At 44.2% G+C, this 144,179-nt stretch overlaps 1 protein-coding gene and 1 non-coding gene across 3 annotated transcripts; one reads left to right on the forward strand and one right to left on the reverse strand.

Annotated features, from left to right (window-relative positions):
- Positions 1–10,714: 10,714 nt before the first annotated feature.
- On the reverse strand, positions 10,715–101,303 carry Cnksr3 (CNKSR family member 3). Of its 2 annotated transcripts, none has more exons than XM_027401032.2 (13): positions 101,070–101,303; positions 49,386–49,549; positions 42,191–42,393; positions 40,714–40,801; positions 33,256–33,297; positions 30,786–30,905; positions 28,956–29,015; positions 24,194–24,262; positions 23,639–23,785; positions 18,117–18,241; positions 16,478–16,686; positions 15,934–16,023; positions 10,715–12,253 (listed from the first exon to the last, which is right to left on the reverse strand). In XM_027401032.2, the coding sequence occupies exons 1-13, from the start codon at positions 101,119–101,121 to the stop codon at positions 11,955–11,957; spliced, it is 1,668 nt and encodes a 555-aa protein (XP_027256833.1). In that variant the 5' UTR covers positions 101,122–101,303; the 3' UTR covers positions 10,715–11,954. The 2 variants fall into 2 exon arrangements, with proteins under 2 accessions (XP_027256833.1, XP_035296306.1); XM_035440415.1 differs by lacking the exon at positions 101,070–101,303 and adding an exon at positions 60,713–60,810.
- LOC113834113 lies at positions 57,500–57,572 on the forward strand. Its single transcript, XR_003482411.1, has one exon. It is a non-coding gene; the product is annotated as a small nucleolar RNA SNORD5 (small nucleolar RNA).
- Positions 101,304–144,179: the final 42,876 nt, after the last annotated feature.

A 144,179-nucleotide genomic window follows, 5' to 3' on the forward strand; every position in this document is an offset into this window, starting at 1 on the left:
CAGCATGTGTAAGTTCCCTTAAGAAAACTCACCAGTGGAAGGCCAAACATGGGAAACCTCCAGAAAATACAACCCTTCCCCTTCCGATATCAATCACATTGACCACTCTGAAACTCCCTACAGAGTCCCACTCAGTATGACACAGTTGAGTCTCTACAAGGTTTGTTTTGAAGTGGTAGCAAACTGTGCATTTCCTTATGTATTAGCGTGTTAGGGCTACCATGACGCAGTACCACAGGCTGGGTAACTTAACTGTAGAAATTAATTTGCTGACAGTTCTAAGGCTAGAAGTGGATCTGGGTATCTGTGGAGTTCCAGTGTTCTGGGGTCTGTCATGTTCACTTGTATTTGGTTAGATTCTGCATTTGTCTTCACATGGCCTTTACTCCGAGTATGCACACAGCTGTACTCGAATGCGCTCTTCTTACAAGAGCAATCATTTCCTGGGATTGAGCCGACAATAATGACTTCATTTTGACTTAAGTACCTCTTTAAAGACCCGTCTTCCAAGCACAGTTTCATTCAGAGTGACTGGGAGAAACATCAGTGTTCAATTCAGCCCATAACATGCTGTTTCACTGTGTCTATTCTTTGGCTTCTCTTCATTTTTCACCCAAGGCTCCCTGGGGTTGAATCTTCAAAATAAAGCATCAGTGGTTTTGTCTCTGATCTGGTTCAGCTTTCAGAGGTGGTATGCATTACATACATGTGGACCCTTCCTTTGCTGTGCCATCAGCAAACATGGCCTTCCTACTAAGGGGAGGCTTTCATTAATATGCCATAAATAATCTATTTGTCAGTTTGGAATGCTTAGAGGATGTTGTAGAGTGTCACCTTCTAATGCTTACTTTTCCATTTGTTGCACTGTTCCCACAATTCGTCCCTTTGGTGTATAACAAACAGCACTCCTTTTCCTCTACTGTAGACTATTTCATTAAGGATTTACTACAATGTAAACCTTCCTTGGTTGATAGACACTGGTTTGTGCTGTACAAAATGCTTTTTTGGATGCTTCTGTGTTGCTTTGTCATCCTCTTGCTTGGTAATTTGGAAGAATTATTTCTATATTCCTAATGCTAACCTGTAAGATTTCTGTTTTCTTTCTAATTTGTAGCTTTCATCTTTTTGTTTTGAGCCAGCTCTGTATAGCTCTGATTTGTAACTCTGGATGTCCTGGAACTTGCTCTGTAGACCAGGCTGGTCTCAACCTCACAGAGATCTTCCTGCTTCTGCCTCCCGAGTTCTGGGATTAAAGGCGTGCACCACATCTGCCTGACTTCATTTCATTTTCTTAAGGCAGCTTTTGATGCAAAGAGGTTCCTTACTTTAGGGTAGTTGAATGAAGCAGCATTTTCTGTTATAGCGATCCATTTTATTATAGTCCATACATGTCCATGTGTATATATATATATAAATCCTTCCCTATACCAGGGAAATAATACATCAACTTTGAAATGGTATGTGACAAAGAATAAATAATAACAGGAATTTAAGATTAATTAGATTGAGCTAGATGGTGGTGGCACACATCTTCAATCCTACCACTCGGGAGACACAGGCAGGCAGATCTCTGAGTTTGAGGACAGCCTGATCTACAGAGCGAGTTCCAGGACAGCTAGGGGTAGAGACCCTGTCTCAACCCCCCTCCAAAAAAAAGTTAGTTAAATTGGAATGACAATGAAAATATTGCCTTAGGAAATATGGCAAAAGTTAACAGTTCAAGGAAAATGTATAGTCTTGACCATTATTTTTAAAAATACATATTATGAAGTAAGTATTCAAGTAGAGAAATATGGAAGATATCATTGCTTAGCCAAGGGGATTGAATGAACTTCCCCATGGCCTATCCCCCAGCCAACCATGATGATGGCAAGGTAATCTCAGAGTTCCAAATCAGAGAAACTATAAGGCAGAACCAACCCAACCCACCTACCTACCTCTATGTTAGAGAAAGGCCTCTGTGGAGTGTCACCCAACTTGAGACATCCATGTGGACTTTGAATGAGGAAAATAAAAACTTTCAATGTGAGGGAAAACTGACATTTTTAAACTTTTAAACTTTTATAGCATGAGTCAAACATAAATAAAAAAAAAATAAGGAAGAGGAAAAGAGAGTGGGTATTGTCACCAAAGGAAGTAGGAAAAGGGAAAGATAAAGAGTAGAAATTAGTGAAACACAAAACAACAGAAGGGCCCAACAAAAGGGCTCTTCCCCAGCCCTTAGGAAAGCTATCAGCCATCGCCTCTTGGCAAGTACATTTACATGGCTCAAAACATACCAAGAGTCTGCAAATAACAAGCCCTATGGGGTGCACTGTTTGTATATCCTTAACAATTGCCCAGGAAATTGTCCCCCACCTTAGAAACACCCCCAATGAGTGATGTGGATACCACCAGGGTAACCTAGAAGCCTCAAGTTGGAGAAATCATAAGACTTCCTTAGCTACCTCACAAATCCACCAAGCCTGAAGAATAGAGCAGAAGGCCAGATGCCAAGAATCATAGGTGTAAAGTCCAGGGGATGAAAGACTCCCAGGGTGAGAGCAGAGCTTCCAGCAAGGCTCTGGGAGAACGTTCTCCATGCCAGAGGAGAGCAACACTGTTCTGATTAGCATGCACCATTTTCCACTGCCAAGAATAGAATTCAATCTCAGTCCCCACGAAATGAGTGAGGAGTCATCTCCATTCTCTGCTAATTCTGCAAGAGTGCTTTCAATAACAACACTCCAAAAGCACTAATCGGGGAAAGACAACTAAGTGGCACCCCGGCAATAAGCAACATCTTTAAGCACCATTTGCAAGCGAGTCAATTTAACTGTCTTCCTTTTCATTTTCTTTTTCTTCCTTGGATTGGATCATAGCTTAACCTCTTCTGGTATTTATCACCTTTTTTAGAATGTAGAGTTCATGGGTACAGAATTTCTGATTATTTACTTATAACCACAAAGTAGATTAGCAATAGGCAGAGTCCAGTGTAGCAATGAGCAAAGGCCATTCTGTTCAAACTAAACTTTGTCTTAGACAACTTCAACGGTATAGTTTGTTGTTCCTGAGAATATTTCATACAGAGTCAACAAGCCTTGAGGGTTTTAAATTGTGTGTGTGTGTGTGTGTGTGTGTGTGTGTGTGTGTGTGTGTGTGTTGCACAAGTGCATGTGTGTGTGCATTGGGGTAGGGGGACATATGGAGGTCAGAGGGTAACTTTTTGTTGGTGGTGCTCTCCTTCCACCTTTTTGTGTGCTCTGGGGCTCAAACCCAGGTTGTCAGGTTTGTGTAACAAGTGCCTTCACCCACTGAGCTATCTCACCAGCCCTAAGGCTTACTGTCTGTGTGTATACTTCTATTTCTTGGGTCTAAATTACCCTCCTTCAAGATTCAGATTAAGGGTGAATCTGCAAGGGTTTAAGGGAAATGCATCAGCTAAATTTGGCTAGGTCCTTGTTAGAACTAATATACACAGAAAATCTCACATCTGGGCATTTGCATTTATGCTGTCAATGCAAACCCTTAGGGTGGCATCTTCTACATTCCTTCAGTAAGGGAAATTTGAAAACGGCACAGTCACCTTTGAAGTAGAACACAATGGTAGAAACACTATTAGCCTAAATCTTCCACTCACTTAAGTGCCTGAGGAGTAACAGTTAAGCCTTGGAAGGCCCTGGTTTTCATTCCTTCTTAAAAGTCCTTCTAATTCCCAATCTAAATGTCAGCTGACTCTTGCTGATCTTTGACATGTCATCGGAAGCACAGAGCACATAGAAGCAAGCTGAATCATGACGTCACCATTGCCTTCCCTGGTTGATAGACATTAGCAGTGGCAGATTTGGAAACTAGTAAGATCAGACCTGGGGGGGAGGGGGTCCTCACCAGGGGTCCAGTGGAGGTGAAGGGTCCATGGAAACAATCAATACAAAGTGCACCGGGAGTACAGAACCAAGAACAAGCTTGAATTTTGCTGGGGAGAAGAAATAAATAAAATAAAATAAATACTATTTCTGTCTTGGGGCACTTGTGATTTATTAGGCTGCACTGTACAAACTGTGGATTGTAGCCATGAAATATGGTCGAATACCCACCAAGTCACCTGGTTCTTCCTAACATGACAGGGCACAAATGAAGCCCTCTGGCAAGTAAGGGACAGAAAAAGTTACCATAAAAAATGTACAGCCATGGCCCTGCCCCAGTCCAGTGGCACAGGTAACTAAACTGACTTACAGGCAGTGGCCATTTACACAAGTCCTCCCAGAGTCAGCAGAAGGGCCTTGGCATCGGCACTAAGTAAGCTTCTGAGTCTTCTTTCAGTGTGCTTGAAGCTGCACATACCCAGATTCTTGAATGTCACACATTGCTCAGCAAAGCAAACAAAAGAACGCTGACCAACAGCCACTCTTCACTTCCTTTATCGTTCTCATGGTTTCTTTTCCCCTTTGCCTTTCCACATTATTCCTTTAAAAATATCAAAAATAGAACATAAAAATGAGTTTGGGATACCACTGTGAAACAGGGATCGGTAACAAAATGACAAAGCCTTTAGGGCTGAGAACCAGGCTCAGATTTCCTTTGTTTTCATCTATAACTGAGAAGGATTTGGTGGGTGGGGGAGATAAACTGAGGATAAGCCAAGCCCATGGTTCGAACAGAACTCCAGTGTTCAGTGTGTGTCCAATCATAGACTATCATCCTTTCTTGGGTTCTGACTCAGCCAAACATCCGAGTGACAAAGATATGTACCAGTGACAACCACACAGCCAAGCCACAGACTCCATGGCAGCCTCTGACAGTGGACAAGGGTATTATTTTGTGGGTTATAGACAAAACGGTGAGTAATTCCTTGTTGGCTGGCCCTGAATGCTTCATTTACTAGAGGCTAAGATGAAAAAGCTCCGTTGTTACCACAAGACAAGACTCAGCATCTCAATGCTCCTGAGAAAAAGCCTTACATGCTGTTATAAGACCAGAGGAAGCCCAGGCAATAGATTCTAGTATCATTTCCACACTGTAGGTAACTGCAGGATAGAGATAAACAACTTACTTCAAGACTAACCAAGGTCTATAAGTGACATGAGATGGATTGTCTGACAAAAGCCAATTCCTCAACTATTTCCAGTTTCTTGATGCCAATTTCCAAAAGTCAAAGCTTTCTACATCCATGTTAACTCCCCAAGCCCCTCCTCTCTTATCCTGGCAAAGCCTCACTTGGGAAAATGGAATGCAGCTCTTAAACAGAGCCTGACATTCCCGAAATTAGAAGTATGATTTTATTTCAAAGACAATATTGCTTTTTATTAAACTTAATTTTAAAGCTTTGATGCTTCTTAAATCATCCAAATGTTTCAACCAAGATGTGTCAAAATGGCGAAGAAATAGCCAAGTTAAACTATAACCCATTTAACGTGTCTACTCAGTAGAATGGCATTCCTCTCCTTCTAAGTCATTTTCTCCTTTATATCAACCCTTCACAAGAACATGGGTGCTTACAATGCTTCAGGCAGAGAGAGAGAGAGAGAGAGAGAGAGAGAGAGAGAGAGAGAGAGAGAGAGAACACTCGGGAGGAGAGTGGGGTGAGGTTCTCACCACCTCAAGATGTCAGGGCTTACTGTCTTTCCTAGCTTTGTAAAAAAAAAAAAAATCCCTTAAGTTTTTTTGTTTTGTTTTTTTCAATCTTCTCATGAAAAGAGACTTCAGTTCCACAATTTTTCAAAGAAACATGACACCCAGGAAAGAGGGCTCCCTCAAAACAAGCCTGAAGTGCTGGCTTTGATGCTATCTTCCTCAAAGCAACCATGCCAACATACTCAAAAATAAGAATATAGGACTGGCATCCTCCTTCCATCATGCATCACCTCTTATGTTCTCATCTATGAGGTCAGTCATCAATGAGCCGCATATGGACACAGGACCCATTCAAAAGATGAGCTTCAGAAACAGAGCCATGGCCTTTTAGAATATACACAGGCATAACAGGGTTCAGCCTGAATCCAGACATCAGGAGATCTATACCATATGCATGTATTCCTACCGAAAGCCCCAAAGGTTTTCAAAGATTAAATGATCTCTTGCATATGTGGCATTATTTTGCTAGTTCCAAACAGAATTTAATCTCTGTTCTCCAAATAGGTCATTATTTAAGAAAGAATATAGCAGAAAAATTTTCCTCTACAGGGATGGAGAAATGCACAGCAATCGAAATCAGGATAAATTACACTGCCTAAAACTGGAGAAAAACAAGGCTCTTTGGCGAACCTCAATGTGACTTTATTCTTTCCTTCATTTCCATTAAATTTCACACTAAGCATTCTTTTGTGACATCAGCCCACTTCTAAAAATACTTCTAATCCCAAATAAATAGAATCACTGTGAAATAGAAATTGAGAGCTTTCACCAAGCATTGGTGGTGCATGCCTTTAACCCCAGCATTCAGGAGACACAGGCAGGTGGATCTCTGTGAGTTCATGACCAGCCTGATCTACAAGAGATAGTTCCAGGACAGCCTCCAAAACCAGAGAAACCTTGCCTAGAAAAAACAAAAACAAACAAACAAAAAAACAAACAGAGCTTTCAGGTAATATTGTTAGTATTCAGGCATCTGCATTGCCTGTCCTTGGGGTTCTGACAGGATACGCCCTCAGCTGCAGCCACTAAGAGCACCACCTGCACACATTCACTGTGTTCCCTTTTTAAAGGGCCCTGCCCACCTCCTATTTTTCTCTTCTCTCTCTCTCTCTCTCTCTGTGTGTGTGTGTGTGTGTCTCTCTCCCTCTCTCCCTCTCTCTCTCCCTCTCTCCCTCCCTCCTTTTCTCCCTCCCTCCCTTTTTTCTTTCTCCTGCTGCTCCTGTCTCCGGAGGCCAGTCTCTCCCCTCCCCTTTCCCCTTTTATGATCCCTTTCCCCTAATAAAAAACCCCTCTAGTTGAACCATCACATGGCATCTTTCTCTCCGCTGCTTTACTTAAATCACAACAAATATGATGGTAATTTCCAAGAAAGAAGATGTACAAACTCCATAACCTATAATACAAGTTACAGAACCCATTTTGTAAGTCCCTATAGGTCACCAAACCTGTGCTCAATTTTCCTAGGCCTGGTTCATCACACAAGGCCTTCCATGTCCTTGAAGACATCGTTGGAAAGTCCATCTTCAGAAGATGTTAAAATGTTCCTCTTCTGGCTGCTAAGTATTGTACAGTTCCAGTGTCCCCATGTCCCCTCCCAAACTTCCTACACTGAAGCCTTAAGCCCCATTAGGAACATGCTAGGAGGGGAGATAATTACTCCCTCAGATTCTTGGGGGTGAAAAATTGTGTCTACATAAATGGATCACAGGATTTTGGAAGATAATGGAAATGAAAATTGGAGGTCTTAGAATGCATTGTTTTAGGGAATGAATTTAAAAAGCCCACAAAATAGATAAAAACTGAAGTTTGGATTGAGAAAGAAGTGAACAGAAAACATCAGACATAAAAATGACAAATACACCAACTGAATAAATGCCAACGCAAGACTTCCATGAAAGCTTTGATCCAAAATGGGTGGTGCTGCCCCCTAGGGGCAGTCTTCCTTCCTTCGCAGTAGACATGTTAATGCGAGTCTACTTGTATTACCAGGTGGGATCATGAATGTTTCTGGCAGCCAGGTCCTTCACAATAAAGACGCACAGCTTTTAGTTGCCTTCTCGTTTCATTGCAAACCCAGTTCACAACAATCTGAGTCCACATCTTCACTTTTCTGTGTCAACACACAGAGGACTTTTATCTTAACGTGTTTTGGGTTTTTCAGGAGAGCAATTGTGCTGTATACTTAAGTACACTTGCATAGCAATGATGATGAACAAGGATTCTGAGCCACACCATCTTGATTTTCTTCCTGGCTCTGCCACCACCAGCTGCACATTCTTGGACAATGCCCTCAGATGAAAAACAGAAGTGACCGTGGTACTCAACTCGCAGATGTTATTTGGAACAGTGCCAGGGATCATTAGCTCTATATAATGGTGTCATAGACATGTTTTGTAGAACTTTATCTGGAGTCCTCCACATTTTAGAAAATTGTATTGCTGTCATCATTTGGGAGCCCAGTATTAAATGGCCAATGTAGCAAGCCTGTATTTGGTTTCATGTATAGCTACCATGATCACATTTTTTTTTCTTTTTAAAAATTTTTTGTGTCTGTGGGTGTTTTGGCTGTATGCATGTCTGCTCACCATGTACATGCAGTGTCCCAGGAGAGAAGAAAAGGGTATCAGATTCCCTGAAACAATAGTTACAGATGGTTGTGAATCACCATGTTGGTGCTAGGAACAGAACCCAGGTCCTCTGAAAGAACAGCCAGTGCTCTTAACTGCTGAGCCATCTCCTTAGGCTGCATGATCATGACTTTATACTATGTATGTGTGTATACCATGTACTTTAACTTTTTGATTATAACAATATAGTCATGCTACCTAGAGCATTTACATATTAAAATATTTCATTTACATCTGATTTACATTTCAGCCGTGACACATCAAGCATACTACCTGCCAAATGCCTTTATGGGTGCATCTTTTATCATCCATGATTTTCATTTGGTGAATGTAGTGATGTTATAAAACAAGGACACAAAACAACCTCCACATCAACATGAGCAAAGCATGTGACCTGTGACTGAAGCAGCACACACAGGGCCAGTATGGTTCTGCACCTGGTCCTCTGCGAATATATAATGGCTTCCAGTTTAGTGTTTTTATGGGATTCCTGAGTGTGCAAATGAACAGGTCTCTGATTCTTGTACCTTCTCTTGGGCTCTTTTCTGGTGGAAGCCAAGCCTGACCTCACACCGCCACCCTGCGGCTCAGTACTCGATGGAGCTGGACTTTGGCTTTTCCTTATGTTGGGTTGTCTTGTCCAACTTTGATGTGATAGCTTATCTTATTATGAACGAATGAAAACCTGCCCACCAATTGCCACTTCTATCTGCTGAAAGAGAGAAAATTAGTTTTCTCCAATAGAGTGACACTAGATAGCAAACACTCCAGGACAGGCCACATGTTCAGAAGTGGTTGACCAACTCCACAGGTTGTGTTGTCTGTGTGCATGGTGTGTGTGTGTGTGTGTGTGTGTGTGTGTGTGTCTACTTGGTTATAGTTTGGTGGGGATTTTGGGTTTTTTGGTTGTTTTTTTTTAGTGTGGTTTTAGTTTGTTTTCTTGGTTTGGGAGCTTTTGTTTTTTTGAGAAAACTTAAAAGTTGGATGAGTGGAGAGAGGCAAAGAATCTGGAAGGACTTGGAGAAGAATAAGATCAAATATATCTAAATTTAAAATTTGTTTAAAAAAATAAAATGTAATTAAAAAAAAACAAACACGTCTTTCTTAAGAAAGGGGATGGTGTTGGGTTGGGTATGACAGTTCTAAAATGTCACCACTTTAAGATACTATGCCATCCTTCATTTTCTGTGTTAATCCACTGCTCCCATTGAAAGGGGGTACTGTTGGACCAAGGAGTGTTCACTCATTTTGAAGAAATTTTGGGTTTTTTTATTGTATGTATGCATGTGTGTATGTGTGCACATGCACGTACAGGCATGGAGAGATCAGAGGCAGACACTGGGTGTCTTCCTTGATGGCCCTCCATCTTACATATTGAGAAATGATTCTCGCTGAACACAGAACTTGCAGGCTCCAGCTGGTCTAGCCGGCCAGCCTGCCCTAGCACCCTTCATCTTCATCAGGAGTGCTGGAATTACAGGCAGTCGCCACAACTGCAGGGATCTGAGCTGGGGCTGGGGCTTACCTTGGGCAGCAAGCTCTTTACTCACCCACCCATCTCCCCAGCCCCATTTTGAGGAACTATTATTAGCTGTTGTTTATGTGTTTCAAAAGTAAAGGTTTATGAAATATTTTACCAGCAATAGAGTTCTCAAACTTAATTCAGGTTTTTTTAAAAAACTGATTTAAAAAAAAAAAAGAAAAGAAAAAATTTGTGGAGGCTGTAGAGGAGCAGAGGAAGCCAGAACTCTCCCTGGACTTCCTACAGCGCTTTCAGGAAGAGCCTGCGAGGTACCATCTGCTGCAATAATTTGAGTTGAGCACTGCAGAGAGGTAAGTCCGAGTTCTGAGAATCCATTCTTAGAATGGTCATTCAATTTAGGAGAGACATTTTCTATACAGAAAAGTGGCCACCCTACTTCCAAAGCTCTGTACATCATTAAGCCGTTGGGACTATAATATGAAGAGCCCTCTTCTAGACCAGGGAGTGAAAGCAAGCATCATGTCTGGGCACAGAGCCAACTCAGGTCAACAGGGAACTGGCAGGAGCCAACTCTTCTCGCACGTAGCCCCTTCCTTGCCTCCGGAGGCCCTTTTCTATCCTCTGCCCATATGCTTCAGGTTAAGTACCAAGAAGAATCAATCACACACACAATCCTTACATCTCTGTTTGGGACCCCCATCCCCAATATACTAGTGTCTCAAAGCTCAAGACACTGATGGGAAAAAGCTGGTGTGAACCAGACCACACCAAGAGAAGTGGGTGCTGGGTCTCTTAACCTCTCAAGAAGGGGGAGTGGCTTACAAAGTCCTCCAGTGAACATCTTGTGTACTGCATTTCAGGCAGGTCACTGGACAACCCCAGTGGTGTGGGAGAGGCCTGACTACAGCTCTGCCCAAGAATACCTTGGAAAATTCCTTTTCCATGAGTTCCATTAACATTTGCTTTGTTAGCTCCACTTACCACAAATTCATAAAATCCCCAAAATGCTTGGGAGTATTTATTTCAGTTTTTAATATTAGTGCCCGTGCTGGCAATGACCAGAGTGGTCACTTGTAAATCTGAAAACACTTTGAATGTCCTTTTCCTTGGGTTTCACGTATGACGCAAAACAGAAATATTTCAATTACATGTGACTAAGAGTAAGAAAAATATACAACTCTATTTAAAACACTTAAATTAACAAGATAGGACTTCTTTTCATTCTAGCAAAATATTGTACATTCGGTTTAAACAAGAGTTAATATGCAGACACACATTTTCAAAATACCTGATGCTAGTTGAAAATCAGTGACCATGAGGCTTTCCAAGATATTTCTAGTTAGCAAAATGTGTACAACTGGGAAAGACTGTAGGCTTTTTTTTTTTCCAAAAGAGAGACATCAAAAACAGGTCAATAACATAAACTGACCAATGTCCCATAACCCTAAATCTTGTTGCTTCATTTTCCTGAGGGATGCTTTGGCTCTCAGTAAATCTCATAGCTTCTCTCCCTCACGGAACAACACATATAACAAATGCAACACCCTCAAAACACACTTCTTTGTGTATGCCACACCCCACCCAAGTGTGCTCTAGAGTCTGTATTGGCTAACCTAAATGGAGGCGGTTATAGAAAGGGGGGGTCTGCTAAGGATGTGTAACAACTGACCTACAGGTAAAACCCTGCTCCAAAGAGCCTCACACACTTACCACACCACTCTGCAATAGTACAGTGACACAGCCACACTTATAAATATGTTCTATAGCTTTAAAAATCAAAAGTTTTCTCCTTCGGCTTTTTCAGATACAGAAGTTGGACCACAAACCAACACATATATGTGACAAAAGCCATCAACCTTAGTCCCTGCTGCCCAAGAAAACAAAAGTGTACAAAGTTGCCAATTCCTGACATCAAGTTGTCTGGCCAACACACAATTTACAAAGTATGTCTCCATGTTCCCACATTGGGGAGGCAAAACCAAGCAGGCCATGCCATGTGTCTGTCCTTCCTTCTGCCTCCACAAACAGCACCTAAGATCCTCTAGATTAGATGCCCTCCAATGACTTCAGAATTCCAGGAACAGCAGTATACAACCTTTAAAAATAAAATAAAATAAAATGGAATGAAGTAAGGTCGCCATGGAGCACTGCAGATGGAGTCTGAAGAAGCTATCCACTGAGGAAGAAGGCACTTGCTAGCAGGAGACAGGCAGGAGGCTAGCAGAGCAGCCTCAGTGAGTCAATAGCTTGAGGCGCGTCAGCCAGCTAACCAGCAGTGAAGGCTCCCCAGAAGATGCCTTGGCAGAAGAAGTGGCTGACTTCTTCTTGGGCCCTTCCTCCTGGAAGGGAATGGTGGCGCTGCTGTGTAAATCAGAGTTGAGATAACACCTGCTCCCTCGGATGTAGTCCGCGCCTCGAACCAGGTGCCGCTCAGTTGTGGGTCTGGAGAATCGGTACACAGGAGATGCACTTTCTTCAATGATGGGTGTAATCCGCTCATTACTGAAGTACCGGCATAGGGCATCGTCCCCTGTTTTCAAACAAAGCCCACAAGCCTATGAGAACAAGAACCCTGGGACTTCACACCACTCAAGTAAACATACACCCAGCTCTCTAACCTGCAAAGCCCTGTGAATGACTTTGGCCTACCTCAGGAATGTTTGTAAAGAGAACAAGAGGTTCACCATCAGTGTTATGGTTAAATCAGAAAAGTCAACACCTTCTCCACCTCCACACCCACCAACTCATGCTGACTGCGTGCTCCTTAGTGGCTGGCACTGTGTTGGGAGGCTGTGGAACCTTTGGAAGTAGGGCCTGGCTGTCGGATGCAGATCACAACGGATGGTCCTTTGGAGGCTATACCTACTCTTTAGTTCCTGATGCTACTGACTTACCAATCGAAGTCTACTATCTACTCCCTCTGCCATAGCTAGAGTCGTGCCTTCCAAGTCATGATGTGTTGTAAAATACTATGTTAACTAGGCAAAGATGTGTTATATATTTATATGCTGCGGAATATTACTTTAACTATGTGAAGGTCTGTCACATTTGTTTCTGCTGCCTTTGTTAACAAGGTAAAGGTGTGTTACATGTGTTTGTGCTGCATTTGTTTCACCTTGCCTGCCTAAGGCACCTGACTGGTCTAATAGAAAGCTTAACGGCCAATAGCTAGACAGGAGAGGGGTACGCAGGGCTGGCCAGCAGAGAGAATAAGTAGGAGGAGAAATCTAGGCTTGAGGGAGGAGGAAGAAGAGAATGGGGGAGAAAGAAAGGGACATGCCTAAAGCCAGGCAGCTACCAGCCAGATACTGGATATTTCCATCAAATCCCTCCCCTCAGAGCTCAGGGAAAGCTGTAGAAGAGGAGGCAGAAAGAGTGTAAGAGCCAGACGGCCCTGTGGAAGAAGGAGGCAGAGTATAAGAGCCAGAGGGGATAGAGGACACCAAGAAAACAAGGCCCTCTAGATCAACATGAGCAAAGCTCATGGGAACTCAGAGAGCACGCACAGGGCCTGCAGGGATCTGCACCAGGTCCTCCGTGTATGTATTATGACTTCCAGTTGGATGTTTTTATGGGATTCCTGAGTGTGAATGAGTGGGTCTGATTCATGTGCCTTTTCCTTCAATTGGTTTGTCTTGTGCAACTTAAATGTGATAGGTTTTTCCTTTAATCTTCTATTTAATTTTGTTATGTTTTTTAAATGAATGAACGAATGAAACTTTGGCACTAGGGTAAAGGTTAACAACTGAACTGTCACTTATACCTGCTGGGAGAGGGAAAATCCGTTTTCTTTAATGGAGTGTCACTGAGTATATCAACCACACCAGGACGGGACTCATGTTCAGGAGTAGCTGACCAACTTACAAAGCACTCCACAGGTTTTGGGGGTATTTTGTTTTGGGGTTTTTTTTTTTTTTTGGCATTTTTATTTGGTTACAGTTTGGTGTTGTTTTGTTTTTTCCTTTTTGAGTGGTTTTATTTTCTTGGTTTTGGAGGAGTTTGTCATACTGGGATTTTGTTTTTAGAGAAAGAACTTAAAGTTGGAAAGGAGGGAGAGGATCTATAAGAACTTAGGGAGGGGAAGAATATGATCAAAATATGTTTAAATTTAAATTTTGTTTTAAACAAAAAACATATATAATAAAAAGTAGAGTCAAAACAATCAACAAAACAAAAACTTCATTTAAAGGGGGAAGACAATATATAATGACTCTAGCTATCAGAGTTTCTTTTCTAGAAGTAAAGACCTTTAAAAGTCAAGTGCTTCTGACTAAGAATAAAACACACTCAGGTATGTCCCCAGTCAGCAAACAGATTAAAATTGGTACTGTCGAGTAGGAAGTGCCTAACTAAAGCCTCCTGTTTCCCAGTTCTTCTGATCAAAATCTTTTCACTTTGATGTATTCTCACTGCCAGTCTGTCTCTTGCCCAAGTAGAAGAAATATCCTGTCCTGCCACCAAAAAAAATCATATACTGTATATGCCTATTTACAAAATTGGCAAACTCATGAACCAGTGATTGTCGGGGGCTGAGAAAGGTGGAATTAGGCATGAGAACCACCAGGTACAGAACACTTTTCAGGGTAATGGGAATGTTCTGGAAGTAGACAGTGGTGACTGATGTGTAATTCTGAACATGTTAAAACCACAAAGTTGTCCACTCCCAGAGGGGAGGACTCCATCCCAGGACCACTGCTCACTCATACAGAGGAGGACTCCATCCCAGCACTGCTCACTCCCAAAGGGGAATGATGGGGGAAGTCCTTCTGTGTATGTTTGTCTTATTAGTTGATAAATAAAGCACTGTTGGCCAATAGGAAAGCAAGATAGGTGGGGCTAGGTGTCAAGGAGGATTCTGGGAAATGTAGTAAAGAGAGGAGTCACCATGTGATCCCAGAGAAGAGAGGATGCATGCCACTGTTGTCCTCAATAAGATTAGTCCTTATAAAATATATAGATTAATGGTTATGGTTGATACTTAAGACAGAGCTAGCAAATAAGAAATCCTGGTCATTGGTCAGCAGCATTGTAATTAATATAAGACTCTGTGTGTTATTTGGGGACCCTAACACAAGCAGCAGAACTCAGGCGGCTGTCGGAAAGAGTTATTGTTACAGGGGAGGGCTCAATCCCAGGAACACTGCTGTTTCATTTCCTAAGTGGCCATGTGCAGAGAGACAGCATCACTTCTGAAGCAGTCGTCAGTAGTCCTCCTAAGCCCCAATCCCTCCACTACACCTCTTCATAATATGAAGGAGGACAGGTTGGATCCATGCCCAGAGAATGGCAATGAAGATGTTAGCATTTTAAATCTAAACAAAGGCCAGCCCTGCCACCTGCTGACTGCTGCAGACTTTGCTCTGCACACCAGGAACATCTGAAACCAGGGACTGCATCTAGTCTCTTTGTCATGTTAGTATATCCAAGCACAGAGGTGACAAGGTTTACTTGGGAGATGTTGGGAGTCACTCACTGGGAAGGTTAGGCCTTCAGAGTTTATTCTGTCCTTTCTTTCCCAGACCAAAGCCATCTCTTGTTACCTCACTTGTTCTATGTTTCAACATTACAAAGGTAATGCTATCATTTCCATCCAATGCTGGTAATCAGAGCCTATCTAGCAAAAACAGGCAAAAGTTTTGTTTTGTTTTGTTTTGAGACAAGGTCTCACTATGTAGCCCTGGCCAGCCTGAAACTCACTCTGTAGACCAGGCTGGCCTCAAACTCCAGAGATCTGTCCTTGCCTCCCAAGTGCTGAGATTAAAAGCACACACAAATGTGCCCAGCATAAAAAATACTTTTAAATGCTTCCTAAAGATTGGTGTAATAACTAGTAATCAATTACAGAATGAATTAAAAAACAATTTTTCAGGCAGTAATTATGCCTTAATAATTTAAAGAGGATTTGTTGATTCATCAAAACTCAAGTTTTTAAAAAAAATCATGCAACTATGTATGCTTAATGGATGATTTGTTTTAAAAGTGGACCGTTTGTGTCTAGAGCCTTTTAAAAAGCCACAATGCTGACTAGATTCTAGGAAGACACAGTTTTTCCAATTCTGGAAACAAGCACTATTCTAGCAACCTTCAGCAGGCCTGATTTACTGATGACAAGGGGGGCCTCAAGAAAGGCTATCACCTTCAGGATAAAGCACGGAGTGGCCTGGGTTCTGACACCATTCAGTGCTTTTGGTTTGCTTAGATAAAACATACCTTTCCTCCCAGGGCCTCGAGGTCTGGCAAATGGGTCCACAATCCCCATCCAGTTCCCATCTGCAGGCATGGACAGAGGCCGGGGTTTGCCTTCAGAGACCAGGGGGTGAGGCAAGGTTAGTGACATTTATCAACTTGAATACAATCCCTCCCTTCACTTATACTTAACTCCCAACCATGCCCACTTAAATAGAAACAGTGACAAAGTTTAAAATAAAACTATTTTTAAAGCCCCATGTTGACACTGAGAGCTCTTAGTGTAAAGGCATGCTAACGCTGAGTCTTGGAGTCTCCAACGCTGAAGTTAAAACTGTAATGTGAGCTCACCCAGCTGGGCTCTGATGCCAGGCAGAGCAATGACTCAACAAGGCTTTGCTTTAACCAGATGAATAAAGGGCTCATACCTAGAATTTCATTGAGGTTTATGTTTTCCTTGGATCACCTTCGGAGTCTGCCAAGTTCATGCCAGAGCCCCAAATAAGGAAGGGGTGGGGAAGAGAACTAAAAAGAAACAGCAGGGCAAGACACACACAGGAGAACTTACCATAGGATGGTGTCTTCTTTCTCATCTTTGTGGGTAGAACATTGGTTCCCACCGAATAAGCTGGCAACTGATCGGAATCAGCGATGGTAAATCTACGTCTTTGGCTCTCCTGGTCCAGGAAGGAGTTAGGAGACTCTGAACCCTTACGCCCGGACAGCTGCTGTTTACCCTTACTGGATCCTCCATAGGCAAAGCTCCTATTCTCGTCCCTGGAAGACAGTATGTAGTGACTAGGGAGCTCACAGACCAGCTCTCTTGCCCAAGAATGAACAACAGGAGTCCAAGCTACCATGGGCACATGTGACTTCCAGCTCCGTCCCACTAACTACTACCCCACTCAAATTACCCCTTCAAGTACATACAGATGTCCTGAAGAACAAAAGCCATGAACCTATTACAACCAAGCAAACATGACCTTCTATCCGTGTATGTCTACACAGAACAAGTACACCCTGAAAACACAGTTCTTGCTTTGCCCACATTCTGTTCTCTGGGTGAATATCCTGTTCACACCACTGCACCATTTTCCTCAAGCCAAGAGTAGGATCATTGCCTGGATCCAGCCACGAGGGCTCCTGACATATACCGAAGTTGTTAGGTCTGAAAATTTTCCCAACACTATAAAGGGTATGTCTCAGAAACCAGAGGAGGGGAGCTATTTCCGAACTCAGTAAAAACATAAGCTGGATCAGCAATTCCATTCTAATCCTACTGAAATTTCAATATATAGCAGATCTCAGTTTGTACCTGAGCCCAAGTTACCAGAAAATTTCTTTCTTTGCATTTGGCAAAAGTTTTGTAAGGCAATCAGTAGAAGCCAAGTGGGCAACATATAGAACAAAGAGGGAGCCTGTGAGTAGCATCCCCAGGTGAGTCTGCTACCCACATTCTTCCCAGAATCATCTTCTACAATTCAAATCCACCCTACAACCTCCTCACTCACAAGCTTTCATGACTCCTTGTGATGAAACTCGTTTCTCTGAATCCATTGGCATTACTCACACCTCAGAGAAGGGGTTCACTGGTGGCCTGTGTGTATATGTACAACCATGTGTCTCCTGCAAAGGGATCTGAAAGTCCCAGCTTCCTGCCTTCCTATGTATACAGCCCCATTCTTGTTGGTATGCCTGTGACACGGTCACTGAAGCCCAGAGGACACTCAGAGTCAGGGGCTGGAGAAACTGTCTCCCTATAGTTCCTGACACAATGACCCACACCTTGGCCTGTGAGGTTCTGGGGACCCCATGTACGTGTGTATGTGTGTGTACCTCGAATATACACATCTTTCTTGGTAAAATCAGGCAACAACTTTAATGGTTCTCACAAAAACATTAGCTTCTTCCCTGCAAATGAATTTATCATGGATTTGGCATAACTTAAGCTACAGGGATCCCCAAGCAGCCCCTTCCAAGGCCCCAAAAGCATAGACTTCTGTAAATTTTCCACAAGTAGGATCTGTTGGCATTCTCTTCCTAAAAGGCCCTCACCACCAACTGTATCACTCTCAAGCTCCATGAAGTGAGACCCGGGCCTGCAGTCCCACACAGTGAGTCAGATCTTGCTGTGGAAAGTGGCTTCCTGGCTCAGCAGCTACCATGTAGAGACAGCCAGTCCACCCTATGGAATGGGAACTACATACCGGGGAGAGTAGGGAACAGCGGGTGGGGGAGGAATGTAGAGGTCCAGGATGGCTGGTTTCTCCTTCTTCAGGGAGGCATCCATGGTGCTTTCTGGGGACTGGGTCGTGGTGGGTGGGGGTGAGGTCTGCAATGAGAGCCACACAGGGAGTTAAAAAGCAGAGGTCAACTTGGAAATTATTCTTGGTATAATTCTCCCCTACCCACTGCAAACCAAGCCAGGCCTGAGTACAAGAAGAGGCAGAGTTCACCCACACACTCATGGCTATGGACAGTGCTAACATCCGTGCTTCCATGAGGTCATCCACTCATAGAGGACTTTATAAGCCCCTGGGGTTTTAACTCTAGCTTTAGGAAAACCACTTAGAATTCCATGCCTCAAAGTCGGGCATTGGTGGCGCATGCCTTTAATCCCAGAACTCGGGAGGCAGAGGCAGACGGATCACTGTGAATTCAAGGCCAGCCTGGTCTACAGAGTAAGATCCAGGACAGCCTCCAAAGCAATACAGAGAAACCCTGCCTTGAAAAACCAAAAAGAATCTATGCCTCAGTTTCCTCCTCTGTAAAACTGACACTAACAACCCTGCTGGTGGAGAAAAGCACACAGCGGTGTCGTTGCAATTAGCAGTGCAGCCTTGGGGCTCTGGGTGTGATCTGGCTACCCTTCTGATTCTCTGTGTATTGCTGAGGCAGTCACTTAGCTTCTCTGTGTCTCATCCTTGAGATGGGAATTGATGGGAACAAGAACAGTAACCAGCTGGGCAGCTGTGGAAACTAAGGTAACACACATGAAGGGCACAGGACATGCTTGCCACACAGCAAATACACAACTCAATCTGTTGAATTTAGCAATGTCCACAGTAAAATCACATTTTTAAATTTAAAAAATTTAAATCTTTACCTTAACCTTATGTTACTGATCTCAAAGGACTTACATTTTTATTAAATACTTAATATTCATACACATGCATGTTTAGATCCAATCCACCTCCATTATTCCCTCCCTTATCCATTCCCCTTTCCTGTTCTCTCATTCCCTCTCCGTCCCTGTCATCCCGCCTCTAACTTCATAGCCATTTAGTGTTGTCTGTATGTGTACAGATACAGGAGCAGGGGCATCCTATCCAGGACCACATCCCTAGAGAAAACTGACTCTCCTCCCAGCAGCCATCAATTGCCAGTGGCTCCTCAGACAGTGGTAAGACTTCTTGTGCTGGGAGATCCATGCTGGGATTTTAGCTGACTCAATCTTGTTTGAGTCTTGCAGAAGCAGAGAGGACTTACATTCTAAAATCTCCTAGGAGACCTTCTTATTTCTTCTACAATCTAGCAATGGCATTGACCAACCAGCTTCAGTTGGGAAAGGACCGGCCAGGTCCTCACAGTTACTATGGGAACCACTGGCGAAGGTCAGCAAGTGTCGATGCTAGACACTTCAAGAGAAGGAAGCACTCCCTTTGAACTTCCGGTTATGATGGCTGCAACGGATTCCAGCAACTGGAAGGGTTCTACAACTAGTGTGGACTATGTCCACAAGAACTATGTCCACCAAGAGATTCAATGCAGTGGCTACATTCAGAATGGATACAAAGGCACAGAGGCATGGGCTCTGTCTCATCTTCTAGCATCATACCCTAACCCAAGCCTTTAATTCAGTTCAATGTGGAATTCATTGATATCTAATAAATTAATGTATCTCCATATCTGAAAACACAGGGACAAAATCCATATCTTCAAAATCCTGTGAGCCACAAGTACTCTGGAACACTCCCGTAAGACATTTTCTCCCCAGAATTCCAACATGAATGATGACTTCTGTTTAAGAAAACCCTCATTTGTCAGGTTTAGCCTAAAAACAGAATGGTGAACATCTCCCATGTGGAAGGACAATACTAAAGGTACTGAGAGGAATGAGATGACATTCCTCCCAGGAGTGCTGGGCACCCAGGTATGGTGACCATGGAAGACAGAGCTAGAGAAACACCCAGGGTCAGGAGCGGAGCAAGCCTACAGTCTTGTGTTTACATTCTGCAATCAGCCTTGGACACACTGCAAGAAGATCTGGTAGCTGAGCCACATAGCAGCTTTTTTGTCTTCACTGTGATTGTTCCCCTATGTGTCTCCATCTCTACCTAGCTCCTCATCCTCAGGCTGCACAGTAACAAAGAATGCTGTGAAGAGAGAGAAAATGAAGGATGCCCCCTTCCAATGTCCATTTCTGGGACTCAAGGGATGAACTAGCCTCTATTTATACTTAACTTGCCTTCTGATCTGAACACATCACCATGGATTTTCCTTTGCCACCTCAAACTCTGTCATCCTTACTGCAACTGCCATCTCTCCCTTCATAATGTTTCCTTCTTGGCTTTCTAATTTTTGTTGCTTCCCACTGTGTTTGACAGCTGCTTCTCCCCTACCTACGCCTCCCTCTATGCTTACCCCAAAGCCTTCTCTAATACTCAGCAGCAATCATTATGAAAGTGAGGCTTAGGAGGCTGAATGTCTCATCCCAAGCACAGAGACGATACGTGGCAGAGCTGGGACCCATGCAGTGTTGCTTGGGGACTCAAGCAGAGCCTCCTGGCCAAGGTCTCTCAAATCAGTCATTCATGTGAACCACCTTATCACTAGCCTTGCTATCTACAGAAGCCACCTATATGATATTTCTTGTGTCTAGGTAATGTCATGAGCTGATCTATGCCCCCCCTCAAAATTCCTATGATAGAGTCCTATGACCCCCGCCCCAGTACTTCAGAATATAATTGTATTTGGTATCACATAAGAGGCGAGCAAGTTAAAATGAGGACATAGGATGCACTCAATCCAACCGGTGTCCATATAAGATAAAGACACAGAGGGAGGATGTGAAGACAGAGAGAAAAGGTAGCTGTTTCTAAGTCAGAGAGTAAGACCTCAGAAGAGACCAACCCTGCATACCTTGACCTTGTACCCCAACTACTCAGCCTGTAGAACTTTGTTATGGCAACCCTAGTAAAGTAACACAGATAAGAATATAAAACTAGGCGTCAACCTGACCCCTGAGGGTAAAGTCCATGCATTCTAGCCCAGTACCAGATCTCTGCTATTACAGCAACCCTACTAACCAAGCCAACTGAGAGGGTTTGAGATATTCTTTGCAGCAGGGGCTGGGAAGAACACTCAGAGCCCTGATACTGAGATCTCAGGCCCCAGCTTCTGGGCATAGTAACTGCCAGAGAATGGCCCTCAGCAGACAAAGCTACCTCTCCTAAGAAAGGCCAGCAAGCCTGCAGCTGCCTGATTACACAGAACCCTCTGTCCTGTAGAGGGGGCCATGCCTGGAACTGTCCGTTCTTCACCAGTCCTTGAACATCGCTTTGACAAGAATCACAACACAGTCTCCAGGGACCTAACCCAAGACAACCTCTGCCTGATGGTCACATGTCCACATTGTGGGGGTGCGTGAGTTAAAAGACTAAGATGATGTGCCCTCATCTGCCTTTGCATACCCCACCCACCTTTCTTCTCATTAATAAGAGGCACCTCACCTAAGCAGTCCCTACTGCTCTCTCTTTCATACCTCTCCAGTGTAAGACACGATGACAACAGTTACCACAAAGTGCATTCTTGAAAACTGCTAAGAGAACAGGCTAAAATATTTTCACCACAAACAATGGTGTGTGAGGTCACATGTGTACTAATGACAATACATACAAAGTTTAAAACCCTGCACAGTTGGGTAAATGTGTATGTAGTTTGTGTGTCAATTCATTTTTCTCATTTTTGACTTTATGTATGAGTTGGGTTTTTGCTTGTTTGTTTTGTTTTGTTTTTGCACGCACGCATGCATGCAGTGACCAGATGAAGGTACAGGATGCCCTGGACTAGAGTTACAGTGTGAGCTGCCGTGTGGGTGCTGGGAATGGAACTCAAGTCCTTTGGAAGTGCTCTTAACTGCTGAAACACCTCTCCAGTCCCATCTCTTTGATTTTAGGACAAAAGGGACTTGAATCCACTTGCTCCCTCCTCTACTTTGCACTGATTTCCACTCCCTTAGCCGTGCCTGTAGATACATTTGCAGCATTATGTATCACAAAGCACTCAAATGCACAGTTTGGAAGCACTATACCTTTCACATGAAGATGCAAAGTAAAAACCACAGGCAGCCCTACAAGCAAAATGCAGTCTAAGATTTAAGGACCTTTCCGAGCTGAGGTCTCACTTGGCAGCCTAGGCTAGGAGGTTCGCCTCCTGGTGTTAAGGGCACGCATTTGGCTAAGGACTTTTCTCAAAACAAAAGCAAAGGCTTACAATATCATTGGGAAGTGAAAACTAAGACTGGCTAAAGGGGGTTTGTTGAGGCTGGGGAGGTGTCACTGAGCCCCTTGAGCTCAGCTGAGACAATAAATGTTGGTAATACTCGCAGAGGCTTTAAGCAACAAAACTCACCTAAAGTTGGTTTGTCTTTTATACCCCGGCATAGGCTGGGGATTCTGAACTGTGCCTGAGCAATGGTGTGCAGCCATTTCCCATCCACACCTGCTTCTCTGTAAAGTGACGCTAAGAACTCAGCATCGTGGGAGCCCTAAAATCAGGGTTCAAGTCATGTGTAGTGTATCAAGTGCTGACTGCTATTTCCCTGTAACTGAAACATTCCTCCTAGAAGAAAAAGGGAGGTTCTGAAGAATCAGAAAGTAGCTGGGAGATGGTAGTGCATGCCTTTAATCCCAGCACTCAGGAGGCTGAGGCAGGTGAATCTCTGGGAGTTCAAGGCCAGCCTGGTCTACAGAGAGAGTTCCAGGACAGCCAGGGCTACACAGAGAAAACCTGTCTCAAAACAACAACAACAACAACAACAAAAAGAAAGTAAACACACAAAATTACAAAATTTACAAGAATTTTCCCCAACATTACACAAGTAGTAACAGCTGCCAGGAAGAAGAGACAGACACTGAGGGCTGACAAAGCTCCTTCCAGCCATGCAGGGAATTCTAAGGATGCGTCTTGGGTGAGCTGTCCCTCATGTTCCGGTGGGATCTTCGATGAGAACGCTGCCTGAGTCACCATGCTCCTGTAAGCACCCACCCCGCCCCCCAAACCGACTATTTCACTCAGCTAGATGTCAGTGATTATTCTGGTCAGCCACTGGTGACCTATCTGGGGTAAATGGACATTTGTTCGTGTATCCCTGGGAGAAGCCACAGAACATGTTGAAAACAAGTGAGATAATTTAAAGTGAGCCTTCTGCCTGTGTGGTCCACTGGGGCAGCACCAGTCATAGGTGACTATTAGGCACCTGGAATGTGGCCAGTGAGATGGAGGAACGAACCTTTCAATTATTTAAATAGTCACATATGGCAAGTGGCTACCACACTGCTCAGCAAAGACCTAGAGTTTACATTTTCATGCAGGCAGGATTAGAGAAAACTGACAGGCAAACCAGCTCCTAAAACCAATCATCTTCTATTTCAATGTGTTTTTTTTTTGGGGGGGGGGGTGCTGACAAGGTCTGTTCTAGATGAAGGTCTACAATGGTCACAGATACCTGCACGAGAGGTGGCTTCCACCGCAGGTTCTTCAGGGGGGCCGGAGTAAAGTTGAAAGAGCCCGTGGGCCTCTTCTTCAGTAGCAGCACCACACCCGTAGGATTCTCTCTCAACTTTCTCACCAGATTTTTCAACTGCCACCCAACCTTGAATGAGGGAGGGAACAGGAGGGGGGAGACGTGCTTGTGAGCCATGAAAATCCAACCCATGAACTTATCTCAAGGAAATTCAAGTTATGAGCAAATAAATCAATGAAAATATGCTCATCTTAGCACTACTTAAGGCACTGAAAAGAAAATGGGTACAAAGTGTGCATATAAATATATGCTGTAGAGATGGCTCAGCCATTAAGAGCACTAACTGCTCTTGCATAGGACTGGAGTTTGATTCCCAGCACCCATGTTGGGTGGTTCAGAATTCCCTGTAAATACAGCTCTAGGAGACCTGATGCCCTATTTCTCCCCCACTCCACCCCACCCCCGAGCCACACATACACACACAGTTTTAAATGTACAGTTATCAAGAAAAAATTACATCCCAATAAATGAACTTACCACAGTCTGCCGATTAACTTGAATGACTTCATCACCAGCGTGAATCTTCTGAGACCTGTCTGCAGGAGACTACACAGAAATAAAAAGAGAGAGAGACCTGGCTTAGGTGTCTGGCCCTCTCTTTCTGCCTCTTTCTTATGTAGACAACGACAACAGAAATAAAACTTTCTCAAGAAAAAAACAAAAACAATATATTAAAGTGCTCTATGGGTCTTGGCATATAAGTCTCTTGCAATTTACTACAATGATCACTCCATTAACACCTCAGCTCATGGAAAATATGAAATGTGTGGGTATACTGTTGAAATGGTTAGTTGATAAAAGCCATAAATTCGACTATAAATAAATAGATGGAAAACTTTACATGTGTCCCCATCACCACTCACCTTGCAAAAGCAGATGAACCATTTAATGAGTAAGGACCACTCTAATTATTAATAAACATAAATCTTTTTTTCCTCATTTTACAAATTACCACAATGCCATTAAATAAGAAGTTCACAGAAACAAAAACTTTATTTCTTCAAAGAAAAAAATATTTTCATCATCAGGATGTAAGTATGGCTTTAGTAAGAAAACAAGAATCTGAGGCTGGAGGATGGCTCAGAGATAAAGTCAGGCGCCCAAGGCCTCAGGAAGACTGGTCATGGTAAGGGTATGTGTGTTTCATGTGTTCCTATGTAAGACAAATGGCAAAGACGGGAACCTAGAAGCTCCCAAGCCGCTTACTTGGGGACTCAGTGGCAAACAACAGCAGACCCTGTCTCAGGATCAAAGGTAAGGACTGACACCCAAGGTTGTCCTCTGACCCCAAGACACTTACAGGAATACACACCCCACACACACACATAGAGTATGGCACGTGCATACCCACACTCACAGGAATACACACACACACACACACACACACACACACACACAGAGAGAGAGAGAGAGAGAGAGAGAGAGAGAGAGAGAGAGAGAGAGAAGAACACTGATATATATACACAAAAGAGCATACACATATACACACATACCCAGGTATATACCACATGCACACATTATACACGAAGAAAGACTTTTCAAAAAGAAAAAAATGAGGGGCTGGAGAGGTGGCCCTGCGGTTAAGAGCACTGGATGCTCTTCCAGAGATCTGGATTCAATTCCCAACACCCACATGGCAGCTCACAACTGCCTGCAATTCTAGTTCCAGGGAATCTGGGACTCTCACACGGATATACATGCAGGTAAAACACCAATGCAAATAAATAAATCTTAAAAAAAAAAAGAAAAGAAAAGAATGTACGCTTTGTCCCTTCTGAATTATCCACTACTATTACTTTATGACAACAAAGAAATCCACAAAAGGATTTAAGCCACTTGTCAAATGTGGTGCCTAGAATATTCTTGTTCATTAAGTAAACAAAAACTCATTCTGTTTAAGACATAACACATGATTGGAGAGAAAAGATAAACCTTGTATTTCTAATTAAACACTATCTAGGTCAGAGTATTTAATTTTGTAACATATATTGAGTGGGTGAAATCTCAATTTACAGTTATCTGAAGACAAAATAGCACCTTGAACAAGGGGGCGGGCAACAAAATTCAAAACACACTGGCTGGATTTTTCTCACCAACCGCTGTGATAGGCTCAACAAGAAATTAGCCGGCAGCATTAACTGTGGGAACACTGCCTCTGCTTTATCAGGCTCAGCTGAAGGCACAGGTAACTATGCTGGTTATTTTCAAAATAGCTCATCGGTTGCCATAACGACAGCAGTGCCTCACCGGAGAGCAGCAACCAGCTCAACACTGAGCAGAGGCACCAGTCTCTTCCTCCTCAGTTCTTTTTAAGGATGGATGCTCCTTCCTTTAGCAGTATGTCAGCTGCTGAAGTTAAGTCCAACCCCTGTATCAAGCACCATTTACTAAACCTCCATGGCTGAGGATTCATCTGAGGCAAGCTTCATTTTATAAGACACGGTCCCAAGGCCAAGAAGTCCCTGTTTATAGACACACGATCTTAAGACACATGAACTACTGTCCTCGACTGACTTCCCTTCCTAAGGATCCTTGTGTCTTCATTTCTCAGATGTCCCATCAGGTGATGCAGAGCTGTGTTGGGCAGAACACTGATAACCAGAGAGCCTAATACCAAAATGTTCCCCAAGTCAGAAGCTCTTGCCTATCTTCACCGTGAGTGGGACTACAGAAAAAGGATGCCTGCAGAGGTGTGCCCTCAGAAAGGTGATGACCCTAAGGACAATGCCCCATTCTTCTGAAACACATCCTGCACCCACTGGAGAGGACTGTTCGGGCTCCTGAATAAGGTCACAACATCCACAAAGAAGTCAGATAAAGAACTCCAAGGAATGATCTGCCTGACCCCGACTGCTGAGGTCACTCCAAAACCATGCACTGCACTGCTAAGAGTGGCCTGCTGGCTTTGCATCAGCCCGGAGCCCAGGGTGGGAGCACACGAAACTAGAAAATACAATACTATACTTATGAATCCGTATAGAGCATCCAGAGCATACCCCTGAAAACTGAGATCATGACTACTCCCCAGCTACAGCTACAAGACTTAGCCCCAGGTCTAAGCACATGCCAGGCCCTCAATAAATGCCATGTTGAAAGACTAAAGTAATGGACAATACTTTTAATGGATTACCACATGGAATCAAATGAGCTTTTGGTTCTTGTTACTGGTTAACATGATTGTAAGTAAGCCCCCTTCTAGGGCAGCTTCCATGAAACAGTTCTGGAGCAGACTACATGCAGGTAAATCCTAGGTCTGTCTCCCTGGTTTGTGATTCCAGTAGGAATTTGGGGAAGATACATTGTTATTCATACCCGACATTTCATTTGATTCTAAGGCAGCACTGTTTAGTCTCTCATTCAACTCTTATCTCTAAACAAAAAGGGGGTAAAAGAAGAGAGCAGCGATCTGTGCCCTCTGGTAAAACCACACACACACACACACACACACACACACACACACACACACACACACACACACACACACACACACACACACACACACACACACCCACCCCACCCCACCCCACACCACACCACACCACACCACACACATTTATCAAAGAGAAATGTGCCTACCAGAAGATCGGGTGAGTCTGGAACTGCCCGAGTCTAGTCAAACCAAACAGCACAGTCACCAAATGACAAGGCTTTACAACTTCAGTCCTTGAAAACTGAAATGGCCACCACCCTTCTGAGTCCCTCCAGCTGAAAACAACGTATGGCGTGACGCTTGATTGAGTCTGTTCTTGCTGTGGTTGTGGGGGACAATACCAATTCTCCAACAGGGATAAGAAGTGGAGGATCATGCTTGTTTCCTCTGGAAGTATGTCCGGACCAAATCAAAGCTTCCTGGGCCACTACCACCGATCAGGAGAGAAGGTACAGAAATTCCTCGTTCGTGCTAGAGAGATGGCTCGGCGGTTGAGAGCCCTTACTATTCTTACAGTGGACTCAGGTTTGATTCCCAGCGCCCACATCAGACAGCTCGCAGCCACCTATAACTCCAGTTCAGGGGATCTGACTCCTCTGGCCTCTGCAGACACTTGCCCTCTTGTGGTGCATATAAACACAGATACAGATACACACACACAAAGTTTAATTAACTTAAAAATTCCAACTGATTCCCATGATCTTTCTTATTGCCAACAGGAAATACTTAAGGACACACTACCATCCACTCATTTGTCTATTAGAGCTACAAGGCTGATTTAGAACTCACTCATTTTCTTACCATAACACTCAAGAGCTGTACAGCAAGCATTCATCAGAGCTCATGTCACTTTTATCAAAAGGTCTAATATAAAACTTAAATCAGACACACACTTTCACCACAGTGGAAGGGGGGCTGCCAAATTTCCCCCTATATTTTGGAATTATCTCTTCCTCCATTGGTTGATGAAACAGACTCACGCCTCAAACACTTGCTTCTTCTACAGGCATGGGGAGCTGTTGAAATATTCCTACTTTATGCCGATGTCATTCAAGAACTAGCCATAGTTTAAGTTGCAAGAAAAATAGATTTACTTAGATCTACTTTTTTTCAAATTCATAATGTTTGAGAGGATAATGAGTAATTCTAGGGTTGGGGAGATGGCTCAGTGGGTAAAGGGCTTGCTGTGCACACCTGGGACCTGAGTTCAGATCTCCAGCATCCGGGCAAAAAGCTAGGCACAGTGGTACACTCCTATAACCCTAGAGCCCAGGGGCAGAACTAGGAGAAATCCTGGGGCTTGCTGGCCAGCCAGCCTAGCCAATCATGACATCCTATCTCAAAAATTAAAGTGGAGGACAATTGAAGAAAATACTCAACATTGACGTCTGTCTTCCACACAAATGCACTCATATACATGAGTGCACACACACAAACAATACATACAGCTACCAACCCCAGTTCTACTGTGAATGACTCACAACAACAAAGAGATAGTTATTTTTCTACTTTTGGGTTCACATTTCCATGGTGTAAAAGGAATAATTAGCACAAAGGTGGAGGGGGGAAAAAAAGGTGCCACGGCACTTGAACCAGAGCAATAAAGGGCAATTTAAATTATAAATTGACAACAGCTGGCAACAAGCAGCAGCAAGTCCACCAACAGAATAAATACAACAGGCTATCACAGCAGCTCTCACACATCTCACCCAGGTAACATCAGGCGCACACTTAAACCCCAAAGCTCAGAGCTGTGTCAGATGTGTCTAAGCACCCAAGGGCTTTCATAACTTACAAGTGCACACTTACATTTTCCGTGGTTCCAGTAATCACATGCAATCCATCATAGGTTGACTTGATGTACATGCCCTAGAGGGAGTCACCAACATATTAACTCATTATTTCAACATTCATAGAGACCTGCAGACTTTCAAAACATTGGACAGTCCCTTTGGAACACTGGGTGTTTTTTTGCCTCCCAAAACACCAGGAAACTCAATCCAAAGGGCATCGAGAGAGAGAGAGAGAAAACTTAACAACTGAACACAAGTAGAAGAGATCAGATGGGCAAGCTCTTTGATATTATAATGTGTGTACTGGGCACACAGGATTCTGCCACAACTCTAGGATGGAGGAATTTTCTCAGGCCTGCTCAGCAAGCCAGGCATTTCAAACAAGTGCTCCTCTTCTCTGACCATGGCTTTTTTCCCAGAAAAACAATGCAGTTGGCTCTGTCTGGTATCAGTGGTACACATGGGATGACTTTTTTGTAAGCTTAATTGTAAGGCAGAACGGGCTTGCAGTTGAAGTGAGCAAACTAATACAACACAGACAGCAAATCAGTAACTGCCATTGCTCTGTTATAGTGAACACCAAAAGATAGATGGATGGGAATGCTATCCCAAGAGACACCTTTCTTTAGGCAAACAGGCAAAATACTACATTACCAGATAAATAGCTCTATAGTTTGACGGCCCAAATATCAGTGTCCATTCTTATTAAACCATTACAAGATGAAGGGAGACAGAAAAAGGGGGCAGATAGGGTCAAATAGTACCTGATTATCTACACTGAACTTGTCTAATCTGTAACCTACGCCATTCTGAAAAAAGAATCTCACAAAAATCCTAAAACTCTCAAGGTCCGCAGCATTCTTAAGGGCTTCGATCTGAAATCAATGTGTGTCTGCCCTACAGAACTGTACATTCCTCCCCCAGCCATCACGAAAGGACAATTCTATCTCGGTCCACTCAGGGCATGGATCAGATTTCACCTCTGACTACAAACTCACACCCAGGAATTCCTCCAGCTTTAGACTATGCTAATCTACCCTTTACTTCAGAGCCAAGCAAGGGTACATGTACATGTAGAGGTAGATGTACATGTACATGTAGATGTTACCTTCTACCCACTGAGAATTTGTGTTTGTTGACAGTGATTTTTTTCTTTCCTGTTTAAGAGACTGTCTTTATATCCCTCACAGCAATGTATACATCAGTGACTCCATCTTCCTCCTTTATGTCCATCACTGTCACCGTCAACAGCATCAGTAGCTACAGCCTCCCACTGCACAAGTTCTGTGCTCTCAGCACTGGGCACTAGGCATCATCACCTAGGGTCATCCATTCAGCATTCCAATGAGAAAGCCCACATGGAAACTCTCTGGTTCAAAAGCTCTAAGCTAGTCAATGAGCCTCCTGGGTTTCTGTAGCTCCACAAATTAACCCCGTGAGATGTCTTCCTGCAGGCATCCTTTGAGTTTGCTATTATACACCTCACACAGGACGAAAGAAACATTTCTGAAATTTTCTTAGGAATCATTTCCTTCCAGCTGCCTCCTCACACCTATCTTAAGTGCTAATAGAGACCTCCAGAATAGATGCAGTATGTTTTCCCACAGACCATCTCTCCTTAGTAGAAATGTTTTATATTTCCTTTCATTGCTAAGTCCTGAAAAAAAAATAAATCTGTGAAGATGGGAGAAATTTTAAATTATACTTATTTTTATGCTTGAAAGATAATTATCTTAACAGAGTTTAAGATGGCAAATCCCTAAACACATATTATAATATCTCCACCACTCAGTGAGGACAGTAAGACACAGTGTAACGCTTACAAACCACCAAACAGACTTCTTACCAGGCCTTCCCCAGGTCTAACATTCGGTAAGTGAACTTCCTCCAGGCATGCACACTGGCTCATAACAGGATCCGAAGTTGAGCGCATTGTTTTGTCACAGATGCCATTCAAAACCTTGACCTGGAATTGAGGGAGTTCAATCGTTAACCAGGTTTATCTCAAGTTGATTTTTAAAGAGACACACCTCAGGCATAATCTTTGGCTCTGGCCAGCCCTCGCTACGGTAATCCTGCTCAATTAACACCTGGCATTCGGACTCCGTGTCTACAATCTTTGGGAATGCTGCTACTGTTTCAGCTTTCTATAAAAGTGTGGCTTTTATAACCATTCCTTTATGACCACTGTGAAGCAGAAGACAGGAAGAACCCCCTTTGGCGTCAAAGGAGAAGTTTCCCAGCCACCTAACAGCTTATTACTGAGGGGTCACTCACACTCCCTTAAATACTAAACATTGACAAGGGGGGGGAAGAAATTTCACTCTAAATCATACTGGTTTTGTTGTTATTGTTGTTTTGTTTGTTTGTTTTCTTTTTAATAAGCTTCAGGTTTGCAAGGTTCGGGGAAGGGATCAAGCAACAAATACACTGAATTCCCACAGACTTCCTCTCTCCATGCCAGCTTTCCCCACTATTAACATCTATATGGTGTTGTACATTTTACAGCTGATGAACCAATATTTAAATCCATAATTATAAGTCGTATTCACTTTTGTGGTATATGTCCTAAAGGTTTTGACAAACATTTAATATTTTATGTCCATTACTAAAAAGCATTCGATAGGGTGATTTCATTGCCATCAGTGTCCCCCTGCTCAATATAATCCATTTCACCCTTCCTTGTCCTGGACTCCTGGGCGGCATTGAACTTTACACTGTCTTCATGGTTTTTCTTAGGGGCTTATTTCAATTAATAATATACCTTTAAATTTTCTCTACATCTTTTCACAAGTTGATAACTCATTTATTTTTACTGCTAAGTAATAGTCTATTCCACATGTGTTTATCCCTTCACCTATAAAAAGACAGCTTGTCTCCTTCCATTGGGGGGAATAAAGCTGCTATAAACAAGTCAGGGCAGATTTTTGTTGACATTAAGTTTACAACTCCTTTGGGTAAACACCCAACAGTGCAACTGGTGGGTCATACAGTTAGAATACACTTAGTTTTGTAACTAACCACCAAACTGTCCTCTAAATTGTCCCAATTCTTCATCCCTCGGAGCAACAAGTGACCAGTTTGCCAACACTTGCTGTTGTCAGTTCTGAGTTTTAGTCAACTCTAGTAAGCCTGTGATGGTGTGTCCTTGTTTCAGTCTGTAACTCCCCAATCATAAATGACCAAACTTGGTGTGCTTATTTGCTCTCTTCGTGTCTCCTTTGGGTAGAAATGTCTCTTCAAATCTGTTTTTAGCTGGATCGTTTTCTTATTAGACATGTTTTAATATTTTGATTCTGTCCTTTAAAACATTTTTAAAATGTTTTAAAATGTCCACCTGTGGCCTGACATCTCACTGTCTTCAAAGTGAATCTCACAGAGGGGAGTCTCTGACTTTAACAGAATCCACTATTATTTTTCCTTGATAAACTCTTCTTCCGGTTTTCTGTCTAAAAAGTCTGAAGCCCAGATCGCCTAGATTTCCCCCATAACATCTCCGTTCCACAGTTTCAAGTTTTGCATCTTTAGCACCTTGGCCTCAATGACCCCTCCCTCCCTGTCGCTCAACGGATACAAGAGAGCACTCACGGGGAGTGGTCTTTCTACAGAGGCATCGGGGTTATGCATATGTTCTCACAATCAGAGCATCTACCCTTCCCAAATCAAATGAGCAAAGGCATCCGGAAATTCCAAAGGGCGACTGACTCTTCTTTCCAAGGTGGAGAATTCATAAGGTGGTACTTTTTCACATTCCTCTAGTTTTGTTTAGCTTCCCTATTTATGGAAAATATATTTATAGCAGTTTCATTGCCAAATTCCTCAATCCAAAAGGAGGAGGGCTTTTTATCAAAAGGGCACAGGCTGCCTGTGTCAAAAGGAGGAAGTGATGATGAATCCTTCCAGAATGCTCTTTACATAGTCATAGTACATACCCCACCCCCATTGGAAAGTTTTTGCCAAGGTATTTTTCTAAATTGAAACAGTTCTTCAATGAAGAGTGCACACATGATTCTCACTCTGATTTGCATGCTGAATAGCTGCTGCATAACTGTGCCCTGATGAATTAATTGTCCAGAAGAAACAACAACAACAACAGTAAAGTCAAATAGAGACCCCAGTATAGCCAGGAAGCACAGGAATTTTCACAAGCAGTGGTCTCCTTAAACAACTTTCACTCTTCTCTCTAAACTAACAAATCCCCAAAGCCAGTATTTCAAAATTCATCTTGACATAATTAGCCAGTGCATGTAATTAGTATGATTCTTATTGCCTTTGGAAAATGAATTGTATGGTACATTTTAGGAAAATACACTTACCACATTTAAAACTTTATCCTCCATTTCTGCTACAAGGCAATCCTAAAGAAGAGTAAGAAAAATAGCGTAAGAATGAAAAACATTAAAAAAAAATGGTCTAAGACAACTGGTCACAAAGCAAAGAATAAGGGAGATGGAATACACAGTCCCAACTGATGTATCTACAATACAATCCCTCCACCTAGGGCTCAGGGGAAAAAAACCAGGAAGAGGGGGCAGAAAGATTTTAAGAGACACTAGATGAGGATGCCCACTGCTAAATCGTGTCTTTGAGACATGACAGGGAAGCAGCACCCATGAATCTTAAGTCGGGTTTTCTAAAGAAGACCTACATTATGACAACATCAACTGACATGACAGCAAGGTTGGAGGAATGTCACACTGCCCTAGGAGAGAAGCCACCTGCTATCAGCGGAGGGAAGGCCTGGTCCTCCAGGGATGAGCCAATCCCAGTGGCCTCCCCTAAAAACATGTGCATATGTGTAATACTACTGGGGTTCAGGTGTAGGTGTGTGTGTGCATGTGTGTGGTGTACGATAACAACTGAAAAAAAAAAGAAGTCATTAATTTGAGGCAAAGTGGGGGAGACATGGGAGGAGTTGGAGGGGGCAGAGGGAAGGATGAAAATAATTGTAAATACAGTATTCAAGTATAAAACTATAATAAAATTTAAAATCAAATTTAAAAATAAATGAATCTTTCTTAAAAGAAAAAAATTGGCTTAGCTCTTTTGAGAAATCGCAAGGTCCCTGTCACATCTTCTACCAACTCCACCACCACTGCACTCAGGCTCAGCAGTCCTGGCAGGCCTGTATATGCAAATGGGGGCAGAGTGAAAACAGCTGACTTTCTCTTCTCCTAGGGCTCTGATGTCCTTTAAATCATGTGACTCATTGTAATAGGTTTTGAAAATCTATTGGGGAGAAAAAACAAAAAACCAAACCTTTGAACTGGGAGCCCAGAGCTCAGTGGAGGAGTGCTTGCTGAAGCATGCGCAAGGCAAGGCCCTGGGTTCTCTAGTCCTGTTACCAAACTAACTACACAACTGAAATCTACCTTCTGACCAGTGTGCAGAGCAATAACAAACTCAAGAATCCTATTTATGGTTCCAGTGTGATTCTAGGCTCAGCTAGCCATGGGCCAACAAGCCAGCAGCCCTTAGCTCAAGTCCTGCCTATAAGACTAACTTTCAAAATATGGCCTTGGGTAAACTCGGCCACAAAAGTTTATTTTAAGCACCAGTGAGATTAAATCACATACTTCAGTCCTTAGAAGATGAAAAAAGTTGAACAAAATAGTCATTAACACACTGCCAAAAAAGTGGTCTTGAGGCATGCTATTGATGACATTAAATAAAGGGCTGGAATGCAAAGCATTATTTTCTCAGCTAAAGAACAAAAGACTTGGAACACTGTGCCAGCAGGGTTAGCCCATTAGAGGAATCACCATTGTCCTTTCTCCAGAAGCCATCAAAGTGAAATTGACATGAAACTTCCACAGGTAGCCTTCTAGAACCATCTGCACTAGCAGATTTCAACCCAGACCACAGGTGAATGAGAGGAAACTAGAGAAAAGAGTTTCTCCTTTGTTAATTTTTAAAATTAAATTTATTCATTTTATTATAAGTATGAATGTTTTGCCTGCATGTATGTCAGTGCACCACGAGCATGCTTGGTGCCCTTGGAGACCAGAAGATGGCGTGAAATCCCCTAGAACTGGAGCTGTGGATGCTTGTGAACCAAGAGGATGCTGGGAATCAAACAGTTGGTCTTAACCACTAAGTCGTCTCTCAGCCCAGAGACGTACCTGGTTTCTTTAGCATTTATTCTGTGCCACTGAGTACAACCCCACACTGAGCCAATCTTGAAAACAATACTTAACAGTCTCGGGTGTGTGGAAAAATATCAATCAGATCTGAATTTACCAGTAACGATTTTCATTTAGGTTGGAATGTCATGTTTGGGTCATTTTTCTCGAGCATTAGCACAGAGGAGGGCTACCAGTTTTTATCCTATATGATTGCCTTGTCTTCTTAAAAATTTAAATTTTTCTCTGCCAGATATAAATAGAAGATGAATAACAGCTATTTTACTCCCCCCAAAACTGATGCTGACTCTCAAGAAAAAAAGCAACCTAGGGGAAAAAAATTTAAGAAACTTAGAAATACATTTTCCCACAAGCGTGACTCTTGATACAAACCTAAGCTACACAAGCCACTTTGTAAACCATTAGTAACTGCAGCTTGGAGATGTATTGTTCAACCTGTACTTCATGCATAGGACAGCCCATCTATTTCCACAACAGGTCATCAACTAGTACTAGGGAGAATTGCTACATAACAGCAACTCTGCAAACTGTTCATTCACGTGGCCTTAGGATGGCGATACAACAAACAATCTAAGAAAGGTGGTCTCCAATATTCCTCTGAGACTGTCACCCAGTCAGAAGGCCACTCCTACTACACCAGGGCACATGAGTCAAGGCTGAGGTGTCACCTATTGGTTCCTGATATTTGATTCTTTGGCATCCATCAATCCAAATGGGCTTCCTGTCATGGAGACTAACCAACGGGCACAAGTGAGAATCTTAAACTGTTCAAGCCAGTGTGTGAATGGACTCACTCATTACCTTCCACCAAGAGCATGGTAGCTTCCCACACCCATTCCTCCCCACCCCGAAAGGAAACAGCTGCAGGCATGACTTCATATTATCTGGCATGGTAGCCAGGGGAAGGAAGAAAACGTTCCTGAACAAGTCACCCCCTCATGAGTCACAGCTGAAGAGAAGCTTCATGACAGCCCTTGGTCACCTGGATCAGCAGTCAGGGCCACCCAGGGCAGCCAGCAGCTTGTTTCCAGGTGGGTCTCCTCTGCCTCCTGTCCTCATTCTACCTCACTAGGAATAGCGCAGCCTTGTACAGCCTGCTAAATGTCTCTGCCTCTCTCCTGCTCAGTAAAATAAGATGGCAAGGCCACATCTCAGAACTCAATGTGACCACAGGGCTCAAGGATGAGGACACACTTGACACGAAATCCCCACTCAATAATGGTGTCTCCCTCTTCTCCATCCTGCTCTCTTGGGCTCAAATACCACTCCACTGCTCTAGTCCCTGCCACTGCCTCTTCATTCTTGTGCCATTACACTTTAAGTCCTCAAGTCATTAAAAGGGTTACCAATGTGACCCTCAATCCCTTTCTGCCTTTGTTGCCTTTGTCTCATCTTATACCCACAGCCCGGGATAGGAGGACTGGTCCTCGTGCTTGGCGTAGACTACAGCAGAAGCAGCCTTGGAAATGTGCAGAAATGTAGTGTCACTTCGTGGGGAGAAAAGAAAATTTGCAACCATGCCCCTTCACCACTGCAAGGTGGGATCAATGCACAGAGGTTGGAAATGCCAGCTCGCAGGAGATGCACAGAGGACAAATCAAAGTAGGCGTGACTCTGTAGATGGAGGCATGAGATAGAGACTCCAGTGACGCATGTTCCCGTCCCTGAAGAGGAGGGAGCTACAGCTACAGTCCCCAGTAAAGGAAACCACAGAGTGAATGAGACTGAGGGCACAGTTTCTGAAACAGCTCATCTTGTAGCTGCCATTGCACTGCACTAGAAATGACACTGAAATCATTCACCAAGCTGGTCGCTCTGGGATGTGCGCATGCATGTTTGTACATACTAATGACACTCACAAAGAAATGGCTCTTTCAATTACTATAGAAAAAAATTATGGTCAAGAGCCAAGGACATATCTTTCCCAAAGTTTAGAAAGTAACATCCCAAGTATATTTATATGTCTTAAGTCATCTTTCTTTAAAAGGGGCACATGTGTGTGCATATATGTGTGTGTGTGTGTGTGTGTATGTGTGTTCATATGTATAATACATATTCATGTGTATATATACCTATTCGTGTGTATATGCATACTCTCATGTATGTATACATATACACATTCATGTGTAAAAACATATTCTTAAATATATATATATATATATACATATTCATTCACTTATATATACATTTGAATGAACTGTCAAAGACCAAACTCAGAGTTATGAAAATGTGTTCAAATTAAAAGATTTTTAAGTTCCAGAAATTGAGGGCAGCATATGAGGGCAGCATATATATATATATTTTTCCTTCGTTCTCCTTAAATTATCAAGTCCAACTCTGAGAAACAGTATTTCCTCCAAAATACCCAAAAAGGCAAGATATTAATATCCCCACTTGAGTGTATTCTTTTGAGGCAGTGCTATGCTTTCTATGTTACATCACACATCACCTTCCAGACCGTATTTGAGGTAGATGCCATTTTTAAAACATCTCCTATTTCCCTTGAGACTGTAGCTCGGTGCACTCGAGATATAAGTAAGCATACTTACAAGAAGAAGCCCTGCTTTCTAGTCCCGGCAACGTACACAAACATACATACACACACACACATACACACACACACACACACACACACACACACACACACACACACACTCTCTCATTCATATCATTTACACGTGTGTGGTCATATATATGACTTTTATAAATAAAACATCTCTCTCTTCCCCTCCCTTTCTTTGCTTAGTCCCCTACACTCTCTGCCTACCTGTTTCCCTGCCAGGATAAATACAATTTCTCTCTCAAACTACCAGCTATATTTATTTCTTCCTTTACATATAGGTTTATGGACATCTGGCTATATTTGTATATATGTGTATATACATATATACATATGTATATATGATTATTTAAAAAATTAAGCATCATTTTGCTTCACATCTTAAAAAAAAAAAAAAGTAGTCCTGGCTGTCCTGAAACTCACAAAGTAGTCCACACTGACCTCTAACTCACAAAAATCTGCCTACTCTGCCTCCCAAGTACTGGAATTAAAGGTGTGAATCACAACCTCTGGCATTTCTCATCTCATGTTCATAATGCCTTTTTCTTATTCACAAATGGGACTGGGAAGGGGAACTTACAGCAATCCCACCAGGCCATCAGATAAAGCAAATATCAGGGTTCTCACATTACAGACAAGAGAGCAAAGCCTTGTAAATCTTAAATGAGTTATCCAGGGTCCGGTTCTAATGTGTGGTAAGGATGGGATTTGAACCTATGAAGAATATGCTCTCAACCATTAGACTAACTCCCCCAGTGAGTGCACAGAGTAGCAGAAAACGAATGATACACACTCACACTAGCAAGCACGGTACCTCTCGTGACCCGTGAGTGCAAGGTTCAATCTCCTAACAAAAGACCAATTCCATCAGCTTCCTGAGTGACAACTGCCTGTCTCCCCACTGAATTGCACTTTGAAAATTACCCTCCATTGTGTGTCATGTGCCATGAGGCCCCAGTGGCAAGAACAAGTGCCTTCACTCCGTAGAAGGCACAGCCACACTGAACCTAGACTTCCCAGTTGAAAGAGGAATACATTTTCCCAATCATCAGTGCATAGTATCAATAGCTCTCAACCTACAAAAAAAAAAGCTTCAAACTGGGGTCCTGCAACAGGCCAATCCTGCCAGGTGAGCACAACCATATCCCAGGTGAGCACAGATCCATATCCCAATGGCATCTTCCCAGCAAGGTTGGCAGCAGCCACGGGTGCCAAGCATCTGGCCTCCCCATCCTGCTCCTTTCCCTCCCCAGCTTGCTAACTTTGTGCAACTTTGCACATAATGTAACTTTGCTCACAGACCTTGATTCTTGCTTCTCCTTCCTAGACACTAAGCCATTGAGTCACAGACATCTCATCTATTTATTCAATCTGGCACCCTGGTGCCTAGAACAGTGGCAATCACGGGTGCCAAGTAAATATTTATTGAAAGAACTGTACCAATGCCTGCAAAGCCAATGCTAACCTGCTCAGGCAAAGCCTTCTGATTCTGTAAAAACAAATACCATTGCATCTGCCCCCTGCCTCCTCACTTTCCCTCTGCTCCCCCATGCTCCACAGCTGCAACCCAAATCAGGCTCACCAACTAGGAATAACACAGGTGTGCACCTATGAGCTACAGTGGCCCACTTGCTAATCTCATTGTTTGGCTCTTATACTTCGATGTAATGGATTGCAAGTAAACTCCATTATAAATCAAAGGAGTATTCAGAATAGTAAGGAGGGTGGGGAAGTGAGAAGAAAAAGAACCCTGAGGTAGGCATTGGGGAAACACAGTCCGCCATTAATGCCTGGTCTCAGACAGCATGGTGCTTTTGTATCACAGCTGACACCAGACTCCTACCATCAAAATTACCTCACACATCATATAAATGAGCAAAAACACAGATCCATATAGTATCCCTGGGCACCTCTGTCAGATCCCAGGTCCAAAGCACATGAGCTTCAAACTCAGTGGCTACTCAGGACTAGATCTCAAATAACTGGCACAAGCAAAGCCACATTTCCCTCTGTGTTACAGAAGAAAACAGCACACACACACACACACACACACACACACACACACACACACACAAATTACACAGGCATGCACGCATGCACATATACACACGCACACCTGCATCTGTTGCTGCATAGTCAGAAATAAGGGAAGGATACCTTTATTTTTCTATCAGATCATCCACAGAAACAAGTAACAAATCACAAAGTTAAAACCAAATGGAGAGACTGAGGGACAGCTCACTGGTTACAAGCACTTGCTAATACCACAGAGGACCCAAGTTCTATTCCCAGTATCAAACTGGGAGATTCACAACCACCTGTAACTCCAGCTTCAAGGGATCCAATGCCCTCTTCTAGACTCTGGGCATCTGCACGTGTGTGTCTGGGCAGGCGCACAGACACACGCAAACACAGGGAAGAGGAAAACACCCCTATTAAAAATTAAAAATAAAAATTTTAAAACCAAATAGATATGAAGAAAGAAACTCCTTCCTTATATCTATAACAAATTCAATTAAAAATAATTTATATATCTAAGTCTGAGTCTGACTGGAGAGCCATGAGGGAAACTGACCTGTCAGGTCCACCAAGGCTCTTTGCCTCTCTGCCATGGGACAATCAAAGCAGGTGCTGACTGTGTGCAGTAAGAAGAACCAGACACCATCTCCCAGTGGGAGCCATTCCTTGTAAATATCTAAGGGATAAACTGCTGAGGTTTGGAGTTATTTGTTATAGCCTCACAACCTGTCCCATCCTGACCTTTTTCCAACAACACAGGTCCAGTGAAAAGTCAGAACCAGCAGGCACAACAAAGCACTCAGAACAAAGTGAGAAGCACACTACCATGTTCAGAGAAATGCACAGGTATTCATGATTATAAGACAAAAGAAATAATTTATGAGCCCGAGGCTGCTAGTCGTTTTTCACAGAAGCCATCTGTTCAAACTTAAAGTCTTTCATCTCCACCTAATTCTGGTAGAAGGGGAGGATGAGACTTGTGTGCACACAGGGAACACTTGGAATAAAGAAGAGGAGAAAGTTCTAGAAACTGGTGATGATGCATTACTGACCTTCTGGACTGTCGTGGTCAGGTCCAGGCACAGTTGGATGATTTTGTTCTTTGTCACTGAGAAATCTGTGATCCCAGTGAATGGAGCCCTAGGAAGGAACAGAACTCTCCTCAGTGAGGGGAAGATGATGGAGAAGGAAATCCCTGAGAGTCCCACCCTAGATGCCAGCAGGCATGGTGACATTGCAGGATGGCTTAAGTTATTTTTTTTTTTTTTTTTTTTTTTTTTTTGAGACAGGGTTTCTCTTTATTGCTTTGGAGACTGTCCTGGAACTTGATCTGTAGACGAGGCTGGCTTCGAACTCCCAGAGATCCACCCGACTCTGCCTCCCGAGTGCTGGGATTAAAGGCATGCGCACCAATGCCCAGCTTAAGTTATCTTTCATCGTGCTATTTCTTCTGAATACATAGAAATCTGACCCTGAGTATCAGAAGAGGGTCATACACATGGCCAAGAGAGAACAGCATCAATAGCACTATCCATTTATACCATCCATGACCCACAACAATCACCACCACGGTAAAATATTCTGAAAGATCCTGAAGGTAACTAATGACTGTCTAATTAGATGCAAGGCCTGCTCAATAGGAATGAGCTCATGCCTGGCACTGTAAATTCAGCCAAATGCCTGTGACTGGTGAGGCCATGGAATCCAGAAGAAAGCCTACTACTGCAGTCTCCTAAGCCAGTATAATGTCTAACTACATTTGAAATACTTGTCCTTAAACCCACAGATAAGTGTAGCTCTCAACCCTCATCAAATAAGCTTCTTGTACTGTAGACAGAGAATGTTATAGAAAACTGTAACTGGTCAAAATGCAGAGATCAACTGACCATGGGGTCCTGTCCCCAATTGATACATTTTCAACACAGCATCTACAGCTAAGGCTCGGGGAAAACTGCAAGAGGACACAAGTGAGGGGTGTGGAGGAGAGTCTGTGGAGAAGGAGCTGGAGGGTGAAATATGGGGGTGGAACATGAACAAGATACACTGTCTCAAAGTCTCAAAAAATTAATAAAAATGCATTGAAAAAACCAGGAATCTGGATGGGGGGGAGGACAAAAAACAAAATACAATGGAAATGAGTCAAGTCGACGAACTGCTTCATACCAACCGCATACCTCCAGCGCTAATGTTTAATCTCAGTAAAACCACCTTTGGCACAGTTTCACACCCTCTGAACTTGGGCTCATTCATTCCTGCTTTTGACCTCCTAAGGAACTTTCAGAAGAACACTAAGATCTACCTCTGACCCATGACCCTGGATTCCAGGGAGAAGGGATCTAAGGAACAATGGTTTCTCTTTCTGAGGCAGAGCCGAGGCTTCAGAGCATCGCAGGGCTCTATGAGCCCCAGGATGCACTGCACCCATCACAGCTCACCGGTCCAGCCATATCAGCAAGGAAGCACTGCACACATCACAGCTCACCGGTCCAGCCACACCAGCAAGGAAGCACTGCACCCATCACAGCTTACCGGTCCAGCCATGCCAGCAAGGCCTTAGCAGCGCCAATGAGCTCCACCACGGAAGTCAGAAACTCATTGGGGGGCTTGCGGGACGTGTTCCCATCGTAAGCTGAACTCTTCCGCCGGCTACTTATGTAATTCTGTAAATTGTGGGAAGACGCTCGAAGTTTCAGAGCCAAGTTCTTCATATTATCCGTTTCAAGGCCATAATTCTGCAGGAAATAAAATCAAAGGGAAAAGATGTTAAACTATCAACAATGTCTAAACTCTCAAGTGACTGAGTAGCTGGAGTAACTTATCCAACTCCCACAGAATCCTGCCCACTCCAGCCACCTTCCCACAAGCTAGCCCTTACTCTACTCTTCACACAGCCTTCTCCTGCCTCAGGGGCTTTGACCTCCATAGACCTTTATCTCAAAATGCTCTTCACATAGATAGAAACAAGGAGAGGCCATTCCTATCACTCATGCCTGGAAAGATGTCCTCTCTTGGGACAGGACTCTTGACCATTTAGTTCAGAGCAGACTTCAGTCAACTGATGTGTGGTGGGGTAACTATTGAGGAGAGCTCCCATGCATGGCAGGATGTTAGCAACCACACTCACCCATAACTCCCTACACACACTTCAGATATCAGATTCTCACTCCCTATATGTAACAACCAAGAATGTCTCCCAAACATGTCATTGCATGTGTTCCCTGGGAGTAGAATAGTGACTTCCACTTACTCTCCAGCTTGTTACCTACTTCTGCCCCATCTGGACCACCTGCCAGACCAGGACTCTGCATGCCCCACCACAGCACCACAGGTGAGAAAGAGATGGATTTCCAACAGAAGGGACTGAGAAAAGGCGGTACTATCAGTTCACCCACCATTTAACATCTGCTTTCAACTATTTTAACTTATCTGCCTGCTTTAGAAACATCACCTTTAGGCTTGGAGTGCAGTTCAGTGATAGAATGCTTGTGTACCATGCTCGGGCCCTAAGTTCCAACTCAAGCACTGTGGTAGGTAGTTAGGTAGGTAGGTAGGAGGTAGACAGAGATAGAAATTTTGTGTGACAATATTGTCTTAGGCCCCCTTTCAGATAAAAATAAATAATAACCAAATCTGAGGTGATGTTGGGGAAGGGGAATTTGTTGTAATGTAAACAAACATGCCAAATCAATGTCTGATTGTTTTAGCAAAGAGAGGAGATACTGTGTGGGGTATACGATATTGTCCCAATATAATTTCAAAGAAGGGACCTGGTGCCATTTGGAATCTGGGCACAATATATTAGATACTTGCCATATGGCAAGAACTGCTTGACTTGTGTCCCCTGAGGGAAGTGGCTACTGAAGGCAGAAATGTGCCTGCAAGTTCAGTGTTTCAGTGAGGGTTTCTAATGCTGTGATGAAACACTATGACCAAAAGCAAGTTAGACAGAAAGCATTTATTTCATCTTACAGCTTGTAGTCCATCATCCAGGGACATCAAGACAGGAACTCAAACAGGACAGGAACCTGGAAGCAGGAGCTGATGCAGAGGCCATGGAGGAGTGCTGCTTATTGGTTTGCTCCTCATGGCTTGCTCAGCCTGCCTTCTTATAGAACCCAGGACCACCAGCTCAGGGATAGTACTGGCCACAGTAAGCTAGGTCCTCCCATAGCAATCATCAATCAAGGAAATGCACCACAGCTTTGCCCACAGGTCAATTTGGTAGAGGTATTTTCAAGTAAGGGTCCCTTTTCCCAAATTACTCTAGCTGGTGTCAGGTTAACACAAAACTTGCCAGCATATTCGGTGTTCCTTATCTCAAATGCTTGGGACTAGCCAGGTTTTAGATTTTGGGTAGTTTAGGATTTTGGAATATCTGCATGTACACGACTTATCCTGTGGATAGGACTCAATTATAAAATAAAACAATTGATTTTTAATTTCTGTGTCATAGTCTGAAGGCAATTATGCATGGGATTTTTAGAGTCTTGACTATGACCCTTACGGGAGATGAGATAAAACAATTTTGACTTCTGACCCCACTCTGACACTCTGAAAGTCTCACAGATCTCAGATGGTCTGATTACAGACACTACACCTGCATTACTACTTTAAAGCTGAAAAAACCAAGGCTCAAGAATGGTGGTGCATCATGAGACTACACAGGTGACCAAAGACAAGGCTGGGATTCCAATCAAGAGACAGCATGCAGGCCCAGCCTTTGGCTCAGCGTGCTGTGTACTTTCACTTGCTAGCACCCTGTCCAAGGGAAAGCCAAGATGTGAGATCAGCACAGGATAGACACAAGACAAGAGTTAAGACAAACAGACTGGGTATGCAAGTGCACACACTTCATCCAGAAATCAGGAAGCTGAGGCAGGAGCATGGACAGTCTGAAGCCAAGATGGGCACATGAGACTCAAGAGGGAGGGAGGGAGGGAGGGAGGGAGGAGGGGGAGGGAGGGAGGGAGGGAGGGAGGGAGGACCAGCTAGTAACCCCAGACCTAGTACAAACTAACCAAAGATACTTCATTCATGAAAGTTTTATGTTCACCTGATCCGTCACCTCTAGAGTGTCAGGCACCTCTGAACTGGCTCGAGCCACCTTATGCTTGGAGAGAGACAAAGAGGGGATAATTTTGCACAATCTATACATCTAAGCATACACATACTTAGAGGTTTGCAATAACTTCCTTTTTCAGCAAGAAATAATGAATTAATAACAAGAGGGGTTTGCTCTAGTGACGATGACTTTAAACAGACTCTACTGGCAGTTTAAATCTGCACTGCTTCTACTTTTAAAAAAAAAGAGAAAAGTTTTAGGAGCTAGAGAAATGACCTGGTGGTTAAGGTCACTGGCTGCTCTTCGGGGGATACCTGTTCTAGTCCCTACACCTACATGTAGCTCACCACCATCTGTGACTCCAAGGGCCTCTTCTGTGGGCATGGGGCACACAGGTTAACAAAACACCCATGCACACAGAATGAAAATGTTTTAAAATAATTAACTTTAACACCTTGGAGGGGAGGAGAGGTGGCGCAGCAGTTAAGAGGATACACTGCCCTTAGGGAGGCCCTGAGTTGGGTTCCTGGCACCCACATCAAATGGTTCACAACCATCTGTAACTCAACCTCCAGGAGATCTGATACTTCAGGACTCCACAGTCACCTGCACCCGTGTGCACATACACCACATAGATGCACAAAGAATTTTTTTTTTAAATCTTTTTGTAACTTGGAAATTTTAGAAGGAAGAAAGCCAAATTCTAAAAGCTTTTATACAATCTTCGAAAGAATACAAATTTCAAAATGTTTCCTGTATCAATATTGTATCTAAACCTTACAATCACTTTTTTTTTTTTCTCCTATCACTGGCTTTTTCCTAAAGTCTAAAATAGAATATCCTCATTCAGTGGAGAAGAGGAAGTAAGGAGAGGTTTCCACGTGGCTTTTAATTTCAAAACTTCACAAATGGACAGATAAAGAGCCTACAAGACACGGCTTGTTTTGAAGGAAGACTTGTGTCTGGGATGCCAGGGAAGGCTCTCATTCTGTCAACTACCCAGCCTGCCAACTTCTATCAAGAGTGTTCACTAAAAGCAGGAGTGGCTGGTGTTCTGCAGCCAACATCACCACAATCATCTTGGAATTTTTACTCCTATAAATGTAAGACTCCTGGAACCCAATGAAGGTTAAAATACATTTTACTGTTGCAGAGGACTTCAAACTCCCTTCTCTTGACAAAGTTTAAAAATAAAGTATGAATATAAAAAAAAAAAAACGAACGGGAGATGGGGGCTTCTTATGACTGCTTCTGTCCATTTTCCACTGGGTTGGCTCTAATTGGTTTCTTTCCCCCAAAATAAATCCTAAAACTAGAAAGATGAGATGCATGTACACTTGAGCACAATTTTATAAAGAGGTTAAATCTTCATACATATAAAAACTTTAACACAAATGCACTTATCTAAGTGCATTTGAGAAATTCTAACACTGAATTTATTTATTTATTCTTAATTTAGCTGTAAGGTTTTAATATTTTTACTTATGTGACATCTTTTTCCAAAAATGGTGCCTTTTCACTAGAGGTCTTCCTAGATAGTAACAATAACTGAAATTACTGTATTCTAAATAAAACTAAGGGTGGGCAACTACAATTCCCATATGTAAAAGCATCAGAGATAAAAAATTTAAGAGGCAAAGGGAGCGGGCCTTGAACTTGGGATGATATCCCCTCCTCATCCTCTAGTTATGACTCACCAGCTTGGAGAATTATTCTCTCTGAGTTTAGGTCCCTCCCTCTCCTTTCTATCTGTCCTTATCAATGCTCCAAAACCTTCCAGTGATCCCAATGGAACCACCTCCTCCCACCCCTCCCCACCCCCTGTCCTTCTTAATCCAACTTGTGTTCACTTCCTGCCCATTAAAAAAACTCACTACAGTAAGTTTGCCTAGAAACCTTTCCAGCACCAGGGCTAACCACAGCTCCATATTAACTGCCCAGCAAATGAATTATTCAAAGCAAAACAGTCTCAATCATGTAGCCATCCAAAGATCATCATGGCATCAGATTTTAAAAAAGTATAATTATGCTGTGTTAGAATAGTATTTTACAGAGGATTATATGAAGACTACAGATATTTAATAAAGCTATATTAGACTCTCTCCTACTCAGAAAAAAAAAAAAAAGCAGTTTCACTTGCAGACTCTGGGGGAGGTCACCCCTTATCCCTACTGCAACGAAGCCAGGGCACACTGCTATATAGAGTCCCCAGTGAGACTGAGGTCAGAGCCTGGACTACAGAGGAAATTAGCAGGAAATTGTAGGAGATAAAACACAGCTCTAGGTTCTGGCATTGGTCCAGCTTTGTCCATTTTTTGGTGCAACATTTTAAAAGGTAGTGAAGGGAAAAGAGCAAAGAGTCCATATCCAGGGGCAACTGCTTTCTCCTTTCCCTGACAAACACAATGTGCCTGCACCCCACCTGTCCTCCTTACTTCCATACTGTGGGTTTCAAGGCAATTTGCTTGTCCTCAAAGAAAACTGCAAAGTGAAGGAGACAACACAACAGTGCAGAACATTCTCACAGAAAAGACCGCAAAGCTGTGTTTCCCAGCAAGTGTGACTGAAGTAAACTCAAGCACGTTTGGCTCTGAAGAGCAGACAGTTTTAATAATCTGCAGAATGACTGGGCACATCCTCAACAATGCAGAACACCCACGTGAGTGCAGGGCCACATCTAAGGTGATAGTTACTGTACAGATCGGGGGAATAGACACCACAGTCCCCCGGGGGTCACAGAAGGAGTAGCCTGGAGCAGAGCCAAGATTAGGACACAAAAATCCTGCCTCTCAGGCCAGCACTCAGACCACTTGGCCACGGCGTCTCCCCTGTGGCAGCTCATTTATCACCCACAAATAATTTCCCCATTACTTTCCTAAACAAGAGCGGTGCATCTCAGAGCAGAAGACAAGGCTCTGTCCATTTAAAGGAAAAGAATACTCGCAGTGTGGCAAGTGTTATATAATCGATGGAATGCAGACCAGCCATGGCAGGTCACCCATACACATTGGTTCCCACCATGCCGGGTGATGTAATTGTATATCCCCTTGGCTCAGGTTCAGATTGTTATTAACCTAGCCTGAATGCTGGAGAAGGTACCCAACCCTGACAGATAAGTGAACATCTTCCTAAGTGTGGCCCTATGATGACAGACCCTAGTCCCACCCATGCCAGCCAGTCTGTAAACAAATGCCCTTACAGGTGTTTTAGGCCACATCTGAATAAATTACTTCAGAGACACAGGTATAATGCAAGTATCAGGGCTTGCACAGGGTTCAAACACCTGCCATCTAGAACACAGTTCACAGTCCTGTACATTTAAATGCCTTGGGGGGGGGGGTTGCTTAGTATAAGCACAAACATCAGTTATTTAAACAGAGTGAGTACCTGTGAAACTCACAGTGCTCTTTATAGCAACAGAAACAGACATGAACATTTAGCATGTCTCATTTCGATTTAGAGCGAGGCATCTTCATGCACAGCTGTCTCCGTCATTCTGTGCTTTGTAAAAGATTTCAAAATAAGGCTAATAAAGGCTCTTTTTTAATAATAGACGACTCTTTTCTGTACATAATCAGACAGTAAACACTTCAGGCTCTGAAGGGACATGTGGTCTGTGTGACAGAGACTCCATCTGTCCTTGAGGCACAAGAGCAGTCTCAGATAATAAATGCATCGATGACTGAGTTCTAATAAAACTTTATTTAACAGACAAGGGTGCAATGTCTACCTGTGTGGGTGCAGGAAAAGGAGGAGGAAGAACAAAAAGATCAATGAGGAAAAGAGCCTGGGGGAGGGTTAAAGAAGACAAGTGGTGGGTGAGATAGAGGGGAGAAGAATTCACTAAAATACACTCTGTTTAACAAACATCATGTTATCTAATACCTGGTATGCTAATTTTTTCATTCATTCACTCATTCATTGGAAGGAAAGAAAGGGCCTGGGGAAGACAGCTCGGTCAGTTGGTAAAATACTTGCCTTGTAAGCATGAGGACCTGAGTTCGACACCCAGCACACAGGTAAGAATGCCAGGCATCATGTCCCGCCAATTGCAGGGATTGGGGGGAGGGGGGTGGAGACAGAAGGATCCCTGGGGCTCACTAGCCAGATAATCTAACTGGCAAGCTCCAGGCCAGAGGAAGATCCTGTATCAAAAGTGGACAGCAAGCCTGGCGGTGGTGGTGCATGCCTTTAATCCCAGCACTCAGGTGGCAGAGGCAGGCCGATCTCTGTGAGTTCGAGACCAGCCTGGTCTACAAGAGCAGGACAGCCTCCAAAGCCACAGAGAAACCCTGTCTCGAAACCCCCCTCCCCGCCAAAAAGAAAAAAAAAAAGTGGACAGCATTTCCATGCATGCATGAGCACTTAACATATTTGTGCACCCTCACATACATACATACATACATACATACATACATACATACATACATACATACATACATACATACATACATACATACATACATACATACATACATACATAAAGACAAGAGCCAGACTGAGCTCATGGCTTATGATCTGCCAGCCTCTCCTCTAGAAGGTGCCCTGTTTTCTCTTACTTTCCACTGATGTGTCTTTTCAACATGTTAAAGGAGTGCGGATGGGCCGAACCACATTAGAACTTGAGAGACTGAAGACTTAAACAAGTCACCACAGACTAACCAGTGCACAGAGAAGGTCGACAGCCTCCAACACCAGCTCCTGGTGTCCAATCCGTGTGACCCCCAGTTCCTCGAGATCCTGGTGGGAGATCTTCAGCAGCTGCTCACCATCTATCTTCTCCCGCTCAAACTTGTGGACGTATGGCTGCAGGCAGTCATCTAACCCTACAAAAATAAAGTGGGGAAAGCCTGTTATTGTCACGGTGTTGCAGTACCCCAGCATTGCCCACATCTCAATCTATCTTAACAATCATCAAATACACTATCACTGTGCTGTCAGGATTTGGTCATCTCGACATGTGTTCTGCTGGATGGGCACCTTTCCTGTGACATCTTCTCATCTCAAACAGGTGGGGGTAGGGCTATGAGAACTCTCAAATGGACCCAGCACAGCATGACTTTATGGCAGGTACTTCCTATGTCCTGCTGTAATTTCAAAAAGTGGCTGGAGAGAGATACTATGTGACAGAGTTCAAGAGGAGGGGTTTTTAATTAGGGGAAAAGGCTCGTAAAGGGGGAAATGGGGAGGGGGGACCAGCCTCGAGGGACAGGAGCAACAGGAAAGAAGAGAGAGACAGACAGACAGACAGACAGACAGACAGACAGACACTAAGAAAAGGAAAGAAAGGAAGAGGGGGAAAGGAGGTGGACAGGGCCCTTTTAAAAAGGAACATATTGAATAGGCACGGGTGGTGCTTAGTAGCAACATCTGAGGGTGTATCTTGTCAGAACTCCAAAGGCAGGCCTGAATACTAACATGTCCTGAATACTGAAGGGATAAACACCAACCACTACTGATGTGAACTAGCCATATGCTGTTCACTAAGCAACCCTTCTCTAGCGACAGCATCCCTTCTCCGAGTAGGCTTGCCAATCAAGATTATTGCCGCTGTGGTTGAGACAAGGCCAATTCAGCAACAATACTCCAGTGATAGACTCAGGGACAACCAACTGACTTAAGTGGAGCCAATCATTATCTTCCTTGATATGTGATATGCAGATACAAGAAAACAAAGCCCAGTTATAAGTCACAGGACACAACCCTGGCACTTCTTTGGTCAGTTTTCTGGGAATAAATCCGTTTGAGAGAGCAAGAGAAAATGTTCTGATAGAGACCTTCATGATCTGTAATGTCCAGATTTTGGTGACCTGTAATGTCTGGATCCTGGTGACCTGTAATGTCTGGATCTTGGTGGCCTGTAATGTCCTGATCTTAGTAACCTGTAATGTCCTGATCTTGGTGACCTGTAATGTCTTCATCTGACTCCACTGGAGATGCTCTTATCCCAAGACTCTCCCACTAAAAAGGAAACAAATTCCCTATCTAGCCTCAGGTTGTTCGTGCCGAGTTTCTGAACTTTGTAACTGAAGATTTTGTGATGAATCCAGAAAGTTCTAATGAATATGGAATACAGAATAAGGACAAGGTACCAGGACCAATGAATTTTTCCAGGTCCAAATACCACTGCAAGTACTGACTCATCCTTCGGTTCTTTTAAAGCAGCTAAGTGAGTGGGACAAACAGCCTTGGGAATCTTTACTCCTATACACAGAACTCCCAGGTCAACTTCTGATCACAATTTTACGGAGGGCGGGGAATCTTACTCCAAAGTAATCAACCTGTCTGAGCTTACCAAGAAGTCATCTTAGTATTTATTTCAAAAGACTATCATTTATAGAAGATGAGAAAGGATAATACTTATACAATTCCATACAAAGCACAAGCGTTCACTTTAACTGATCAAAGTGTGTGGAAGGCATCCCTGAGCCCAACGCAGACACACGTGGATGGACAAAGGGAAAAGATGGCCATCAACAAGCCAAGGCTTAATCCCAGGCTTCCAGCCTTGGGAAATTGTGAAGAAGTGAATGTGCCATCTCAACCTCGCAGTCACTGATTCTGACATGAGAGCCAAGCAATGAAGTCAAAGCCAGCTGTCTAATTTCACACTCATCATACATATAATCGTTTTCCCTGAACAAAATAAAGGCAGCCCATGGGCCAGTGGGACTACCAGGAAAGATTATACTCAAAACTCAAGCACAGTGCTGACAGACAGGCTCACATTAGTTTGTATGATCAGAATAAGTTTGACCATCAAACCTGCAATGAAGGGCTGGGGGCATGGCTCAGGCACTGGAGTGTTTGACTAACACACACATAGGTCTGGGTTCAGTCTCTAGCACCTCATAAAACCAGAGAGGTGAAGGAAGCACACCTGTAAACCCCAGAACTCAACAAGTGGGAGCAAGAAGGTAGGTGTTCAATGCCAGCCTCAGCTGTGTAGTTAAGTTTGAAGCCAGATGGAATACACGAGAACCTCTCTAGTGAAGGTTTACGATGGAGAAACCATGGGTCATGGCTACTGGGTGGACAGCAACCCCTGAAAGGTAAGAAGTGAAAGTCAGACCGGATTCCTACTTGAATTTCCAAAAACCACAGAGGAAACGGGACTTCCAAAGCAGATCTGCAAACCTTGGGAAGTGTTTGGGACACAGAGAGGGTTGTGTTATAATGAATATTCTAGAGCACAGGTTGCAACAACCAGAAGTCTACAACTGAAGGGCACAGAACAGGGAGCATGGCCTTGAGGCTTCTAAAGGAATATGAGCAGTCTGAGATCAAGTTATCACAAGTGCTGAGAGGCAGGATTATCAAGTGCAGGCATCGTAAGGACAGAACTATCGTGGCTTGCACACTTTCCTGTAAGGCAGCATACTGAATAGCTGTGTCTTAAATAGCCCTGCCACAGAGCTGTATTATCCCAGCACGCCACGGCCTATTGTTCCTTTATCCTATTGTTCAGAATACAATTAGACATTCTCAAATAGCTAATTTAGACTATTACGTAGCCCCACAGAGGAGGGGGCTCAGACATGAGTGAACCAATCCACCAGCTTTGGAGCTTTCTGCAGGCCCTGCTTCTGCTTTCCCTCAAGCGTATCTACTGATCAATCTGTCTTTGAGGAGTTTATAAGAGACATATAATTAAGTAAAACCGAGTTAAACACATGCCATTTACCCCAATCCAATTAAACACACAATGAAATGTGAAGAAACGGGGGAGAGGGGAGGCCAGTGGTCTGACCCCAGCTCCACTCTTACTGACATGTCTCCAGAGAGGCAAATGACTCAGTACCTCATTTGTAAGGGACTAACACTCCCCACAGCATAACTATAAAGAAAACTAGACACCAATGTTTATAAAGAGCTTAACACATAAAAGGTACTTTGTAAATTTTATTAAATTGAAAAAAAAACCATGATTTATTTGAGTCTTCAACTTTCTAAGTGTGTGAATGAAGCTGCTGCCAAGACACTGACACAGTCAAATGCTTAGGTGGTCCCCTCTAGAATAAAGTTAAATGGAGGGGTATCTTAAAAGCTTATGTGATGACCATTTCCATAAGGTATCCCCAAATTTGGAAGCTTGTAGTTGGTATCGTATAAAAATACTTTGTGATTTATATCAGCCCATAGACACCACACACAGAGACTTCACTTGTTTGTAGCTTGCTCCAGAGGCACACAGAGCACTCAGTGTGGTCTGGAAGGGCAGTATTCTATTCATCTTGTGGCTGAATGGGTATCCCTTTTGGAAGACATCTCCCACTTATCCATGAATGCTGCTTCAATGAAAAAGAGGGTGTGGCCCCCCATTTGATTTAGAAGCTTTTCTTAAAGAAGTGTTTCCATGTATTAGTTTCACCCAAAGCTTATACACCTCCATCTTCTCACTCGGGGCTCTCAAGGGTCAAAGCCACTCCCTTCCGCTTCCTCCAGAAGTTACAACGATGTGCACACCAATCCTAGCATTTCAATCTTTCCTCTTCAAAGGCTTCTGTAGTCTCCCCTTCAAAAATGAGTGACTTCAAAACAAATAAATAAAAGACCGCATTTCTCAAGAATAACCAACCACTAGCTCCCAATTAGGCCCTGCCCCCAGCTTTCTGCTGGCTAAAGTCACACATTAAAGCGGATGGATGGATGGATGGATGGATGGATGGATGGATGGATGGATGGATGGATGGATAGATAGATAAATAAATAAATAAAGTCATTTCTAAGGACCCAACATCTGTCAAATGCCATGGATAATCTACAGTCTCTGTCATAAGAAAAACAACTCCTCTCTCCTGTCTGTCTCTGTCACCCATCTGTCCCCATGTTTGCATGTTCTCTCTCTGACCTTCTTGGCATCTATGACAATCCCTCTTCTGCCCCTTCTCTGCCTGGTACCCTGCTGTCTGTGTCCACACAGGCCTCCCTACCATTTATTAAACTTTACAACACTCAACCTCAGACTGTATAGCCTCTTCTTGGTGGTGGTGTGCAAAATAGAGGGCAGAGTGGGATGGGGTAGGGAGTGGGGCACAGGTCCTTATCAACCAGCAGGAACTTTAACTCTATCTCCTGTTCTGCAGGGAAGACGAGGTTTTCCATGTGGCAGATTAAGAAAACACAAGAATGCTACTTATGTTTCATGACCCAGAAACATCAGAAAGAGTTTTAGCTTCACTAATGTAACCCAACTCTGGCACGCTCACTGGGTGTGCAAAGTTCTTATTTGCTTGGGACCCAAAGAGCATCCCTACTCTGAGAAGAGAGAGGGTTGAACTCCCTGTCCTCCCTCCAGCCCATTATAATGCTTGTTACTCACTTATAACACAATTAGTTTTTGTCACACCGAGTCCTAAAGAGATTCTTACAGTTGTGGCTATATTTCAAAGTTAATATAAAGCAAGCTATTAAAAATATCAAAATTGGGCCAGCAAGGCTGTTCTCAGTGGATAAAGGCATTTGTCACCAAGCTTTATGACATGAGTTCAATCCCAAATAGTGACAGGGGAGAACTAATTATATAACAAGTTATCTTCTGATCTCCATAGCATGCACATACCTACACACATACAAACACATACACGTATACATGTTTCCAGCATTTGAATGCTTGCTACCCAGTTGGTGGTACTATCTGGAAAGGTTTTGGGAGTGTGGCCTTGTTGGAGGAAGTATGCCACTGGAGGTTGGCTTTGAGAGTGTAAAGACACATGCCATTTCTAGTTTACCCTCGCTACTCCCTGCTTTAGTTCCAGCTGCTCCAGCTGCCATGTCTGCTGTCTCCCTGCCATGGTGACTCTAACCCTTTGGAACCATAAGCCAAATAAACCCTCCCTTCTATAAGGTGCCTTGGCTGTAGTATTCTACCATGGCAATAGAAAGTAACCTATGGGGCTGGAGAGATGGCTCAGTAGTTAAGAGCACACACTGCTCTTCCTGAGGACCTGAGTTCGAGTTCCAGCATGCATACCTGCTCACAACTGCCTGTAACCCCAGTTACAGGGCTATCTGACACCTCAGACATCTGTGGGCATGTGCATTCATTTGTCGTGTGCATACACACACACACACACACACACACACACACACACACACGCAATTAAAATAATAAAATAAACCTAGTAAAAGAAAAGTAACTAATATACATGCTTTCTGGTTTTAAAAATATTTTTAAAACGCTATCTTGTCTTCTAGAAATGTTTTATTTCTTAAATAACAGAAGTGCCCAGCAGTACAGCATTCATGTGTATTACTTATAGATTACCTCTATTTTTATTCTGTATGTATGAGCATTTTGCCCGCATGTATGTATATGCACATGTGTGCCTGGTGCCCACACAGTTAGAAGAGGGCATCAAGTTCCCTGGGACTACAGTGACAGATAGCTGTTAGTCACATGTGGATGTTGGTGACCGAACCTGGGTCCACTGGAAGCAGTAAGGACTCTTAGATGCTGACATCTCTACAGCCCCTAAATGTCTACTTCTTACTGTGGCCATGTGCACACAATCAAACAAGCATGACCCATGTGTGTAGAAAGGCTACTTCCTCTCTCACTCTGAAGCTTAAAACATAATACTCGAAGTATCTCTCCTCATCCAGGTTGCCTCTTCACCTTCCCTATTTGGGTTAATTACTTTGAAATTGACCAAGCACTCAGACTAAAATCTTGAAACCATCTTCCCTGCTATTCTCACTCTCTCTCTCTCTCAAGGGTCCATCTCTGCATTCTGTTGCCTATATCTGCTAGGCATCCCTCATCAGTCACATGGCTTGGGTATGTGTTCCCCAAAGCATAGCCTCTATGCTAAAAGTCTTGGTCCCTACCCTACACTGTTGAGAGGTGATGGAACCTTTCAAAGGTGTGACCCAGAGGGAGGAAGGTGAGCCACTCAGGACACGCCCATGAAGTGATTATTTGGTTCACTTTCGAGTTGACAAGAGGTATACAGCCTCCTCAGCTGCAACATGCTCCACCATGCTGTGCTGCCACACCAAGCGGGCTCAAAAACAACAGACCAACCAGCAAAGGAGCAAAACCTTCAGAACTGTGAGCCAAAATAACCATCTCCTCTTCTGAAGCTGGTTATCTCAGATATCTTGTTATAGGAACAGAAGCTAACACAGCCTTGCCCGCTCCTTTTCATCAGAACTGTCATAAGGCAAGAACCCCTTGCCTGGGTTTCTACAGGAATCTAGAAGCAAGTATTACAGTCAGTCCCTCTTTCCTCTTCACGGATCTCCTGGAAGTCCTTCTGAGCAAGCCCGTCCCATCCTTCATACAGCCAAGTCCCCCGGGTGAGCAAGGCACCCTGCAAATATCTCTGCAATCCCACCTTCCATCTGCTCTCCGGACAAGTGTTCTCTTAAGAATACACATTTCGATGGGTTTCCCCAAAAGTCCCAATGGCACCCCCACAGCTCAGCAAATAGACCCCAAGGCCAAGTCCAATGTGAGCCTGTCTCCTAAGTGATGTATCAGTGAACACCGCCATGCTCCCCTTTACATGTAGACTCTGGCTGCGTCTGCACAGCAGCAGCGCTGAGTGGGTGTGTGAAGGTCGGGCTGAGCCTGGGAGCCTGAGCTCCTGACTGCCTGGCCCTTTGTAGAGAAAGCCCACTTGGCTGCAGCTCCCAGCAGTGACACATTCACAGTGGTGACACACCAACCAGGCAGGAAAACAGACCCAGCAGGTCTATCTGAAATTAAGTGAACCTAATTACTTTCATTTCTTTTGATACAGCTGAGAAAATCGCTTTTCTATGATTGATTACAATGAATTTTAAAGATCTGAATATGTTCCAGAAGATTCCCTTTAACTTTTTGTTATTTGCCTAAAGTTATCTACTGAAGCATAATTTTTACACAGTAACATTTGCCAATATCCAATATGCAGTTTGGTGAGTCTTGACTGGTGTGTAAAGTCAGCCATGGATCCACATGGTCTTCATGTTCTAAGCATTTCTACCCCCCTAATGAAAGTGCCCTGTGCCCTTGGCTATCTCACAAAATTAACCTGAATGCCATCCAGGCTGAATGCCATATTGCCTAAGTGGCAGGGTGTGGCACCTCACCTGCAGATCCAAAAGCATACATTAAGCCAACATCCTCACAGGCTACCAGTTGCAGCTCTGGTCTGACCAGTCCCCCTGAGAGGTTGCTGACTGAAGCTACTCAAGAAAGGGCACCAGGACCAGACACCAGGTCTACACAATGGGTTGGAACATCTGAGAATTCATTCAAATCTAAGAATGAATGTTTCCGAGAGACAAGTGAACCATATAGATTACCTTTACTTCTACGGGAAGAGGAAAGAAATCACCCAAAACCTAAATTCCAAACATCCTCAGAGCTTATACAATAATTAGCAAATGAAGGAACTTAGCCTTCAGAAAAACACCTAAAAACTGGTTAGGGCTGCCAGGCTTTCTACTGAGTCATACCTGTATGAGCTGAAGGCTGTCAACCAGGCTGCCATGCCCTACCTGCTAAAGCAAAGACTACATTCGTCCACCCTTCCATCCCCAAGCAGAAGCTACCAGACAATGCTGGAGATCTAGCCCTGAAGCTCAGTGAAGACCCACCAGAGCTCTGGTTTTTGTTTTTTTTTTCCTTGAGGTGGGGTTGTTGTTGTTGTTGTTGTTGTTGTTGTTGTTGTTGTTGTTGTTGTTGTTCCTGATTTCTGAAGCAAAGGAACGGAGCAAGTCATTTCTTAGGAAAACCAAGTTGGGATTTGAAAAAAAGTAATCCTAACGATGAGATAAAAGTTTGGATTCAGATGACGAACTAAAACTGTTCAACTACTGAATGATACAGACGTGACCTAAAACTTAATTCTGACAGAAGTGGCAAGAAAAAAATAAAGTTTGGAGCCACAGTCATTTAGTAAAAGCTGGTTTGTATGCCAAGGAAGAGTTCCTAAAAACACAGCATGTAGCCCACCACTGGAACTTACAAGAGGTCAAGTGCAGGGAGAGCAAGTATGAAGATATTTTGTCCCCAAAGCAAAGTCTGTTTCACACTGGTAACCCACATCCTCCAAAGCTAACGTCACTCTGGAGACAGCAACGGAGGCAACCACCCTTTGGGATTCACTATGGAAGACAGTATGTACCTGAAGAAAATACGGCACTAACAAACACATCCATCCATGCAGGAGAATTTCAAGAATAAAAAACTTAGCTCAGGATTCCCATCACCCAGAACACAGATACTCAAGGACTGCCTGCACTGAGGTTTCTGACCTTTGGATAATGACCCTCCTGTACATTTACACAGAGAAACTGGCTGCATAGGTGCAGCCTCTCCCACCCAAGTAGATTCAACACAACCTGCCGCACTGTGGAAGGACCTGTCCTCCACCTCCCAGCACTCCAAGTCCCCAACATCATCCTCCTCTCTCCCAGCATCCTCTCTTCCAGCACCTTCCTCTCTCCCAGCATCCTCCTCTCTCCCAGCATCCTCTGTGTTGGTCATGGAGGAAAGAGAGCCCAAAGTGGGGACAGGAGAAAGGACAGAAGTAGACATCACCTGAAATCATCTGTGAGTTTAGCTAAGAAATGTATGCTTTTTTGACTGACTAAAGAGAACCAACATGCAAATCAGTCAACTAAAGTACCAGTGGTCTAAAGAGTGGATGAGAATTCAGATTCCATAAGCAACAAACTGCGCAGTATAAAATGCCATGAGCCCTCTTTCTTCTGCCCCTCATCACAACATGTGTAATGAACTCCAAAGATAACACAGAGCACATGGGGGTGGGAGTGGGGGTGGGGGTGGCACACAGCACTGACCAGTATGTCTGCTGGCATGAGCATGTACATGTATGTGGATGCCTCTGTAAATGTGTATCTCATGGCTAACATCAAGCCAGGAAAAAGGTAAATGAATTTTAGATCTCAGAAGCAAAAACTCAGATTGTGGAAATGCGTAAAGTACAGAAGGATGCTCAGGTAAAGATGCTCAGGTAACTGGAGGTTAACTGCTGTCAGTCAGAACAAGCCACTGCATCCAACTCTGCTGTTCTTGGACCACAGTGGGGGACAGGAGTGGGGAAGGAGCAGCATGAAAGAGACAAAAAGAATGCTTCAAGCATCCAGTTGTGCTCCTTGTGCCTATAGCATAGCTTATTGTGCCCAGATTACAGATTATATTAGATCTAAAGAACAAGGTCACCAAGTTAGCTCAGTGGGTAATAGCACTTATCACACTTCCTGGTGACCCAAGTTCAATCCCTGGAATCCACATAAAGGTGGAAGGAGAGAACCAACTCCACAAAACTGTCCTCTGGCCTGCATATGATGAGCTATGGAGTGCACACACACACACACACACACACACACACACACACACACACACACACACACACACACACACACACACACACACGTTTAAAAACAATACTAACAAATTGAAGCCTCAACAGTGGCTACAGCTATAGTCACTGGTGGTCATCTTAGACTGGATCAAAAGAAGTATTCACCAGTCCCCCACAAAACAAGCTCATAGCATCAGGGACAAGCAGCCCAACACACTGACATAGTGGCCCCAGCAGCAAGCCTGCAACCAGGGCCTCAGCCTCACTTCTTGCTTGCAGTCAGTCCTATCCAGTGGAAAGTTCCCACACATGCCAGATGTATTGCCTGCCACCAGAAATTCCGTGGAAAAACTGCCACCCGATAAGCCTCTTCCAACCCAATCATCATCATCAAATGGCATGGTCCAAATACCCAGGCTGAGGGCTCAACTAACCTGCTGGAAGGGCCTGCAGTGTTCCCAATGCACCTGTCCAAGGCTCTCCCATGGAGCCTTGCAGTGGCCCCAGGGGATGCTGGTCAGGTTACTATTACACCAGCTCACTGACAGTGAAGTCAGAGGCACAGCTAAGGCAGGACACTGACCTCCTCTAAGCACCAGATCCTTGCCTGTGGTACTCAAAGAAGAAATGAATCTGGGGTGAGGGCTTAGTCAGTGCAGAAATGCAGAGACCTTCTGTGCAGAGTACTTACTCATTGTGGTCCATGCTGAGCCCTGCAGATGTGGGGTAAATGGCTTAAGCTATGTCACCTGTCAAGTAACTGCAGACAGAAGTGTCGTATCTGTCTTATCAGGTTGGGGAGAGGCAGTGGGCTCTACGGGCTCTGTTTCCCAGCTCTGTGACTTTCTGCAACTTACTTAACCTCTCTGAGTCTTCTCTCACATGAAAACAAGAACGTTTTACAGTCTGTTCTTATGGGGTTAACTGGATGATTAAAGGTATAAAGAGGCTATTATTCTCAGAGCACTTAGAAATAAGGCCAGTTGCATAGTAATGCATAATTTAAAAGTTTGGGAATTAAAAACAGATGAGAAGAGAAAGGAAGGGGAGGGAGGGAGGAAGGGAAGACAAGAGTTTGGAGGAGGAGAGGGGAGGGAAAGAGAGAAGCCAGGGTTCAGGGACTTGGTAAGTAACTAACCTTAAGTCACACAACCACTGAAAGGTCATGTCTAGCCATTACCTAGAAGTGCTGAACTGTTTGGAGCTGGTGTGCCCTCAGGGACATCTGAGGATCTGGTGGCAACAAAGTGACACCCTCTGCAGCTGCTGCTTGAGCTATGAGGTGACAGGAGTTGGGGATGAGGGTGCTCAGGTGCACAGAGGGTAGAGGAAGCCTGAAACAGCTGTGGCACCAGAGACAGCTGCCACAGACAGTGGAGCGACTCAGCAGGCCATGCTGACCTCTGGGGCTAGTTTTTAATAGCGATTTGACTGATATAATTCACATGCCGTTCAACTCATCATGCAAAGGGCACAAATCGTAGTTATGCCACAAGTTTAGACTCTTAACAACCTCCTCCTACTAAGAAAACCCTGAATGTCCCACTGACACTCCCCCGAACCTCCATGCTACCTCTGGATGTCCACTTTCCACCTCTCAATCTGCCTGGATCTTTCACACATATATGGTTTCTACACACTCTATATACAAGACCACAGAATAGGCACCTGGAGAGATTGTGCTTGCAGAGGACCGGTTTGGTTCCCAGCACTCAAGACAGGAGACACAACCACCTAACTCCAGACCCAGGGGATCTGACGCTCTCTTCTGGCCCCACAGGCACTGCAACGGTGTGCACACACATAGAAAGAAAAAAAAAAAACAGAAATAAAATAAATTTTTAAAAAGACCGTGGAATACATGGAGTTCATTACTGACTGCTGAACACAGCTCGAATGTCACTCCCTTGCTCCCAGCCCTGCTGACTTGCCCCTGCCCTAGGGATGAAATCTACAGCTAACAAAACCTACGGTGACCCATCTGTCGCTGCCTGCCTCCCTGACATCACCTCCTGCCCCCTTGCGCCCTAGCCACTATGTCAACCACACAGCACCTGATTCTCTCAACCAGCTTGACTCTCCACCTACAGTGTCCATCCTCCGGCTTCAATTCTGACTTCAGCATGGAGAGGTCAGCTGGTCACGGTAAGGCTGTGATGCACCCGCCAGCCCACACTAGCCTCCCTCCCTGAGACACACAGCCAGATCCACTCGGGCTCCCTTGTTCACCATTATATCTTCTTGTCTACTGCCGTGCACTAAGGAGCACACTTTCACAAGGGTTCAATGAATGACAAAGACAAGGAAAAACCTAGAACCTAGATGAGGTTGAAGAGCTGGTTGGAGAGGTAGCGGTGGGAGCGGCTGTAGGCCCCACCCGTCAGGATCCTTCCAGATCCACTTGTCTAACTTGCTCCCTCTCCCCTCACTTTCCCCTATTTGCCAGCTATGCACTGTGCCTCCCGCTGCTTGCCAGCACAAAATGCCCACCTGCTTGCTGTAACTGTGGCTTGGAGAATGCCAGCTCTCATGACCAGGGAGCGTGAGAAGCGGGTGGGGGTGGGTACATGGAGGCCAGTGGTCCATGCAAGCTATTGTCTTTGATCGTCCCCTACTTTGTCTTTTAAGATGAGGGGGGTCTCTTGACTGAACCTGGCACTCACCAAATTGGCTAGACTTGCTGGCCACTGTGTTGACAGATGCCCGCTGCCCTCTGCTACTTCAGCGATGACAATCGCACTTGGTCTCTTCTCCCACTGTCGCCCCGGCAGGTAAAGGACCCAGCCTGTGGCTCTGACTAGCTAAGGGACCCAGGGTGATCACATGGTCACTTCACCAACCCGATCTTCTCCACCAGTCTGTACTTCTTTCTGACTTTGTGCTGCTCAATGCTGCCTGCCTTCTTCCTACCTTTATCCTGAACAGACAGTTCCAGCTGTCTGCTATCAGAGCCCAACACTAGGTATCTAGTTACTGTTACTGTGATAAAACACTGTGACCAAAGCAACTTATCAAAGAAGGGGTTTATTTGGGTTTACGATTCAAGTCCACTTCAGGGAGGCCCACCAACAGGCAGGTATGGAGACTGGACCTGAAGCTGAGAGCTGAGGGCTGGCATCTCGAACCCACAAATGGGAAGCAGAGAGAGGTCACTGGAAACAGCACATGGCTTTCCAAACCTCAAAATCCACCCGCAACTGCATACTTCCTCCAGCAAGGACACATTTCCTAACCTTACTCAGTGTCACCAATTAGGAGCCAAGTACTCAGACGTGCCAAGAATATGGGTGACATCTCATTCAAACCACCACACTAGGGCAAGAAAGTGACACCATCTGTATACAGTCTACCACACTAGAGCAAAGAAGAGGCGCCTTTTGTAAACAGTTAACCTGTGAGGACCACTATAAGCTCAGAGAGAGCAAGCACTCACAGTGTTACGCACTCCTGGGTTCTGTGTACTGTGTGTACAAAAAGCATTTGACTAGACAGCCAGGCTTCGAAGACGCAGAGCCATCAGTCAGCTCCCAGCCGTGGCCTCAGACTGAGACTGCATCCCTCTCCTGTCCTCCCCCAGAGCTGCAGTAGAACAGAGTGAGAGACTGTGCCTAAGAGGCTTTTTGAGCTTCACAAAACAGAAAAGCATCTGGCTCAGGGCACACAGCCTGCATCCCAGGAGTTCACACAGCCTGCATTCCAAAAGTGCACACAGCCTGCATCCTAAGAGCACACACAGCCTGCATCCCAGGAATCGACACAGCCTGCATACCAGGAGTGCACACAGCCTGCATCCCATATCAGAAAGGAAACAGAACCTTGAGCCAGTAGACAAAACCTTATAGGAGCCAGCATACAGGTGCAGCTCTTAGAGCTGCTCCGAGTCAGTTAACAACTATAGTCTCCACTGGTCCACATATGTACCTGCTTACCCTTGTGTCCCATGACGTGAAATACAATGGAGTCCCAACACCTCAGACTGTGTTCAACAAGACGCAACTTTTCTCTGATAGAAAATCTAAAAGAAAGCTGGACACGTCAGCACATGACTTTGATCCCAGCACTCAGGAGGTAGAGGCAGGCAGATCTCTGTGAGTTTGAGGCCAGCCTAATCTACTACAGAGTGAGTTGTAGGACAACCAGGGCTACACAGAGAAACCCTGTTTCGAAAAACCAAAATAAAAAAAAAATAAAAAAAAAAAAAGAGAAAGAAAAACAGCAAAGCCAAGAAAGAAAATTCAAAAGAATAAAGCCAATTTGAGAATCATCAACACACAAAACCACATTCACACGGTTGCAGCTCAGTGTCACCCCCATACCTGATGAGCTTTCCTGAGACTTCATAGACATAAAACCTGGAAGCTTAAAGCTGCCCAGGCCTGCAGACTATGACTGCTCCCCTTTGGAAATGAAGAGCTGAGGCACCAGAGGGCAAGCAATGCACGGAAGGCCTCTGTACAGCCAGGACTCAGAGTCAGGGGCAGCGGCCTTCAGGGTCAGATGTCACCCCCCTGACTGACATAGGATGCTTACAGGTATCCCCATCGCCGTTACAGAAGAGACAGTTTTATGGAGCAGGAAACAGCACACACATTTAAGCAGATCATGCTTACTGTCCTTTCGGGTCATGGAGAGTCTTAAGAGCCATGTACACAGACTTGGCTCTCCCACCTATGTGGGGCCGAGAACACACTACAGCTAAAAGATATTGTTCAGAACCTGTCTGTAGCTTCCTGAAGTTTCTCTTAAGGCAAGCTAAAACAGCGGTTCTCAACCTATGGGTCGCGACCCCTTGGCAAAACTCCAAAAACATGTACATTACAATTCATAACAGTAGAAAAATTACAGTTATAAAGTAGCATCAAAATAATTCTATGGTTGGGGATTCATCAAAACATGAGGAACTGTGATAAAGGGTCTCAGCATTAGGAAGGTTGGGAACCACTGCTCTAAAAGGAGGAGAGACAGATTCCATATTGCTTCCAGGAACTAGGGGTAAAGTCTTTCTTGGCTCTTTCAGTCGTGGTGAGGTAGACCTGAGGGAAGGGGAGGGGAGGAGGGGAGGGGAGGGGAGGGGAGGGGAGGGAGGGGAGGGAGGGAGAGGAGGGGAGGGGAGGGGAGGGACACCCACACAAAATGGCCTGCTTTCAAGGTATAAAACCACTGGAAGAATGCTAACCTCTCTCCCAATAGCTTCCAAACTTCTGCATAAAAAAAAGGGGGTGGGCAGCCTTTTCTGAGATCAAATAAATGTATGACAGGGTCAGGCTGTGCACTTGACATTCTCTGTGTGCCATTACCATCTCAGGTCAAAACAAAGGCATGGAGGTGTGGCTACAAGCCAGAGGAAGTGATAAGCGGCTGTCAACACAGCTCAGGGGCTATGTGCTTATATAGCCTAAGGCAGCAGCAGACAAACACTGGACCAGGCAGTTCTCAAGTGGCTCTGGCTCTCCAGCTCATGTGCTGACTTGTGTCTCACTACACAAAAGAATCATCTGGCCCAGAGAAACAGCAGCATGGGCTCCAGTACTGGGGAGTCTGGAGTATTAATGACCTGTGGTCCACAGGACCACGGTCTGGGAGCCGGTTTGGGGCTCAGGAGGGCTAGAGACCATTAGTGATTTTAGAGGGTGAGGAAGCAAGACAGGCTGAGAGAAAGAGCTGGGGGCGGGAGTGGAGTTAGGAACAAGCAGGAACGTGGGAGGTGGCAAAGAAACGAAAACTTGGGGACGGCGGGCTGCTATCCTGTTTCCGTGGAGAGCCCCAGAAGACCTTGACCATCATTCTCAAAAAAACAGTCTTTGGGCAAAACAAGAAGCAACTGAAGGCCTTCCCCTGGGAACCTCCTGCACTTTCCACACTCTGCATGGAGAATTCGAAGATATGCGGCTTTAATCACCCCATCCCTTCCTGTTTGAGAAAGGCACAGCTCTTCCCATGAAACAAAAGGTTTCTGGGAGAGGCAGACATTTCCCCACACACACAAGAGATTCTGTCTTATGGGGATGTCATCAGCAGCAAGGGTGCAGCTTCAGGGACAGCCTCCTATGGCCAGCCACAAGCTTCCTTGTGGCCAGGTATTTCCCAGTAAAATACAACTCATGTACCTTAGGTTTACTGAATTTAGCCCAGGAGTTGTTAGTTTATTCATACAGTTGTGCAACCATCCCCACTGTTCAAGCTGAGAATATTTCCATCACCTCCCAAAAGAAATTCTATCAGCATTGGCTGTCACTCCTCAGCCCCTTCTCCAGTCTCTGTCATCTCTAATCTAATTTCTGCCTCTGCGGATTTGCCCATTCTGAACTTCCACACACATGGAACTACTTGTGTGTGCTCCTCAGCACCACGAAAACAAGAATTTCAATAAACACACGGGGGAGAATAAACAGCATGAGAATAAACACCTGGCTTATCTCAGAAAGCGGGCTTTCAAGGTTTATCCGTGTTGCAATATGCATGGGTACTTTATTGAGACATATGGTAACTATGGGAATGGTACATTTAACTTTTTAAGAAACTGTCAGACTGTTCCAAAAGAGCTGTTTCAATTTATTTTCCTATGGGAGATTTACAAAGGTTCCCAACTGTCCAATTCTTCACCAACACTCATCATCCATTGTATTGATATTGCTTCATGTAGTAGTACTGTAACTGTTACCAGATTTTAGCTCACAAATAAAACCAAATATCGAAGGATGGGGAAAAAAATACAGACTGGACCAAAGTCTATTTCCAAACTTTGATCATATAAATACCACCTTTATGATTCTGCCAAATCTGTATAACCTATTGAATTGTTCCATCATTAAGAGCATGTACTGCTATGGCAAAGGACCAGAACTCAGTGCCCAGCACCCATGGTTCACAACTGTCTGCAATTCCAGCTGCAGGGAACCTGATGCCCTCTTCTGGCCTCTGTAGGCACCTGCACTCACACATGCACATATTATCCACACACACAGACACACAAACGCATAATTAAAATTGAGAATAGAGCTGGAGAGATGACTCAGAAGTTAAGAGCACTGGTTGCTCTCCCAGAGGTCCTGAGTTCAATTCCCAGCAACCACACAATGGCTCACAACCATCAGTAATGAGATCTGGTGCCCTCTTCTGGTCTGCAGGGACACATGCAGACAGAACACTGTATACATAATAAATAAATAAATCTTTAAAAAAATGAGAATAAATCTTTTTTTAAATGTATTCATTTTAATGCCATTTTATAAACTTCTTGAAGTAGTGATATAATGTGCCATGATACATAAACACTGTGGTACAAAGGGGAGATAGGCAGAAGTAACTGTCTCATGGGCTTCCTGGTGTAAAAGGCACAAGTGAGGAAAGTAGCAATGTGAGGGTTCTTCCTTAACCTGGTCAGACCAGACAGGCAGGTGGTAACACCATGAATGAGGCAGTGACACTGGGCCACACATCCGCCCTTCCTGTCACCTGTCTACCACACTTTAGACATCCCTCCCTGCCTTAGCCCTCATGGCTCCTGAACGGAACCAGCAGAGTTGCAGCCACTACGCTAGTATATACTAACAGACACTTCTCTACACTGCTCTCATGTTAGGGAAAGCCCACTGCACTTGGCTGAGGGGTGCCCCCTCTCTGTGTTAACCAACTCTACTTCATCTATCTGTCCATGCTCTAGCTGCAAGCACACCTGGGTCTTCGGGTTTCAATAAAAAGCAACTTGAAGAGCAAATACACCTAATATGAATTCAAGTGAAGAGCACCTGCACTGGGAAGGCAAGCCCAGACAGCACTACCCACAAGGTGACAAACTGCCTGGATGGGCTTGACTGACAGAACTGGCCCCAAGTGCAGTTTTAAAATACACACAGTGCACTGGCTGTGCTCACACGAAATGCAGTGGCTCTCACTCAGTCCCACACACATACTACTTACACATATATTAGATTTACACACACACACACACACACACACACACACACACACACACACCCTGCAATAGCACATTTGGTCACATAGAAATTTCAGGGCTAATTATCATTTGTCACCAGCCAAGCTCAATAAAGCACTTAAGAGCATACTGTACGGAAAAGAAAAATACTGACTACTAAATGGAAAGGCTTCCACTGCCTCTGTGCCTCAGTTCAGTCCCCTCCCCCGGGACTAGCTGCCTGGCCCCCTATACCACATGCCCTCTCCTGTGAGTCTTCATAACACATCTCATTATGGAAATGAACGTTCCAGTGGCCCTGTGGTTGTGACTCCACAACACCACAAGCTCATGAGGACAAGATCCAGGGGTGTTTGACTCACCACCATTCCCCCCCAACAGTGAGGAGAGTCCAACACAGGGTAAGATTTTGTTTGTGGAATAACTGAGTTCCAATGTTTTGGGTTTTGCTTGGTGTTGTGTAAGACTTGGTGGTGCTGTGACTTGAATACAGGTTGCATTGTAGCCGCCATTCTGGTGCTGTGGGAAGGTGGGGCTTCCAGGAGGGGATTAGGCCATGAAGAGAGATAATGAAGTTCTCATGGGACTGGATTAGTTACCAAGACAGTGAGTGACATTAGACATCGAGAGCACCCTGATTTTGTCTCTTTTACACACACCCAGTGGACCTTTTGTTTTTCCACCACCATACCATGCGGGTTGAAGATTTTGCCAGACATAATCACCCAAATGTAGCTTTCCAGCCTACAGATCTATGAGCTAAATAAATGTCTTTGCTTTATGGAGACTGCTTGGGGCTGGAGAGATGGCCCAGTGGGTAAGGCCACTTGCTGAGCAAGTTTGAGAACCCGAGTGTAAATCCCCAAAAACCATATAAGAAGCCACACACACCTGTGACCCACCACTGCTTGCTATGGTTTGACTGTGAAATGTCTCCCACGTGTCTATGTTTGACCACTTGGTGCCCCAGCTGGTGGTGCTGTTCAGGGAGGTTATGGAGCCTTAGGAATTGGAGCCTGGCCAAAGGATGATAACCCAGTTCTTGTTATGCACCTTCCACCTCTCCCTCCCCTGCCCTCATTTCTGTTCCCACAGATGTGAGGAGGTGAGGCTCTCAGCCCCAAGCTCCTGTTGCGACCGTGCCGCCGCATACTGTGATTCTTCTCATCAGGCATTTGGTGACAGAGATAAGAAAGTTCACCACACAAGCTCACATCCAGAGTATCCATTCCTTCCACCCCCCACCTGAGAGAGAACAGCTTTATCAAGGTGCTGAGAAGGGAGACGCAGGGAGCATCTGCCATACGGCAGGGTGGCACGGACCATGTGAGCAGAGACCAATGGCATAGCCCCCTGCTCACCCATGCTTACACAGCAGGGAAGACAACAATGACACAGAGCAAGTCCCCAGAGGGTATCTGAGGTGCCAGGTCCCCTGGATTCAGGCAGTGATAAACTCTGCAACCCTAAGCAGTTAATAACATTTTTGTGCCTCAGTTTCCTTCTCCAAACAATGGTGGTAGAAAAGCTACCTCATCTCATGGTGCTATTATAAATGAAATGGCTTACAGTAACAACTTAAAACAACTTTAGCACAAAACCAAACACAAATACATTAAAGCAATGTATTTGAAGCTAATGGGGGGGGGAGCTAAATGGGAACGATGTATCCAAAGATGAAGGGCAGAGTTTGGGGGTTGGTGAGGGTGCTGCGATGACAGGAGCTGGCACAGAGGTGGCCTTAGAAAGCTGCCCAGTGACCCGTTCGTGAAGACGCATGAGCTCAGTGGAGATGGTGATCTTACAATAGAAAAAAAGAGGGAGGGAGGATGGGATGACAGACCTGAACCATCAACAAAAGGCTAAATGGATCAAATACGATACCAAGAGTTCAGACCAGGTTCAAGGTCTAGGCCAGACAGAAAGTGATGCTATGAAGGAAGAGTTGGGGGGGGGAGAATGAGATGATGTGTTAACCTCCTGCACCTGCTGGGGTCACAGTGGCAGTCAGTGAGTCAGAGACCAGGTGGAGCCTGTGGCAGCTCCAGTACAGGGCACTGAAGGAGAGCTGGCCTTCGGGAGTCACTGTACCAGAGTGCACACAACGCTTATGAAATAAGGTGAAACAGAAGTCCAGCTATTGTTCTGACTGTCTCCCTTTTACTTGGGGGGGAAACTGAGGCAGGCAGAAGGACTAAGAAAACTGCTGATATGACATAGCCAGAAAGTGGTAGAACCAGTCATGACAGCCAGATTCATCCAACTCCTGAACCAGAGAGGAGGCTCAGAAAGTAGCTGGCCATGTAGGAGACGTGTCAGAGTGCCACTGCAGGCCATCAGTCTTTACTGGGGCCCTCGCCATCTCTAACCAGCAATGGCACTCAGCAGATCACAGCCATTGATAGCCTCTGTCATTCTGGAAGTTCCCAAGCTCTCTCTTCCCAACCCTCCTGGCCTGCAGAGACAAAGATGGAATCAAGAATCGCCTGTTCTGGTTAGGTTTTTGTCAAAAATGACACTAACTAGTCACACCTGGGAAGAGGGACACTCAACTGCAGGATTACCTCCATCTGATTAGCCTCTGAACATGTCTGTAGGGCTTTCTTTTTTATTGCTAATTGACATGAGGTTGGGGGGGAACCCAACCCACTGTGGGCAGTTGCCTTCCTAAGCAGGTGGCCCTGGGCTGTATCAGTGAAGTAACTGAGCAAGCCAGAAGAAATCCTTCCACCAAGGTCTCTGCTTCTGTCCCTGCCTCCAGGTTCCTGACTTGGCTTTCCTCAGTGGAGGACTGTCACTTCAAAGCGTAAGACAAAAGAAATCCTTTGCTCTCCACGTCTAAGTTGGTTGGTGTTTCATCACAGCAGCAGGGCCATGAACTAGGACACCACCCACCAACAGACAGCAATGAACAGGGTGCTTTTAATCTGCCTTCCTCTGTACTTCATGTAGGTCACCTTAGAAGACTCAGCTCTAACAAATGTCAGCCTTGCTTTCAAGTCACTGTACTGCAGCACCCATGAGTCTGTAATCATCCATTTCCCGACCACCTCCTCCAGACACAAAGTTTACTTTTTAGAAAGAATTTCTTCATGACACTGATTGTGCCTTGCCCAAGATGGATAGCTAACAAATAATATTATATTACATTATATTATACTGTGTAATATATAAATATAACAATGTCACCAATGATAGTAGGTAACAAAAGAAACAAATATGATCAGAGATATTTCCAACACCCTCCACCTCACCCACACTGGACTCAGAAGATGGGCCAGAAGACGTCTGGCTTGCAGTAGTAGAGCTTTGCAAAGCCTTTCCAGAAGCAACACAATTAGAATCCTTTCCCCATCTGGATAACCCATCATTACATAAGCCTGAAAAACACACATGAGGGTTTGTTTCATCTGCACACACAGCAAAGCGCATCCATGAGCCTTCACATACACCTTCCCAGAAACCTTTGCAAGGCTGGCTGACTTTTCCCTTAGAAAGCAAAGACACCCTTTGCCTGCATGAGGAACGAGTAGAATGAAATAAAGGGCCATCAGTCACCTTAAAAACTAAGGGTGTCAACTTCACAATCACGACATTCTGGGGTCACTCAGCAAGACAAACGCACAGGTCTCAACAGGCCCTGTCATCAGCAGGATGCCTGCCACAATCACTGAGAATATTTCGTTCTTTTGTAAGCAAGGGATGGAGAAATCATTAACCCATGAATGATCTGGATGCCTGCCAGGAGCACAAAATAAGATGAGAAATGCCTTAGAAAGATTTCTATCTGAAATCAGAGGGGATTGCAAGGTTTGTATATCATAAAATCCACATATATGAAACAAAGAGACAGCCCATTCCATTGAGTCTGGCAAATGGGATGGCATAACCCACAGTCCTGAAGAAGAACTGTGGACTGCTCCCTTTATCGGTCCTAACTTTGCCAACAGCCCAGCCACAAGCCTCTGGAGTTTCCAGCACAGCTTCAAAGCATCTTCAGTGGTAGGACTGTGATGCCACTGACTGACAACTCACCAGGTCATCACAGTCTGTCCCCTCAATATGCACAGACCTAGTGCCCCAAGGAAGGTCCAGCTCTCTGTATTTCCATGTATTACCAGGACCCCAATACGCCAGTGTGACTCCCTCAACCTCCTTTCAATAAACATTATCCTTCCACCCACTAAAAAGACAACATTCAAATTCCCGGTCAACAGTAGATACTGGTCACGATAGATCGACACTCACAAAAGATAAGAAGAAATTGCACTGAACAAGTAACAAGCTTTATGTTTGTTTTTGTTGTTTTCTGAGATAGGGTCTCTCTGTGCAGCTTTGGAGCCTGTCCTGGAACTCGCTTTGTAGACCAGGCTGGCCTTGAACTCACAGAGATCCACCTGCCTCTGACTCTCAAGTGCTGAAATTAAAGGCGTGCGCCACCCAGCAAGTCATAGGCTTTAAAAAGCTGGGCCTTGATGAAAGCCAAACTCTTCTCCTCCTCCCCCATCCTGCATGCCTGCTTTCTCCCAGATTACCTTACTGCTAGCCACTGACATGAACTGCACCGCTGCACTGCCTGCTCTCACATGCCCTGAGAACCCTTCCTCATCCCACGTAACTCCCCAAGGAGTCTCCTCTACAAGTCCCCTTCTTAACATCCCAACATCCGCCCCCTCCCTGTCCAGCAGCCTCAGGCCCATCCTCTGCCATCCTGGACCTGGCATCGTATACTCATCTGTCTGACCCTCTCATAAAGTGAATGGCTTCAGGGCTGGCGCTGTGGCATGCATCTGTGTCCACAATACTAGGTGCTTCCAATGGCTGCAGCTCAGCTCACGAATGTACAAGACATTTGCTTTCTGTTTTATAATGCTAACACCAGAGCTGAGGGAAGAGTTCAGTGATAGAATGCTTGTCTGGCATACACAAGGCCCTAGGTTCAATCATCAGAACTACAGGCAAGAAAACGTGAGCAAGCAAGGGCACACACACACACACACACACACACACACACACACACACACACTTAAGCCTATACAAAACAAAGCAAAAAAAACGCCTGGGAACAAAGCCCAAACTTCCAAGTAATCTTTTATAGAAATGTCTGCAAAAATAACTCGCTCTTTTTTTTCTGCTAGAAGCTGGATGTTTTAAGCCATTTGGGGTTCTTCGCCCTATAAATGATCTTGACACCTAGCCATGCATCATGGTGCATGAGGCAGCTATAACTGTGCAGTTGGAAAAACATTCTGCTCGGGAGAAGAAACTCCATCTGCCAAGACACAGGAAGGCTGGCCGAATGGGAGTGTCACATGGTCACTGGGACAGCAGTGTCCCCTCACCTTCAGAGCCTGTGATCATTTGCCAAACTCAACTCCTCAGTCCTGTAGGTTAAAACTTTCTTTTTCAAGAGAGCACACTGCTCATAACAGGAGGAGGCTTGAGAGGTGGCTCACCAATTAAGCTCACTGCTCTTCCAGAGGAGCCAGCTTGGGTTCCCAGCGCCCATATCAAGCGGCTCGCTACTGGCTAGAAGTCCCTCTGCCTTGCACACCTACACATAAGCAGTGCACATAAAACACACACACACACACACACAAAAAGAAATAATAAAAGAGGGGAAGGTGCCCTTGTTTTCTTTTACTTTCTCTGTAGCCTATCAAAACTCAGCTACCCTTCCCCAGCCCTGCACCTCCCAAACAGATGGGCAACTGGAGTGAGGGAGAAAAGAAAACACATCGGGAACATAAAACACAAGGCTCCCAATAAGAGTGATAAGAGCTCATTTTCTCTCCGTTCAGGCTCTTCTACTGTTACCCCCAGTCTCCAGGTTCTCCATGTTGTGCAAAAGAACTGTAGACACAAGGGGCTCACATTTCTGTGGGAGGTACCAGGTTCAGTTCCCAAGTGAGGTTATAACTTCAGGAATGTTAGCCTGACCTCACAAGACAGCCTGAGCCACACTGCAGCTGTCCCTCCTCAAGCCCCAGCTGGAGCCCCCGAAGAAGAGGCCCATTAAAAGTAACAGAGTAGGGAGCTCAGCTGCTCACTCCTAACTGAATCAAGCACCGAGGAGAGAGGGGCAATCGTCTCCATATCCCACATAAACACAGTGCAGCTAAGAATGCATGAGTCACCAGGGGCTGACAGTGATGACTACTAAGCCCCCTGCTAAAGTGAAGGACGAAACATGTAGCAAGAACTCAAGACTCTGGACATCCTAACCAGGAAATATTTCTGTTTACCTAGTTCAAAACAGACTCTTTAAAGGATAATAAAATGTGCTTTTACATGGAACTTTAATTTTTTTTGTCACTGCTGTTAGAGAGGGGGCACCTGGAAGAGGCTTTCTGATTAAAAACTTGTGCCGAAGTAACTTGAGATTTCCTACTTGCAATTTACTGTAACTGTGTTGTTGATTCCCCGGACACCTCCCTGTGGGAGAGATTAATGCTGAGACTGGACGGAGTCTGGGTTTACTGAACCGCAGTGGCTGTGTTGGGAGAGGAACAGAAAGAAATCATAGGATGGCTCTGATTCCAGAAGGGAAGCATGCTTTCTCTTTGTTGTGGATGAACAACAACGGAGAGTTACTGTGGGGAGCAGAGTTGAGAATAAGCACAGGGTATCCAGTGCTAGGCCATCCCGCTCCATGCCAAAAGTAAACAAAAACCACAGAGGGTAAGTCTAAAATAGATCGAGTGGAAGCAGGAGAGCTCATGCTCTGAAATGTAAACCGGGTACTCGTTCCATGTGGTACACTACTGTCCCCATCACAGGCGAGGGACCAAAAAGGGATTGGAGGATTCTAGATGGGGTTGTCCAATCTGCCCCAGGCTGGCTCTGCCTTCTCCCTGTAGCAGATGCCACAGTTTAGATAGTGAATTTCATCACAGACACCACGTATTAAAAGCGCAGACTCCAGCTTGGCACTGTTGGGAGGAGATGGTGGCTCCTTTGAGAACTGAAGCCTAGTGGAGTTGTTTGGGTCCCTGGGGTCATGACCTCGGAAAAGACTATGAGATTCCAGCTGCTGCTTCACTGTCTTTTGTCTTTCAACCATGAGTGGTTCCACCATGATACCCTGCAATCCCAACACACTGCCACCACAATGATGCTTCCCAGTGTGTGAGCTACCACCACAAACCCAAAGCAACAGGACCAACCAAGTGTGGGCTGGAACATCTAACACCGTGAACCCAAGTAAACCCTTCCCCCTTTTAACATTACTTATCTCAAGTATGATGTTATAGTGCAGAAAACTAACAAACTCAGCAGGAACAGCTCCTGTCCAGAGTGTGACTAGCCACTGAAGAGAAGGAGTTTAGCTTCCTGGCTTGCTCTCCAGGTGATCGATCTGACCACTGCTTAGGAGTGGATATAGAATTTAAACCTGTATCTGAAGAAGTCATTGTGGAAGCACAATCAGAGTTAACATCACTGAGGTACTTACTATATCACACGACGTGTTCTTTAACCTCTTTCTTTCCTGCAAGGCCCAGTTTCCTTGAATGCCAGACAGAAACAATCAAGCAGGTACGGGGACACCATAGTGATTAGAACCACTTTATAAAGCTACATGGCCAAGAACTTTGAAGGCTTCTTGTACTTACTTGACAGAAACCACTCTAGTAAAAACCCAGGTAACTCATCACAAGTCTCTCTCCCCAAACTTGGGAGCACTCAGCTCTATGGGATGATTTCATCAGTCCCCTCCCCTCAGGACTCAGGGGTATGGTAAGAGGAGTCAGAACAGAGTGTAAGAGCCAGTGGTGATGGGTGACTTCAGGAAACAGTGTCATCCAGACACAGCAGGACTGACACACAAACTCAGTGACTATGGCAGCACAAACAAGACCTAAGTGAGTTCAATCCAGGCCAAATCCCAGCTCTGAGAAGGGGAAGGTCCCACCCTAACCCAGGAATCTATTCCAAATTGATACCTGTTGGACAAGGGAAAAACCAAGGGACTGGGTTTATCAGCCTCCACACTGCAGGGCAGACCCCATGCCTAGGACTCATGTCTTGTTTTGTTTGCTTTGGTGGGATTTTTTTTTCCTTTTGTTTTGTTTGAGCATTTTTGTGTGTATGTGTGTTTGTTTTTGTTTGTTTCTATTTTCCTTTTTTATTTTGTTTTGCTTGAAAGAGAAAGAATGTGAAGTTGTATGGGTAGAGAGATAGGGAGGGCCTGGGAGGAGTTGGGGGAGGGGAAAAAGCATGATAGAATATATTATGTGAAAAAAAAATAAGGAAAAAGAAAGTCTTTTTTCCTTATGAATTTTTGTTTTTGTCTTTGTTTTTGTTGTTGTTGTTTTTCAAGACATGTTTTCTCTTTGTAGCTTTTAAAGCCTGACCAGGCTGGCCTAGAACTCACAGAGACCCGCCTGATTCTGCCTCCCCCCAAGTGTTGGTGTGCCACCACCTACCGGCTTTATGGAACCAACTGGTAATGTGAAATAGGCAATGTAAAGGCCTGTGCCTTTAAAAGCAGAGAAGATTAGGATGTTAGGCACAGGCTCCTTCTAATGACATCAACTTTACACCATGCTTTCATGCATGTCTGTGTTTTGCTATTCTGAAAGGAGACAGGGCCACAGGTTCTGTGTACCTTCAGAGAATGGAAGGAGAACAGCAGGTGGCTTGCAAACTGTAAAGCCCAGAAGGCATGCCGCCTCTCTGTCTCAGCATAATAGACCCAGGTCGTGTTGCGACAGCATTCCAACAGCAACTGCTACTCTGGGGACAATTGCTGTTGCAAGTCAGTGTGGAGCCAGAAATGTCAAGTCCAGGTCTGCTGGAGTTTGGCAAACTCCAATATACAAGACAATTTTAACAATTTGTCATCAGATGCTTCCCACGATGTCTTAGCCCATGACAGGAATGACATAATTATGCCCAGCCCTGTTTCTCCTTACAGTCTTGGGTCCCACTTCTCAGCAACAAAATAGGAAGAAGTTACCCTGCCTCACCACGCACGCACCCGTGTGTGTGTGTGTGTGTGTGTGTGTGTGTGTGTGTGTGTGTGTGTGTATGTATGTATGTATGTATGTATGTATGTATGTATGTACATGTAGACATTTTCCTTAGCACTCTCTCCCTAACCTTTTGGCACAGGTTCTGACTGACAGGCCACCAACTCCCAGGGTCCTCTTGTCTCTGCCTCCCTAGTGTAGACTTACAAGAATCCACTGCCAAGTCCAGGTAGGTTTGTATGTGGGTGCTGGGCCTCAGAGTTGAACCTTGCTAGACGAGCCCTTCATTGCTGTCGCTGAGCCATCTCCCAAGCCCCTTGAGCAATCTTCCTTAAGGAGGCTTTGCAAAAGTATGAAGCAAGCTTTGGACAAATATCCCTCCCTCACATGCCTCATCCCTCCTCTCAAAGATGACCATCAAGTCACCTCTCACATACTATCCTGGCACAGAAAAAAATGACTGGACATTTTCAGCAGAACTGGTGTGACAACCTCTTGCAGATGATCGGTTCCTCCTTGCCAAACTGATCCAAGATATTCTATCAGGTGCCAGCCAGCTTGTCATAAAACATCCAGAGTCCCCTGTCCAGACAAAGTGCATGGCCACGGTGCCCACCTGTTCCTAAGAGTCATCTAGATCTCCACACAGACATCCAAATTATGGATGAAGTTAATTAGGTTTGGTGACACAAAAATTACTGCTAAAATGATTTGGGTTTGTCAAAATATAGTAATGGGAAAAGCTTTAAGACAGAATTCAACATAAAAGAACCACAGGGTCAGACTCAAACTATGTACCAATTTACTTCTATAAAAGAAAACAATGCTACATGAGTGAGTATAAACATGTACGGGAATGTCTAAGCCGGCTTCTGGAAGACGCTGGCACCCGTTCTGAGACAGGGATTAGCAGGGAGGGAATCGGGCTGCCTTTTCTAACCTATCTGGAGTTATGTTGTTGAACTTTTTACAAGAAAGCACTCCTGGGTATACAAGATGGCTCAGCAGGCAAAAGCACTTGCTGCTAAACTTGAGGACTTGAATTCAATCCCCAGGTCCCACATGCGGGAAGCAAACAACTGATAGTTGAAAAACTGCCACCTGACCTCCACATGTACGAAATGACATGCATGAGCTCATGGACCTGAATGTGAGCGCGCACACACACACACACACACACACACACACACACACACACACACACACAGGTATTTTTTAATTTTTTTTAAAAAGCACTTCTGATTATTTAATAAGTAAAAACAAAATCTCCAGGCAACTGAAGGACAAAGGCGGGGAGGGGCCAATGTCTGAAAACAAATTGCATTCCACAGCTCCCCAATGTTTAATCAGAGGCTTTCCCGTTGACATCCCTGTGGTTGCTGAACACCGCGTGAGGCTGCACTGCTGCCACTGTGCTCCTGGCAGCTGTTTCCTATCCTTCATCCTGTTTCCTCCAAGGCCATGGAAACTTAGAGGTGGTTCCATCTGCTTCCAGGAGCTAAACATGCAAAGCGGCATCCACACCTTCACTGCCCAGGCTTCTTGGCTGGAGGACAGGAAGTCCCGCCCGCACAAATACTGTGGTAGGCTTCTAAAGCAAAACATCCTGACCCTCCTCCCTGGTCACACCCACACCACTGAGCCACTGATGTGACTATGAACACAGGTGACAGGAGCCACCATGTTCAGTCACCTTCTTTAGTGGAGCCTTCTCCAGTTCTCTGCAAAGGCTGACTCAGAACTTTAACCTCAGTGTACCACTGGAGCGGTGAACAATGTGACCACAGACTATTGATTTCTGCCACTCACTGTCCGGTTTGGTTGGCTGGTGTGGTTTTTACAATACTTAGACTTGAACCAGAAAGAGCCTTGTGCGTGCTAGGCAAGTACTCCACCACCCCCAGACCTGCTGACTCTTAAGGTTTTAAGGTTCTTGGCCTAGGAGGCTCTGTGGCCTGCCTCTGCATCTGGCTGGCAAACTCCTCTTCATCCTTTAAAACCATCCTCAAACACCTTCATTGTGTGTTCCTCTAAACAGCCCCCAGCCCTGGGCACATGCTCACTGCATTACAGAGTACACCAGACCACACCGTAACAGTGTCTCTTCCTCACAGGACTGAATGCTCCTTGGCATAAACCCCACAAAACCAGACACCGGGCCTGGTACATCACAAGCAGTTATTGACCACAGCTGTGTTACAGAAGAGGAAGCAGCTATGTATGACGTGCTACACTGCCGCTGATGGCGAGGACTTTATAGGGATTGGGGTTAAGGGAAGGGGGAGAAACTAGCACAACTAGGGAATGGGGAAATGACTCAATGAGAAATATCTTGAACATGGAGTCTAGAACACTCCATTCTAATCTCAGTTTGGCCACTCCATCTTGCCATGTAACTTCCTGGGTCACAATCCCTTAACTCTTAAGATGAAACAATGTATTCAACTCTAAAGAACAGCATTTGGGGTGGATAGTCTAAGGCCTTCATTATCTCTCAAAATTATAGTGGAGAGGGTGCAGTGACAGAGCTGGACTCCCAGCCATAGAAAAAGTGCCCTCTCTTAGATTCCCCAAAGTCAAGAAAACCCCCACTTTCCTAACTGGGCTGACTTACATTTCACAGACTTGCAAAAAATCCCTCAAATCCTAGCATTGCCTGAAACTAATATGCCTCCAGTAAATGGACCCTCCTTGTTCTCCTCCTCTCAAATCTAAGTTTGAGCTCGCTCTCTCTCTCTCTCTCTCTCTCTCTCTCTCTCTCTCTCTCTCTCTCTCTCTCTACTCTCTCTCTCTCTCTCTCTCTCTCTCTCTCTCTCTCTCTCTCTCTCTCTCTCTCTCTCTCTCTCTCACACACACACACCCGAGGGGGGTGGGGGGGAGACCATAGAACTCTTCAAGCCTAAGTATCAAATATCCCCATCTTAGAGAGGAGACACAGACAGACAGACCAGAGAACTCTTCAAACCTAAGTATTAAATATCCCCATTTTAAACCAAGGCAAGGCCTCTTTGTAAATTTAACCCCTGACACTGACAGCTAAGCAGGTCATAACACGGAAAGCAAACAGCATCTTAGCCCCACAGGCTGCCAGCTCTGGCATCCAGCCGAGGACTTTAGCCAGGTACACCACCCTGACAATTCCCCTGAATACCAAAGGCTAGCTCGGATCTTAACTCTCTGCCGGATGTTTTGTGTTCGACGTTTTTTAAAGGGTGAGACCAAGCAGCAATTTGAAACTTGAGAGCATCTCAGATAGGCCGCACATGAACCTACTGAATGGTTCACGGCTCCCCTTACTATTGAGGGAGGTGAGGCTGAGCACCCCACAATCTTACAAACGTACTTTGATACAGAGAAACAGCAGACGCATCTATCAAGTTGAAAATGGACTTGGAGGAGACTGCCCGATGACTCTCTCAAGGACTGGAAAGCCTTGTCTTTGCCTGCTGAGATTATTTATTCCCATTCTACAGGAACCATGGCTGAAGTCCTAGTCTGGAAGCCACCACTTCAATCAAAGATGCCTCACAAAATACCTACTTCAGCTGTGGACAGGCAAACCAGGTCAATGTTTAAGCTTTTCATGTAACCTCCTGACTTCCAAAGCAAACATCAGGCCTGAGCTTTGCTTATTGCAAACTAGGATTCTTTTCTGTCAGTTCTGTGCCCAATCAATCACTCTTAACACTGGCCTAGCTTCACAAGATTCCCCTTGACCAGGGTTCCCAACCCAGGTGCCTCTATGATACCAGTAGGGATGTTCCTAAGAACAAGGCACTCCCCTTTTGCACAAAGAGCCTAAGTCCTTTGAAAAGCTGGCAAAGTTCTGTGACTTGGACACAGAAGGATGTGACTGGTAACTGAGGTGCAGCGGTCACTGCCATTCCCTTCTGACAGCTGTTCCCACAGTGCTTAGGGGCGCTGATCTTACAAAATGATTTCTTGGCTGGTTTCCTTAATTGAGCTTGGCGAGACTGGGCACCTTCCATGTGGTGCTGGTTCTGCCAGGGTGATTACTCAGTGGTGTGCACACTACACCAGGGACGCACCCAAATGCTACCATCACACCCACTAGTTATCAAGTGCCTTGGTGAAGCAGGAACTGAGCGAGTCTCAGGTACAGACTCTGAGAAAACCAGAAATATGGCCTTGCAGGACACCTGATGTGGATGCTTCCCCTCTGCTATTGCCGATGATGTGTGTTACCCACCCGGAGAGGCAGGTGTCAAGTCTCAGGACACTGTTGGTGGAAGAAGTGAGGGGAAGAGCTTAAGAAGTCATTCACTGTTACCCTCCACCTCGAGGAAGCTAGGAGGGAGACTTGGCCTCCTGGTGGCTCAGCACAATGCACAAAGTCAATATGATCTGGTTTTCTCCCTCCTGCTGTTCCCGATGATGTAACTTAACTATCTGTGAAAGCAGGGTATCCTTGTTCATTGTGAAATTGAGGCTGTCTTGTTGAAGAGGTGAACTGTCTCTGCCAGGAGAGATGCACAGTCCTTAATAAGCACGTTGAGGCTTCCTTTAAGAAGCCATCTGCTAGCCGGGTATGCCTTTAATCCCAATACTCAGGAGGCAGAGGCAGGTGGATCTCTGAGTTCTAGGCCAGTCTGGTCTACAGAGCAAGTTCCAGGTCAGGCTCCATAGCGACTGAGAAACCTGTCTCTGAAAAAAAAAAAAAAAAAAGAAGGAGGAGGAGGAGGAGGAGCAGGAGGAGGAGGAGGAGGAGGAGGAGGAAGAGGAGAAAGCCGCCACCATCTACTATATGGATGTTGGGACCAAAGCTCACTCAACTCTCAGCAGCAGCCCATGCAGGCGGGGAAACTAAGGGACATGAACTTCTGCTGTTACTCTACTGCTGGTCCATAACCACTGTGTAATACTGCAGCAGCCACAGAAAAGGGGGGACGGGAGAGGAGGAGTGAGAAAGGAGGAGAAAGACTGGGGGGAAGAGAGAAGATATGGATGAACTGGGTAATGTATTTTCTCTCCAGAGCAGAGTCCTCTATGCCTCTCTAGCAGGTAATTAACCTGCTCTATGCCTCTGTAGCGGGTAATTAACCATAGGCCTCTGCTCCTACATCCCAGATACATTCCAGTGACAAGCATGACCTTTAGAAGCTGACTCCTTCTTTGTCAGGGACTTGAGGCCAGAGACCTTCACCTGGAGGTCTTCATCTGATAACCAGAGACTGTCCTTGACCATCTCAATAACCAAAGGCAATAAATACTAATTGCATTGGAGGTGAAGGTGATCTCCAACGAACAACAACAAAAAAAATCAAGTGGCTAGGCCTGCCTAGCTGAGTTCCCCCTTCCCCTACCACACTGCCACTTTATAACTTCAGCAGTCTGAAGAGAGAACAGGATGGAACCCTAAACAATGCAATCTGTTGTTACAAGAAAATTAAGATAGGCTTATGGGCTTCTAAAACATTGTAGTTACACAGTTACCACCAAGGACGATAATTATATCCACACAGAGCCACAGAACTGTCTGGAGAGCTTCTGATGACAATTAAGTCATTAGGAAGGTCTGATCCACCTCTTACCACTTCCACAAATCTACCACGGCAGCACTTGCAACACAGTCAGAAGCAGCACTCTGACTTCCCAAGGCTGCTTAGACGCATTTCTGTGTTTCCTTCCTTTGTTATGATGCTTAGAAAGGTTCCTCGTCTTTGACTCATGAGACCATGATTTTCAAAGATAGAAATTTTTTGACAACAGAGCCAAATATTACCTATCATCTCAAGCTAACTTTAAAATAGGAAAACTTTTAAAATATTTTAAAATACCAACATACATGCCCCCTCCCACACAACATACGTGTGTGTGTGTGTGTGTGTGTGTGTGTGTGTGTGTGTGTGTGTGTGTGTACTAGCAACGAGCATGTATGTGGTATGTGTGTTGTTAGGAACAGAACCCAAGTCCTTGCACTTGATAAACAATAAAAATATTTTTGTAAGAATTTTACTTTTTTTGGTTTTTCGAGTCACGGTTTCTTTGTATTTTTTTGGAGCCTGTCCTGGAACTCACTTGGTAGACCAGGCTGGCCTCCAAGTCACAGAGATCTGCCTGCCTCTGCCTCCCAAGTCTGGAATTAAAGGCATGCACCACCAACGCCCAGCAGCATTTTACTTTTTTAACATAAAGGAGAAATAAAAAAAACGCCATCAGTGTGAACATGAGCAAAGTGATACAAACACACACACACACACACACACACACACACACACACACACACACCAGGACAAAATCATATGTTGCTAAAATAAATAGATTAAAAAGCATTAGACTGGCATTTAAAGCAGCTACACATGTCCTTCAATGGGTGGTCAGAATCATGTTGGGGAGGAGCAGGCAGGAGCAGAAATTCGGGGACTTTTTTTAAAACACAATAATTGCTAAAAACTAAAAATCTACTCTGTGAAATTGTTTTAAAACCACATTCCACTGAATTATAACTCTGGGCTGTTGAGCAGGGATGTTTTCCCAGAGCTGAGTATAATATGCTTAACCCTGGGAGAATAGCAGTAATGTCAGACGTGCCGGAAAACAACACAGTGAGACGCAGGCAGCCTCCCTCAGAGGTGGCACCCAATGTGTCTTTATATCCAGCCTCAATCAGGATCTGACAGTTTGAGGTGCAAACTCTTGTGTCCTAAGGAGTCCAGGAACCCTGATATGGACACCCACGTGGCTGGGGGCAACTGGGTGACTCATCTGAGGCAGAGTGTGTGAGGGTCACAGCAGCTATCGTCTTCCCTCAGGGTTTGGGTTAAAGTCACTTGGCTGGGAGGAGGTACGTGAGCATGAAAACTGGGTACAAAGTACAGCAAGGGCAAAGTGGGGAGGGAGCGGGAGCTGGAAATGCCTGATGTGATTGCTCATCTCAGAGCCAAGCACCTTGCCCTTAGGGACAGGGACAAGGGTCCTCCATGTCCCTGTTCACTTTTACAGCATATAAATTCGAGGCTTTGGCTGTTGCCAATGGAGTGAAGTCTCTGAACATACAAAGCCTATATTCTAAGCTCCAAGCCATTATTAATCATTAATCCAAGACCTACAGCTGATCACAGGTGATAGTGTCCAAGCATCCTAGACTCCAGGTGTGCCAGGGTCACACCCCACAACATGGATTTACCAAGGTTCCCTCCTACCCCTGACCCCCCCAGGCTTACTTCCTTCTGCACCCTGCTGGCTTCCCTTGAACCCCCAGCCCCTGCCAACCCCACCCCATCTCTTTTTCCAGCTCCAGTCTTTCATGGCTCCTTCTTTACACTTAATTTCACATGTCACAGATCAAAGGGAATACGCACTCACAGAGTCACACTCCTTCCGCACAGAGTCCTTAGGTGCTATTTCCCCAAGACAATTTCTGCAGGGGTCATAAAGGTCCATATGACAATACGCTACATGAACAATAAACCAGGTTTTGCCTGATGAACTCTGAATCAAAGAATAACTTACAAGGGCCAGAAAACACAACTGTGCGTATTTACATGTATGCAGGTGAATCTGTAGTACACACACACACACACACACACACACACACACACACACACACGTATCATTTGTGCACACACTTCCTTCACAAAGGAGGATCACCACAAAATGCAAAGACTCCCTGGTCCAGCCTCTCAGAGACACAAAAAGGACCCTGGTGATCCAGCACTCTCCATCCCCGCCTCTCTAGCCTCCCCTCTTTCCACTCTGCATCTCATCATAGAGCCTTGCACAATGGGACACTGTCTCCTGACTTCTGGTCTTCTGCCAAGAACATGCATTCCCCTCCAGTAAGCCTGGCTGCCTCTTGCTCATCAAAGGCCTTGACCTGGATGTCTCTTCCTACAGGAGAGCTCCCCCTTGAAGCACTTGTTCACACCTGAGTTAGATGCCACTTCCCTCCTCTCCCTGATGCCTAGGGGCTTGACTGCTTGTGGACCAGTCTGTGCTCCACACAGCTTGAATGAAAGCATCAAAGACAACAGCGACCCTTTCTTGTCCACTGCACCCGAGCAAGAACATTGCCAGTGACAGGTGCTCAATAAATACTGCACGAATTACATTCAAAGTGGATTGGTTCTCTTTAGTTGCACCAGTTTTCCTCTAACAAAGCATTTCCACCCCATGGTCTGGAAACATTATTTATATATGATCTCATAGCATTCTGGATGTGCCAGATAAATCATATAAGACATCAATGGCAATCAACAGCAATGAGGGCTCCCTGCAAGGTTTCAGATCTGATTTTAATGAGGCTTGCCTGCTTAAGGAGTAAGCCACAGGATAACACAGAACCTAGATAGATAGCCAGGTCTTCATAGTCTAGATCCTTAGTTCTAAAACAATGTGTGTTGGGGGGACCCACTGGAGAAAGTGGAGAGGATTTTTTTCTCTGATCGAGTATCCTCTAAAAGCTAATTGTGCAGAATCACTCACTGGGTGAAAGGCTTTGCTAGAGATGGTGGTGACCACAGTGTGAGACCCTTCCCGCTTAATCAGCTCTCTCACAACCAAACAGTTACCTATTACAGAAGTTGAGGATCCATCAGAGCTGTGTTTATTTGGAAAGGTGCTTTTGGTTTTTTGTTTTGGTTTTTTTGTTTGTTTGTTTCTTAGACAGGATCTCGCTACACAGCCCTAGCTGGTAGTGAGTTCAAGACAATCCTTCTAGACCTTCTGAATAGCTAGACCACATCTGGATCCATGCAGCGCCATTTGTGTTTCAATGTAATGAGAGAATTGCTTCTTCCACCAACCCACCAACTCTATCAAGTTCATCATGCCCAGAGCCAAAAGCAAAGATCAGTTCTCTCATCCCAACAGCAGTGCTGGGACAGGGGTTCATTCCTCTTTCCAGGGACCCCTTCACACTTGCCTTTAGGATACAAAGCTCATTTGCCTCCTACATCCTCGGAGTACTTGTGCTGTTTGCTCACTGCTGTTCATCTCCAAGACTTCTTCCTTTGTTATTATTTCATGTATGTATGCGTGCATGAATACTGGAGGTAGTGCGTGCGTGCGTGCGTGCGTGCGTGCGTGCGTGTGTGTGTCAGAAGACAACCTCAGATATCATCTTCAGAAACATCATCCACCTCCTTTGATATAGGATCTCTCACTAACCTGGAATCCACCTCTCTTGCTAGGCCTGCTGGCCAATTAGCCCCAGAGATTCACCTGTCTCTACCTCCCCAGCACTGGGGTTGCACGTGTGCACCACCACTCCAGGCACTCCTGTATGGTTCTGGGTGCCAAACTAGGCCCTCATACTTGCCTTGAAGACTATTTCTCAGCCCTTCATCTCTGCAACTTGTAAGAGAAATCTGAAATGCCCCAGTTCCTGTACCATTGTGTTCCTTCTCTCCCATCCATTTCCGTCTCCTGCTCCCTCACTTGGAGATATCTTCCAGTCTCAAGCACTGTCTAGGCTCCAGTGGCCACCAGCTTTCCCTCTAGTACCCACACCTCCACCGATGGAGACACATGTATCCACCAACCCTGCTTCACACAAGAGGCTGGAAGGAATCACAGGTTTAAAACCCAGAGTGTCCCTGAGCCAGCTTTTCCCACTCCTCTGCCTCTCTGCAGATGGCTACTCTACCCTTCAGTCAGAACATTTTAGGGATGTCTTCTCACTCCCACACCTAGCCCCCCTTCAGTAAATCCAACTGGCTTTCCAGGATATGCAAAACACAAACCTCTCTCAGGGTGGCCACAGCTACCACCTAGGCCAACTCTCTTTCACAGGATTACGGATACAGTGTTTGAACAGAGTCTAACCCCACCTAGCATAGCCATCACTATACCCTTAAAACATCAATCTGATATCATCCCTTGGCTTAAAACCCTCCAAGGGCTCCCTGAAACACTGAAGTAAAGCCGAAGTCTATTTCATGATCTCTGAGGCACCTCACTATCTGCCCCCCTCTTTCCTCTTCCATCAAAGCTTCCCCCATCCTCCTCTCTCTGCTGCAGCCTCTTCAACATTACAGCCACATCCTGTCTAAGGGTGTTGGTATTTGCTCTTCCTTCCTCGAAGAACACCCTCCCACCTGTTGGTCACAATGCTCACTGAGATCTGTCCCTGGTCACCCTGGCTAAAACTACTCCTCCTGCTCCTCATACCCATCTGTGATCCTTCCATGCAGCACCTATCTATCACATGTGTATGCAATTAATTATACCAACCAGCTATCTGCCCTCACTAGACCATCAGCTCCAGAAAGAAAGAAGCTGTAGCCTTGTATTCTCTACTGTATCCTCAGCTCTTAGGAGTGCCTGGCACACATGCAGTGCTCGATGACGTTAACAACAAATACTGCCCAGACTTGATAGGGGAAAGACATAAGGGCACATTCTGACCTCACAGACCATGAGTGGAGGAGAAAAACACAGCTCCTGACAGGCCCAGGGACACAGGGCTCAACTGAAAGTTTCCTTTTCGGGCCAATCAGAGCTGGGAAACTAGCACGCTTTACTAGATATTAAACCAGTCGTATGAAAAAACAATCCTCATTTTACAGTAGATACAAAAAGTGATAAGGGATTCTGTTAACTTTACTTGAGGAAAAAAAAAAAAAAAATCACGCCTGCTCCGAAAGGTTGGACAGGCTAGTGGTGACTAAGAAAACAAGCCGGCATTGCCTGCCGAGTGCTATGATGTACAGAGCCTCACCCTTGGTCATCCTCACTTTCTCCTACTCATGCTTGCACTGGTAACCCTAACGAGGTAGAAAGCTCAGAGAACCGGCTCTCCTGTCCACAGAGCCTCTGCAGCCAGCTGTGTTGGCCAGCGCTGCTATCTCACAGCACAATGGGCAAGACTTCCTGATCCTTCCAAAAGGCACTATTCACTGATCGGCACTGCATTTGTGCCTTGTTTAGACGCCATCCTCGGATCTGAATGATCTGTGTTCTTCTAGTCTGCGGCCAACAATTTAGGACGCACCTATGGGAATAATCTGGGGTGTCATGTTCATGTATATTGTATCGTTTCACACTCAAGCTTGAGGACCTGAATTCCGGCTAACACTACTCTGTCTTAACACATCTCATGTGCCAAGCAGCATGAGATCTGCATTCATTAAGACATGAGACAATCACAGCACTGCAGAGAGGAGGAACTCTGTCATCCTAGAGTTCCTAGAACCCTGAGACAGCGCATCAGACACAACGTACCACAGGTGGGCTCACCCCCAGAATTGAATCTTTGGTAATGGGGGGGGGGTACATGTGAATGTGCATACACATGGATATACAAGGTAGAGGTCAAGGCTCAGGTGTCATTCTTTTCAAAAACCTCCTGGGGTTTTTGTTTGCATTTTTATTTTTGAGACAAGCTCTCTTCACTGGGACCCAGGGCTAGACTAGCCTGCCAATGACCCTTAGATCCAGCTGGCCCTGCCTCCCCAACTCTAGGATTACATACACTGAATCACCATGCCCAGCTTTCTACTTGAATTGAGGATCTGAACTCAGGTCCTCAAATTTTGGGGGGCAAACTTCCCTGACAGACCTATCTCCCCGTCCCTCTAACATAGTGGTTCTCAACCTTCCTAATTAGTGCTGTGACCCTTGAATGCAGCTCCTCACGATGTGGTGAGCAACCTCCTCACCGTTATTTTCATTGCTACTTCATGACTGTCATTTTGCTACTGTCATGAATCATGATACAAACATCTGTGCTCTCTGGTGATCTTAGGTGATCCCTGTGAAAGGGTCATTGGACCCCCAAAAAGGTCGAGACCCACAGTCTGAGAACCACTGCCGTAACACCGTGCTGGGTCACAAAACCCAGACTTCAATGTTAGACCCTACAGGGGTTATGGAGTGCTCCTCTGTGATGTGGCATCTCCTCTGCCACAAGCAAAGACTCTGCACTAGTCACAGCTGGTCACTCAGCCTTTACCCACACCTGTCCTACAAAGGCCTCCTCACTTCCACAGCCCTTGCCAGCACACCTTTCCCAACCTCTGGGTCATTTTCTCATTATCCAATGAACTAAGAGCAAACTTCTTTAACAGGAGTGGATCACAAGTGGTTCACAGAAGACTGGAAAACACTTACCCAGTCATGTGCCCCACACGCAGTCCTCTGGACCTGACTGAGATAAACCCTGAAAACCCATAGCAAAGGGCTAGCACGCTGCAGAGAGCCTACATAAGCACCACATCCCTAAAGTCCTGCTCCCAGCATGAAGGAGAGCTGTGGGTACAAAAGAGAACATCTACATGCCTTTCTTCATTTTGAGCTTTTAGGAAGGAATGAACAGTTGACTAGGTCCCAATGAAAACTTAAATGTCATCTGTTATGACCATCATTGCATGTACATAAATGTGTGCACGAAACCTGTATTCACACACATACTTAAGTCTATGCATTATCTATACCTTTACAGATCAAAGATTAAGATGAGAGAAGTTTCACAGTTTTTATATGGGGAGGTAGTACTGGGAACAGTATTTCTTAGTTCTGTTCGCCAATTCAGAGTACTGTAAGGAGAAAAAGGACTTTAAGACGATTGGTCATTTAATAACCCCATAAAGGTTGCCCCCAAATTTGGAAACATAATACAATTTAAGTGGCCCATGAAAATTGATAATACAGATAGGAACAGCTCCAGCTTGGGGGTGAGGGGAACACAACTACACAAGTTCTCTGTAGGTAAACTGAGTCAGGAGGACCCACCCCAAAGCTTGTGTCTTCACTGAAAAATAGTTACCCAGAGGTCTTCTGGGTCCACCCAGGCACAACCACAGCAGTAACGAACACAGGTAAACTAAGATGAAATTGCAAGCTGAAAGGCAGTACTACCTAACAAAAGAGTTACTACGTAGAAAGCCAATTTCCTCATATCTCGTAAGTATGAGAACAACTAAACTGGAAATGCTGGGCACAGAGGATATCAGAAACTGCCCCATAGGGATGTTTTTGTTTGGTGTATGCCAAAAAAAAAAATTTTAATTAAATAAAGACCCTACGGTTTTCTTAAAATTGGGGAATGTCAACTACAAATAGATTGCCAGCTTCTTTTGAATCAACATAAAGCAAAAGTCCAAAGACCTGGAAAGTTCAGGTCCACAGTCGGCAGAAACTGAAGGATGGGGGGAGGGGGGCTATACTCTCCACCATGCCATGCTGTCTTAAGTCCCCAGTATCCATTTCTAACACTGTACCTGGCCTTACAGTGTTAGTGATTTTGAGATCCCTGGTGCAAAGCTCATGACCCTTCCCGGTCTTCAGCGTTCACTTCTGGGTGGCCCTCTTGACTCCGTGACATGTGACTGATTCTGGGTCCATATACTGAGACCAAAGAGCTCCATGCCAGTAATCCCAGTGCTCAGGAGACTCATGCAGGAGGATCAAATGCTCAATGCCAGCCTTAAACAAGGCTGGAGATGTAGATCAGTAGCAATGTACTTGACTAGAATACACAAGGTCCAGGCTTCCATCCCCAGCATCATTAAAAAAAAAATCTAAATTAATAAGTGACTTAAGTCTGGTGAAGAAACTGACCCATGAAATACCCCCCCCCCTTGTCTCCAGATGCAGAAACACAGAAGATCACAACCAACAGATGTTCATGGGATGGAGCTGCCAGCTGGAAGTCCACTGAGATAAGAACCCTAACTGTCCCCTGTACACACTGTAGAAAGAGGACTTAGGGACCCCGGTCCAGTGACCCATATACTTAAGCATGTCAAAAAAAATTATTATATATATATATATATATATATATATATATATATATATATCCATCCATCCCTTGGAGAAGAGTTATCCATCCTAATCACTCATCATGCATCAGCCTAAAACCACATTGTCGGTGGGAATTATGTGACAGAAATGTCACTTATTTCTGTTTGGTCCTTCTCAAAGGGCACAGACTAATGCTTCTGGACTTAAAGCCTGCATCAGAATCACCTGAAGATACTGAGTTTCAGGGGCTGGATATGCACCACACCCATGTGGCCAGGGGATGCTGAACAAGCCGGTTCCGGGGCGTTGGTGGTAAGATACTAGGAGGCAGCACAGGTACCTGTCTGGGAAAGAGTCTCTTCGAACACCCAATCAGAAGCACCAGGGGTCAAAGACAATGATCACCTATGTAGGCTCCCAGCAGGTTTCCCTCTCCCCAGAGCCCAGTCCATTCCTGTCAGGATCTAAACCAGAATAAAGGCTTTTTTTTCTCTCTCTCTCTCCACAGAGAGGTCTGGCTTTGTATAAGGTACACCAAGCTAGCTGGGGTGCTCACCGTTAAACCTCATTATCCCCTATGTCGATAGGCACCTGGCTAGTGGAGAGCGGGTATCTTTTTGATGCTCATTTACTAAGAATTTTAAGCCGCAGGGTAGACAGAGAAATTTCCAGAAATGTCGCTCACAGGTCATCTGTTCACAGTTAGTGACAGCTCCTGTAGGAATCCATGTTAAGATGGTGCTGACAGATTCAACAGGTGCTGGACAGCCAGGCCCTCCCAGCACACCCTGTCCGTGCTCCTCTGCCACAGACCTCCTGTTCCCACAGGCAATCTCGCTAGACTCTCCTGTTGACACTGCGATTTGGAATTAACCTCGAGGGGCTAGGGCGGTGGCTCAATCACTAAGGTGCCTGCCTTGCAGGCATAAAGACCTGCAACCTACAGTAAAAACAAAAACAGGCAGGCATGGTGGCATACTATTGTAATTCCAGCAGTGGGGAGACAACAGATCCACAGATTCCCTGGCCAGTAAGTATGGCCTAACTTCCAAGTCCCAGGTCTCAGCAAGACACCCTCTCGTAAAAATAAATAAATAAATAAATAAATAAATAAATAAATAAATAAATAAATAGGTAAATAAATAGGTAAATAGATAAATAGATAAATAAATAAGTAGATGTCTGAGGAGCAACACCTGCCATTCTCTTCAGGTTTACACACACACACACTCAGAAGCATGCACACCCATAAGCATACTGGAACACACAAACCCACACCTCCACACACCTCTAAGAACATGTAAGGTTGTTCAATTATTATATATTTAAGTTGGATACACACATTCTCTCTCAGTTGGAAGCACATTCATCCCCTACCCCCCAAACACTAACATTCCCCACTCTACAAACCTCTTAAAATAGGAAATAGATTGCTTCCTTTCACTACAATCTTTTCCTCAGGAAAACATGACTCAGATTACCACACTGCCTCCTATCTGATAGATAACACAGGAGTTTTTCCTCCTGCAGAGTGACAGTCTCCTTGCCTCCAGGCAACCAAGAAACTGGCCTGTAGTAAAATAGAACCTGCTGATTGCGCCTTCAATTCCCTCCCTCCTTGCCCTTCCCTATTGATAAGTGAGACACTGAGTGTTCTTGTGTTCAACTCTTGCTTGCTGAGAATTTCCCAAAATACAATCTATTCTACTAAAATGGCTGTTTTCTAAAATAAAAATACTTTCAGTCAGATCTGCCAGTTCCTGTACTCAAATCCTTTCAAAGTTTTCAAACACAAGGTACTCTGACGTCTCCCACCTATTGATCTGTGACTTCAAGGACTGCTTTGTCCCAGTAAACACATCTGCATCTGAACCTCCTGGGCACAGGTTAAAAACTGTTCAGTTAGCCAGCTGATGTCAAAGAAAACAAACCAGGCCAAGACCACTTTCACAGAAACTCTGTTCACAGAGGAACAAGCAACTTCAGACACTGTAGCTCCAGCAGGAAAAAAAAAAAAAAAATGACTCTAACAGAGCCTGTGAAGGCAACAAGACATAGGCTGAATAACCAGCACACGTGGCAAGACAGAATCAGGACAAGGGGAGGCCACAGAGAACTCAACTAACCCTGGAGGGAGGAAAAGAAACAGACCATATCCCAATTACAACCTCTGTGTTCAGAGTACTGAGATTTGAAGAGATGGATGAATTGTCCTAAACTTGACTTCAAAGTCTAACATGATCAGTGTTACAGCCTGAAACGTCCTGTCCAGAACAAGGCAACATCTACAGCTATATTCCCTAAATCCACTGCTACAAGAAGCCAGACCAGTCCTTCAAAAGCCAGGTGGTGACGGTGCTCACCTTTAATTCCAGCACTTGGGAGGCAGAGGCAGGCGGGTCTCTGTGAGTTCAAGGCCAGCATGGTCCACAGAGTGAATTCCAGGACAGCCAAGGCTACACAGAAAACCCTGTACTGGAAACACACACACACGCACGCACGCACGCACGCACGCACGCACGCACGCACGCACGCACGCACGCACACACACACGCACACACACACATGCACACCAGATCAAACAAGGCTATGCCATGCTTTTTATCCCAAGTACAAAGTTTCCCAGTGCCAGGCCACGACGCGCATGAGCCCTCACAGCCTGACCTCTTTTCTCTCTCACAGCCCCTTTCCCCCTCCAACGGCCACCCCATCAACCTTCTTCATTCTTCACAACTCCACCAGACTTCCTGTCCTCAACACCCCCACAAGCTAATTCACTCTGCAGGGCCTTGGCGCAAACTACTTTCTCACATGACGGCCTTCTCCCTACTTTTTCCTAGGCCAATTCCTTCCCATGTTCACACCCATGCACCATCTTCTAGGAAAGGCTTCCCTGATCACACCACCCAAAGAAGCCCTTCACCAGCTGCCGGGCTGTCCTCCACATCTCCACTTTGTTTTTGTTTTGTTTTGTTTTGTTTTGTTTCTTTACACTTAACAACGCAGACTGTCTTCTCACTCATCTATGTAGCAGTGGTTGTCTGTCACCCAGGTGACTGTCACCCGCTACATCTATCAGGCTAAGAGCAGCTGAAAACCTGTTCCTAGAGCATCACCCAGAAGCAGCTTACTCATGGACCACCACCAGCCTCCACAGCCACAGCCCCCCCCCCTTTGGCTTCCCTTCAGCAAACTAAAGAGACCACAGAAGAAACATCTGGGAGAAAAATTTGTCTGTGCCAAATAGGTAAGATATGTAAGCACCTATTATTATTATTATTATTATTATTATTATTATTATTATTATTGCCTAAGCAATATAGTTTCACAACATCTTCTATATACCCTCTACATTGTATATTATAAACAATCTAACAATGATTGGAAGCACAAGAGAGGGCACGTGTAGGTTCCACGCAAACACTGTGCCTTATTATATAAGGCAATGAGCATCAGGCATGCTGATACCCAGGAGTGCTAAAATCAAACCTGTGCAGACAGAGAAGATCCCGCCTGTTAAATTAATTTGAAGCACTCTTTTATATCGCAGCACAGAATGTCACCATAGCAAGAGCTACCACTAAATGGCTTACAAAAGAGAAGCCACCCAACCTTTTTATACCCCCATCTTCCCAGAGGACATGGGGGTCAGGAGTGAGAGTCCTCTCAAGATAGGAAAGGGAAGTGACCAGGAAAGCCACAGGGCAAAAAAAAAAAAAAAAAAAAAAACAGCTGATAAAGCCACTTAACTTGCCTCCTGTCTATCAATAAAAAAAGGAGGACCTGCTGTCACCAATGATTATGTGACCTGAGAAAGGTGACAGCCAGCCACAAGGGTGCTGAATATTTAAGTAAAAAAAAATCATCCAATTATATCCCATTTATTCACTCGGAAGTGTTATGAATTAATAATAATTGTGTGGATATTTATGCACCATATACTATGCCAAGTGTTCCCCCATATCTTTTCATTATAACTAAAATCCTGCACGTTGTTTATGATCGGCCCCTTTCCTGAGACGAGGCACCTGTAAAGACAAGCTTGGCAAAGTCACATGGCAAAGCTTTCCAACCTCTGAGTGTCAGACAAAGGAGCTGGGTTCTATCTCCTTCAAAGTTTGTGTCTTCAGTCCCTCAACCTGCCCAGCCTTCTTGACCAAAGCAGCTAAATGGGTACACTTCAATGAATGGAGAGAGCACCAAATAGGACCATGTAACAACTGCAAGTGCTGTTTAAGACAGTTAGACACGAGTGTACATATGTGTGTGATTCTACCAGCCAGATGTGCTAACTGTACCACACAAAACAAGAAATGTGGCACTCAGCATAAAAATAAAATTGGGTTGGGGGTGTATGTAGATCAGTGTCTAGCATGTCCAAGGCTCAGGAATGGACCCCATCACTAGAAAATAAAATAATATTAATGTGTACACACGCGCGTGCGCACACACACACACACACACACAGTGAGAGAGAGAGAGAGAGAGAGAGAGAGAGAGAGAGAGAGAGAGAGAGAGAGAGAGTGTGTGTTAAGAAAGCCAGAGGAGAAACTGGTTGTTCCGTTGCTTAGCTAATGTCCCACCTGCTAGAAAGAAAAGTTCCTAATATCAAGGATTCTGCAGGAGCTGCAGCCCCCTGAAGTTGCACCTTCTTTCCCACATGTGCCGGCTAGAAGGAACCAGACATTCAGTCCCACCTGGACAGGAGGTCAGAACCAAGGCCTGTGACCCAAAGCCAGTCTCAGTTCCTGGCCTCCTGATCTGGGACAATTCACAAAGCCTCAACCCAGCACCCCCAGAGACGTGAACTCACTGTGAAAACGGTTAAAGGAAGGGGAACCTGGGAGAGATCTGCAGAGCTCATGTAAATAAAACTGCACTTACTCATGTCAAGCCCAGAAAACGGCTAAGCCGGGGATAAAACTCCAGAGGAAAACAGAGATGGAAGCCAAACAGAAACAGAGAAAGTGAGATGAGACCACAGATGTTCCCAAGCATGTAACTGTGGCCACAAGAGGTGAGACAGGCAACAGTAGGCTCACAGCTACACCCAGTGAGGTAATCTTAACAAGTAAGTCTCTGATGGCCGAGGCTGGAAAGGAAGAGGTCCCTCCCCATCGTCAAGGATATGGGACCCAGGACAGCCAAGCTTGGCATGACATGAACTTCTACATTTTGAAAACTGCTGTGGTTAATTATTCCTGAAATGGCATTTAGTGTCTGTTTTCACCAACAGTGAAATACACACACACACACACACACACACACACACACACGAATCTCAAAATCGGCCAGAAGCTGTACACTCCACATGGTCACAGCCCAGAAGACAAAGGCCTGTCGTATGGTCTTAAGTACAGCTGAGCCACATGAAAACGAGCTTCAGCCACGGTGAGCACTGACCCTCACAACACCTCTCCATCACTTGTCTTAAAGAATAAAAAATGGTAAATGAAACCCAACGCTGTTATGAGTACTCCAGAAGTCCCAGAGGACACATGAAGACTCACAGGGGCAATGTCTCATTTACTTTGCTAAGAACTCCATGTGTTGTTGCTAGGTGATGCCTATTATAGAAAGAGAGCCTTATGGTTGCCTTTTCTGTCTTAAGGAGTGGCCAAGTCAAACGTCCTCAAACTGAGGGTGAGAACTCGAGAACTCAAGCACTGAGCTCATGTGAAGATCAGTGGCCCAGTAACAGGGGAGGTGAGGGGCCTAACAGCTAACTTGGAAAACATGTTTTCAGCTGTGTAGTGTAAGAGGGCTGCATCTGTAAAAGGTGTGTGATGACCAAGGGATCTTGTTAAAATAGATTCTGATGTGGCAGGCCTGAAAATGCTAGTGGTTCATGGACCAGATGCCAGGTGGGTATGGCTGGTGGTAGGAAGGGTCATTTTAATGAGTGGAATTACTCTTAAAGCAGACTCCAAGGGATCCGGGGGGCATGGCTCAGTGAAAGTGCTTGCCCATCAAAAGTGATGACCTAAGCTCAAGCCCCAGAACCCGAGTGAAAAAGTCAGGCACAGTGGTGAGCACTTGTAAAACTAAACTAAGGAGGCTGAGACAGGAGGGTCTCTAGAGCTTGCTGGCCAGCCTGCTTAGCTAATATGTGAGCCTCAGGTACTACCAAGAGACTTGTCTCAAAACCCAAGACAGCACCTGAGGAACGGCATCTGAGGTTGACTTCTGATTCCACATACACATGAACAGGTACACATTCACAGACACACACAGAGGAAACAGGAAATGTGGATGGATTGTTCATCCCATATTAACCAGAGGTACGTATACAGCCTTCCCAATAGACAGACTACAAGTGCCACTCCAATACTCTGGCTGGCTGGCAGCTGGCAGAGAAACCTCTCCAGCAGAGACCAGTGCTCTGTATGGTTAAAATCCATCTTATGAGACCTCACTGCTCGGAGAATCATGACCTGAAGCTATAGGATAAAGGGAAGGAAGCAATAAAAAAAAAAAAAAAAAAAAAAAAACACAACATAGCAATTTATGGAGCACTTACATAAGATCACAGTCAGAGGCAAACCAGGATGCCGACTGAGCTGACTGTGGTGCCCACGCTCCCAGCCACTCAGCTCCTCTAACTGGCATGAGGCATCATGGAGATGAAGAGCTATAGGAAGGCTTCAAAGCACACACAGCTTGTAAACCCATGACCCTGAGCAAACCTTCTTCCCGCCTCCGTTCCTTTCATATGGGCTCACAATGGAACCTACCTTTCTGCTTGGGTTTTCTGTGGATTCAAAGGAGTATATCTAAAGCAAGCTCTTGAAACAGCACCTACCACATAATAAATGCTTCATTTCATGTTTTTCCAAAATGGTAATTAAGAAAAAGTTAATGCTGAAGCCCAGGAAACAGAGCCAGGGGAGGAGGGGGGAGTCTGCAGGAAGAAGTTTCTGGACCTACGATAAAATTGTGACCCTACAGCTCCTGAGACCCTCCCCATTCCAGTGACCACAGAGGCCAAAAGGAAAGGTACGCCCTCAACTGGAACCAGAACTGCAAAAGCCTGACCCCCATATACTGCAGGAAGGAGTGACGATGGTGCCCAACAATGTGAGGTAGCACACTCTAGTTGACCTACTCTGTGAAACCCACCAGCCCCTCTATGAGCACACAGTGAGGCCCCTTACGGATGGTCAGGCATTCCAAGGAAAGAACAAATGGCAGGCAAATGCCTCCCATGCTCAGCCTTGGAAGGAAAAGGCCCTGTCACTGTCTGATGGAGATGGAGACAGTGACTGATGCTGTGGATGCCCCATCCGGAGGCCAGCAGGAGGCTTCTGGCAGCAAAGTTCACTCAGCATCTATCATACTGACTCAGAGCTGCCAGTTCTAGCTGATGACAGCCAAGAGAGGGACAGGGACCCGGACAAAGCAGTGCCTTCCTTCTTGAACACATTGCCCAACAGTGTGAAAGCAGAAATGCAACGGGGGCGCGCGGGGGGGGGGGGGGCAGGGGCAGAAGCATATTACAAAACTAGTATTTAAATCAAGCTTAAGGACAAAGACCCCATCTATTTTAAGGTTTGACCTAAGGTTACTAAAGGGAAATGAAAACATGGCACTATTTCCACAGCAGAGCAGGCTTGCAGCGTACTTGAAATACATCTTTGACCATCACAGGTCCACATTTCATGTTCAATACTCAGGCTGCCTATCAATCCCTAGGCTTTCTTCCTTCCTGACCATCTTCCAACTGTTTCAAGGCCACCATGTACCCAGCTAGGTGCTGAAAGTGTGACAGTGGTAGAGTGCTTGCCCAGCACCACACATACACAGAAAGCAATCTACAGTGACCTGTTCCCTCTCCAGCCTGAAGTGGTCATGTAGCCATTCTGACAACTACGATGGAGACCCCGTGACTTGAACAGGTTTCACAGGAAACTTTTTAAAAGGGGGAGCCTTGGCTGTCATTGGGACAGAACAGCCATCTACACTGAAGAGTTACACCATATGCTAGGCCACACAGACATCACATGAGAGCAGGTGGCAGGAGCCCCTGGGCTATCCAACCTCAGACTCTTGTACAAGAGAAAATTAAAACTCACACTTGCTTAATGCATTGGTTCTTCTGGTAGGTGGCTGCCTGGACATGTCACAAAATTTGCAAAAGCCTTTAACCAAGGTGTTTGGTTGGACAGGTGCAATGAACTAAGAATTCATCTCATGTATACACAACTTTTTGACATACAAAGACCATGTAGAATAAAATACATATATGCTGAATGATTCTCTGCCACCAACACACAATATTAATACTTTATATCATGAGAATACTGTGAGGCTACTCCTAAGTGTGCTTTAGAGTCTCCGTGTAACTATGCACTGCCTTGGGAAGAAAATCCTGAGAAAATTGAATGAAACAACATCTAACTATTTGGGTCAAATACTGCACACCAACTGGCCTGGTGACACCTGTAAAGGTATTTAGCTTCTCTGCACCTCAGTTTCCTCAAGTGCAAAATGGAATAACAGTTCCTGCCTCAATGGTAGTTGTGCATATTACAATGACTTGATACTTGTACGATACCTATCCCTGTGCCTGAGACTGTTAATATTTACCAGGCATCTATCCATATCATGGTGAAACTAGTAATGATGTAGCCAAAGTTAATAATAAAAGCCAGATGGGTGTGTTTATTCAGCACACTGCATTCTTTCTTAACATGAATCTGTAATATTGACATAAACCCAAGCTGTAGATGTGGCTGAGTTAGATAGTGTTTTTCACAGTGCTCATAACTGCCACACTCAGGGTCACACACCATCAAGAGTGGCAACATCCATGTGAAAAGCTACTTGTCATGGGGATGTATTTACAAAGAGACTAGCAAAGATAGCTAAAAATAGCCCCAAAGCAAACAAGTAGCATATGTCAATTGTTTATTAAAAAGTCATACCTGTGAGACATTATAGCAAGAAATCTTCACTTAACATGCCATGCAATCTTCAAGAACATGGCCCCTTGCCATCCAAGAGTTAGGCAAGTATTTCCACCTTTTATCCTTTTTTTTTTTTTTTTTTTTAAGATTCTAACACAGAAAGTATCTAGGTCTTTCGATGAGACTCTAAAGCACACAAAGGGCACAGAATTTGTAGGATGCTGCCAAGTGCCAGCACAGGTATTTAAGCTGATAAGCAAGCATCAAGGGTCTTGAGCCATGCACAGCTGCTCATTTAAGGGCAACACAAAACTTTTTCTAGATGAAAGCAACCTCAACCAAGCCATAAGGCCAAAGGCCAGATTCCCCAAAACATGCTTTAACTTTCTTCCTTTTAAATCAATGATGATGATGATGATGATGATGATAATAATAATAATAATAATAATAATAATAAAGCCGGGCGTTGGTGGCACACGCCTTTAATCCCAGCACTCGGGAGGCAGAGACAGGGGATCTCTGTGAGATTGAGACCAGCCAGGTCTATAAGAGCTAGTTCCAGGACAGCCTCCAAAGCCACAGAGAAACCCTGTCTCGAAAAACCAAAATAAACAAATAAATAAATAAAAATAATAGTATGCAACTTAACATTTTTCTCCCCATCCTAAGAAAGGATGGAGGGGAAAAAAGAAGGGGAGAAGGGTCCATCTATCTATATTGAGGGTGTGAATATCTTACTTCATCACCCTCTGGTTGTACATTATCAAGTAGGCAGGCACGGGCACAGGCAAGCCAGAGTCACACCCTAGAACAGTACCATACAACTGAGATAGAATGTGAGCCACCGCATTAGCCAAGTCACCGTAAAACCATAGAGGCCTTAACTAAGAAAATTAAAAAGGAAGCGGCTGGCGTTCATTTTAGTAGTAAATTTTATGCAAAACACCATCATGTCGATATGTAATAAATATGAAAGTTGTTAACATTTCTATTCCTTCTTCATGCTGTCTTCAAACACAGGTAGGTGTGTTGTATACGTAGCACACACCAATTGAGATCAGCGGGAACTGCCATCTGCACCGACTCAGCACGCTAACCGGGCCGCCTGGTACTGTCTGCAGTACCAGTTACACTTCATGTTAAGGGAAAGGGCTTAAAATAACTTTTAAGACTACTGCTGCTAACGCTGTGGTTTTACTGCTCACCCTGGCAGAGCCACCAAGGCCAGTGTAGTCACTCTCTTCACCACAGCTTTACTTCAGAGTCCTGGAAATTCTGGCCACTAGGAGAACTACTTCCTCACAAAGTATGCCATGCCCTCCCTCCTAAGAAGTCAGGAGAACCATCAGACACACACCAGACACTGCATTACCAGGACATCCCCTTCCAGTGGCCTACATGAGATACTGGCATGAGAAACAACAGGAGGAGTTTCCATTGTGGCACAGCCATGGGCAGGGCACTTTGAAAGATGATCTGAACGCATAAGCATCACCTACTTCTCATGTCTACTGGGATGAACAAAAAAGCAAAGACAGAGAGAGCACTTGGTCAAGTGTGAAGCACTCTACGACTCCAGTAACTGCTGCTGAGAAAGGGTGCCACTCCTCACCTGGAAGACCAAATAGAAGGAGGGGAAGGAAAGTAACTTCAAACAAATGTTGACCTGAAGAGGTGGGACCCCTAGCACCCACTGGTTGATTTCAGTGGTCTCTGTTTTGTTGGAAGAGACAAGGAGTTAGTTGAGCCCCCTCTGGCAACTGTCCCTAGTAATCATGAGAGAAACGAGAAAGTAACTGGGACCCTTCCACTCCAGCTGTACTGCCCAGCACCCACTCGGTTTCCTCTTCCCGAGCACGGTACAGAAAGAACTGTAGTTCCAGACACTGCGCTCTCTCTCGGGGCTAACCTGGCCTCAAAATGCTGCGCCGCCGGGGGTCTTGACGCTTCCAGAGCCGAGTCCCTGCCTCTGCGGGAGTCCTGGCACTGGGATTCTCTCAGGCAAGAAAGCCAATGCTCGCCCTCTCCAACCCAAACAGACAGGCTGGACTGGCCGCGGGAGTCTCCTTAGTCTACCTGCCTAACCGCCCGCCCGGTCACGCCCGCAGACTGCTCCGGGCCCGCAACCTTTACTAGATCCAGCGGCAATCACCCACACAAAGACGCCTTGTGTCTGTGCTTGGCGACAGGCAGCAAGTCGCAGGCACGGTACCCGAGCAGGGCAGAGAGAGTGCCCTGGCGCCAAATCCCCTAGTCCCGCATGCCCTCATGGAAAGGCCACACCACGGTTCCCTGGCTTAAATATGGGTGTCCGGTCCGGCGCACCCCCACCGACAGGAACCGCTCGGAGCAGGCGCAACAGATAGGGGCGCACAGGCCGCTCGGCAGAAGTTTGCTTTGTCGCCCGCAGGAGGGGCCAAGCACCCCAGTGCCCAACTCTTGGCCCGCCCCATCTCCCTGGCTGCCGGACGCGGGGGGGGGGGGGAGGTCCTCCACGGCCCGCTCACCTCTAGTCCAGTCCACCACTTGTTTGGGGCTCCACTTGGTCACGGGCTCCATGGTAAGCGGCTTCTCAGTCCGCTGGGCTGGGAAGTCAGCGGCGGAGTGCTGCAGCCTGAGCCCGCGGTTGTCCCCTGCGCGCCCTGGGCGTCCGCTCAAGCCTGCATGGCCGAGGTCAGCGGGCCATCCCGCTGTGGTTCAGGCAGGGGAAGCACGATCCTGGACCCCGACGCACGGGGCAGCTGTGTCCGCTGTCGGCTGCTCCTCCAGCTACCGCCGTCAAGCTGCAGCTCCCACACGCTGCTCAGTGATACAGCTGCTCCTCTGCGACCACCGCAGCTGCGGGCGCACGGCTGCGACCTCAGACTCCAGGCCGGGGCTGTCCAGGCAAAGGACTCTTTCTGGCCGGGAACTTCGAGCTCGGCTGGCCCTCCTCGGCTCCTGCGAGTGGCGTCCGTCCCCCGCGAGGTCTCCACTCCTCGTGAGCCGGCGACCCGAGCCTTCCCGCCAGCCGGTCCCACCTCCTGCGCCACCGTCGCAGGCCGCCCGGGCGGGGAAGAACGCAGAGCGTGCGCGCTCGAGTTGCAAAGTTTCAGCTCCGCTCGGAGCTCCCGGAATAAAAGAGAGGGCGGGGCCGAGCGGGAGCAACACGTGGGAGGGGGCGGGGCCGCGACCTCCCGGACTCTGGTTACTTTCTCCCGCTCCCACTCCAGGGCTCCACTTTTCCTTTTTTTGAAGATGGGGGTGTCGCCGCCCCCTGCGTCCTGGAGAGCAGGTCAGCAGCTCCTGAGAGGTCCCAGACTAGTGGGAGCCGAACAGTCCGAATCCTTGTGAACAGTTTTTTTGCTTGTTTGGTTTTGTTAAGTAAAACCTGTATGTTGTCGTTTTAAAAGCTTCGAATCAAGATCTTGCTCAGTCATTCAGCCGTCTTCATTTTACGTTTCCTAAGTAGAGCAATTATGTGTTTTGGACAAGAAGACCAGTGCTCTCGAGGCTGCTGCAGCGTATCGACTCTTCAGTTTAGTAACAGCAGAATGGGCAGTTCTTCGAGTTGTGTTTTGCCATAATGTACTATTCATATTTTCAAAATGACCTAACTCTAAATTCGGATTAGTCATTAACCCTGAGGCGAAATTTGTCAGCAAGCCAAGAAGAAAAAAAGAAAAATGCCCAAGTTTCCGCCTCTGACAAGGGGAGGAGAGCCCTTTCCACACTACAAGCCTCAATTTGGAAGCAGAGCCTGGGTCTGGGGAAAACCCTATAACTGGTGTTTACCTCCCTCCGGCCCTCCCTACCCTACCTCCCACACACACGCAGACACTCTTGGCCCCTACTGAGTCTTCTTTCAATTATAGTTATTGATTTCCATCTTCCCCTTGGCGACTATTAACCCTATCCAGGGCAGAGACTGTTTGGTATTGGGTAGAGTAAGCTGGATCTGTTCTCCCACTTCCGACTGCCTAGCTCCCCCGCCTAAGGGAGTGGTTGGTGTTTATTCGTTCAGGAAGCATTGCAGATGCATCTTCTGTTCCAGCCACTGCGTTTATTCAATATTTGTCGTGTGGGATAGGTGCCATTTAGTACATGTGATAGGTGCCATTTAGTACCTGTGACAGTCACGACTAGCACCCCGCTCTCCTCTCTCTCTCTCTCTCTTTCTCTCTCTCTCTCTCTGTCTCTCTCTCTCTCTCCTCTCTCTCTGTGTTGGGTGTATAGTGTGTAAACCGCCATAGCCCTCCTGTGTAACTCATCAATACAATAGAGAGGTGCAACTATAAAAATAGCAATCTTTTTTAAACCAAAATTAGCCAACCTAGAAACTTGGCAAAGTTCATGAGAAGATTCCTGGTAGAAAAGAGTTGCCCCCTTTTTAGAAATGATCTTTGACCTTTCTCTTTCCATAATCATCTTTATGACCACAAGAGAGAACCATCTTGACCTTCGCTCAGAGGGAACTGTTAAGACAGTTTCGGTAATCACCATACTATCAGAATGACCAAACAAGTAATTCATCTCCAAAACAGTACTGCTGCCTGTTGGGGTGCAGCAATAACTAGGTTGACATAATGTGAATCAGAGTGTAGAACCAATAGAATCACAAAGAGAACCAAGTGCTGATGATTTTGCTGTAGAATTTCACTTGATGTTCTCCAGTGCCTTTGCATTCGTCGGAGCATTAAAAGCTAGAATCCCAGAGTCCAGTCCAGTGTGCAGAATTTTGTCCCTCGGTCAACTCAATCTATATTCGGTGCATACATAAACAGAATATGCAAAGAAGAAAGCCATGTTAAAATCTCCAACCTGGAAGACCAATTAACTATCTAAATGAATTAGGGATCCATTTACCCTACCAGTCCTGCCGGCTAATTACTATGTAAATAAGGCCTTCTACCTTAATTACAGCTGTTAGCATGTGAAAGTTTTAGGGTGTGCTGACTGCCTGCAGAAATACAAACTTTACACAGAAAGTTTGGCATATCAAAGAGGTGGAATTTCAGATAAGCAGCTATGGAAATTGATGTGTATACAAAGCAAAAAAAAACAAAAAAACAAAAAACAATCATTTACACAGTTGCCAGTTTTCCTTCTTCCCTCCCTCCTTGACACTCACCAGGGTCCCTCCCACATCACTAGGATCCAAACAAACCTTTTGGTTGAACCTGATCTTAGGACCCATCCTCCTGTAATTCTCTCTCCTCTCCTTTTCTTTGTGAGCATCCTTGCATATTCAGGTTAGTTATTTAGTCAAAGAAGCATGCTGTGAATACTTGTAATACACTGAACTGAGTATGAAGAAGATTTAAAACCACACAGTTAGCTGCTCTTGGAGATCGCAGGACTTTCCCAGGGAGGGTTTTCTTCTTTGGCCTTTAATCAGAAGACAAGGCCCGGGGGTTGCAGAGGGACCTGGACAAGGGAGTTTGGGAATCAATTTCATGTTAAGATTTGAGTCTCTTCAAAATGACTTTATTTGAGAAGTAGAAACTAAGCACTCTGGAGGCATAGCTAGTACTGTAACTACTGGATAAACACAGGAGTAAAAAAGGCCCTGAACCCTTCCCCAGTGTAAAACACTTCCCATAAAGAAAGAAATGTGAAGGTATTCCAATGGCAGCAGTTCCAGTTTCCTCTCAGCTGAGGTTCCCTCCCTATGTGGTGATTACAATATGATGTTTCTTTTCCACACTACTCTCAGAAATTTAAATCATTTAATTAAAATCATTTCATTTCCTCCCGAATATAAATTGTCTCCTGTTGTCTATCTCTTAACTTGAAAGACAGCAAATGATTCTGCAAATTCCCACCTTCGAAACATCCTGGGGGGTGAGGGGGATGTTCTTCTCTATGACATCACCTGGCTTCGAAGTCACCAGTTAACTCAATTACCCCTCTGCTGCTGAGTCTCCCACTCAGTTCCAATGGGTCTGGATTCTTCACACCAAGGTAATGAAATTACCTCCCTAAATACACAGGCGTCCCATCAGATAACCCAGGTGGTGAAGTTCTCAAACATTTTTTTTATTGAAATAAATGCAGCCTCGCTTGCTTGAAGTCTTTTGGTCACTCGGGAACCTTAATGATATCACCCTGCAGACAGCAGGAGAGCTGGGCTTCCTTTTACTGACTCCCATCCATATCCCACAGACTAATGTCAAGTGCATAAAGACTCAAAAGCCTGGTGTCGTTTACTGGTTCTTATTATTATTTTATTTTTAATTATTTATTTTGTACCACCGGGGGGTTGAACCTAAGGCCTCATAACCTGCTATCCAATACCTCACTATTGATCTGATTTTTTTATTTTTAGGCTGGGTCTGAGATCAAGTTGCCCAGGCTGACCTTGAACTTGGTTTGAGCAGTGAACTTCTGATCCTTGGCCTCAAGCTCCAAACTAGCAGGTATTACCAGTGTAGACCACCGGCTTGCTTTTACTGATTTCTTTCCCAGTGCTTGGAAAGGAACCTGGGGCCTTGCATAAACGTGTCAGGCAAGTGTCCCTTTCCTGACTACAGTATTTCAAACTACATTCAGAAGAGCGGATTCTAATGAAGAAACACTGACTACTGTAAATGAATTTTGGGGTTTTCAACTTCCAAATACCGTGACCTTTTAGAACAGTCCCTCGTGTTGTGCTGACCCCCAACCATAAAATTATTTCCTTGCAGCTTCCTAACTGTAATGTTGCTACTATTTTGAATATCAATGTAAATATCTGGTATGCAGGATATCTGATATGTGACCTCCAAAGCAGTCAGGCCCCACAGGTTAAGAACCACTGACCTAGAGGCATATTTTGGGAGAGTTGCTACATGAAGCAATACCCACAGATAGTTAAGCCTCTTACCCTCTGGTGCTAAAGCTGCTAACAGGGAGTATATTGTATAGACAAACTACAGACCGTCCCATATCCCTCACCCCTTGGATACATGGTACTTTCTGTCACAGCTATTAGGTTGCAGAGTGTTTAAAAAGAACTCAGCGTCATCCCCCACCTGTTGTTCTTACAGCTCCATATGACTTTGTGGGACTCAGAGTCTCTGGATAAGGCAATATGACCCCATCAGTTTCAGACTCAATGATCCTTGTTTCCAACACAAGTCCTATGTCGATAGCGACAACAAAGGCTATCGGGGTGAGAAGGCATGGGGACCTATCCTAAGTCTTTTGGAAAAATCAAATTATTCCAAGCAAATCTTGAGCATTAGAAATAAAACACAGGTTTGAATGTCATAATACTCTAGGATGGAGAGGACAGGCAACAATAACTATTTCTGCACTGCTTCATGTTTTTCTTATTTGAATTGGTTTAACAGAACTATTTTATAAGACTATTTCAAGTCAAATAGAATCCGAGCCTGGTAGCACATGCCTTTGATCCCAGAACTTAGGAAGCAGAGGTAGACTGATCTCTGTGAGTTTCAGGCCAGCTTGGTCTACATAGTGAGTTCCAGGACATCCAGGGCTACATAGAGAGACCATGCCTTGAAAAACAACAAACAAACAAAAATCAAATCAAATAGAAATATATGTATTCAAATACTCAGACCTATAATGAAACTTTTTTTAATGAACATTGAGTTCAGTCTAAGAGTTAATTCATTCTTCCATTACTAGAAAAAAAAAAAAGCATTTAAAGGAGAGCAATTTCTGCCAGTCTCAACTTATTTAAATGCTGCAGTCCAGTCATTTGTAACAACACATGTAGATTCTGCCTAAAAGCACATTGATTCATGCTTCTCCCTTGTGTTTTGTTTTGGTCTAGTTTTGATTTTGGTTTTTTGAGACAAAGTTTCTCAGTGTAACAGCCCTGGCTGTCCTGGAACTAACTCTGCAGACCAGGCTGGCCTAGAACTCAAGAGATCCACCTGCCTCTGCCTCCCGAGAGCTGGAATCCTGCACCACCACAGCCCTGCATGCTTCTCGTTTTTGATCCTTAGACATGTGAGCCAGAGCAGTACAATGTTCCTTAACTTTGCCGGTTAACCCGGAGCATCAGGAAACTTGGTAAGCATTTAGGGTGAAGGAGAGGTGGAAATAAACACAGCAAGTGTCAGTATACTTCACAGGGAAAGGATGAAGGTAAATACCTATCTGTGTTTTCCTGCAGGAGTCAAGTGAAGCTACGGGTATCTGAGATTGTCTTAAAGGTCTCCTTGAAGGGGAGGTCTTGTATTTGCTACTGCAAAGTCAGCAAAATGAACCCCACAACTAGCTCACAAACAATGCTAACAGTCACGGCTGTAATATTCATTCTAGAAAAATGGACCCCAGGGCCCACTCTTTTTCAGGTTCTATGTAAATTCTGCTTCTAGTGACTGAGGTGTGGTCCATTTTCTTCCCCTTTTCCAGGACTTAGTAAGAGGCAGGCAGATCTTTGTGACTTCAAGGCCAACCTAGTCTACATAGTTAGTTGTAGGGTGGCCAGAGATATGTAGAGACCCTGTCTCAAAAAACAAAAATTCCTTTCACCTTAAATTTCTTAGTTCTAGCAGTGAGAAAGCAGTTGCTGAGGGCAGCAGATAGGGACAGATTTTTCAAACAAAAGCCTGCAGCAATTTCTTTCTATTATTATACATCTACCTGGCTTAACGGGGTAGATGTATACCTCACTGGCTAAGTCATTTTGGGATGCATTGGCTTTAAACCTGAATGCTACAGTGATAAGTAAAGAAGTGTGTGTGTGTGTGTGTGTGTGTGTGTGTGTGTGTGTGTGTGTGTGTGTGTGTGTGTTCTTGTGTGTTCTTGTGTGTTCTTGTGTGTTCTTGTGTGTTCTTGTGTGTTCATGTGCACATGTGTGCGTGCTTATGGAAATCAGAAGACAACATCTGATGTCATTCTTCCTATGTGTATGTTTTTGTTTGTTTTAAGTATTCTTATACTATTCAGGGCAAATTTAGGAGAAATGCTGCACTCCCACATAGCTGGCACAGCCTGAAGTGTATCTGATTGTCTTTAACACACTTTTCTCATTTCTTTCTTGTGTTCTGTTGAATGTCATTAGCCCTCATAATCTCATGGGGAGTGGCACTATTGGGAGCTGTGGCTTTCTTGGGGTGGGTATGGCCTTGTTGGAGGAACTGTGTCATGTGGGGTCAGGCTTTAATGCTTCCTATGTTCAGGATACTGCCCAGTGTCTCAGTCAAACTCTGTTGCCTGCAAGATGTAGGACTCTCAGCTACTTCTCTGGCACCAAGTCTACCTGCATGAATTCATGCTTTCTGTCATTACAGTGGTGGACTGAACCTCTGAAACTGTAAACGAGTCACTCCAGTTGAATGTTTTCATGTATAGGGGTTTGCCATGATCATGGTGTCTCTTCATAGTAATGGAAACCTAACTGGGAAATTTCTGTACCACTGTGTTCTACAGTTATTTTTGCAAAATGGGAATAATTCAAAGAATGGTGTTATCTAATTAATATGCCAAGAAACTTAAAAAGCATTCCCTTCTGAAAAAAAAAAAAAAGCTCCTGACGTCATTGGCCAATGCCCATGATCTTTTAAAGTCCAGAGATGAAGTCCTGGTTAGTCCCTAGCCAAGCTGCCCTACTTTTCCTGAGTCCCTAATGCCTTCCATGGAAGACTGCCCAATGGGGAATCCAGTCATGGAGACAAACTGAACTTAATTAACTCCAAATTTACCATTTTATTTATTAAGAGATAAGCCCTGTAACTGTCAACACATATGGGTCCACAGGGTCAAGGTCTCTACTCTTCCATTCTAGCATACAAGTGTCTCCACCAGGCAGCTTGACAGTATGCCTTTACCCTCATTTCTTCATCTTACTTTATCCTCTGAGGAAGTATGCATTCTCTCATGCTTGCTTTCAGAGCTAAAATGGAGCTGACCACAATTTTAGATTTTTAGCACATTTTACAGCATTTATGTGCCAACAATCCTAAGCAGATTTTTTTGGGGTGTGTGTAGCTATTTCCTCTTAATTGAAACAGTCCCCCATGAAAGGCGAAGAAGGACAGAGAGGACTCAGGAAGCAGAGAAAGCCTGCAGGGACCAAGAGGCTCATTAAACTTGGGAAGGAAGCTCAGAAAGAGAAAATATTCACAGGCCCCCTCCCCAACATTAAGCAGACAGTAAATGATTGCTGGTGGAGAGGAGACCGGTTGAACTGCTTTCAAGTTAGGGAGGGATACAGCTTTTGTAAGCTGTCATCCACGATGGGGTGGACCTTTCAATGAATGACACAGCTAGCTGTTTTTGAGTCACCATACTCCTGTAAGTGACTTCAATAATCTCACCGGCCCACCAAAACAAACTAGGATGGGATGGTCTCTTTGTTCTGTAACTGATGTCCTAGTGAGGGTGAATCATTCATTCATGTCCTTCTAGGAAAAGTTGTACAGTGAAGTTCTACATAGAAGCTACACTTCTGAGGGGCTCAGAAGATACACCACACAAATCCACTGGATTGGAAACCACAGGAGATTTTTTTAATGAACAAATAAAAATTTGTTTATTTTTTTTTATGTTTTTTTATGTTTTTTATGTTTTTTATATGTTTATCCTATTCAACATACTCTCTCGACCTGTTTGGATGGTGCAATAGCTAAATCAAAGTATTCAATGATTTTATTTTAACCATGAATCATATAATTCCAGAGAATGAATCCTCTTCAACACAAATGTTAATTTGTGATATGTAAGATTATATTTACCAGCTTTCAGAGATGAAAAAGAAAATCTCAAGGAGTTCCATTAAGGAACTCTAAATAGGTTGTATACTAGCAACCAGAGTGAAAAGAACACAAAAGCTCAGGCTCAAGCTTTGCTAGTTTTGTTATACAGCCCAAGACTACCTGCCTAGGGATGGTGCCACCCATGGTGGGCTGGACCCTGCTACATCAATTAGCAATCAAGACATCACACACACAAACACACACAGAGAGATACAGATACACACAGACACACACAGAGAGACAGACAGACACACACAGAGACACAGATAGACACACATGGAGAGAGACAGACACAGAGACAGACAGACAGACAGACAGACAGACAGACAGACACACACACACACACACACACACACACACACACACACACACAGATGTGCCCACAAGCCTATCTAATCTAGGCAATTCCTCAATCTAGGCTCTCTTCTCAGCTGTCTCTAAACTGTGTCAAGCTAACAGTTAAAGCTAACTAGAAGATAGAGCTCACGCTGAGATTTCCAAAGCAAATCTTTTCATTTATTTTCAAGCATATCTGGGTAATTAAAGTAGTTCTAAAATATACAATATGTTCATAATTGAGTGTGCTGGCACACATCTATAATCCCAGTACTCCATAGGCTGAAACAGGAGAATCTTAAGTTCTAAACTAGCCAGGCTATCTAGCAAGATCCTGACACAAATACACACACACACACACACACACACACACACACACACACACACACACACACAGAGGAGCATACAGGTAAAACTTCACAACAACAGTCTAGTATGGGAGGAAGGACTAAAAGGTTTCTCAGCATAACTAACTGTACTGATACCTGGCTGTATCAGAGACACTATAACGTGAACATAGTGAAGTACATCTTAGAGTGGCCAAAATAAGCCATGCAGTCACTCTTCAACACTGGTGAGGCTGCAGAGATGGGACAGTGAGGTTCCTTTGTCTCAGAAGCTTGCTTATTTGCATCTAAGGACCCATTTAATGATTTTCTACCATGCCCAGCTGAATACCTTCCCTGCTAAATTGCTTCTTTCTTCAGGAATATAATTTCCTCAGTGTTTGTCTGTGGCAGTTATTGTGTCTTCTACTGTCTTTGCACTCACGGGACACTAAACACTTCACTGTAAGTGCTTACAGTGTATCTTGTCATTCAAGTCTAGAGCAATTTTTAACAGCCCGTGCTTATCTCATTATCCATCCAACAAAGAGGTGAATGTCTACCACTGTCCCCTATTGTACAAGAGATGTCAATAAAAAACCATGTATATAATATAGATATTATGCAGATAGATATGTTTTCCTAAAATAACATGTGACTTCAGTAAACTGTGTCATTGCCCTCGTCTTATAGTGGCTGCAGAGATCATGTGTGAATATAGATTTGGGGCTAGATTGTGTCAGAGAGAAGCAAGCTATATGAGTTCTAGTAAATCCTTCAGAAGGAGAAAAGGTAATGCCAAGTCTTGTGTGTGCTGGTTGAGCTAAAACCAGATTGGCTGACATATCCCTAAGAAGACACTCCTAGGAAGTAGTAAACAAACAAACCAGAGAGAGAGAATGAACCGAGGAAATGAGAGTACATGAGTGAGTCAGAGACATGAAGACTAAGAACCAATCATGAGGAGGTTCAATCTTGAAAATGACAATTAAGTCCCTTACAAACTCTTGCTGCCTATGTCAATAAAGAATGAGCTAACAGCCTTTTTACATTTGGAAGAGGTGGCAGTGGGGAGGAGGCCACAGGTATGTATGTGGTGTGATGGGATTTGTCAAGAAATAGCCACACTTGTCCTTTGATCAGTACAGGAAAAAACTCGTGAGTCAGGTTCAGGTCACCCTCAAAAAAAAAAAAAAAGCATAACACTGGTGAGAAGAAAGTCATTTGAGGAAGAAAACAACTTGATAAAATAGGAAGACAGACAGACAGACAGCAAATAGGTGTATAGATGATTGGTAGATTGGTAGTTAAATGATAAAAATAGAAGATGGATGGATGGATGGATGGATGGATGGATGGATGGATCAATCGATCGATTGATCGATCAATCGATGATAGACAAATAGATAAAGATAGATGTATACAATAGATGTTCATGCAGGGATTACCTCTATCTACATATATAATATTAATTTTTCACATCAAACAAGTACCTTTTATTGAAACTTTAAAATGCTCAGGGGGCCTGGGGTGGCACACACCTTTAATCCCAGCACTCAGGAGGGAGAGGCAAGTGGATCTCTGTGAGTTGGGGGCCAGTCTGATCTACAGAGCAAGTTCCAGGACAGCCAGGGCTAAACAGAGAAACCCTGTCTTGAAAAAACAAAACAAAACTTTAAAATGAAGGAGGAAAGTTTGACTCCATCCCACATATTTTCCTTCCCTCAGAATTAGTTCTCCAATGGCAAGGGAACAGAGCCACTTACACTCCAGCTCTGCTGAGTCGGGGATTGACCTCTCCAGGGGAGAATTCATTCCCTGGCATGAAGCTGGCTATATCAGCCAAAGAAAGCTGTCAGACAGACAGGGGTTGCTACTGGCAGTAGGTCATGGAACTGGCTCCCTATGAGATGGTAAGGCTGAGGAAAAAGAAAGGGCGGAGTTTACCACAGTTGCTAATTACATATGCTGTGTTATAGAGTACACAGCTACCTGACTGACAGTGTGGGGGCCCCATGGCCCTTCCCTGGCTCTAACCCTCTTCCCTATGAGGAAAAAAAGCATCTATGGACCTAACAAGAAAGGCTCACTTGGAACCCAAGTAAGCCTTCTAGACTCTGTGCCAAGTAGCTGGAACCTCAGAACACCTCAGTTTAAGATATGCCAGAGTCCTGAACCCCTCAGGGTCAGTGCTTCAGCAGGTGACCTTATTTGGAAATAGCATAAGCACAAGCAATTGAAAATGAGATCAGGGTGAGCCCTAATCCAAAATGAAAAGTGTTGTAATTTAAAAAAAAAAAAAAGGAAATTTGGACACAGAAACAAGACACTGGGAGAAGGAGAATAGTAGGAAGAGCCAGAGAGAAAATGGCCATCTCCAAGCCTAGAAGAGCATCCTTGGGACCCCAGGAGGAGATGAGCTTGCAGACTTGGATGCTCAGTATTCAGAACCATCACACAGTAAGTCTATTGTTTAACCTGCTCAATTTGAGTTACTTTGTCTTGACAGATTTAACCAAAGAATTCACTGTTTGGTAGCCCCAGGCTTGCATCCAGTGCCTGGATGGGTCTCTTCCTAGGTTTCTCCTCCCACAGGCAAGAACTCCCAGTCTCAGTGTGTGGCTATGTAGCAGAGAATAGTTGAACCAGGTATCCACATACTTGTATCCGAGTCCTCCAAGCATGGAATGGCACTAGAGATGAAGATCAAACAGGGAGAAAAGTTCTGAGCTTAGGGCTGCTAACACTCCAAAAATACACTACACAGTCAAGGAAGCCTGCATCCAGCCCCACATCCGACAGAGGGCTAATATGCAAAATATATAAAGAACTCAAGAAACTTGACATCAACAAACCAAATAATCCAGTTAAAAATGGGTACAGATCTAAACAGAGAATTCTCAATGGAGGAATCTCAAATGGCTGAGAAGCACTTAAAGAAATGTTCAGCATCTTTAGCCATCAGGGAAATACAAATCAAAATGACTCTGAGATTCCATCTTACACCCATCAGAATGGCTAAGATCAAAAACTCAAGTGTCTGCTCATGCTGGAGAGGATGTGGAGCAAGGGAACACTCCTCTATTGTTAGTGGGAGGACAAACTTGTGCTGCCACTTTGGAAATCAATATGGCAGTTTCTTCGGAAATTGGGAATTGACCAACCTCAAAATCCAGCAAAAATCCACTCCTGGGCATATACCCAAAGGACATTTGCTCAACTATGTTCATAGCAGCTTTATTTATAATAGCCAGAAACTGGAAACAATGTAGATGTCCCTCAACCAAAGAACAGATAAACAAGTGTGATGCATTTGCTGGATGAACTGCTGCTATAATAATAATAATAATAATAATAATAATAATAATAATAATAATAATAAAATGAAATTTGCCAGCCTTTGTCTCACAACTCATCTGAGTCCCACACTCTGGATGTTGTTGTGTAGTTGCAGCAAAGTTTTAAATACTACTCTTACCTATGCATTTCCTAAAATTAGCCATTTTAACTTAAAACTTCATTAAACTCAGATTTATTCTATTATCAATGTTGATTGTAGTTAGAAGTTTCAGATGCTCTGTTGGCCAAGGGCTTGCTGTGCAAGCATAGAGACCTGAGTTCAGATCTCCAGCACCACGTAAAAAGCCAGGCATAATAGTGCAAGTCTGTAACCCTAGCACTGCCAGGCTACGATGGGAGGATCCCTGGGGCTTGCTGGCCAGCCAGTCAAGCCAAACTGCTGAGCTCCAGGTTCAGAAAGAGAACTTGTCTCAAAAATTTAAGATGGAGAGAGATTGGGGAAAACACCAGATGTCAATCTCTGGCCTCCATGTACATATATACATACATACACACAAACACATATACACACATACACTACATACAAAACAATAAATGCTATTTTCAAACAGCCAAAGACTAAAGGGGTCTGTTGAGTTCATAGTCTCCAAGAACCATATATGGAACTCCTCAATCCCAGTACCTGTAAATGGACTTTATCTTGGAATAGGGTTTTGCAGAGACAGCCAATGATACTGTTGTCTAGACCATCTACTGAGCCAATCCCCACACTCCATCTGTCTCTGCTGTCCAGCATCCGAACCACAGGTACCTGGGAGCTGGGGATTCAAACTCATGTCCTCATGCTTGCACAGCAAGCACTTGACCAAGCAATCAATCTCCCCGGCCCCAAGGTTGCTTTTCTTAATCATTATATTGCTTCTGTCCAAATGCCAAACTCTCCTAAGGAAACACAAGTGATTAGGATTAAAATAAGGAAATACTTAATGGCATAATCACCAAAAGGCAATCTGTAGACATATTTGTAAATAGCCAACATTTTAGGACTGCTAAGTGTGACCATGATCGTTAAGTGATGGCCTCTTTAGATTATGCTTAGCCTTTGGGTTAATGATTTTGTGTGGTTTGGAGACTTATTGTTCCCTAAGACCTTTCCAGGAATTTCATATGGTCAGAATTATTTTCAATGATATTTATGTTTTTGTCAGTAGAATTTTCTAGATGCTGTCTTGCTACAGATGGGGCATGTGTGCAAGACTACATCTTCAACTATGCCAGATATAACACATTTGCATAAATATCATAAAATACCTCTTATAATTTTGTGTGTGATATGCCTTTATTTATTTTTCAATACATTATTCCAGAGCGGGGAGATGGCTCACTCAGTAAAATGCCTGCCACACAAACATAAAGATCTGAGGTTCCCAGTACCACTTAAGAGCTAATGCAATGGCTTGTGTCTATAACCCCGATGTTTGGGGTGGGGGGGAACAAGCCAATACCTAGAGTTTATTGACAAAGCAACCTAGCTGAATTGATGATCTCTAGATCCAGTGAAAGATGCTGGCACAGAAAACAAGGTGGAGAGCAATGGAGGAAGACCTCCAATACTGATCTCACATCTGTATACTTGTGTCTGCACGCAGGCACACATGCATACACCTATGTGAATATATGCATGCCTCCCACACTGACATGTTACTTCTGTTAACATCATCACAGCTATTTTAATGAATCATAAGTATTTCATAATTTTCTCAGTTTTAATTCTTTTTGGAGTAATATTGACAGGTATAATTCACATAAACCCATACAAAATTCTTTGGGTCCGGCATCAGTTTTAAGACCATGGTGACACCATTGAACTAAACTCTGAAAACCCACATATTTGGTGACTTGTGGACCTGTATCATCTTGTCTCTCCCTTCAGAAAAATAATCTCAACCTGGAAACCACATAGCAAGTGCAAAAAGCAGTTGGTGGGGATGGGGGATCCCTCCAAATAACAGCTGCCCTCTAATGTCTGTTGTTCTAAAAACAACGGGTTTTGTTTTTGCTTTGTTTTGTTTTCTTGAGACATGGCTTCACTGTGTATCCCTGGCTGGCCTAGAACTCTGTCTGTAGACCAGCCTGGCCTCGAACTCATAGAGATCCACTTTCCTCTGCTTCCTGAGTGCTGGGATTAAAGGTATGCATCACCACCACTCAGCTAAAACAACAGGCTTTTATCCCATTTTCCTAAAAGTGCTTTTTGGGTTTAAGATTAGGAAAGAACAGAATTAATCGACATTTAATCACTGATAGCAGAATATTTTATAGCAACACTAAGATAAAGTCAGCAGAACTTAGAAGCCAGCTATTCAAACTCAAAGCAAGCTAACGAGTATTTCTTAGAGAAAGTGGCACTTGGTGCCAGATGTGGTGGCGCTGAAGGATTTTGCAGCCCTCCACATTCTTTATAAAACAGAGCTGGAAGACAGGACTAGAAGGGATGCTGGAAAATTGGGTAGAATTTTTCTCAAGTTTTCCAGCTTGTAGTTAGCAGTTCTTAAGATGGAAAACAGCCCCTCCAAGAGCCCAGATGAGCACTGTCACTTGTAACCGACTGCTCAGAGGTAAACAGAGTGAGTGCACCCAATTGAGAAAAGACTCAGCTTGTGGGCCTGGTCCCCCCCTTCCCTTTTCTCTCCCTCACTCTCAGCAGCTTCTCCAGTCCTCCTTCCATTTCTACCCTGAGCTCACTGCTTTCCCATGCCCCAGCCTTCTCGTCTTTCTGGATGTGAGTCAGGGGTCTGGCTTAGCCACGAGGTAGCACTAGGGCTCAGCTGTACCAGTCACAACTTCTCACTGACCCTCAATTCACTCATTCATAAATGGGGTTGACAATACACCTACCACATAAGGGCAGGGCATTCTCTGGAGTCTTTATAGCTCCAGGCAAAATTTAGTGTGCAATTCCTTTTTTTTTTTTTTTTTTTTTTTTGGTTTTTCGAGACAGGGTTTCTCTGTGTAGCTTTGTAGCCTATCCTGGCACACGCTCTGGAGACCAGGCTGGCCTCGAACTCACAGAGATCCGCCTGCCTCTACCTCCCGAGTGCTGGGATGAAAGGCGTGGGCCACCAATGCCTGGCTGTGCGCAATTCTAGAATCTACATCAATATGGAGTATGCACATGAGGCCAAGCATATACCAGTAAGAGTATCAGGATGCCCCTGATACTGTTTCCTCACAGTGAGCCAGGTGAGGGACCCAGCTTTGGGTCAGTGGTTGAAGTGCCAGGCTGGGGGCTGTTCTGGTGTGTGACCAGCTGTCTCCTTCCTTACTCTCACTCCTCAGCACATTCAGCCACAGCTCAAAGAGTCTGAGAGGCAACAACTCTACCTTCATAGAACCTCACATTCTCATACGGCCATCCCTGAACTCTGACCTCCTTCCCTTTTCGGCATGGGATTTGTAGCTTCTAACCTGACTGTGTTGGGGCTCCACTGCCTATGTCTGAGACCCTCTCCAGCCAACAGCTCTGGAATTGACTCCAAGGTCCAGCAACATGTGTGGCAGGGAAGCACTGTGGGAAGACAGAGGAGATCGGTTGTAGTAGGCTCGCAGGAGCAGAGTCCAGGCTTGGCCTATGTATGGGAAGGTAAGAAGGCTCTCAAATATCCTGTAAGGAAATGAAATCAGTAGGAAGTGACAGGATTGGAGGTAAAGACAATGACAGAAAGGAATGGCAAGTTTCAGAGAGAGCATTCTGGTCTGATTCAAAATACACTGAAGACAGGAATAAGAAATAATCTATGAGTCTTTCTTATAAAAACATAATGATAACTATGGTCATTTACCTAAAAATGCTAAACACCTATGCCTAACCACTGGCCCCCCTGCAGCAATCATTCTGCCGGTTGGATGGTGTAAGCTCACTCTTGTTCTTTTCTTTGACAGTAGCTAACAGCTACACCTGGTGCTCATGTCACCTATTACCTCATTGACCATCAGCTTCCTGTGCAAAGCAATACTAATACCATGATACATTCACTGAGTCTACAAGGCATTGTGTGTGTGTGTGTGTGTGTGTGTGTGTGTGTGTGTGTGTGTGTGTGTGTGTGTCCATCCTCCTCAGCATCCACCATCTTTGGTGGATCTTTATTGGTTGAGAGAGGAACAAAGGCTGATCGTTTTTCAGTGCTTGTTCATGATGATGGAACCTGGATGAGTGGATGCTGACAGTAATCTGAACCAGTTTTAAAAACCCTCTTTTAATGGATGAGTAAACAAAACAGTGACAAGAGAGATTTTCTCCCTAATAATTCATGTGGCATGTTAAAAACTAGGAGGAATTCAAAAATAAATAAATAAAGCCCAGCCCTGATTACAAAGGCATTACAACATAGTGCAAGGAACCTGTGGCTAGAGCTCTTTAAGTCTGATATAGAGACATCGAACCTTCACCCAGTTCACCAAGAACTAGAAGTCCACAGAGCAAAGGTTTTTGCATTTGTGTTTTCATTAAAAAGTTAAGAATAGATGGGGCAGCCAGGCATTGGTGGCGCATGCCTTTAATCCTAGCACTCGGGAGGCAGAGGCAGGCGGATCTCTGTGAGTTCGAGGCCAGCCTGGTCTCCAGAGTGAGTGCCAGGATAGGCTCCAAAGCTACACAGAGAAACCCTGTCTTGAAAAACAAACAAACAAACAAACACATAAACAAAGAATAGATGGGGCTCCTGGTATGAGTTTCTGTCCTTGGTGGGGTTACTATTGCTGTGATGAAACACCATAAGCGAGAGCAAGTTGGGAAGGGAAAGGGTTTATTTGCCTTATACTTCCATACTGTAGTCCATCATTGAAGTAAGCCAAGACAGAAACTTATACTCAGACAGAACCAGGAGCTGATGCAGAGGGCCATGGATGGATGCTGCTTACTGGCTTACTTCTCTTTGTTTGCTCAGCTTGCTTTCTTATAGAACCCAAGACCACCAGCCCAGGGATGGCATCGCTCGCAATGGGCTGGGCACTCCCCATCAATCACTAATTAAGAAAATGCCCTACAGTGGATCTTATGGACTCATTTTCTTAATTTAGGTTCCCTCACTTCAGATGACTCTAGTTTGTGTCAAGTTGACATAAAACTAACCAACATAGACTGCTTATGTTACAATGTGTTATTAACATCTGCTGAACAGATTTAATGACAATTGGTTTGAAGTAGCAAGTCCTATATTAAGAAGTTAATTAAAATAAGAGTTGTTCCATGCATTTCTTTGCTTTTCATTTTTAAATACTAAAGCTCTTTTCCAGCCACAAATTCTTCTATGCCCATTTGTAGAACTGTAGATTTACTCTCATATAAGAACAAAGAAAGGGGTGTGGGTTACAACACACTCAAATTATAAAATGTTCTTTGTGAAAAATTAGGAAAGTAAGCACTGTGGGTTGGGAACAGAGAAGATAGGTAAAGTTTAAAAGAGCTGAGGGTTTTGTAATAAAGACCAGTGCAGATCCTACAGGGAATGTTGGAGAATGTGCAAAGCTGGTCTCAGAGATGGCTTCCTCCTTCCTGGGAGGGCAGATGCCTGGACCAGCTAGGGAGTTATCAGCTAGGAATCACCGTGGGCATGGTTGAGGCTGCATAGTCTTGATTTGGTTGCAGAAAGCCTTAACTATATTGAGTAGCAAGTGCAGGTTTCTCTGAGCTTTTCCTACCTCGGGCATTCTGAGGGCATCTCCCAAAAGGATGTTAGAAGCCAGGAGAGCGCTACTCCACTTTGGGTTCCGATTTCTCACCACACCATTGCTTGTTACTGCCTATATTTTTACTGTGGCCATGTGGAGTTCGTTTATAATCTCTATTTGTGAAAGAATTTCTTCCAAAAACAAAACCACCAGATGATGTCACAAATCAACTTGACATGGAGGGGGGGGGGGGATAAAGGAAGAAATTAGCCCTTAGTTTCAGAGCCCTGTGACCTGGACACCAGCTGCGGAGGTCTTTTTATGGCACCATGCAGACAATGGTGCCCTGCTGGCCTCTGGGGGCCCAGGACATTCACCAGCTATCTGCCAATAACAAGTTTCCCAGATGGCCTTTAAGTAATCTAGCAGGCTTTTTTTTTTTTTTTTTTTTTTTTTTTTTTCTGGAAAGGCCAACCCTCCTGTCCCCTGTATTGGGTTAAAAAAAAAAAAAAAAAAAAAAAAAAAGGTAACATGCTTCATTCTTGTTTTACAGCCAAGGGAAAGCCAGCCCTGATGTCTTTTCGTCTTTCTGTGAAAAACATGCATTTTACAGAGGTCAGAGGTCACTGAAACAGGAGATTTCCAATATATTAGATATTTATTACAGAAAATCAAGTTATCTCTTTTTAAGTAGCTTAATCAAATTTAGGGTCATTTTTTTAATTAAAGAAACAGAAAATAATATGTTACATATTGGGGACTCAGTTTTACAACTAAAAGGCACCTCTTTCAGAAATAAACAAAAAGGCATGTTCTGTCTGTTAGGGATACTGGTGTTTAAAAGTTGACTGAAAGCAGACAGTGATTAAAAACACAGTGGCATAGACACTCAGCAATTAGGTGACATAATACATAATGTAACTGCACTATCAGAAACCCCAAGGCAGCCCCATCTTGCCCAGCACAGGGTCCCAAAGAAAGAGTGCTATAGGCAAAACTGATCTCTAATCAGAACAAGGGGGAAATAATTTGTTTGGAATTCCCCCATTTAATTGATGGCTTGCTTTGAACACAATAGAAAGACTAAGTATGCTTATATCAAAGATCAAGAAATTGAATTAAAATCACAGCTTCAAGTCACCTTAACTGAAAAAGTATATCTAATGTTAATAATGCAGTTCTAATGTGAGTTCATTCGATGGTATAGATTTGGGGTCTGGGTAATTTTGGTGTGTGATGTTTGAAAAGTTTCCGCACCCTGGTAAGCCTCTCCGCCGATGCAGCAATCCAAATCAGACCGAATTAGAAAAAGCCCACGTTTAATGGATACAATGCTCCCGGATGGCCTGCCAGACCCCCAGAGAGAAGACAGAAAAGAGAGACCAGAAAAACCATACCTTTATTTTCGGGGTGGGGGGTGGGGGGGTTATAAATACCCTGTGGTAGTGGTCTTAGGTATCTCTGGGGGAGGGGTCATCATTTGGCGGGCTTTCTGGGATGCCGCAGGATTTGGAGGGAGATAGGGGAGGGGGCTTGGGTGGAACTTCCGCCATAACAATGTTTTGTTTTGTTTTTTATTATTTGCAAGGGTTTTTTTTTAATAATAAAGTTTATTTTTAAAAAATGTAATGCCACTAAAAACTCTGACCCAAGAATTCTTTAGGTGACGGCTTTATAAAATTCTCTTTTCACGTTTTCTTATTTAGTGTTTTGATCTTCCAGTTCTCACTGACCCTAATTTAAACTCAAAGGTCTATCTGGGCACTGCCTTCCATCAGAAGACACTCCTGGGAAGCTTCCAACACTACAGTACAACACAGTCCTACATTTTGTTTTGCCAGACAAGTGAAATTTCTCACATTCCTCTTACAACTTTAGAGCCGTCAACATAATAGTGTACTAAATACTTGAGACGTGCCTCCTCCTGAAGACCTCACGAAACTGGGTTTCATCAACACACATCTCAGTGGCCCAGCCTCTCCTAGTGCCATGAGAGGGAAACTTCCCTCCGCAGAGATTAAGGTAAGAAGATTAAGACGTGTTTTGCACAGGAAAAGACATCTCCGGGTCACCAGTTCTCAAAGGCGATCCTCAGACAATGTGCATGCTTAGACATGCAAATTATCAGGCCCACCTGGACCAACCAAGCTAGACCCATTAGGGCCGCCACTACCCCCCTACCCATCCCTACCCCCCACGTCCCCCCACCCCCGAAAGTGATTCTGATGCATGCTAACATTTGAGAGACGCTGATTTAGGCCAACCCTCTCGGTTTACAATGGAAGCCATTTGAGGCATAGGCCGGTTAATGTTTTACCCGAAACTGTTAAGAGTCAGAATTGGAATTAGATTCCATGTCTCTCAGCACAGAGGAGGGACGATGAAAACCTTGACTTTTTTTTTTTTTTTTTTTTTTTTTTTTTTTTTTTTTTGAGTGGTTTTTCTGTGGCTGTCTCAGTGCCCCGGGCTTTAAATAAGACTGCGGTCTGCAAAGAGAAACGACATTTGCAAACCCTTCCCCAGACCCTTTCATTCCCTTAGCCTCCTCACCCTGCCTGGCTGCTGCTGGGCAGCGAGCAATGTGTTGAGCTAGTTGGCACTGGAGTGTTCACGTTGAGTCCCAGATGGAAGCACTAACTGGCTTCAAAGTGCCACCTCCCTTCTCTTCTATGCGTGTGTCATCCATGGGAGATGTATCTTTGGTCGTATTAAAACTTGAGAGTCTCCAAGACACAGATATTTCATGATTCCCTGACTTCTACATAAACTTTCTCACTGTCACCCTGCCAGACAGAATAAATCCATTTCCTGCTGGCCAGAAATCTACATTCCCAAGATTTTTATTCACCCCTTTTTTCCCTTCCCATGTCTATGCCCTTTACAATGGTTAACAGACTGTCATTTGTGTGTTAAACTATGATTCGGTTTGGATCAAAAAGCAAACTTAAATTTCTTTTTTTTTAAATTAGTCTACAAAGCATTCGGTTTCACTGTGACCTTTTCAAATGTAATTTTGTTTCTGTTGGTCCTCTGTCCCCTTTTCCTTCACACAATGCCCCACTTATTGTCCTTTGTGGTCACATATGTTCTAGAACCTACCTTCTTCAACCCCCTTTTCCCTCTTGTTCTCCCATTTCTGTTTACATGACCTAGATCCAAACACACACATACACACACACACACACACACACACACACACACACACACACACAAACACTTAAAGCTAGGGTATGCATTTAACTGCAGTATTTATCCTTCTGAGTTAGGGTTAACTTGCTTAATATATTTCCCAGATCTGTCAATTTTCCTATAAATTTCATTAGAATGCAAAACTTAATCATAAAAAATTCATAAGAAAAAAACTGACAAACAACAACAACATTTCAACTTTTTCAGAACAACTGTAACGCGTCTGAAAATTCCATCTGAATTAATATCCCCAGGGTTAACACTGTAGACCCTGGTCATGCTCCACAAAACAACAAGAAGAAATTCCAAGTTGCTTCCAGCAGTGTTATATTGTAGGCTAACCCACACCAGCCATTGACAGACTTGGTTTGTTCTCATGACATCACGTGTTTAAATAGACATCTATCTATGTGTGCAGGTGCTTTTACATATCCATAACTAACATACAATTTCACTTTAACAGAATAAGAATAGTTCAGAAAGTAGAGGAAACTAGGAAGGGATGTTAAACCACAGCAAAGCTGTCAGAGAGAACTGTATTCTCAGGACATCGATCCCATTGTTCTCTTGTCACCTTTTCAAGCCAAGGGTGTGAACAGGATATTGACATCCAGACACAGCTTCGATCTTGTACATTACAGCAGGAACACAGGATTATCAAATCTCCCAGAGCACTCTCTCTTCTCTTCTTAGAGACCTCTTAATCATTACCATTAGCAAAAATGTAACGTTATAGGAAATGCCAAAAAGACCTGTACAATCTCTCCTCTACTCGTTGACAATAGACATCACTTCTTAAATTAAGCCCAAGTCCCAGGTCTTGGGTTCATTCTCAATCTTTAATTTCTCTGGCAGGAAGCTTGTCTAAGGGGACCTTAACACATACAGAAATAAGGATGTCTCAAGCCTCCAAATTAAATCTGAAAGTGTGTGATAAAAGGGAAGGGAAAAAGAAGAAAAAAAATAACAGAACTTGAGGAAGCTTCACAAGTTGTTTCGCTAAAATAAGCTACAGCAATTTATAGAAAAGCAAAGCTGTGAAGTCGGTATCACTGAGGATCAAATTAGCTGCCTTTGTTAAAAGGAGTACATGAGGATGCTTCCTCCTCTTACATAAAGACACTAAGGGGTTTAAATAAATTTAATTTGCTTGATGAAAGCATCTAAAAGGAGCTGACATAGAGAAAATAAATGCATAATATTTTAGTGATGCTACAGTACCTGAGCAGAAGAAACCACCTAGAAAGAAAGTCCATTTTTTAAAATGTGTATGTGTGTGTGCAGTGTTCAGTCCAGCCAACTAGTCTGGTTCATACCTGAGAAGGGAAGGGTGGATTGAGGAAAACAACATACTAGAGACAGAAAATAGAGTCAGGGGGGGCATTCAGTGAATACTGGGATCTGTGATACTCAAATCTTCATATATCCCAACCAAAAGGGGGAGGGAGGCAAAAGACTTCCTTCCTTATCGACAGTACAAGGAACAAACAGACATAAATACTTCCTTAATTCTCAAAACATCTAGTAACCACAGCTTAGATCAAACTTCTTGCCACCTGGCCTTGAGGATTAAGACATCTAGTGACCACACCTTAGGCCAAACATCCTTTAGTAGCCACACCTTAGGCCTTCGACCTTGAAAGAGCAAGGATAGGTTTGAACTCTCTGACCTTAAGTCAGTATGGACAAGAGCCACTTCTATGGGCCCCTACAAAGCAGATGCATGAGTGCCTGTGTATAGGTGAGGCCAGAAAATGATATCTTTTAAGACAGGATTTTTCACAGTGTTTTTCACTGGAAACAGCTCACCGGTTTCATCCCATCCTCTATCCAACTCTTGCACCTCATCTCTTATAGCCTACCTCAGAGTCTCTCCTCCCCTGCAGTCCACAAACTAAACTTCCTTCAGTCTGTCCATCCACATGTGTAGGCAGCCTGTCCCTATCCCATCCCTGGGGCTCAACTCAAGTGTCCACCACAGAGAAGACCTGGTCTCTTGGAAGAGTAGGTCCCTTCCTGGCATCGCCCAGTGTTTAGCTGCATTTTCCTGTATATGAGTTTTCAGTGTGCTATACGGCCAACTGCCTCGTTGGAATGGCAGTACCCTAAGAGCTGGGCTAGTAGAGCAGCCCCCTCCATTAACAGTCAGACCCAGAAGAGCCAGTACATATGTGCTTAGTGAGAGAGGAGTTAATTCCTGGGCTCATTCCTCTCGGCTTACACTGACACTCACATTGATCTCTCAGAAGCATTTTCTCTTCCCAGTAGGAACTCTTATTTCTACAGTCTTGCTTCAAAGAACACTTTTTCCACCCCTCCTCAACCACTGCAGCCTAACTGCTGCAGCTGTGGACAAAGCTACTGTGGGCCTTCCTCAGGGCTTCCTACCCAACTACTTGGCTATTTTCAGTTTTTCATCTCTGTTTCCACAGAGCTTTATGTTTTTGTTTTTTTTTTTTCATTTTTATTCTGTGAGTATGTTCTCTCCTATAATTTATAGTTTTTTTCCATTCATTTATTTAGTTCATAAATAAAGTCATGCACAAATATGATACAGAATACAGTATGTTCACAATGGCATGGCTAAATTAAACCAATTAACATGTTATATCACACATATTCATCATTTTTGTTTTGAGAACACTTAAAGTATACTATCTCACAACTTTTAAAATATAGTGTATTGTTATCAACCCTATTTATCATGCTCTCAGTAGACCTCAAGACTTCAGAGAGTCCATGCCTCTTGTCCAACTGCAGTTTTATAGCCTTAAACCAATCGTTTCCCCATTGTTAAAAGGCCCACATTGAAGCCTAATAGCCACAATTCTGCTCTCTGTTCCCATAAGTTCATCATTTCTAGGTTACACATAAAATTGAAATTGTGTGACATTTGTCTTCCAGTGTGTCACTTATTTTGGGGGGGAAAGCATATAACTTTACTACTTACTAAAGATGAAATCAAGTTAGCATGCACAGATGAACACTCACTGAAACACGTTGGATTCATCATTTGAGTTTCAATTAGCATATATATATATATATATATATATATATATAGAGAGAGAGAGAGAGAGAGAGAGAGAAAGCAATAATGGCAATATGTTATGCATCAATAGCAGCAACAGCTTTTCCAGATTCTGCAGTTCTTTGAACAAAATTGTAGAGACATCCAGCACACTCTATTTTAAAAAAACAAAAAACAAACAGAAACAAAAAAACAAACAAACAACAACAACAAAAAAGTAAAAAACAGAATCCAGAAAACAGCACAGTTCTGTTACTCTTGTGTTACTTGGCACCATTTTTTTTTTAATTAGTTTCTCAGTCATCATCTGGGAGGAAACCATTCTGAGCAACATCATTAAAAACAGCTCTGCTAAAGCATGGTCACTACTATGTATTATAAAGCAGGTCCACATATGAGTGAGTACATATCATGTTTGTCTTTTTGTGATTGGGTTACCTCGCTCACAATGGTTTCTTTGGGTTCCATCAATTTTCCTGCAAATTTCAAGTTTTTTTCTGCTAAGAAGTACTCCATTGTGTAATTGTACCACAATTTCTCTATCCATTCTTCAGTTGAGGGGCATCTAGGCTGCTTCCAGTTTCTGGCTATTACAAATAATGCTGCTATGAACATGGTTGAACATATGTCTTTGTTATATGAATGTGCTTCTTTTGGGTATATGCCTAGGAGTGGAATTGCTGGATCTTGTGGTAGACTCATTCCCATTTTCTTGAGGAGTCGCCATACTGATTTCCAAAGTGGCTGTACAAGTTGACACTCCCACCAGCAGTGGAGGAGTGTTCCTCTTTCTCCGCATCCTCTCCAGCATAAACTGTCATTGGTATTTTTGATTTTAGCCATTCTGACAGGAGTAAGATGGTATCTCAAAGTTGTTTTGATTTGCATTTCCCTGATGACTAAGGATGTTGAACACTTTCTCATGTGTCTTTCAGCCATTTTAGATTCTTCTATTGAGAATTGTCTATTTAGTTCTGTACCCCACTTTTTAATTGGGTTGTTTGGTGTTTGGGGGACTAGCTTCTTGAGTTCTTTGTATATTTTGGAGATCAGCCCTCTGTCAGATGTGGGGTTGGTGAATATCTTTTCCCAGTCTGTGGGCTGCCATTTTGTCTTGCTGACTGTGTCCTTTGCCTTACAGAAGCTTCTAAGTTTCAGGAGGTGCCATTTATCAATTGTTGACCTCAGAGTCTGTGCTACTGGTGTAATGTTCAGGAAGCGGTCTCCTGTACTAATTAATTCAAGGGTATTTCCCATTTTGTCTTCTAATAGGTTCAGTGTGGCTGGGTTTATGTTGAGAGCTTGAAGTCAGGGATGGTGATGCCTCCAGAAGTTCCTTTATTGTATAGGGATGATTTGGCTATCCTGGGTCTTTTGTTTCTCCATGTAAAGTTGAGAATTGTTCTTTCAAGGTCTGTGAAGAATTGTGTTGGGATTTTGATGGGGATTGCATTGAATCTGTAGATTGCTTTTGGCAAGATTGCCATTTTTACTATGTTGATCCTACCTATCCAAGAGCATGGGAGATCTTTCCATTTTCTGGTATCTTCTTTAATTTCTTTCTTTAGAGACTCAAAATTCTTACGGTACAGGTCTTTCACTTTTTTGGTTAGTGTTACTCCAAGGTATTTTATGTTGTTTATGGCAATTGTAAAGGGTGATGCTTCTCTGATTTCTTTCTCCACCAATGTGTTATCCGTATATGTTGGACTACAGATTTTTTTTTTTTTTTTGAGTTAATCTTGTATCCTGCCACTTTGCTGAAGGTGGTTATCAGCTGTAGGAATTCCCTGGTTGAGTTTTTCGGATCACTTATGTAGACTATCATATCATCTGCAAATAGTGAGAGTTTGACTTCTTCCTTTCCTATTTGTATTCCCTTGATCTCCTTTAGTTGTCTTATTGCTCTAGCTAGAACTTCAAGGACAATCAATATTGAAGAGGTATGGATAGAGTGGACAGCCTTGACTTGTCCCTGATTTTAGAGGAATTGCATTGAGTTTCTCTCCATTTAATTTGATGTTGGCTGTCAGCTTGCTGTATATTGCTTTTATTATGTTGAGGTATGTTCCTGTTATCCCTGATTTCTCCAGGACCTTTATCATGAAGGGATGTTGGATTTTGTCAAAGGCTTTTTCGGCATCTAGTGAGATGATCATGTGATTTTTTTTCCTTAGTCTGTTTATATGGTGGATTACATTGATGGATTTTCGTATGTTGAACCTTCCTTGCATCCCTGGGATGAAGCCTACTTGATCGGGATGGATGATTTCTCTGATGTGTTCTTGGATTCGATTTGCCAATATTTTATTGAAAATTTTTGCGTTAATGTTCATGAGGGATATTGGTCTGTAGTTCTCTTTCTTAGTTGTGTCTTTGTGTGGCTTGGGTATCAAGGTTATTGTGGCCTCATAAAAAGAGTTTGGTAATGACCCTTCTGCTTCTATTGTGTGGAATACTTTGAGGAGAATTGGTATTAGCTGTACTTTGAATTTCTGGTAGAATTCTGCACTGAAGCCATCTGGCCCTGGGCTTTTTTTGGTTGGGAGACTTCTAATGACTGCTTCAATTTCATTAGAGGTTATAGGTCTATTTAAGTTGCTTATCTGTTCTTGATTTAATTTTGGAAAGTGAAATCTGTACAGAAAATTGTCCATTTCCTTTAGATTTTCAAATTTTGAGGAATATAGGTTTTCAAAGTATGACCTGATGATTCTCTGGATTTCCACTAGTGTGTCTGTTATTATGACCCCCTTTTCATTCCTGATTTTGTTAATTTGCATGTTCACTTGCGGCGTCCACCCTTGACCAGCAAGAACGACGCCACACCAAGGAATCTTCTTCAACACAGTTTAATCGGGAACCTCTTTGCTTTACAGTGTATAATGGCAGCGGCCCCGGGTGGAGGGAGACGGGGCCTGATATAGTCTACATCTACCAATCACCTAACCCTACGTGGTGCGCCAGGATTGGTTGTCTCCAAGCAGAATTAAGAGGATACATGACCTTTCCCAAATTAGGAGTTGTTTACCACAGAGAGCGCTCACCGTCGGGCTGGCGGAGGGCCGAAACCGGTGCCATCTTTTGGGTGTGGTATTCTGCAGCTCCCTACATTCACTCTTTGTTGTTTGGTAAGTTTGGATAAAGGCTTGTCTATCTTGTTGATTTTCTCAAAAAACCAACTTTTTGTTATAATGATTCTTTGTATTGTTCTCCTAGTTCCCATTTTATTGATTTCAGCCCTCAATTTGATTATTTCCTGGTGTCTGCTCCTCCAGGGTGTATTGGCTTCTTTGTTTTCTAAAGCTTTCAGTTGTGCTGTTAATTCTCTAGTGTGATTATTCTCCTGTTTTTTCATATGGGTATTTAGCGCTATGAACTTTCCTCTTAGCACTGCTTTCAGAGTATCCCATAGGTTTGGATATGTTGTGTCCTCGTTCTCATTGAATTCTAGGAAATCTTTAATTTCTTTTTTTATTTCTTCCTGGACCCATGAATTGTGCAATTGGGTGTTACTTAATTTCCATGAGTTTGTAGGTTTTCTGTAGTTCTTGTTGTTGTTGAATTCTAATTTTAAAGCGTGGTGGTCTGATAAGACACAGGGGGTTATTTCAATTTTTTTGTACTTGTTGAGGTTTGCTATGTTGCCAAGTATGTGGCCGATTTTAGAGAAGGTTCCATGTAGTGCTGAGAAGAAGGTAAATTGTTCTGTATTTGGGTGGAATGTTCTATAGATATCTGTTAAGTCCAAATGCACCATAACTTCTATTAGTTCTTTTGTTTCTTTGTTAAGTTTCTGTCTGGTGTTCCTGTCCAGTGGTGAGAGTGGGGTGTTGAAATCTCCCACTATAAGTGTGTGCGGTTTTATGTGTGATTTGAGTTTTAGTAATGTTTCTTTTACAAAGTGGATGCCTTTGTATTCCTACTCTCCTGTGATGAGTAGGAAATGACCTTCTTCATCTCTTTTGACTGATTTTAGTTTAAAGTCCAATTTGTTGGATATTAGGATTGCTACCCCCCTACTCCCCCCCCCACTTGTTTCTTGAGTCCATTTGATTGGAAGATCTTTCCCCAACCTTTAATTCTTAGGTACCATCTGTCTTTGAAATTAAGATGAGTTTCTTGTATGCAGCAGAAGGAAGGATTGTGTCTTCTTATCCATTCTGCTAATCTGTGTCTTTTTATAGGGGAGTTAAGACCATTAATGTTGATGGATATTAATGACCATTGATTATTGTTCATTCTTGTTTGTTTTTGATTTGGTGATGGTGGCAAGATTAGGTGTGGGATTCTATCCCTTTTTTTTCTTTTGACTGTTGGAAAATTGGGATTATCTATTGCCTATATTTTTCTGGTTGTAGTCAATTCCCTGGGTTGCAGTTTACCTTTCTGTAGGGATGGATTGGTGGATATGTATTGTTTGAATCTGGTTTTATCATGGAATATCTTGTTTTCTCCATCTATAATGATTGAAAGCTTTGCTGGGTATAGTAGTCTGGGCTGGCATCCATGGTCTCTTAGTGTAGGTAGAATATCGATCCAGGACCTTCTGGCTTTCAGAGTTTCCAAGGAAAAGTCAGGGGTGAGTCTGGTAGGTTTGCCTTTATAGGTTACTTGACCTTTTTCCTTTGCTGCTCTTAATATTTTCTCTTTGTTGTGTATGCTTGGTGTTTTGATTATTATGTGGCAAGGTGAACTTTTTTTTTTTTGGTCCAGTCTATTTGGTGTTCTGTAGGCTTCTTGTATTTTCATTGGCATGTCTTTCTTTAGGTTGGGAAATTTTTCTTCTATGATTTTGTTGAATATGTTTTCTGCACCTTTGAGTTGGATTTCTTCACCTTCTTCTATATCTATTATTCTTAGGTTTGGTCTTTTCACAGTATCCCATATTTCCTGGATATTTTGTGTTAGGGATTTGTTGGACTTAAGATTTTCTTTGGTTGATGAATCTATTTCTGCTAGTGTGTCTTCAACTCCTGAGATTCTCTCTTCCATCTCTTGTATTCTGTTGGTTATGCTTACATCTGTAGTTCCTGATCATTTACCCAGCTTTTCTATTTCCAGCATTGCCTCAGATTGTGCTTTCTTTATTGTCTCTATTTCGGTTTTTAGGTCTTGAACTGTTTCTTGTACTTTTTGGGTTGTTTTGTCTTCAATTTATTTAAGGGATTTTCTCATGCCCTCTTTGAGGTCCTCTATCATTTTCCTGAAGATGTTTTTAAGGTCATTCTCTTCTGGTTCATCTGCATCGTGATGTTGAGGTCTTACTGGTGTATGGTTCCTAGTCTCCAGTGGTGTCATATTGGGTTTTCTGTTGTTGGATGTGCTTTTACCTTGTCCTCTTCTCATCCTTTCTTCTGGTGGGTGTAGCAAGTGTTTCTTGTTCTCCTGGTGGGTGTGGGCCCACTGTTCCCTTCTGGTAGATGCAAACAGATCCAATACTCTGATGTCGGTTCTCTTCTCGTGGATGGAGGTGTCACTGTTACCCGGGTCGGCAATGTCCGGGCGTACCGGGTTCCACCAGGCGGGCAATTGGAGGCAGAGCTGTCACCGGGCCTCGGGGTGTCGGATCCCGCTGCCAAACTCCGTATGGTCACTTGTGTCAGATGACTCTGAGCAGCGACGACGAACCGGAACTGGAAACAGTTCCTGGCCTACCTGGGCCAGCAGAAGGAGGCCGGGCTGCTTCTGGGTGTTCGGTGTTCGGAACCCACCGCTGCCGCCGAACTGGGTCTCTCCACAGAGCTTTATATCATACAGGATATATGGAATTTAATATTTTTGAATAAATTAAAATAGCTAATTGAACTCACCTAGACTGTTACATACCTTTTGGGTTTTTTTTTCTCTCTCTCTAAAAGACAGGAAATGGGGGCTGGAGAGATGGCTCAGTAATAAAGAGCACTGACTGATCTTCCAAAGGTCCCGAGTTCAATTCCCAGCAACCACATGGTGGCTCACAACACCTGTAATGAGATCTGGTGCCCTCTTCTAGTTTGCATGGATACATGGAGTCAGAAAGCTGTATAAATAATAAATAAATCTTGAAGTGAGAGAGGGAGAGAGAGAGAGAGAGAGAGAGAGAGAGAGAGAGAGAGAGAGGAAATGGTGTCACTCAGGCTGTCATCAAACTCACTATGTAGCTGAGAGTGGTCTTGAACACTTAACCCTTCACCTCTCCAGTGCTATAATTAGAGGCATGAGCCACCATACCCTCTATTCTTTTAAGTCCTGAGTACAAAACCTAGGACTCTGCCCCCAACCCCCTCTTCTTTGAAACCCTCTCTCTTCTTTTGCCATCTACAACACTGTCTGGCTCTTTCCCAGCTGGCTTTTTCTTCTTACATCTTCTACACTGGCCTTTGGTCACTGCCAACCATGTATGATCTTCCTACTACTATTCATCAGAGGACAGCTTACCCAGGTCAGTATCTTCACTTGCCATCAGTTGGCTGAGGACCCTGAGCTGCAAATCGTGTTCTAACCTCTTGTTTAAGTTCCATGTAGGTATACTCACCTCCAAGGTACACCTTTAGGTTGATAATGCCTCCTTACAGCAAACTGCACTTGACCCAGTGCAAAGCCACTCCAGTCTAATATACATCAACAGAGTGTTGTTTAATCAGTTGCCAGATTTTTGAATGTCTGCACTTTGCCTTCCATTCTCTGCTGGCTTTCCAAAGCATTAACAGAAACAGAAGGGGGTGGGATAGGAAAGGGAACCAAGAATATTATGCACTAGCTCATGGTGTTGTTGCTCTTTTCTGAGTTTTACAAACATAGCAGGCTTGCAAAATGTCTCACACACTCCAACGGAGATGTGCAGAAATTTGTTATTTCTTTATTTTGGTCTTTCTCCTAAGTCTCCAACTGCTTATTAATAGGAAAAACACATTAAGTTAATGTTCAGGTCCGTTCAAATGCATAATACAGTCTAATCATTTAGAGAGACCATTTGAGGAATGCCAAGTCTCCCTTGGAAAAATAACTGGGCCTCTGAGGAAGCTCCCCCTCCCCTGCTGCTTTTTGCAGAGGTCCAGGTGTGTGGGAGGAAGGGCTGTGATTGATATGTCTGTGGTCAAGGGGAGACACATGCTCTCAGATCCCACAATGTGGCTCTGGGGTCCCTTGTCATGCCAGCTGTTGATGGAACATATGAGCTGGTCCCTTGGGCTTGTTCTCCACAGCTGACTCCTCACCTCACTCTGGCCTCTCCTGGATGTATTCTCTGTCGCAGTGACCTTGCTATGCCTCAGTAGGCCATGTGGTTGACACCACACAGGAACTGAGGATAAACTTCAGGAGATTTCCTTGATAGCACATATCTTCAGGGCTGTGCCCTGGGAAGGATGAGGCATTAGCTTCCTCCCTCTTGACCTCAGTATCACTCACTTGCTGAGCAAAAATCCTGAGCTCTCGGGAACCTGGAACTGACTGCTGGCTCTCCTTCTCTTTCTAACAAACATCTTCTTTCTCTCTTTTCCTCCTTACAATCTTTACTGCCACTAAAGCAGTTTTTTTTTCCATTTCCTTCCTATCCTTCTCTTTTTCTGCTCCATGTGAATTGAAGAGCTTCCTCTCCGATATGGAAGCATTCCACAGGCTCACTTCTCTAAGCTACGGTGGTGGCATGCTCAAAGAGCAGTACAAGAAATTGGGGAATACTTTCCCATCACAGCTTGGTGCACTTGATATAAACTAAAACTGTTAAGGTGAGCTCCCCATCCTGGGTTAAGCAATTTTGCTTGAGCCTTAGAGCATTGAGAAGAGTCACTGTCTGTTACAAACATGACTCCAGTTACTTTGGAAGATCCCATTGGCTGGAGTATAAAGAGTGGATTAGACACAGTGCTTCCTGGATTCTGCATCCACAGCCCTGATGGGAAATGCTAAATTCCTATGGAATGATGCAGGGGCAGCAGAAACACAAATAGGGAAGGCAGGAAGTTCTTTGAGATGCAGATTGCAAAAACTCAGGCAAAGGGTGGTGACTGTCCAAACATGAGTTCCTACTTCTGGCTGAAACTCTGGGGAGAAATGAGTGGATTCGGAACACCCTGCCCTAGTTACCATTAACAGTCACCTTGGCACAAATAGTTACCTGAGAAGGGAGTCTCAACTGAGGGACTACCCAGATCAAACTGGCCTGTGGGCATGTCTGTAGGGAACTGTCTTCATTGTTAATTGATGTAGAAGAGCTATAAGTCTATTATGAGCAGCATCACTCCCTAGGCAGATGGTCTTGATATATATATATATTGGCCCAAGCATAGGTCTGTAAGCAAACCAGCCAGTACCATTGGTTTCTGCTTGACTTCTCGTCCTGACTTCCCTCGAGGATGGATTATCACCCATAAACTGAAATAGGCTATTTCATCTCTTAAGTTGCTGCTTTTGGTCATGGAGTTTATCACAGCAACAGAATGACAAGAAAGCAGGTACCCATCAAAAGGAAGGACAGTTAGATGAGCGATGGTGGGGATTCACGAAGGTGTCTCCACAGTAGTGGAGAGGAGGGTGATGTTCTCACCGAGTAGAAGAGTAGAAGGGAGCAGAGGAGCTGCTGATAACGGTGTTTAGAAGGTTTTCCTAAGTTAAGAAAAGAACCTAGAGATCATGTTAACAAATGTTTTACAGACAATATTAAGGCAGGACCTGGGGAAAGTAATCAGTTTTAGTTTAAGTCAAGGGAATGAAGCCCCGTGGTGGCATTCATGCCTTATATGAAGAAAAAGGTGGGGCTGGGGGTATAGCTCAATGGAAGAGCCCTTGCCTAGCATGTAGAAGGCCTTAGTACTGAATCCCTAGTGCTGAAAGGGAAATTTATTTTTACATTCTCTTTTTTGTTGTTTTGTTTTTCGAGACAAAGTTTCTCTGTGTAACATCTCTGTCTGTCCTGGAACTAGCTTTGTAGACCAGCTGGTCTCAAACTCACAGAAAACTGCATGCCTCTGCCTCCTGAGTGCTGGGACTAAAGGAATACATCACTACCGCCCAGCTCTGTTTTTACATTTTCTGAACTAAAAAATAAATAAGAAGCCAGGCATGGTGATGCATACTTTTAATCCCGGTGTGGTAATGCACATCGTTGATCCCAGTATTTGCAAGTCAGAAGCAGGTGGATCTCTGTGAGTTTGAGATTAGCCTGGTCTATATGAGGAGTTCCAGGAATACACAGAGAGACCCTGTCTGAAAAAAAAAAAGAAAAAAGAAAAAAGAAAAGAGAAAAAAGTAAAGAAGGGGGAAAATACAAGACAGAAAACTCTCCATATGCACACAGCAAAGAAAGGTCATGTAAGGACAGACCAACAGCGACCTATGAACCAGGAAGCTGCATCTCCTAGCACCCTGATCTGAAACTGTCATCTAAACCCCAGCCTCTAGAACAGCGAGAAATAAGTATCTGTTTAACCACCATGTCTACGGCATTTGTGATCGCAGTCCAAGCAGACTAAAGTGTCAAGCAACCATCTAGTTAGACTCCAAATAGCATCTCATTAACTTGAAGAAAACTAGGTGGTAGCTGCCAAGATCTAAGAGTGAGGGAATGGAATCCCTAAGATGTGAGGAACTTGCCTAGGAAACTCTGAGATTCAGCCAGAGAGAAGAGACTCAGATCCTGACCTCTGTTTCCCAGGGCCAGTTGTTCTGGTAGACCCTCTGTCTCCAGAAAGACAGTACTCCACATTCATTTTCAAAGACTGCAGGTTCATGTGTGTTTTAGAGCTTCTCCAATGGTTCGTTTCATTTCCAAAGTCATAGGGCTAGTGACCAGAGAGCCAACATGAGATCCAAGGTTCTAGTTCACCTTCCAGTTTCTTTCCACACCCCAGCCTCTTACTTAGGGTATAAATGATCAGGGAACCAGTGAGACTGTGTGTGTCGGTAGCCCAGGGAGGCTCCACATTTTAATTGTGTCATTCCATGTGCACCTGTAAGACCCTTCTGGAATCCTTGCATTGCTATGCTGGCCTAGCATAGTAACCTGTGTAAAGCCTCTGCCTCCTTTTCTATCATGGAAGCCTCACAACCAGTGGTGCACGCAGTACTTTGGAACTAATGGGGAAAATGGACAACCTCAGATCATGTCTCTACCTGTTCTGAGATGGGTTATCCTGCTTTGATTCTAATTCTACACGCTATAGTTTTAAAAAGTTTCAAAGCGATTTTTATCATTTTCATAATTTTATTCAATTAACCCCTTTATCCTTTTCCCCCATCATGGCAAAAGACACAAGGTAAGTCCATCATTAAGGATATAACAACACATTCCACACGGGTCAAATACCCAACTTCACCATGCCCTAGCCCAAGGGGAATGACTCTTTTCACTCATTATAAAGATCACAGCCTTGTACTAGGACTAAGATATGCTTGGTGATATGATTTCATTTTTGAACTATGGCATTTCTGATGCATGAAGCCTAAGCGTGTGAATAGTGTGTGCTGCTGATATAACTCAGTGCCAACTGTACCGTCAACCCTGTAAAATTCCTTAGATGCCTGAGCACAATTAAGAGAACTAAGTTGCTGCAAGGTGATTATTCAGGATGGATTAATGTGTAATCCGAAAGAACAGCAAACAACTACAGAAAATGCGAACTCTGCTTTTTCTATTAGTGAGGGGGAGGAAAGTCAGAGGAGTTAGGAAGAACTCCCGAGCTGAGGTGTGGACCCATCTCAAGAGGCATGGGAAACAAGTCGATGCTTTGGCTATGAGAATATGTAACACTCCCAACTTCTTCAGCTCTAGCAAGAGCTCCCTGGGAAGCCCAGTCCAATCCTTGGCCTGCTAATACAGCCTCAGTACTTCTCTAAATGCTGAGAGAACAGTCAGATACCCGAGAAGTCCTTCGAGACGAAACTGGAGTCTTCCCCACAAAGATCATTGTTTCCTGGAGAAGAGACAGGATTTTTCCGTTCATCTCCTCTTCTGCTCTCTTTATATTCTTACTGTGTCTAGATCACACAGCAAATCAGAAGGTTTGTTTTTTAGATATATTCAAGTTACAGATAAAGAAAAAACTGATGATATTCTAAAAGTCACTGCACTGTATATTTATACAGGTAAATTAAATGGTATATAAATTGTACTTCAAAAGGTTATATTTTTTAAAAAAACTATGTATGAAGTTAAAGTCTTAAACAGTTCCAGGACTCAACCATGGATGAGATTATTGAATCTGGGAGAAAAGCAAGTATTAAAAAAGAAAAAAATCTAAGCAGGGCATTGGTGGTGCACCCCTTTAGTCCCAGCACTCAGGAGGCAGAAGCAGACAGATCTCTGTGAGTTCGAGGCCAGCCTGGTCTACAAGAGGTAGTTCCAGGACAGGCTCCAAAACAATACAGAGAAACCCTGTCTCAAAAAAAAAAAAAAAAAAAAAAAAAAAAAAAAAAAAAGACAAACAACATTCGTATTTGAAAGTATGAACTCATAAACAAATCAGATAAGCTATTTCATAAAATCCATCACTTTTTAAACACAAACACACACACAAACACACACACACACACACACACACACACACACACACACACACACATAAAATGAAGGGCTTGGGAGACCACTTGGTGTTTGAAAGTGCTTGTTGTTCAACACAAGGACCTGAGTCCAGAACCTGTGTCCCCCAGAACCATATAAAAGCTTGGTGTGCTCCTGTAAGGCCAGGGGAGGGGGGGTACAGGTAGGCACAGGGGAGGGGTGGACACAAGGAAGATTCCTGGAGCTCACTAGCCAGCTAGTCTAACAGAAATGACAAGCCCCTAGGTGAGTGAGGAAAGACTCCAATACAAGAAGACACCTTTGTTGACCTCTGACCTTTGCCCCCACACCCACAGATGCACACATATGAATACACCACACACACAAAAGAAAAATATCAAATGAAGGCACCTAAGTAAGTTCACTTTAGCTGCTCATGTCTTAAACATCTGTCCAAGAATCATTTTTGTGGTGCGGCTTCTTGCAAGCAAGCTTTATGGAATGATATTTTCAGATCTTTCTGTGCATGCCAGCTGTCAGGGTTAGAGGGGAAGTACCTTGCCATATAGGGGCATGCCTAAACCAAAGCACCTATCTCACTCACAATTCCGAATCAATTAGATTGCTGCCAGGAAGTGCAGGGCATCCAGGAAAACTTCAACCAGGTACCCAAAACTCAGAGATGCTTTTGTCTCAATGACGTTGTGGCTACAATGAGGGGAAATGAGCCCTGGGACAACATCCGGAACCATCCAACTGTATTGCTGCAGACCTGGTCAGCTTTTCTGTCACAAGGTGATGACATCATTTTTTAAAAATACGTTGCAGCTTAAGAGCCAGATGGAGTTGGAAACGACAGCCGGTTCTGTCCTGGGTGGGGGCTCACATTTGTCTCTTAACATCCTGGAAAGTAATATTTGTTTCTTTGTGGTTTTTGTGATCAGCTGATACGATGCTCTTACTCCATGGGCCAAAACCTCATCCCCCAAGACACAAAAACAAGCAAAAGAACCCTCAAAGCCTTCAATTAGCAGACCAGATGGCTTCCTGTTCAGAGGAAATCTCACTGAGGTGAACTCAAGTGACCGGTTCTCCAGCTGGTAGCACATTAGCCGTGTATGTGAATCTAATCTGGCCCGAAGACCTCAGGCATTCCATCTTGTCAGTTTTCAAATGGGTCTAATTGGACCAGCCTCTTCCAAATTACAGGATGAGGGTAAATAGTAAAGCAGGAGTATCTATGCATATGGTTTTTCAACTAAAGGAATAAATAGGAGAGGAACAGCAACAAGTGAGATCTTCCTGATAAAGACAATTCTCGCCTCCAACGCCAACAACGGTGCAGTAAGAGGGATACTTAGACAACATGTGCTAGGAAAACTAACTGTGTGTATGCATATCTCTGTGTAGGTTTCTGTGCGTGAATATTCACACGTGTGTGTGTGTGTGTGTGTGTGTGTGTGTGTGTGTGTGTGTGTGTGTGTGTGTTTATGCATGTGTGTGGAGACCAGAGGTCAACTTCAGGTATCATTCCTCATGAGCTGTCCACCTGGTCTTTTGATGCAGTGTCTCTCACTCAAAAGTGAGGCTGGCAAGTTAGTCTGGTGTGGCTGTCCAGCCAGCCCTGAAGATCTGCCTTCTCTCTTTCCCCAGGGCTGGGGTAACAAGTGCATCAGTGTCTGGCTTTTTACATAGGTTTTATGGCTCGAACTCAGGTCCTCATGCTAATGCAACAAGACTAAGCTATCTCCTCGGTCCCTAGGAAAACTCTTTTGATTCTGGGTTTCCATATGAGATATCTATCCATATTGGCTCTCCCTGTCTCTGTATGTCTCTGTCTCTCTGTTTGTCTGTCTCTCCCACACACACATATACATGAGAGAGAGAAGGAGAGGGGAAGGGGGAGGAGGAGAGAAGGAGAGGGAAAGGAAGGAGAGAGAGAGAGAGAGAGAGAGAGAGAGAGAGCATGCGTGTGTGTGTGTGTGTGTGTGTGTGTGTGTGTGTGTGTGTGTGTTCCCTTCTATGCAGTTCCATCACAGTCCACCAGATATGCTTGCAGCCCTTTAGAGAAAATTCACCCACAACACCATGGGGTCAATGTACAGAAAACACAGTTGAGAATCATTTTATCCATCTGGTTTTGAGATGCCTCACACTATCCATACTGTACACTCACAAGGGGCTGCCAGTGAACTGAGTGATTCCCATGAGCTGAGCTTTCGGCTCCCAGTCACATGAGCAAAGGGTGTTTCAGTGGTGATTGGCACAGCAAACAGAACATCAAGTACAGAGAAATACAAGGGTCTAGGAGACACGGCTCTCCAATTTCAAATTAGTTGCTTGTGGCCATTAACCTTGATTGTCAAGTTGATTGGCTTAAGAGATGCCTGGAGAATTAGATAAGGACTCCTCTGAGTGTGTCCCGTGAAGGTGTATCCAGGAATGATTGGCATGTGGAACAGCAACTGGGAAGGGAAGAACCACCTTCAGTATGGGGGGAGCATCAAGTAAGCTGGGGACCTGATAGAACAAAAGCAGGAAGAAAACCACCACCACAGACGTGCTCTCCATCACTTGCTCTGCTTCCTGGTTCCCTTATGTGAGCTGCTCTGCTCCACATGCCCTTCCGTCATGAGGAGCTCAGACCTCTGAAACTGTGAGCCCTGAAACTGAGAGCCAAGACAAGTCTTTCCCTCTTTACACTGTTTCTTCCCAGTTATTTTCCGTAGCAATGAAAACTCTGACTAACACGTACTTGAGAACTGATTTTTATTTATTTATTGCTTGTGTTTTAAGACAGGGTCTCTCTATGCAGCCTTGTCTATCCTGGAACTGGCAATGTAGACCAGGCTAGCCTCTTCACAACTGATCTTAAATGTTACAGGGACACAGAAGCCATTTGCTTTGTCAGTTGCTATGGTAGCCCACCAGGAATAATACTCAATTCTCACTTTTTTCCTGGTTTCTAAACCCTGATGCCTTCAACAGTGGTAGGATTATTTAGTTATTGCAACTGGTGCTTTGAGAATGCCAACCAGGAGAAAGCTATGGTAAATGACACTCTATATTTGGGCAGGAGCTGAGTGGAAGCTGTTTATGCTATAGATGGCTAGTGACCAAGTTGTCCCCAGGACAACAGATGATCAAGGGGGTCATCATGGAGGGTGGAGGGGCTAAAGAATCCATGGTGTACTGGGAGAACCTGCAGCCAAAGTTATGCATAAGGAGACCAGAGAATGCATTGGAATCAGCATACAATATATATAGATAACAGAATTCTCTGAATTTTAACTCTATCTCATTTCATTCACCCAGCACCCCCTCCTTGCTCCTTTCCCTCTGGACTTTCACCAGAGTAAGATGTTGTGCTGGTTTTAAAAAAAATGCCCCCCCCCATAGGCTCATATGTTTGAATACTTGGCTCAGTTAGTAGAACTGTTTGGGGAAGATTAGGAGGTGTGGCCTTGTTGAGGAGGTGTGTCACTGGAATGGAGGCTTTGACATTTCAAACGCCCATGCCATTTCCATGGTCAGTCTCTCTGTCTCTCTGTGTGTGTTTCTCTCTGAGAACCTCTCCATCTCCTTCTCTGTCTCTGTATTGTGGTTCTTGTCTGAAAATGTGTGAGCGCTCAGCCACTGGTCCAGCACCATGCTTGCCTACCTGATGCCTTGCTTCCACCATGATAGCCACAGACGCTAACCCTCTGAAACTATGAGCTCCAAATTAAATGTATTTTTAAAATAAGTGACATTGGTTATGGTGTCTTATCACAGCAACAGAAAAGTAACTAAGACAGATGTCACAAGTAGAAACAAAAGCTATCCTTCACAACATGATTAGGGGAGGGATTTCCTTGACTCTCTCATGAAAACACTGTGTTGTAGTTGAAGAAAATACTGACACTTTCAAATCCATTCTCTCGGTTATCATCTAAACGTCTTATGCATTGGCTCACAACAAGGTCCATCTTAGAGGTGTGTGCAAATATTAGATAATAAATGATGTATAAGACATCATATGTTTCATATGTGTTAAGAATAGCCAACATAGCATTTTTAGTTTTACACATAATTTTTGTAGACACACATTCTTTAGTGAGGAAAAAAACACAAACAGGGTGTTGGGAGAAAATAGTGGTTTCAGGGGCTCTTGTATTGATTTGTTTGTAAAATTTTAAAACATTTATTTATTCATTAAGCAAGAACACCACGACGTTTAGGGTGGAGAATAGATAAAAGCTTCTGTTGTGAGTCAGTTCTTTCCTTCCATTATGGGGGGCTTGGGCTTGAACTCACATCCTCAATCTTGGCCCCAAGCACCTTAATTCACTGAGCCGACTCAAGCAGAGAAAAACCAAGTGAGCCTTATCAAGAGAGCCATGTGTCTGAGTCAATTTCCATAGCAGTGCGTGAAATCCTGAAGACAAGCTACTAAGGGCACCCACGGGCTTCCCCTGTGGCCCTGCTCACTCACTCAGGCTGTAACTGGCTGGCCTTGGGATGAGCTGTTTTGCTGTTCATTGGCCTCTCTCTTTTACAATCTGAATCAAGAAGAACTTCTCAACCTGAACCTCCGCTCTTCTGCTTTGAATAACGAAGCACCATTCTTCTAGACAAACCTCTCACAAACTGAACACTGTTTCAAAATCTGCTTATTTAGATTTCTCATAGAACTCTCTGTGGTACTCTCTGTTCAGTAGGAAACATCTGTCACCATGAGGCCACTTACTGCCTGGCACAGCATGCCTACGTGCAGAGATAACTGCCACGGGTCTCTCTCTCTCTCTCTCTCTCTCTCTCTCTCTCTCTCTCTCTCTCTCTCACACACACACACACACACACACACACACACACACACACACACACACACACTCAACTGGCATCTGCAATCACGTTCATGTGCTAGCTGGCAGAGAACATTTAAAGGTGTGGTCAAAATGGAAATATTCCCAGTGTCCCCCAGAAAGTGTCCATCACTGAATGGCTCAAGCCTTGAATCTGCAACACTTAGGAGACACTGTAACGCTGAGTGCTTTTATCAACAGTGGGCTTGGGCCCTCTGGGACGTTCTGATTACTCTGAGTATTAACTTTCCAGGAACATCGTGCATTTTCATGGGATGCTGTGTGAGAACAGGGATAATGGATGCTTCTGTTTCACTTATGAAGCCCTGGCCTTCCCATGGCTGATTTGCAAGTGAAATCCTCCACTGCCTTTGTTTTCACACTGGGTTACACAAGGATTTTGCTTGCAAGTCTATAATGCACTTTGAACACCCCCCACCCCGTGCCCTTTTCCCCTCTCCTTAATGGCTCCCTCCACCCTTCTTTTTCATCCCTTTCTTTCCCCAGACAAGTTGGCTTCTAGCTTCATGTCATATGCACACACATGAATTTATGTACTCATATAAAATCAGGGAACCACAAACGAGAGGAAACATGTGATTTTTGTCTTTCTGGGACTAACTTGGTTTGCTTAATATAATTATCTCTACTTGCATCATTTTCTGGTAAACAAGATAATTTCATTCTTCTTTATGGCTGAAAAAAAAATTCCAAATTTCTATGTCTTAAGTTCTGTCACATCTCAGAGAAGCCAAAGATTTCAGATAAAAGAAAACGTACAAAGAGCACATCTGCAAAGACAGAAGTCAACTGTTCCTGAACAGAGACTAACAATAATTAGATTTTTTTCAATATTTGTGCATCTCACTAGGTCTTAAGTAAACTAACTGATCAAATATGAAATATGATCTCTAAACCTAATACCATATGAGGAAGTAAAATGCCCCCTTTCACTGTTAAAATGATGTTTCTTTCAGTGACATGCTGGCAGTGGACCAGACTCTCAAGGACCAATGGTGCAAGTGGCTCGCTCTATACACAGCATTACCCACTGGAAGCTTGAAACTAGGTGGGAAGATTTACTCCTGGGCAATAGGTACAAGCCACACATTGGATCTTGATTTTCCCTACACTCACATCTCTCATGGTAGGCCTTTCTTCTAAACTTTCTCCATGTAAACATGCTGGCACATGACGCTGTTTGACAGTCCAGATATGGGCTGGGACTTTGTTCCTTTTTGGCAGAGTGGTGTGCAAAGAATTGGGAGGCACCTGGGATGGAAGGGTCTCCAGGAATTGGAATTGGATGACCAAGCCTGACCACTGGAGAAAAATTACTATCTTAAGAGTTATTTCTTTTCTTTCTATATTCACGGTTTTCTTTTTAGAAAACCTTTAGCCTTGGATTTCATCAGTTCTTATCCTGGTTTTTAATTCTTAAATTCAATTTGGCTTTGCAGATATTTTTTCTAGATATTTTTAGTATCTTATTCAAATGTCGATTCTGCTAGGTAAGGGATTGATCACACTGAGTAAGTGCAGCTGATTATCTATATAAGCTGGCCAAACTATTGCTGGTGTCTTCCTGAAAGTTTTGGGAATGATGCCACCAATATAAACCTCTGGGTCACTGACACTGGTGCTGAAAAATCAGTGTCTTGGTTTGGGGCCCCTTAGTGAACCGACTTGAGACAGTTGTCTAAGAGATAAGAACCTAAGTTGTGTTGTAGCTCAGTAGGTAGAATGCTTGTCTAGCACACAATAAGCTCTGGGTTTGATTCTCAGTACCACATAAAACCAAGTGCTATAGCCCTTGCCTTTCATTGCAGCACTCAAGAGGTGGAAACAGAAGGATTGGAAATTCAAGGTTATCCTAGGCTATGCTGGACATTGGAGGCCAAGCTGGGCTACAAGAGACCACCGTGTCAGTAGAAGGAGAGCGAGAAATGAAGTAGAGGAAGAAGAGAAGAGAAGAGAAGAGAAGAGAAGAGAAGAGAAGAGAAGAGAAGAGAAGAGAAGAGAAGAGAAGAGAAGCTCGGATATAAAGAGGATATATTGAGATGGGCCTTCACACATCTTTCATCAATCAAGGAAATGCATCACAGTCTTGCCGGAAAGCCGATCTGGTGGAAGCATATTTTTTTCAAGTAAGATTCCCTTTCAAAAATGATGCTAGCCTTTGTCAAGTTGACATAAAACTAGCCAGCACACACACACACACACACACACACACACAGAGAGAGAGAGAGAGAAAGAGAGAGAGAGAGAGAGAGAGAGAGAGAGAGAGAGAGATGGGGTTATTTAATTTTAAAGGAATCATACAAGTGATAATAAATGTACAATGTACAAGTTATGGAAAAACATACTTGACTTTGCATGTTCACAACAATGCTATGCACTGTGTGGAGAACTGAGAAGGGTCCAAACCTAGTTCCCTACTGCTCTCTAACATTATCTAATGCTTTATGCTTTACTTCTCACTGTCAATAACGTTACCCAGCCTTGGCTGCTCAGAGAGCTTTGTGGCAATCTGCTCCCTGGCGTGCTTTCTAGAAGCATGTTGGTTTGGAAAAGTTAGAGCCACCTGTGCCATCTGTTCTAACCCTGAACAGAAAAGCTGAAGAGATTCATCCTGAAGCTTTTGGACAATATTGCCTCCCAGACCTGTGCCTGGGAGACCCTGAAGATCAAGAGTCAGAGTGAGAGTGGGAAACATCCTTCAAGTGTACCTAAGTCCACTCTGGCAGC

This window comes from Cricetulus griseus, chromosome 2, assembly GCF_003668045.3.
Source record: "Cricetulus griseus strain 17A/GY chromosome 2, alternate assembly CriGri-PICRH-1.0, whole genome shotgun sequence".
Lineage (NCBI taxonomy): Eukaryota > Metazoa > Chordata > Mammalia > Rodentia > Cricetidae > Cricetulus > Cricetulus griseus.

Excerpts from the sequence above, each read along its gene's own strand:
- Cnksr3 (XM_027401032.2), bottom strand. The coding sequence starts at position 101,121 with ATGGAGCCCGTGACCAAGTGGAGCCCCAAACAAGTGGTGGACTGGACT. Across the intron at positions 24,263-28,955 it reads TTACTGGAACCACGGAAAAT|TCTCCTGCAGACAGGTCTCA; the intron begins GTAAGTGTGCAC and ends ATTTCTGTGTAG. Across the intron at positions 12,254-15,933 it reads TCGAGGCCCTGGGAGGAAAG|GGGACGATGCCCTATGCCGG; the intron begins GTATGTTTTATC and ends GTTTGAAAACAG.